General features: G+C 43.6%; 3 protein-coding genes, 1 long non-coding RNA gene and 2 other non-coding genes across 12 annotated transcripts; 3 read left to right on the top strand and 3 right to left on the bottom strand.

Moving 5' to 3' along the window:
* Positions 1-790: 790 nt before the first annotated feature.
* Positions 791-7,026, bottom strand: LOC130682833 (uncharacterized). Of its 2 annotated transcripts, none has more exons than XR_008996184.1 (3): positions 6,886-7,026; positions 3,477-6,562; positions 791-2,484 (listed from the first exon to the last, which is right to left on the bottom strand). It is a non-coding gene; the product is annotated as an uncharacterized LOC130682833 (long non-coding RNA). The 2 variants fall into 2 exon arrangements; XR_008996183.1 differs by having other exon boundaries at positions 3,477-6,565; positions 6,886-7,014.
* ZHX1 (zinc fingers and homeoboxes 1) lies at positions 6,896-30,876 on the top strand. 6 transcript variants are annotated; one of them, XR_008996182.1, is made up of 5 exons: positions 6,896-7,262; positions 12,884-13,000; positions 23,833-26,682; positions 27,065-27,162; positions 29,309-30,876. XR_008996182.1 is itself a non-coding variant. In XM_036925518.2 (4 exons), exon 3 carries the CDS (start codon positions 24,058-24,060, stop codon positions 26,677-26,679), a length of 2,622 nt encoding a protein of 873 aa, XP_036781413.2. In that variant the 5' UTR covers positions 6,897-7,262; positions 12,884-13,000; positions 23,833-24,057; the 3' UTR covers positions 26,680-26,682; positions 29,309-30,876. The 6 variants fall into 6 exon arrangements, 4 of the variants coding, with proteins under 4 accessions (XP_036781413.2, XP_036781414.2, XP_057353762.1 ...); XR_008996181.1 differs by having other exon boundaries at positions 27,065-27,132; XM_036925518.2 differs by lacking the exon at positions 27,065-27,162 and having other exon boundaries at positions 6,897-7,262.
* Positions 30,877-37,131: 6,255 nt separating this feature from the next.
* On the bottom strand, positions 37,132-37,238 carry LOC118932240 (U6 spliceosomal RNA). The gene has a single exon (XR_005032667.2). It is a non-coding gene; the product is annotated as a U6 spliceosomal RNA (small nuclear RNA).
* Positions 37,239-38,256: 1,018 nt separating this feature from the next.
* C3H8orf76 (chromosome 3 C8orf76 homolog) lies at positions 38,257-72,746 on the top strand. The gene is made up of 6 exons (XM_036925526.2): positions 38,257-38,430; positions 51,822-51,917; positions 52,629-52,772; positions 56,634-57,091; positions 66,636-66,768; positions 72,515-72,746. Exons 1-6 carry the CDS (start codon positions 38,314-38,316, stop codon positions 72,710-72,712), a joined length of 1,146 nt encoding a protein of 381 aa, XP_036781421.1. The 5' UTR covers positions 38,257-38,313; the 3' UTR covers positions 72,713-72,746.
* A 7,546-nt stretch (positions 72,747-80,292) lies between these two features.
* FAM83A (family with sequence similarity 83 member A) lies at positions 80,293-100,144 on the bottom strand. Its single transcript, XM_036925516.2, has 4 exons — positions 99,459-100,144; positions 90,639-90,806; positions 88,932-89,056; positions 80,293-82,914 (listed from the first exon to the last, which is right to left on the bottom strand). Exons 1-4 carry the CDS (start codon positions 99,936-99,938, stop codon positions 82,386-82,388), a joined length of 1,302 nt encoding a protein of 433 aa, XP_036781411.1. The 5' UTR covers positions 99,939-100,144; the 3' UTR covers positions 80,293-82,385.
* Positions 100,145-114,367: 14,223 nt separating this feature from the next.
* On the top strand, positions 114,368-114,440 carry TRNAM-CAU (transfer RNA methionine (anticodon CAU)). The gene has a single exon. It is a non-coding gene; the product is annotated as a tRNA-Met (tRNA).
* Positions 114,441-116,659: the final 2,219 nt, after the last annotated feature.

The following is a 116,659-nucleotide window of genomic DNA, read 5'->3' on the forward strand; positions in this document are numbered from 1 at the left end:
TGACATTTCTAAACTGAAGCATGTAATACCTGATGGAAATCTCTCTTCCCCCTGCCTTGGCAGCCTAGAAGACATGTATTCTGAATGATATAGCCAAAAGGAGGACATGACCTGGATCCCTGAGTCACCATGTAGTTGCAGGTGTCCCAAGAGAGTCACTGAGAACTGTAAGAAACCTTGGTGAATGAGAAATCATTACATGATAAACAGAATATTTGCATTTCTTATAGTAGCATAGCCTACAGATACATAGCAACATGGCTGTTCTGATAGAGATAATATATTCCCTTGAATGGTTACTGAGCCTCTGTTGGAAGAATCAGTGTGAAGGCAAGACAGTAAGATCTGTTTTTAAAAATGGCCAAGTATTGTTGGGTCTTTTTGTGCTGATTCCCTCTATAAACACTGGAAAAGGCCTGATCAACTTCCAGCCCTATCCAGGTCCCTGTATGCAGTATTTAAACCTAACTAAACTTCTGCCTTCACAACTTGTAGGACTTCAGGTAGAAGGCATCTTCCTGAGCCTCGGTTTCTTCACCTGTAAAATGGGGGATGTAATGTTTAAATTATATAGCAAAGCACTTTGGTCAGGGCCTGGCAGGCAGCGGTGCTTCATGAGAGTTGTTTGCCTCCCTATCCTTTATCCGAGGCCAGTGGCTCTCTCCACTGACTGCATTTTAGAATTATTTGGGAAGCGTTTTTAAAAATTTAGTGCCTGTATTCCACTCTACCCTAAGCAAAATAAAATCTTTGGAGATGGGGTTAGGTCATAGGTATATATATATTTTTAAGTACCAGGTGATTCTATTGTCTAGCCAGGTTGAGAACAATTGCCCTAGGCAGTGTGTGAACAAAATGCTATTTGATAACATGGTTTAAAATAAAACCGTAATAAGCAAGTCAAAAACTATACATTATGACCACTTTTTCAGACTTGGAGCTTTAAAAAAGGTTTATTATAATGACAGACACAGTTAATAAATAGTTACTGGATGCTCTCAGGGACTCAAGGACATAATGATAAGCAGAACTGTAGATAAGTCCAGTGATGTTGCAGTGAAAAGAACAGGCTCAGATACCATTTACATTGTTTTTAGTAGTGACTGCTTTTTATGGGCTGAATTGTGTCTCCCTCATATATATTTGAAGCCCTAACCCCAGTACCTCAGAAAGTGACTGTATTTGGAGACAGGGTCTTTGCAGAAGTAATTAAAGTAAAATGAGGTCATTAGGGTGGGCCCTAATCCTTATAAGAGGAATTTGAATACAGACATGTTCAGAGGGAAGACATGTGAAGACAGTGGGAGAAGACAACCTTCTACAGTTGAGGAGAGAAACCTGAACAGATCTTTCCCTTAAACCCTCAGAAGGAACTAATACTGCTTACACCTTGATCTCAGACTTAACAGCCCCTGGAACCATGAGAAAAATTAATTTCTGTAGTTTAAGCCACCCAGCCTGTGGTACTTTGTTACAGCAGCTCTGGCAAACTAATACACCTGTGCAACAGCTGAAGTATATAGTAAGGTTTTGGTAAATGGCTGGGAGAAATAGCTACCCTGTGTCCAATTTATTAAGAGATGTTCAGAGAGGCAGTAGATTTGTATAAGGTCCTTGAAGGTGAGTACTTTAACTGATGAGAAGTTAATTAAAAATATTAGAGAAGGCTGGCTGTGTCCCGGGAATGTGAATCATTGTGTCTGCTGGTTCACAGCCATCTTCTGAAGGAACTGCCCTTGCTCACAGCCTCTGCTGCCCACATAAGGCTGTCCTTGCCCTCCAAGACTGCCCACCCATCCTGCCACGGCTGATTAAATTAGAAGAGATGTGCTAGAACAATCATATTCTCTTTTTAGATTTTGGAATTGGGATAATGAGAACCAGGCTATTTATCTCTAATGAACAGAGCTGAATGGTAATATTGGATTCTTGGGCTAAGGGCACTTGGCTGGACCATTGTCTTGCCAATGGGTTTCAGCCCCAGGCAAGTTCACTATGGATTTGATGTGACAAAGGAAATTGACAGCAAAACGTTCTTGGGGTGAAAGGATTACACCCAACTTTATTTCCAGGTGGCAGGTCAGTCACCAGAATCCCATTCACTCAGAGCAGGTCTGCGTGCAGCAAGCTGGTTTCTGCCTCTGGGCCTCTGTCCTCGGCGCTGCCACCACTCCAGCCTCTGCTCTGCTCTCCTGCAGCCTTGCAGCCCTGCCACCTTGTTGCGCCCAGAGCACTGGGCGGAGCTCTTTATGTAGAGTCAACAGCCATATATTGCCCACAGGTGTGCAGTGAGCTAGTCAACCAGGGCCAGGTGAGAATCCTGGCCACAGGAACTCTCATTTTATCCACAACCATGTTCTAGAGGAGTCTTAAGAGTCAGGGGAGGAGAGGATAGAGTGGACATGTAGGGACAAACAGTAGCTTCAGCTTCTTTAACTGAGCTAGCTTGAGTTGTTTTCCGTACCACAACCAGAAGACTGTTAACTAGCATGAAAAAAAAATGAGAAAATCGGTCAAAGTTCTACACTGAAAGCCACACAAAAAATCAACCTAATCTCTCTTCCATGCAGAATTGTAAGACGTTCAGGCTGGAAAGACCCTAGAGGACAGCATTAGTATCACAGCTAATATTTTCTGAAAATTTAGATAAACCAGGCCCTTTGTGTGAACCATTAACCTTTTTAGATAGGGCACAACAATTGTAATATCTGTATTTTACAGGTGAGTAAAAACAGGTTGAGAAACCTGCCTTAAGTCATATAGTTACTGTGGTAAATAAATTACAAAAATGGCCGCAATTTTTTGCCTTTCCTGATCCTCATCCTTTGCAATGTGACTTTGCAGCTGTTCCCATCAAGAGGTGGAATCTGGGCTGCCACTATCACTTGCTTTGGCCAATAGGATGTGGCAGAAATGACAGTGCATCCATTCTGAGGTTAGGCTTAAGAGGTCTTAAATGCTGCTACTTCATTTCCTAGAACCCTGTGCATGTGAAGGAGTCTAGACTACTGGAAGATGAGACACATGTGGCCTATGAGCTCTTGTGATCAATAGCTAACCACTGAAGATGTGACTAAGGCCATCTTAGATGTGCTAATTCCTAGATGATCCACTGAGAGTCAACTGCCAGATATATTAATGAGTATGTCCTGGTCCAAGCCTCCCTAGACAACCACTCACCACAGATGCGTGAGTGAGCCCAGCCCAGGTCAGCAGAACCATCCAGCCTACCCACAGATAAATAATTCCTTAGGCTTTTAAACCACTCAGTTTTGGAGTGTTTGTTCTGCAGCAACAACTGCTGATGCTCAGGATCTGGGACTTGCACAGAAGACTGACTTCAACACAAGTGAATGCTGTCAGATCCTATGCACACTATAGCCTAATTAATGCAATACCTTCCTTCTGAAAAGCAGCATATGTAGGATCTTCATAATATTTTAGGGTTGGTTAGGGTGACTCAAAACCCATCTTACCTTGCAGGTTACTGGGCAAGTCATTGGGCAGGTTATCCTCCACACCTTGGCTTCCTCATGTAACTGCAAACACCAACTACCTCACAGAGACACCATAAAGGTAAAATGAGGCAGTATATCTCAAGTGCTTAGAATTGGAAGATGGAGGTCGGTAATGGATCTGAAAGTTCTTGATGACTGAAGTAGAATTTCACTGTCAAGTGTTGATGTTCAACCGACTGTTTTCGGAATGGATATCTCTCTTCTTAGAGCTTGTAATCCTTAGTTCTACAGGAATGTGATAACTTTTTCCTCAAAAACATTATTCGAGATTTCTCAAAGTAGACTCTACAGGTCACTTACATAAATGTTACCAGCTGCCTGTTAAATTCAGATTCATAGCCTTATCCCAGACCTACTGTATTAAACTCCCCTGGGAGTGGGGTCTAAGAATCTACATTTTAAAGTTCCCTGATAATTTTCATGCACATTAAATTTTAAGACTTGCTGCTCTAGCCTCTTCTGCTAAGATCTGAAACACAATGAAGCACTGTCTTTTCTCTCTAGTATGCTTTCTAGTTGGGCCCTATGGTTAATTGTGTCGCAAGATTTTAGGTAAAATAAGATAGAGTGGTATCCTTTTTTCAGAGATAGTGTTGACATAGCCACTAACAAGCCCACTAGTGAATGAACCAACCTCGACACCATGATTTTTTTTAAAAGTGCATCAGTATATTACTCTGAATAATGCTGGGAAAACAGTTTTCCCTGTTTTTCTTGTTTTGCATCTATAGTCATATATATAGTCTTATGCTAGATACAGAACTGAGGGAGGAGTGGAGTGGAGGGCATTACCAAGAATATTAACTTGTTTTTACTACTACTATAAATAACATTCTTATTTTCACAAAGCAAGCACTAAGAGGAATAGGAAATTACTTGATCCTAAATTGACTTGAAAGTTTGTTCATTCTGAACTAGCTTTAGCAGGAACATTTTTGTTCACCTTCTGAAGTAGCCATTAGAACTGTAAGAGTATTTCGCTAGGGCTAAACTCTAGTTCACCTAACTGTAATTAAAAGTTTAAAGGGTCTTAGTTTGATGTCTTTTCAGCTGATTTGTTTCATGGCATCATGTTTTTTCACCAAAAGTAGAAAAAGGAAAAATAACAGGAGGAAACTACTACAAAAAGTGCTGTCAGTAGCCTGTTCCTCTTCAGGTGACACCAGGGCTTAGTATTTTTGATTCAAAGTTCTTCATTTCCTACAAATACACATTTTTTACTGTACCAGATGTGGATGAGACTCTGAATATCAAAAGGCTATGCTTTTTAAAACCTGCTGGACAACTTTTCATCTCTAACAGTACTAAAGTTTTGCCATGCCAGACTGTATGACAAACTGCAAAACATATGTATAAAAAAATCTAGATCCTTCTAACTGTGCCAATCCATGGGTAAAAACTTACTTCTGGAGCCACATAGCTGTTGAAATCAGTCGTATTTACAATTTTTACAAATGAGCTTATTTTAGTAAAAGCAAGTTACTCCGTGAGCATGATCTCTAAACAGATTTATGTGGGCTGGCACAATCTGCTATGCTAAACATATATTCATATTGCTTAGGTCTTCAACCAGTTTTTTTTTTTTGAGTGGTGATGATAACAGTCTTGCTTTGTACAAAGATACCAAATAACTGGCAGCAATTCAGCTAAGAACACTGTTTTCAGCACTGTGGCACTGAAACTTTTCCTGGGCAGAATGCTCTGTGGGTATGGCCCTAAACTGGAAGGACTCTGGGCTGCTGACATTGGTCAGTGAACCAGGCAGACAGCTTACAGAGAGAAAGAAGTGACTATAAACTGGTGCTAAAGAAAATGAAGAGGAGGATGGGCTGGAGAAAGGGAATGAAAAAAGGGAGGTAGGGAGAGAGGAAGGTGAGATTCATAACATTAAAGGGGTCTTTTCATGTACCTCTCCTTGATCTCTTCTCACCTCTCACCTTGCCTGATATTTTTATGTTCATGTTTTTTGCTCAGTTACTAGACTGTCATTTCCTTGAAGACAAGTAATATTGCCTGACTCAGATTTGCACCTCCCACAGTACCTGGTATATGCTGGTGCTCAATTTTTGTATCTAAAGCATTTCCTTTCCTCAGAGATTAAGTCCTAAGCAGAGGTTCTCAGTGGGCATAGTAACTGGGTGCAGTTTTTGTCCGGTAGTTTTCATATTGGTACCAGAGTACTTACATATTGAAAAAGATATTTTTATTGATAGTGAATAGTATTTTAGAATGAAATTTTTTTCATCTTTCTATTGGTTTCTTGAAGTTATCCGGTATTTTACATTACCTATGGATTTAATTCCAGGAGAGTAAAGTGGTGGTGAATTTTTGTCCTAAATACAGGGTGTTGAGTGTGGCAGGATTAAGTACCTCTGCTTATAAGTTCATTAAGCTTTGGGCTTCCACAAATTCTAGAATTCTAAGAAATATACAAATAAAAAGCTGGTGCACACTGATTTCAAAAATCGGGATTTCACTTTAAGCAACTGCATATTTTCAGATTAATGTGGCTCAGTGAAGCACTGCTCTTATTCGCACGGAGAGTCCATGACTGGGATGGGGGTCGGGAATGAACATCAAGGCACCAAAGTTCTCACACATCTAGACCCATGAATCTGTGCAGAGTAGCTTGGAGAGTGAGTCGTTTCTTTGGTTTGTACTTTCCTTAAAAATGTTGTGGGGGTTGGAGGGAAGGGGCGGTGAAGAGGGGTGGTGACGCTGTCCGGTTTTCCCAAAATCTGGGGTCCTTAGGGACTAGTTCACATTGATGCTGTCCAGATTTGACGACAACGGCTTGAAAAGAAAGCCCTCCAGCAAGAGTGACTCGCGAGGTGTGGAAAGGAGGGTTTTCGGGGAGGAGAGGGAACACAGGGTAGTTCCGTCTTGCACAGTGGTTCAAAGTGAGGCTGAACTGAACTTTTGATAGCAGTAGGTGGAGCTGTGGCTCGTGGTGGAGTAAGGACCCGAGGCAAGAGGCCCGGCGGCGGTTGACAGGAGGTGAGGCTTCAGCTAGAATTTAGACCAGTCTCACGAAGACGGGGCTTCTGCTGAAAGGGGGCGGGGTTTGGGTCGTACTGCGGCCCGGAGCTGAGGCTTATAATAACGAAGGGCGTTTCTCACTGCCCAGTAGTGACACTGGGAGGGCGGAGCGCCCAGTGGGTGGGGCCACATCTGAAAGAAGGCGGGGCTGCCTTCTGGGCTGACCTGAGTGAGCACCAGGCTTCCGAGGATAGCAGGTGGAGCTATCGCCGGCGAGGGTCAGGGCCGCTTCGAGACCTGGAGAAGGCGGGGCTTCTGCCGACAAGGGCGGGGATTCCTCAGACTGGGGCGGGGCTTATGTTGACAGAGGGGCGGGGCGGCTCCTTACCTCCCGCCGCGCCAGTGCAGTGGGCTGAGGCCTGGGTCGCACCCCTGGAGAGCAGCAGGGTCCCGGATAACTGAGCCAGGCGCGGAGCGGGGTGGGGGCGCACGGAGGGCGCGCGCCCGGGAGGGACCCGCTTGGGCAGGCTCTTCCCCTTCCCTTCGCCCCTGGTCTGCCGTCGGGGCGCGCGCCTCGCCTCGCACCCCCACCCCCGACCCTCCAAGATCTGCAGGGCCAGCCGAGCAGCGGACGCCTTGTGCCGGCCAGCCGAGAGGTTCCGGGTGCAGGGTTCACAGGTCAGAGTTGACTCCCTGAAAAGTGCAGCCGGTTTGAAATGCAAGATGGCGGCTGCGGGGCGCTGAGAGGCGCGGCGGCCCCTGCAGGTAGCGGCGCGAGCCGGCTCAGCGGCCCGGGGCGCCCGGTGTCGGCGGGTGGGAAGCTGCAGCGCAGATCCCGCTTCTGGCGCGGTGGGTCGAGGAGGCGAGCGGCCCCGCGGGTCGGACGGAAGAGGGCAGCCCCAGGGCAGAGACTCCGGGGGCTGAGCGCGCTCGCAGCGGCGGGCGGCGGGGCGGATCTGGAGGGGCCAGTCCGAGGGGAAGCGGCCGGGCCTGCCTGGGCGGAGAATCGCCGCCCAGGGATAGACCGCGAGCCTCCTTCGCGCCTTCGGGGTCTCTGCGGCCGTGGAAGGAGCTCGGGGTGCGGGCTTTGTAAGGGAAAAATCTCAGTCCTGTTTACGGAAGGACTGAGCAAGTTGGGATTTTTGAGGGGAGTGAAGACCGAGCTTCCCTGGAGGGGGGCCCCTCTGGGATGGAGGACCCCAGCAATAGTGAGGGTCCTGCGGGGGCGGGGGTTAGGAGCCCTGCCTTGCGGGGGCCCGTGGCCTCGTGGGGACTCAGTCTCCCTGAAAGTAAGGAGAGCTTCTCTTGCGGGATCTGAGCGCACTGACATTGGGCTTAGAGCCCCGGAAACCGGGGAAGGATGTACCCCACTTCAGAGAAGGCTGGGGACCCACTGTTGGGGCCAGGCCGTGCCCCTACTTCGGGGCAAGACTCAGAGTTGAGCCCTGAAGAACTGAACTACATTTTGAGGAAGCCTGGGATTTAGGGAGAAGTTAAAGTGAATGGCAATGTTATCCGTCCTTTCAGAAAGGAGACCAAGAGGCTGACCAGGAGCTCTTACTCCAAGCCTTAGGGCCTAAAGGAAACAACCTCCTCATCCTGCCCGGGGATGAAGGGCTGGGAGGGAGGTGTGAGGGCAACGGGGTCTACTGGCAGGAGAGAAGAGCCCTAGGATGCCCTTTCCCTGTGCATTTACACCAAAGTTCTAAGTAAAGGGATTTGAAATTCTTTTGTTTGAGTACGTCTTCCCCCACCTCTCCCCTCTGTGGGTAAGTAACAGTAAGAAAAGAGCAAAACCCTAGAAACGGAAAAGGGAACCTTAGTTTAGGTTATTGAAGGATCAAGCTCTGGCAAGTCTTCAACTAGGAAGCGGGAAAGTGGATGGATAGAGGAGGAGTAAAAGGAAGAGAGCGGGCAGAGTGGGAATTCTACAGCAGTCCTCTGTCATCTCATCCCAGATCTGAAGAAAAACATGAGACGAGGCTAATCTTTATTAGAAAAATACGAAGAAAGGCTAACTGGTAGTCTGTAATGTGATTAAGTTGGGATTCCATGTAACTTGAAAGGAAGAAGCAATTCTCTTGGTGGTTAAGGGGATAGTTAGTGATAGTGGAAAAGGGAAAAATTACAAGTTTGGAAAATACAGGGGTTCACGATGGAGTGGGGGAGAAACAGTCTCCCTCCCCCAGGAATAGTAACTGTTTATTGGGCTGGAGCGTACGTGTGTACCGACCTACATAAGTTTAGATTTGTTGGTGTTGGTCATTGTTTCTCAGTCTTCGTGTGAAAGCTTTAACTTGTTGTATATGTTGTTACATGAATTATCTTTGTTTCTGAAAAAATTACCCCGAGAAAGTCGTTTGTGTTTATGCCAATCAAGGATGAATAGGAATTGATTCTAAAAGGGATATTGGCCCTAGTATACCCATAGATTCTTAAAATTTATTAAGAAGCAATTCTTTTTTTTCCCCTTGGTTTGTAAGGAAAAGAAGTGTGGGTACTCTCCAAGTCAGTTATATAGTAACGGGATGTAAAAGGGCTTTCAGGAATATTTTTTCTTCTTAGTGTTCCCTTTACTCTGAGCATTTTAGGGCTAAGCAGACTTTATGCGTAATAAGATGTAATATCTTGGTTCCTTTTGATATAGAAATGGTAACATTTCATTTATCAATGAATCTTTTGTGAAAGTACTTCTTCAAATGCTTTATTTAGTAATAAGGAGTAAAATGAGAAAAGAAAGTGAAAATTGGGTAACTGATGACAGCTCGATGAAAAAAAGATTTCTTGAACCGCTCTAATATTTTTTAAAGAGCTTTAATGTCTTCAGTGGAAATTTAAAAAAAATTCAAGTTAGTTTAGAACTGCACATTTGGAACATTATTATACATGTGTACTGTTCTTTGCTTTTCCCCAAAGTGATGTAGCTTTAGTTTTATATTAAATTCTGAACAGATTAGGCTGGGTGAACCAGTGTGGCATTGATGCCAGATGGTTTGAAAATTTTGAAAATATGCTAAGGCTGAAAACATAAATGTGCCTGTGCTATTGAACACTCATTAGCAAATGTCCTTTCCTTATATAGCAAGCTTATTTTTTCACTGGATTTGGAGGACAATTCATAATGATGTAGCAATTATTTCACCTTTAACGACAATTGCATTATAAGTTTTTTTTTTCCAACAAATGTAAATCAAGTTTTACAATTATTTTATTAATGAACGTAATAGCATAGGTGAGGTGGTTCGTTTTGGAGGTTTCTCTCCTATTATTATTTATTATATATTGTATATATTTCAGTTTGAGACTGAAAGGCATTATGATGTATTAAACATTTTCTTTCCTGTAATGTGCCACATTACAGGGTACAAAAATGTGATATTTAAAAGTTTTAAAAGTTTGTTTTAAATTATGGCTTTATATTTAAATGGAAGTAAATCTTAAAATTACTAAAATGATTACTAATAGAGCTGAGGAAATCACCTTTTTTATGTATATTGCAGCATTTTGGATTTGGGCTCAAAAGACCACTTACCTGAATGTTAACAGTGCTGAAAGTTCAGTGCCTACGCTAGTTTTTACTCTAGTATCATATTCAGTCAATTCAGGGAGGTATTGGAAATATCTATTGCACTGTTTGTGATAATGACTGATACAGCACATTCACTTCTACATCTAAATTTTTTCCAACTTAAAATCATTTTAATCATTCTTTGTAACTTCAGATATAATTTAAATTACATTTCTTTGAAAGGAAAAAACTATGATACTAGCTTTTGAATAACAACCAGTGTTTCCATAATATTAGATACATTTTATTATATCCTTTTTGCTCTGATAAATTTGTAATCCTGAGTAACCAGATTTACATGACCAAAGCTGCTGATTCAGATCACTGATCAGGATATACATTTGAGTTTACATTTTGGACAGCTGTATTTTATACAGTTAATTTTTAAAGTAAATATTTATGTAACCTTGTATGTAGTTGCCAAGTTTTGGTCTCAATGGATGCTTGATCATTGCAGTTTATATAATCAGTATTCCATAATGTATTTAAGAGGTATAAATACATTACGGTGGTGGTTTTATGTACCTTTGGTCTAAAGAAATATGATAATATGCTTTTAAAAAAGAAAGAAATGAGCAGTTAAGAATAACATTTATTCAAGGGAGTCAAAATTGAGTAAATCATATGCAGGATTTTTGTTCTCAGTTTTCAGATTTAGATTTTTTTAAAAGCATATTATCAAAGTTTATCTAAAAACTTGCAACAGTAAAGTGATAAGCATATCATATACACATTTATCATTTTAAATAAAATAACTTTTGTCATTAAATTTTAGTGATTTCCTATTTCCCATAGGATTTGTAACTCTCTTTTCCCCCTTTCTAAACGGCCTGTCTTTCCCTGTTTTTTGGTTGTTGTGAGGAACGAAAAGACCAGCTTGTTCTAAAATTGTTTAACATGCTCAAAGGTATGGAATGGAAAATAAAATTGTTGTTGCCTGGGCTTTTAAAATATTTTATAATGTTTCAATATTTATTACATTTTAAACAAAGACATCCTTTGTTGTATAACTTATAGTTAATACTTTAAATAAAAGTCAGAAAAGTCTAACTGTGGACTTACTAAGTGCCAAAGAATACTCCAAACACTTCATTTGTTGTTTCTTTTAATCCTCACAACAACTCTATTAAGTAAGTACTATCATTAGCCTCACTTTACAGCTGAGGGGGGCTAGGAAACAGGCTAAATCACTTAGGTCTAAGGCCACACAGCTGGATTTGAACCCATGAAGTCTGATTCCAAAGCCCAAACTCTTCATCTTTATTTATAGTCCATCTTACTGCCAAAACAACTGACCTATTTTATTATGTAATGTTTATGGTTAAGATGACTTCTTTAATTTTTGAAGTTCATTCTCATCCTTAATTTTAAAGATACTTTTATTTAGAAGTATTGTAATTTCAGTATCAGGAACTGAAATAACATCAAGCAAGTATGCTTTTCACCCAGAAGTACTGAGGAGCACTTTTGCTCCTCTAGCTGCCTCGTGTCTTTACATGTCTAGACAGCTCTTCTCTAGAGATTCTTGTTCGGTAAAACATATTGCAATTGCTGTGTGATTTAAGAATGAATTCAGTATATCAACTATACTTCAGTTAAAAAAAAAGAAGCTTAAAAAATAATAGATTCAGATAGGTTACCAATTTATTATTACATTAATAATTCATTTTGGAAAGTAACCTCCCTTCTTTGGCAGCTGTTCCCTATCTTCTCTTCTAGTCCACATCCTGTAGAAGGATGGCTAAGAAGTGTCCAAACCAGGAGATGCCCAGAAATGAAATTGTAGAATCCCAGACAGACTGCAGAGATAACAGGATGTTACAGAGGGCCTACCAGGAAAATGCTCTTTCGCCTTTCATGAAAATCATGTAACTGTTCAGCCTAAGATTTAACTTAACCTAGAAATACTTTACTAAAGGGTTTATGTATTTACATTATTTCTTGACTTAAGAGGACTGTTCATAAACTTGTATGTAGTAATAGCAGGAGTCAACAGGTAAGATATTTTGGGGAAATCATCTTCATTCACTATGTTTTACAGAGTTTTAGAGCTTAAAGAAAAACAAAACTGCTTCAACCCTACAAAAGCATTATTTACTGTTATTTAATAAGAGAAGCAATTATAATTTTTATTAAATTTTCCTGATCTAACTACACTGAAAAATATACCTCAACATTTCTGGACAAAAATCTGTTTTCAGAGAATGATTTTCAGTCTGTTTGATTGTACAGTCTAATACTTCATAGTGCTCTAATTGAAAAGCCACTCGGTGGTAACTTTCTTGCAAAAATGAAAGATTTGAACACCAGTCATTCTATTAGATACTACTTGTTTAGGAATGGAGTACCACTAGTTGATTTAAGTAGTATTGGCTTGCTGCCAGCATTAATAATACACTCGAGTTCAATTAATACATATTAGGATACAAATATCAGGTTTCTGTATAAAATATAAACATCTCCATTTAGTCTAACTAACTTATCTTTTATAACTTTCATACTTATTCTTTACAATTCCCAATTTTGTATCTCAACTTTCATATAGCCTGTAAACATTCAGATTTTGAGAATTTTTATTGAAAATCATATGATAATAACTTGGTTATTTGATATAATATAGATAGCATTTTTAAAAATAGTTTTCAATTTTTGTGTTTTTTACTAAGAGTGGGTTTGGCATTTAGATGATTCTTTAAAAATTTCTCTGAGGAAATTAAGGTTGTTTTCAAAGATTACATTTAGTTTTAAAAAGCCTAGCCATAAATTTTAAAGACTGAATCATATCTAGAATAATAAAGTGATATTACTTTTTTTGTAGGAGATGGCAGATAGGTACTTTGGACCTGTTGGTAATGATGGCCTGAGCTAAGCACCTCCTAATTTGAAGGGATACCCTTCCATGTCAAAGAACAGAATGCTGAGGAAGCTATGGCAAGTATGTGTTCCATTGTTTTGGTCTGGTAAAACTCAGATACTGAATGTGTTCCCTCTAGATCCCCTGGTACTATATTTGGCTGAAGTTTTAAAAGCTTTTCTTTTAAAAGCATTAGATATATTCTTAACACTTTTTTAAAAAATGTACTTTAAAACTATAAATACAGGTGTTTGGGCTGCTTTAATTTCAAAGGAAACAGCATCATACTTCATAATACGTCTATGTGGTATATTTCTTAATTGATTAATATTTGCTGAAAGGCACCATGTGCTATGATAACAGTGGTAAACAAGAAAAATGAAGTTCATGAGGGCAGAGACCTTTAGTGTGGGGAAATTGATCTAGAAATTTTATTACTCTTTGCCTATATCCAGAAAAATGCTTCAAGACTTACTAGAACAATTCCTGAAAACATGTTTTCAATACATAGTCTACTAATAGTTCATTGTAATTATAAAAATCATGATATTAATAAATACTTTGATTTAGGTTAAGCATATCTTATGCTTAAATATTTAAATAGTTGAATATATTTGAGTATACTTGTACATAATTACTTTTCTATTTACATAATATAAATTGGATTTTTTAAGAAGCATTAGATGACATATTATACTGAATTATTGAAATATTTATACTTTAGTCCAATTGTTATTTTAGATGACTCCACAAAGTACTAGGAAAGATTCCATAACCATTAATTTGGTGGTTCACTTTCATTTTCTAAAAATCAATAGAGTCCTTACAAGTTGATGTTACCTATGCTAATTGTTATTATCTTTCAAAGTATTTTTAAAAATTAAGTGATTATATCCTGAGTGGTTACTTTATTTTATAAATGGGGAAGACAATGGACAGTTGAATTGCTTTTCAGCCTCTATCGTAATCTCACTTGGAATCAAGAATATCATTCTTGTGTTAGACAGTGTGTGAAAGTTAGAGGAGATTTCATTACAATGCTAGTTTATGTATCACTCTCAGTACATTACCTGCCTACGTACATGCCAGCAAAAGGTAGAAGACCAGAATGTTAATGTCCTAGAGACATTTCAAGAAGATATTTCACTCCTCAAACCTGAGGTCAGAGCTTTGCCAGGAGTAATCTAACCAGCTTGGATTCTTTTAATCTTTAGCAGCATTAAGGGCAGCTTTCTCTGGTGGAAAAAAAACAGAAAGGGTAGTTTCTAAAACCTTTAAGCCTTAGTTAGCATTAGCAAAGGGATCTTCTGAAATGAGATTATCTTTGGCCACAGTTTCTTAGATGCTTTCATTTTTATCACATTCGCTCCCATCTATATTCACCTTTTAATGCTTGAGTTTTGATTGCCTTGAGACCATTTTGGCAGTTTTCTTCAGATTTATCTCTTAGGTAATGATTCTAGGTTATAGTAAATTTTAGAAGCATTTATTGTGGGTACAAACTTTCAAATTTCTCATTTAATTTTTTTGAAGAACTTGACTATTATTTCTAAATATGTTTACATTTTAGTTTTGAAAAATGCTTCAAATGTAAAGGCCAAAATGTTTTTGCTCTTTTTTAATTAAAAGAAGTATCTCTTGGACATTTTTTTTTAATATAGTAGCTCTATTTTGTTTTAATTTAACCCAGTTATTCTTTGTTCCCACTATTATTTCAGGCATTTTGTGATTTGGTGAATTTCTAACTTTTAGTTTGAATACAAACATTTAAAAATAAGTATTTTCAGCTGGCTAAACAGAAGTTGAACTCACAGAGAGAGAAGTGAAACCAAATAGAATATTTGAAATCTTAGTATATGTTTGTATACATATTCCAGAGAATTCTCAGCTTGTGTTTTAGCTATCCTAAGAACAGTTTTATTTAGTTGATACTAGACCTAAAATAATATGAGCCTTAAAAATTAGTTATCTTCTAAGTGTTCCTATTTGACCCACAATTAGTCAGTTTGTTTTTATTCACATAAAATCTTACCAAAATAACGTGCTTTTGTGGCTAACGAGGCCAATAAACTGTTATCTGTTAATCATTCAATTTGAAGTACAAGACAGCAAAAAAAAAAAGAGACGTGTAAATTCAATGTAGTTATGCTCTGCTTAATTGTAAAAATTTTTAGACTTTATTTTTAGGCACCAAGCATAGAATTTGAAACAATCCATTAACTTTTTTTTTTCATTTTGGTATCATTAATCTACAATTACATGAGGAACATTATCTTTACTAGGCTCCCCCCTTCACCAAGTCCCTCCCACACACCCCATTACAGTCACTGTCCATCAGTGTAGTAAGATGCTGTAGTATCACTACTTGCCTTCACTGTATTGCACAGCCCTCCCCATGCCCCCCACATGCTAATTATACATGCTAATCGTAATACCCCCTTTCTTTTTTCCCACCCTTATCCCTCCCTTCCCACCCATCCTCCCCAGTCCCTTTCCCTTTGGTAACTGTTAGTCCATTCTTGGGTTCTGTGATTCTGCTGCTGTTTTGTTCCTTCAGTTTTTCTTTATTCTTATACTCTACATATGAGTGAAATCATTTGATACTTTTCTTTCTCCATCTGGTTTATTTCATTGAGCATAATACCCTCTAGCTCCATCCATGTTGTTGCAAATGGTAGGATTTGTTTTCTTCTTGTGGCTGAATAATATTCCATTGTGTGTATGTACCACATCTTCTTTATCCATTCATCTACTGATGGACACTTAGGTTGCTTCCCTTTCTTGGCTATTGTAAATAGTGCTGTGATAAACATAGGGGTGCATCTGTCTTTTTCAAACTGGGCTGCTGCATTCCTAGGGTAAATTCCTAGAAGTGGAATTCCTGGGTCAAATGGTATGTCTATTTTAAGCTTTTTGAGGAACCTCCATACTGCTTTGCACAATGGTTGAACTAACTTACATTCTCACCAGCAGTGTAGGAGGGTTCCCCTTTCTCCACAACCTCGTCAACATGTGTTGTTGTTTGTCTTTTGGATGGTGGTGATCCTTACTGGTGTGAGGTGATATCTCATTGTGGTTTTAATTTGCATTTCTCTGACAACTAGCAGTGTGGAACATCTTTTCATGTGTCTGTTGGCCATCTGAATTTCTTCTTTGGAGAAGTGTCTGTTCAGCTCTTCTGCCCATTTTTTAATTGGATTATTTGCTTTTTGTTTGTTGAGGTGCATGAGCTCTTTATATATTTTGGATGTCAACCCTTTATTGAATCTGTCATTTATGAATATATTCTCCCATACTGTAGGATACCTTTTTGTTCTATTCATGGTGTCTTTTGCTGTACAGAAGCTTTTCAGCTTAATATAGTCCCACTTGTTCATTTTTGCTTTTGTTTCCCTTGCCTGGGGAGATATGTTCAAGAAGAGGTCACTCATGTTTATGTCCAAGAGATTTTTGCCTATGTTTTTTTTAAGAGTTTTATGGTTTCATGACTTACGTTCAAGTCTTTGATCCATTTTGAATTTACTTTTGTGTATGGGGTTAGACAGTGATCCAGTTTCATTCTCTTACGTGTAGCTGTCCAGTTTTGTCAGCACCATCTGTTGAAGAGACTGTCATTTCCCCATTGTATGTCCATGGCTCCTTTATCATACATTAATTGACCATATATGTTTGGTTTAATGTCTGGAGTCTCTATTCTGTTCCACTGGTCTGTGGCTCTGTTCTTGTGCCAGTACCAAATTGTCTTGATTACTGTGGCTTTGTAGTAGAGTTTGAAGTTGGTGAGCGAGATCCCCCCACTTTATTCTTCCTTGTCAGGATTGCTTTGGCTATTCGGGGTTTTTGGTGTTTCCATATGAATTTTTGAACTATTTGTTCTCCATTAACTTTTTATAGTGTATTATATTGAGAATTTATTTTTTAATCTCTTTAAAAATGTAGAATGCCTTTATAGTTTTCTCTTGGAACACAGAAATAATTACTCTAAATTCAACTATCCATTTGCTGTCTTTATAAGAACTATGCCCTTTTCTCATCAACTTCACTACAGGACTAACTCTTTGAATGAGTATATCTCTCCTGTTTCATTCTTAAGTAGTCTACAAATTTAGATAGACACTATTCATAGATAAAAGTGATGTGCTACAACAGAATTATTTATAGATGTTATTAAGTTCTTGTTGAATATTCATTGCTATTGCTATATTTTAATAAATAGAATGTTTTATATTTGATGGTGTTTTAACATTTTAGTGATGAAGGTAATTTTATTAGTAAGAATTCTACCATTTAAAGTAATCCACTGTAAAGCAGGTACAGGTCTGTTTTTTTTTTTTTTTTAATTGTATGGTTTTATTTATATGACAGTCTGGAAAAGGCATAACTATAGACACAGAAAACAGGGGGAGAGGTGTTCACTCCCAGAGAACACAAGATGGAGTATTTCTGGGAGTCATGGGACTTTTCTTTTTCTTTTTTTTGCATCTGTCATTTTTTTTTTTGGTAACATTAATATACAGTTACATGAGCAACATTGTGGTTACTAGATTCCCACCATTATCAAGTCGCCACCACATACCCCATTACAGTCACTGTCCATCAGCATTCTAGGATGCCATAGAGTCACTACTTCTTTTCTCTGTGCTATACTGCCTTCCCCGTGCCCCTGCCCCGCCTACATTATGTGCACTAATTGTAATGCCCCTTATTCCCCTTATTCCCGTTATCCCTTCCTTCCCACCCATCCTCCCCAGTCCCTTTCCCTTTAGTAACTGTTAGTCCATTCTTAGGTTCTGTGAGTCTTCTGCTGTTTTGTTCCTTCAGTTTTTGCTTTGTTCTTTGTTTTTTGTTTTTTTTTAAATTCTTTATTAAGGTATTATTGATATACACTCTTATGAAGGTTTCACATGAAAAAACAATGTGGTTACTACATTCACGCATATTAGCAAGTCCCCGCCCATTGTAGTCACTGTCCATCAGTGTAGTAAGATGCCACAGATTCACCATTTGCCTTCTCTGTGCTACACTGTTTTCCCCGTGATCCCCCACACCATGTGTACTAAACGTAATACCCCTCAGTCCCCATCCCCCTCCCTCCCAACCGGCCCTCCCGCACCCCTCTACTTTGGTAACTGCTAGCCCCTTCTTGGAGTCTGTGAGTCTGCTTCTGTTTTGTTCCTTCAGTTTTGCTTTGTAGTTATACTCCACAAATGAAGGAAATCATTTGACACTTGTCTTTCTCCACCTGGCTTATTTCACTGAGCATAATATCCTCCAGCTCCATCCATGTTGTTGCAAATGGTAGGATTTGTTTCTTTCTTATGGCTGAATAGTATTCCATTGTGTATATCTACCACATCTTCTTTATCCATTCATCTACCAATGGATACTTAGGTTGCTTCCATTTCTTGGCTATTGTAGATAGTACTGTGATAAACATAGGGGTGCATATGTCTTTTTCAAACTGGGCCCCTGCATTCTTTACGTAAATTCCTAGGAGTAGAATTCCTGGGTCAAACAGTATTTCTATTTTTAGGTTTTTGAGGAACCTCCATACTGCTTTCCACAATGGTTGGACTAATTTACATTCCCACCAGCAGTGTAGAAGGGTTCCCTATTTGTTCTTTATACCTCCTCTAATGAGTGTTTAATGAAGTAAAATATATGTTGTAATACACAGTACAGATACATTTTAAAGGTTTTTTTTTTTTTCCCCCAGCATATGTAACTGGAGCTTTGATAAGCATCGTGTTGGGCCCTGGGGATATTAGTGGAGAGCTAAGCAGATGTTCTTTCTGATGATGTAAGAATTGTTATTAGAACTGCCCCAGATTTTTATACTGTGATGAAATACATTTTGCTGTCATTAAATGCTTTTCTGTAGTGAAATCTTGGAGTTATTTTGATAAATTAGGAATGGTGAGTTGATTGAGGAGTATCCTATCCTCAGGAGAAGAGCCAGAAGCAGATGGAATGAGGCTCTACACCCTGGAGGTTATAGGTGCTCTTGAGGGCTCTTAGAACCAGTCTGACGTCTCAGACCAGGGTGCAGCAGCTGCAGAAAGTGTCTGGAATACATCTGAATGCTATACATACTCAGGAATTCTTGTTTCCCTTAAAAAAACTTTTATGTAGCACATTTTTGCCTTTTAAAAATAAAAAGTAAACTTTTTTCCAGTTTGAGACAAATGACCATGGAAACATTTTAGTCTATTTACAACTTTAAGGCCTTGAGACTATTGATTATTGTATTTTATAATAAGGCAACATTATAACAATAGTAAAGAAAACTTGTTAATACTCTGCACTGAAGTCTCACCTGTAATCTAATGTGAAAATTTCATTCTTTAGTCTCATCTAGTCTTTGTCCACATGCATACATATTTTCTTATTTTATAATTACTATGCAAATTTTGTTCTGATTTTTAAAAATTTGGCAGTAAGTGGATTTTATGATCATTTTAACCTAACAAATTGATTTGATCAGTTATTTTTTTAACATTCCTACTGAAAGGTTAACTGAAGATAGTTTTCAGACATAATTATACTTACAGTGCTTGGGTACATTTAGAGCATAATTTTTTCTGTTATTGGCAGATGTCACTTTGAATTTTAATGCAAAGCCACCTGGCTACTCAGTTGTACAAGTGAACTCTAACCCCCTTTTACAATTAAATAGTGCAAGGTTTCCCAAATTGATTTTGAGCTCTGTTTTTAGTTGAACTTCAAATAGAGGATGAGATGCCTGTCAGCTAATAGGGATTTCTGTATGGCAGTTTTCCTGTCCCAGCCCCATTGCTCTTTTAATGACAAAAGAAGATGAACTGGAAGCATACCAAAGAAATTCTTTTTCTGTATTTTTACTGCTTTTTCATTCATTTTGTGTGCACTGTCAGCTGATTAAGTTGCTTGAGTAAGAAAAGAGAAAGAGAATAATGCTAAATTAGTGGTATTTTTTTCATCCCACAAAAGAATTTTTCAGGGACTGGAGAATAGTATTAATTAGGTACCTACTGTGTATCAGAATGTCTGAAGCATTTTTATTTGATCAGCCTCTCTGAGGCAAATACTGCTATTATTTTCTCTAGGGCAGTCTTCTTTGCTTCTTTTCTAGAACCCTCCTGCAATATGCTGATATAGTTTCCTGACACTTCCTTTCTCATTGCATTGATCATAATTATTCTAAGTAATTGTTTCTGCCTATTTTCCTTGCTCCACTGCTAATGCCTGGCAAACCAAAGACAATCTGTTTTGGTCACCACTGTATTTCTAGTGCCTCACAGTGCCTGGCAGAGGGTTGACATTCAACAAATTGTTGTTGAGTGAATTTGTTGAACTGAAGAATCTTGGTTTTATAGGTGAAAAAACTGAGGTTGATATTGAGTAATCTTTTTAGTCACCTAACTGCTAAGTGACAGCGGAGACTCCAAAACCTATGGTTTTACCCTATACCTCAGTGCCTGGGGTTTTTCTTCCATACAAATGGGGCAATTGTACTGAGGTCCTTGGCTTTCACCCAAACTGTGACTTTATAATAAGATCCCTAAGGATGCCTTTGCTTGCACTGTCATCTATTTTTATCCTATGTACACTGCAGTAGAATTGAACCATCGGACCAAATCTTGAGGCTCTTTTGGAAATTTCATTCTCCCTTTAGAAATATGCTCAGGAATACTGACTCTGGTTTTGTTAGCAAAATGTAAGTGAACAGTTTTAGGAGTAAAGAGGAAAGAGTATTTCTTAGGTCTATGTAGTTGGGTATAGCAGTAACCCAAGGATGAAGCGATCTATAGCACAAGGTAATCAAGAGTTTTGAGTCTTTTGCAGAACTGAAGACTTTTTTTAAAAAGCCTCTTTTAAGTAGCTTATTTAAATTTAATTATATTGCGAAGACCAGTGCTTTCAAAGGAAAAAGCACAACTGTGCATACACATCATTAGATTGTAATATAATGTATGAATATTTTGTAATTTTCATGACTTCAGCAAAAAATACTTAAGCGTTTAAAATTTGTTAGTATCTGCTTAAATACTTATTAACTAACCATTCTGAGCTAGTGTGCTATGAGGAAGAGAAGTAAAAGTAATGATTTGGTAGCATATTCCTCTTTTTATGCTAGATAGAAGATACGAAGTTTAACCCAACAACTAGAGAGCCAGAATAATAAAGGGATCTTAGTCAAGTTTCTCTTCTGTATCTCTTCTTATACTGGCTACTCTCCTCTACCCCTGGGTGCCCCAGGCCTGCCTTCTCTGGTGAAACAACATGAAAGAACATATTACGTTCACTTCAGATTAGTCTTCAAATTTCATAGCTCACCAGTGGCTAGCTGAGGATGAAACTGATACATTGTCTTGAAAGTATTTAAATTATTAAGGCAAAGGCTTTCAAACCCATCTAAGAATCCATCAGATAGAAGTAGGGATTGTGGAACACGTGAGATGGGGTCAAGAAGTAGTTTGGCCTCTATATTTCTTCATCCAGACAGCTATGTTTTTACCTGTTTTGTACCAGGGCTTCTCATAAACTTTGGTTTGAAGAAAAGGCTCCCTGCTTATAACATAAAGTTTGAAAACCATCACTTGAAGGAAAGGTGGTTTTAGAAAAAACCCTCTATCTCTGACTTCTAGCTATTGGCATACCCCAATTACATATAATCTGAGCTTCTAAGAAAATAACAGGCACAAAGTAGCTTACTCCTTTGCCTTTTAATAATTCTCCTTTACTGTCAAAAATGTAGGGGCTGTTCCACTTATTTAAGGCGATTTCATAAATTCCCTGTTTCTAATGACAAAAAATTATCAAATAGCTCTACTAACACTTGGGACAAAAAATGGTGTCCCTTATTTAATTGAATAAGAGAGACAGCATTAAGTTAGCTTATAACATTTAGTTAAGAAGCATTTTTAAATTTCAGTGATTTCTTTATATTCCCTTAGAAATCAAAGGTGTTTTATAGAAAAAAATGACACCTTTGAGAGTACAGATTTGGACTATGATACTACTATTATTACTAAGCTGATGCTCTTTATTTTACAACATGGGAAGTCAGTGAACAAGGGACATGTACTACAACTTGCCATCTGATGTTTGGATCCATCAAATGGATATGTAGTATATATTTGAATAATCCTAGTAAGGAGGATTTTCCCTTCAAAGGTAGGGTAGTCTCTCTGGACAACTCTGTTCCCTAAAAATGTTTCTCTGTTTAGTGAGTCATTATCTCCTTATAGAGATCTAGACCTGGTTTTGCTTTATAATCTTTGAAGTAAACTTTTTCTCCTCAATTCAGCTAGAATAAGGATTATGCTAGTAATGAAAATAGTTATAATTTGTAGTAGAGAGTGAGACTGTTTACTCATTTTATTATTCATTTTCATTTAGTTTAGATTTCAGGAGCACACCAACCTTTTATTTTTTATTTTTTATTAAGGTATGATTGATATACACTCTTATGAAAGTTTCACATGAAAAAACAATGTAGTTACTACATTTACCCATATTATCAAGTCCCCACCCATACCCCAATGCAGTCACTGTCCATCAGAGAAGCATACCAACTTTAACTGATTAAGCATCAACATTTAATTTTGATATTTTGGGTACCAGAATCATTTAAATGCATTTATGTGAACATAATTCACTTTTTCTTGGTGTTTCAAGGTCATTCTTGTGAATTTCAGCTACTGTTCTCTATGGTGATATTCTCAAAGCATGTTAAATTTTATGGAACTATTTTCCTTCTCATTCTAGTTCAGGTTAATAAATATTCAGTGAGTCTGTATTTCTAGGTTTATTGTATGCAAAGGGTACAGAAATGAATGAGAAGTCAGCCAAGATAGGCCAGCTGGGAGAACATTAGACTGAAGATACAAAGTCCTTGCTTCAATTCAGAGTCTCAGGAGATTTGGTATATCGCAGTAACGCTATTTTTGAAAAGAGAAGAAAAAGTGAGACACACACTGATATAAATGAGACCAGGGATATGGTTAGGTTTGGAAACAGAAATGAAACATTCCTCTGCTATGATACAATAAGTTCTAGACTAGAAAATAAACCAGGGAGGACATCTGGCCAAGTTAAGAGAGAGGTGACTTGTAGGCAGACAGAGATCTCAGCACCCCAAGGTCACAAGTGTCCTGGCATTAGGAACAGCCTGCGGTGAATGTCCCTGGAGCAGTAGTTGTTTCTGTTGTGCCAAAGCATAGAGACACATAGGAGATGGAAGAGTGGTGGCAGGACATTGAGGCTGGGGCCAGGTTGTGAAGGGAACTACATGTGGCTTATGGAGTTCGGGCTTTATTCTTTAAGCACTGCAGATCCATCATTAACTTTAAGTCAGGAGACTGATATGACTAGATATGTTTTATATATTTTGGTAGCATTATGGAGAATAATTAAGAATAACATTTCTGAAATTGATCATTCACACTCCATTTGCAGCATTTGCCATACTTGAATGCTTTTGGGATGACGAAAGAGATCAGTAGAAAGAGGAGAGCACAACTGATGGATTGAATTTCTTATGTACTCGGTCGCCATAGTCTTTGAGTATCTGTGATCGCCTTTTATGGTTTTAAAGTTCCTCCCTTGTTAACCAGATCATTTCACATTGATAGTAGTGTGCTTGCCAAAGCAGACTCTTTCCCCGCCTTCTTATCCAATATATAACTGGCTGAAAAATCCAAGTAAACAAGCTTGGGGGCTGACCCATGAGTACTGTACATGATCTTCTGTGAGGTGGTTTGGAGACATCTATTTTCATCCCTCGAGGTCTTTTTTCCTGGCTCTGGTCTTACTGTAGATCTTTATAACCAATCTATCTGACAATTCTATGGAAGTGAAATATAACTGCAATTTGTTAAAAAGATTATAATCAATCACTTAAAAACATTTTAAATTTTATTTTAATGTAGGTGAGTGGAGCTGTGCTTCAAAATTTTCAACAGTTCAACAACATTTTATCTGCCAACAATAAGCTCTTTACTTGACTGCACCATGAAAAAGCTGCTAATGAGACTTGTTGAGCACAAAAACGGACTTGAAGAACCAAAAGCCATTATTTTCAAATGAAGAATACTGAACAGTTATAAGCCTCAATGCTTTTTAGTCACCACTGAGATTTTCCGCATAACATCAGAATGGCAAGCAGGCGAAAATCAACAATACCTTGCATGGTCCTTGCCAGTGAACAGGACCCAGACCTTGAGTTGATATCAGATTTGGATGAAGGTCCTCCTGTACTTACACCTATAGAAAACACCAGAGCAGAGAGTATCTCAAGTGATGAAGAAATTCATGAATCTGTAGATTCTGACAATCAGCAGAATAAAAAAGTTGAAGGTGGCTATGAATGTAAATATTGTACTTTTCAGACTCCAGATCTAAATATGTTTACTTTTCATGTGGACTCAGAACATCCTAATGTAGTGCTAAATTCATCCTATGTATGTGTTGAATGCAATTTTCTTACCAAAAGGTATGATGCACTTTCCGAGCATAATCTGAAATATCACCCAGGAGAAGAGAACTTTAAATTGACTATGGTGAAACGAAATAACCAGACAATCTTTGAACAAACAATAAATGATCTGACTTTTGATGGTAGTTTTGTTAAAGAGGAGAACTCAGAGCAAGCTGAATCTGCAGAAGTGTCTTCTTCAGGAATATCTATCAGTAAAACTCCTATCATGAAAATGATGAAAAATAAAGTGGAGAACAAACGGATTACAGTTCATCATAACTCAGTTGATGACGTTCCTGAAGAGAAAGAGAATGAAATCAAACTGGACCGTGAAGAAACTGTGGAAAATCCAAGTTCTTCAGCTTCTGAATCTCATGCAAGTACTTCCATTGTAAACAGAATACATGCAAATACTGCCAGCACGGTAGTGACCCCCACAGCAGTTCTTCCTGGGTTAGCACAGGTGATAACTGCTGTATCAGCTCAGCAGAATTCCAGTTTGATTCCCAAAGTCTTAATCCCTGTTAATAGCATTCCTATGTACAATGCTGCATTGGATAACAACTCCCTTTTGCTTAACACTTATAACAAATTCCCTTATCCAACTATGTCAGAAATTACTGTTCTTTCTGCCCAAGCAAAATATACAGAGGAACAGATAAAGATATGGTTTTCAGCCCAACGTCTAAAACATGGTGTTAGCTGGACTCCCGAGGAAGTAGAGGAGGCAAGAAGAAAGCAGTTCAATGGAACAGTACACACTGTACCTCAGACCATAACTGTTATTCCTACACACATTTCCACAGGAAGTAATGGTTTGCCATCCATTTTACAAACATGCCAAATAGTTGGTCAGCCAGGTCTGGTCCTTACACAAGTAGCTGGAACAAACACTTTGCCAGTAACAGCACCTATAGCCTTGACAGTGGCAGGGGTTCCAAATCAAACAAACGTACAGAAAAGTCAGGTACCTGCAGCTCAGCCTGTTGCAGAAACAAAGCCAGCGACAGCAGCGGTTCCAACTTCTCAGCTCATCAAACATGAAACCACACTGGCAAACCCTGATTCATTTGGCATTCGGGCAAAAAAGACTAAAGAGCAGCTGGCAGAATTAAAAGTTAGCTACCTTAAAAATCAGTTTCCTCATGATTCAGAAATTATCAGACTTATGAAAATCACAGGCCTGACAAAAGGAGAGATTAAAAAATGGTTTAGTGATACAAGGTACAACCAGAGAAATTCAAAGAGCAATCAGTGCTTACATCTCAACAATGATTCCTCCACCACTATTATAATAGACTCCAGTGATGAAACAACAGAATCCCCGACTGTTGTTACTTCACAGCATAAACAGTCCTGGAATCCTTTTCCTGATTTTACTCCCCAAAAGTTTAAAGAAAAGACTGCAGAGCAGCTTCACGCCCTTCAGGCAAGTTTTCTCAACAGCTCAGTACTTACAGATGAAGAGTTAAATAGGTTAAGAGCGCAAACCAAACTTACCAGAAGGGAAATCGATGCTTGGTTTACAGAAAAGAAGAAATCAAAAGCTTTAAAGGAAGAGAAAGTGGAAATAGATGAAAGTAATGCAGGTAGTTCCAAAGAAGAAGCTGGAGAAACCTCTCCTGGAGATGAATCTGTTGTCCCTAAGTCCGGGAGTACAGGCAAGATATATAAAAAAACACCTGAGCAGTTGCACTTGCTTAAAAGCGCATTTGTCCGAACACAGTGGCCATCGCCAGTGGAGTATGACAAGTTGGCCGAAGAAAGTGGGCTTGCCAGAGCAGACATAGTTAGTTGGTTTGGGGACACTCGCTATGCTTGGAAAAATGGAAACTTAAAATGGTACTACTACTACCAGAGCGCCAATTCGAGTAGTATGAATGGTCTGTCTTCCCTTAGGAAAAGAGGGAGAGGGAGACCCAAAGGAAGGGGAAGAGGAAGACCGCGTGGACGTCCTAGAGGAAGCAAGAGAATGAACAACTGGGACAGGGGGCCGTCACTCATTAAATTTAAAACTGGAACTGCAATACTGAAGGATTATTACCTGAAGCACAAATTTCTTAATGAGCAAGACCTTGATGAACTTGTTAACAAATCACATATGGGCTATGAACAGGTAAGAGAGTGGTTTGCAGAAAGACAGAGAAGATCAGAATTAGGTATAGAATTATTTGAGGAAAATGAGGAGGAAGATGAAGTTATTGATGATCAGGAAGAGGATGAAGAAGAAACAGATGATAGTGACACCTGGGAACCCCCACGACATGTGAAGCGGAAGCTTTCTAAATCAGATGACTAAAATGTAAGTTTTTAATCTAAGTGTCTAGTCATAGAGCACATATACTTAGAACAGTCACCTTGTATCTGACACCTTCACTTTTGGTAGTTCTTTCTAAAACAGTTTTTTTTTTACCTAACAAGAGGACTAGGTTTCATGAGAATAGCCAAGAGATATATGATTATCATGTGTAATCTGATGATTATGATTATCATGTTAATTATGTAGAATTTAATGTTGCTTTATTTATTTTTTATGTGAAATGTTTTTGCTTTGTTTTAAGGGAGAGTTACCCAGTCTCTAAGAAAGGAGACTGGTGGGCGGGGGTTTCACAAATACTAAAGATAACTAAAATGTATTTCTTGCAACCCTCCTTCACTAAAGCTTCATTTTTTGCCTATTTAAGGAAAGAAATCAAAAACGAAAACTTAAAAGAAGGGGAAAAGTATACCGAAGGAAAGACTTACCACAGGGGTGAGGATTTGCTCAGTTTTAGGAAACTAGGTGAAAATGGGTATCTTTTTTCATTCATTGTATTACCCCTAAAACTATTAGATTTTTAACTAGAGTTTAAAATGTTTATGTTTTAAAATTATATTTTTTATTAAAATGCAAAGCTCTGTTTAGGCTATATATAAATTCACATTTGCTTAGGTGACATTTGTTTTTGAAAACTGTGATGTAGATTATTTGTCTTAGAGATCAAAAGGTAAATAACAGATTTGGTATTTACTCAGTTGCCAAAAATGTCTTTTCATTCTTTGGTATAAAGCAAACCTGCTACGAGGAGAAACACTATTTGGCTAAAGATACATCTCTGTAGTCATAAAAGCGCAGGTAAATATGCTTTAAATTTGAAAGGTTTGGCATGTTCCCTAAATCTTAATTCTTTTTTAGATGAGATCAATTAAAATTTTACTCCAGTTGCAAATCATATACCTGATTTGGACTTAGGACTTCAACTCTTAATGCTTTTGGAATTCAATAGCATATTTCTCTTCTTTCTATTCTCTGTTTTGGAGTGTTCCCAGATAAAACTTTTTTGAAAACAATGCAGTTGTCCGGAAATGTTTGTATATATCAGTAGTTCAAAAGCATCTTGTGATCAGAAATTGCAGCACTGTTCTGAGAGAGTAAAGGAGGAAATGAGGCATAGACTCTCATCATATGAGCATATTTACTTATTTCCTTAGGTTTTTGCATCCCTACTCCACCTCTACTTTTATGCTCTCTTATTCTGCACGTTATTTCCTTAATTCCCCCATATCTTCCTCCCTGGTTTTATTTATGTTGTTTTAACATTATTTGTAGAGAGCTTAGTATGTACCAGGAACTTCTCTTAATTGCTTAGCAATCCTTTCCAAGTTTTCTTCTCATTGACCTTTTTTCAGGCAGAAAACAGGTGAAACTAAAAATGCACCTATTTTAGATAAATTTCATTCCAGGTTCTAGAGCATAATATATCATCATAAGTCACAAGAAGCTAAAGTTTTGTACAGCATTATCTTGAAGCGTACAGATCTCCATTTCCTAATGTCAGAAATCTTCAGGACAGGCTTTCTTCTGACCTAGATACATAAAGTATTTTTAACAGGCATTTTTCTTTTTATTGCTAAACACAAGAATGTGCACTCAGCCAAGATTAAATCAACAAATTTGTTGCCGCAATGGATTGTTGTTTTTGTTGTCGTAGTAACCTCTACACTGATTTTGTAGAGAGTTGCAATCTTCTAAAAGTAATGAGAACTTTTCTGTATGTACACTTTAGTTTGCCCCTTACTTGAAATTTGTGTGGAAAGCTCTTACATCATATATTGATGCCATAACAGTCACCATAGCCAGAAAATTCACACAAAGCCATAGTTTGAAAAAAATTGTTTCATATATGTTATATGTGCACTTTTGTGGGACATTTGTAGGCATACCTTGCACTTTAAAAATATTCTGAACACTAAAAGTTAAAACACATTGGCAAGTTATCATTGGCTTAAAATAATTTTTCATGGGACATTTGTAGGCATACCTTGCATTTTAAAAATATTCTGAAGACTAAAAGTTAAAACACATTAGCAAGTTATCATTGGCTTAAAATAATTTTTCATCTTATAAAAGAATTCTCCATAAATTTCCTCTAGTTTCTTTTTCAGGTAAATATGATTCAGTTTATAGAAAAAGTAAACCAAACCTTTCCAAAATAGTTATTGCAAAAAGTGAGATACATATATATCTTTTGCACAGGTCATCCTTGTATATAAGTAGAAAAAAATACAAGAGTCTTTAGATTTCAGTCTGTTTATTACAAATACTGACCATGAAATATATACTTTCCACTAATAATTTTTAAATAAATTATTACAATAGGAGAAAAATGTTTATAAGCAAATTTAGTGTATGCAGAACATATACATAGGAGTTGCACACAAAATCTAGTGTATTATGTAAGATGTATGTGGCAAGTAATCTCAATATTAATTCTGAGATTATAATTCATAATTCATAATTATAGTTATAATTAATATTGAGATTAATTCATGAATTCAGAGGGTGTATTTTCATAGCTATTTTATCTCATTTTTGTTTCTAAAAGTGGTTAACATTAAAATACGGTTTTCCTTAAAATTTCAGTTTTTTATTATGTTTTCTTTTATAGTTGCCTAAAACGTTGGAGGAGAATCAATTCTTCAACTCAAGATGTCTGATTACTGTGAATGGGCCCAATTTTTTATGACACTGAAAACATTTTGGGGCATACACATTCTTAAAAAATACCCAAAAGAAATGGAACTTAACGTTGTGCCAAAGTTAACTACAGCAGTTGGTGGAAGTTCTGCAATGTAAATAGAGCACTAATTAAAAAACAACTTGTAAAAATTCAAGTTTTAATCCAGTACATTTTTATTCTGATATGATGGAGGCATTCTGATTCTTAGACTTTCTGAGGGTGTTTAATGACCACTAGAGCTTGTCCTCATATTTTCTCGAGCTTCATACTGTATGTCTCCAGATGGGCCTTACTGCCTGTATTCTTTGATGTCATTAAGCTTACAGCTTTGAGCGACCAAACATTTTACAGAGTAAAGATCGTTAGAAACAGGAAGAAAAAAAAACAAGAATTTATTGCTATGTCTTATTTATCAGGCCCTGCACTAAATTAAAAATTGTGTATGGGCTTACACAATTTCAGTGTAAGTGAAAAAACAGCCTATTGACACATGTTGTAACAGTAAGATTTTGTGATCCCATTGGCTCTTAATGATTGGATCTTTCTTTGAACACACTCATGGATGCCACTATTATTACCTGTAATACTTTTGTTATTTTTTTCATTAAAAGTTGAATTTTCTTTTTATTAAATTGAAGATAATACTGAAGGAGAAAAGAAACTGGCATAAGAATTTGAAAAGGGTAAAACTCTGAAGTAAAGACTGTACCAAAAATGTGAAAAAGAATCATGTAGTAAATATATACTTACTGTTTTCTTAGAATCATGGAATCAAATGTTTGTGCAGGTAAGAATTTTCAAGAATTATCTTTCAGTGAAATTTTACCTGGTGTAAAAATTTCAGTGACTACAGAAAAAAATTCTGAGCTGATCATAATGAGTTAAAAGTTAGCTTTTCACTTGTGGAATCATGGAAGTGTTAACTGTTAACTCTTGCCATATCAGGAGACTGAAAGTTCATACTAACATAAACTTTGTAAAGACTGGTGCTGTTCATGCTGAGAGGGACCCTTTTTTTGTGTGACTCTAGGACCCTTTTTCAAAATGTGTTTTCTTCATAGAAGAAATGTTCAGTTTAAATAGCTTTAGATTTTAAACTGTGTTTCTGAATGACCAGATGTAATGGGCTTGGCCAGTTTATTTTATCTAATTTAATGAATAATAAATATTAAGCTCTTGTTTTTACCTAAATGTTTGTCTGCTAATGAAAATGTTATGAAAAAGCCTTGAATATGCATGCTGCTTTCCTTTTTATAAACTTTTTATTTTTAACTATAGCTTTATTAGTAATTCCAAAATGCTGCAATTTAGCTGATTTCTTCACTCAGACAGCTGGCTTTGTGGGTGGCTTTTTCATACTACTGTTAACTTTTTTAAAAAGAAGCAATGTAAAGACTGTATTTGATGCACTAAACTGTTCTTTCTTTTACACGTTTAAAAACTTCTTAAAGCACTCTGTATTATAATGATTAAATTGCTCCCTTTTTTTAAAACCATTGCTAACGTGGTCTGAGTTTTATTCAACAATAATTTTATAATGTTTTCAAAATTTGAAATGTCAAGTATTGGAAATGAAGCCCTTTAATATATTTATATTATGTTTCCCTTGCAATATGTTAACTTTATATAGCTGTAAGTAACCATGTAATTTCCCCATTTATAGATTTGGCACTTAATTTTGCTCTGATGTTTGCTAGCTTTTAAATATACTTACTTGACAGAGCAAAAGTACCCTCTTCTCCTGGTTGTGTCCTTAAATACAAAATAAAATTTAGCGGTGATCAGTAGTTTTTAGTGATATTTTTTCCATATTATTAACTGAGTTTTTTAAAAATCAAGGAAAAATATACATAAATTTGCCATTATATCCATTTTTAAGTGTACAATTCAATGGCATCAATTATATTCACAATGTTAAGCAACTATCACCATTATTTCCAAAACTTTTTCATCATCCCAAACAGAAACTCTGTAACCATTAAGCAATAACTCTCCATCCCCCACCAACCAGCCCTTGGTAATCTTTAATCTGCTTTTAAGTAGATTAAATATCTACTTAAGGTTGTAGCTCTTATATTGTATCTCTATCAGTTTGCCTATTCTTGATATTTCAAATAAGTGGAATCATATAATGCTTATTCATTTGTGTCTGGCTTACTTTGTTCAAAATAATATTTTCAAGGCTCATTCATGTTGTAGCATATGTCAGAACTTTGTTCCTTTTTATGACAATAATATTCCTGTGTGTGTGTGTGTATGTGTGTGTGTGTGTGTGTACGTACATGAGCATGCACACACACAACACATTTGGTTCATCTGTTCATGGATTGACACACTTGGATAGTTTCCAAAATGTAGTGAACATTTGCATGCAAGTACCTGAGTCCCTATTTTCATTTCTTCCAAGTGGATACCTAGAAATGGAATTGCTGAGTCATATGGTAGTTCTACGTTTAACTTTTTGAGGAACCATCAAACTGTTTACTACAGTAACAAAATCTTTTCCACAGTGTCTGTAATCATTTTACATTCCACCAGCAACATACAAGGGTTCCAATTTCTCTGCATCCTCACTGACATCTTTTAATTCAGTTTTAAAAATTGTTATCACTATCCTAGTAAGTGTGAAGTGATATCTTACTGTGGCTTTGATTTGCTTTTATCCAATGATTAATGATGCTGAGCATCTTTTATGTGATTATTGACCATTTGTATGTCTTGTTTGGAGAAATGTCTATTCAAATTCTTTGTCAGGTTTTTTATTGGATTACCTTTTTGTTGAGTTTTAGGAGTTCTTTCTATATTATGGATGTTACACTGTTACCAGATATATGATTTGCAAATAGAGTCAAGTCTCATTATTCACAGATTCTGTATATGTAAATTTGACTACTCACTAAAATTTGTAATCCTAAAATCGATATTCATGGCACTGTTGTACACATTCACACACATGTACATAGTGGCAAAAAAAACTGAGTTGCCTAATGTGCACATTCCTAGGTGAGGGCAAAAAGGTGATACTTGGCCTCTTGTGTCAACTCTCAGACCATTAAGAAGCATCCATTTTGTAGTCTGTTTAATGCCACTTTTAAAATATTTTTGTCTTATTTGGTGATTTTGCTGTTTAAAAAGACCCCTAAGTGTGGAGCCGAAGTGCTATCTAGTGTTCCTAAATTCAAGAAGGCTGTAATGTGCCTTGAGGAGAAAATATGTGTTAGACAAGCTTAATTCAGGCATGAGTTACAATACTGTTGGCTGTGAGTTCAAGGTTAATGAATCAACAATATATATTAGATAAGCTGTCTTTAAAGGAAAAACATACAGGTTGTGGTTTTATAATCATAATTTTATAATCATGAAACAACTGATCATTTGATGAAAATGTTACAACCAGAAGTTTCCAGGACCTTAACCCTAGGAGCATTTGTTCAATATTCACTAATTCAGTGTTTGCAGTGACTTTATGCACAAAGAGCATACATAAAAGAACATAACTGCTGCAAGTCATGAGATTGACTGTATTTTCTCTCCTTCTGTAGTTTGTCTTTTCACTTTCTTGGCAGTGTCCTTTAATACACAAAAATTTTTTAATTTTGATGGAATCCAATTTTTTTCTATCCTTTTTATGTCATATCTAAGATCCATTGCCAAACCCAAGGTTGTGAAGATTTACCTTACATTTTCTTCTGAGAGTTTTATGGTTGTAGCTCTTATATTTAGGTTTTTAATCCATTTTATAGATTTTTGTATATAGTGTGAGTTAGGTGACCGTCTCCATTCTTTTGCCTGTGACAATTCAGTTATCTCAGCACCATCTGTTAAAATGACTTATCTTTCCCCCATTGAATGGACTTGGCACCCTTGTCAAAACTCAGTTAGTTATATAGCTGAAGGTTAATTTCTGGACTCTCAGTCCCATTCCATTGGTCTATATGTCTGTCCTTAATGCCAGTACCAAACTGCTTTAGTTATTGTAGGTTTGTAGTAAGTTTTCAAATCAGGAGTATGAGTCCTTCAACTTTCTTCTTTTTCAAGATTGTTTTGTGTACTTGGGACCCTTGCAATTCCATGTGAATTTGAGTATTGACTGTCCCATTTCTGCAAAAAAAAAAAAAAGTTGGAAGTTTGAATTATGATTTATGGAAGGAATTATTAAGTATTCTTGTCTATGAACACAAGATTCTTTCCATTTAGATCTTTTAGATTGTTTAGATTCCATTTATTTAGAATAAATATTAATTATTAAATAATTTATTTCAGGAATGTTTTATAGTTTTCAGTGTATAAATCTTTCACCTACATGGTTGCATTTATTTGCAGGTATTTTATTCTTTTAGATGCTATTGTTACTGGAACTGTTTCTTAATTTCCTTTTTGGATTGTTCATTGCCATGTAAAGAAACAACTAATTTATGTTTGTTAATCTTGTAACCTGCAACTTTGCTGAATTTGTTTATTAGCTCTAGTAGCTTTGTTGTGGGTTCTTTGGGATTTTCTATTTATAGTATCCTGTCATCTATAAATTGATGTAGGTTTACTCCTTCCCGACTTGGATGCCTATTACTCTTTTTTGTTGTCTAATTGCTTTGGCTAGAACTTCAAGTACTATGTTGAGTAGTAGTACTGTCTAGTACTGTGTTGAGTAGCAGTGGTGAAAGAGGGCATCCTTGTTTTGTTCCTGATCTTAAGACAAAGCTTACAGTCTCACCCTCGAATATGATGTTATCCCTGGGTTTTTCAGAAATGCCCTTTATCATGTGGAGGAAGTTCTCATTTTCTGAGAGGTTTTTTTCATGGTGTTGGATTTTGTCAAATGTCTTTTCTGCATCAATTGAGGTGATTGTGTATTTTTCCCCTTTCATTCTATTAACATAATATATTACATTGATTAATTTTCTTACATTTAACCACTCTTGTATTCCTCGGATAAAACCCACTTGGGTATGGTGTATCATCCTTTTAATATACCATTGTATTTGGTTTGCTAGTATTTTGTTGAGGATTTTTGCACTTACTTGATCTTTAAGGGATATTGGTCTATAAGTATCTTTTCTTGTTTGTTAATTATTTCTCAATAAAGTTGTACAAACAAAAACACTAAAAACAAAAAACAAAACAGTATGAGTTAGGTTCACAATAGGGTGTACATAGCTTTGAATGCCTGGGCTAAAGAGTGTGTGGTTAGAAAGGTGTCAGACTTTTTCAAAGTACCTCTAATATCTCCCTTGGACCAGGAAGGAAAGTAGTAACCTCAGACACCCATTTATGAGGGCTGGATAAGAACTTCCTCTTGTCTCATGGAAGGCCTATATATCTAGGCATTTCCAGAAACTGAAAACAGCAGAACAACCAGTCTTCCCACCTTCAAAACCTATGATCAAAAATATCTTGGTGTTCTGAAGGGGCATGTCTTTGAGGAGTAAAGGTGGAAATTGAGAGGGGCCCAAGACTGGGAGGGATGTGAAGGTCTACAATTTCTTGGAACAGTCCTGTACCCTGGTAGCACCCCCAGGGCTGTGGAGTGATATACCCAGGGAGGGTCAACTCTGCACCCAAGACTCCCAACCAAGGCCTAGCCAAGACCCCAGGACTCTGTCTGGCACAACAGCTGCAAATCCTGTGGACTATACATGTATGTCTACTTGGCTCCCTGTCACCTCCCACCACCATGGCCTCTCCTGAGCCTCCATCAGATCACCAGAACCTTCAGCCTTCAGCTCTTTGAAAAGGTGAGGACATCTCACTTTGGCGCAGTGGCATCTCTTATCCAGTAACCTGGAATTGGGATGCACAGTGATGTCAGTCTTTTCTGGGCACTTGAATCGCCCAGGGTTCAAAGGTCATGTTTGGGATGTATATGAGCTGGGCAGAGAGAAAGCCACTCTGCAGATACATACAAAAAGAAGAAATGAGAGTCCCCAAAGCTCCAGAATATGAGGCAGGCAGAGCCAGCCTGTGATGGATTCAGTTCATATCTTGATGTCATGAAATCGAGCCATTTTGTTTTTGGGGGCGAGTAAAGAACATAGACTTTGATGTCAGGTAAAGCTGACTTTGAATCTGGTCTCTTCTACTGACTACCAGAGACCCTGGGCATGTTACCTCTCAGATTCTTCCTTATCTGTAAAAGTGGGAATAATGTCTAATTAAGAGGGAGATACTATGATAATTAAAGTTAATAGGGTACCCATAGCACAACCTAGTATATGATAGATGCCCAATAAATGTTTTCTCCATCGCCCCCACCCATAGATAGGACCAGAACATGTGACTTAGAACTAAAAAGTGCTCCTGTCTTCTGCCATTAAGAGTCTCTTCAAAAAGCATCGATTGATCTGTTCTACGCCAAGCCCTGTCTTGGGGCTCAGTTTCCAAGAGTGAAAAAGATATGTCTCTAATTTCCAACAATTCAGTGTGATAAATGCCACCATGGATAGAAGTGTGGGAGAATTACAGGAAAGAGGAAGGAGGACTGCCTGAAGGAGGTGATGTTTACCTGGCAATGGGGAGCTCAGTCATGCCTCTCAATAAAAAAATAATATTTTTATACATAAAAACATACAGCAATATAGATTTTTCTCACAACGCACACAATTTTAAATACTTGCAGAATTCTCTTTTACTTTTTAAGCGTGCCTTACATCTGACATTTCCTAAGCATGTAAGTTGTATTTAATGATTACAGAGTGCCCTTCTCTTACTGGTTTATTCTTCTCTTTTAAAATGTCATTATCCTAGAGCCACTTGATTGAGGCAGTGGTGTACAACTTTAGGGAGGCCCCAGGTCCTCAATAGTGATAGGGTCTTTCAGTTGTTTCCATTATTGCCAAAGTCCCAGTATTAGTCATGTTTAACCTTTTCCCAGGAGCTTTAACAGCTGCTGCTTTGCTTTCAACTAGAATCCTAACATGCAGTAAGGCAATGATGGTAGGCCCAGGCTGGGCATAAACTTGGACTGGCTGTTACAGAGGACTTTAATTTTTTAAAAGGAAAGAAAGCAACTATTCATACAAAATGCAGTTTTATTTTGTACTCAAATCTAGCACAGCTGTGGAAAAATGTAACTGAAAGAGTTCTTAGTGGTAAAAAGGCTGGAAACCCCTGAGCTCAGGAATCTTGAGTTCAAAGGGTAAAGAACTCTCTTTTACCTATCAGCTGCCCTTCTGTGGCTTCCTGACCATAATCAACAGAATATCTAGTTCAGTTCAGTTCAGTTTGTTGTTGGGCCAGGAGGAGGCTGGACTGGGTGGGGGTGCTCAGAATAGCAGAGGGTGAAAGTTCCAAAACCAAACAGTCCTCAAAGAGAAAAAGCTGAAAGAAATTCTCCTTGCCTGCCCTTGCTTTGTTCTACTTGCACCTGAAACCATTTTGAATGAGTATTACCCACTTGCTATCTGACAGGTACTTTACATGCATTTTTTAAATCAATGCTCATTTCACAAATCCAATCACACTGCTAGCAAATAACTGAACCAGGATCATGAACCCGGATAAATCTTTCACAATATGCTATATTGCCTTTTCTGCTCAGATGGGGCATTCTGGGATTAGGGCATGTCCCTCTACCTTTTTTAGACTCCATTACTTATGGGTGATAATGTATGAATACTTTGTTTTCTTCTATTTTTCTGTAATTTTAATTTATTTTCTAATAGGAACTATTACATCTCTGATGGGAAATGCAGTTTAAAAAACTGCTCTTACATCTCTGATGGGAAATGCAGTTTTAAAAAACTGCTCTTTTTTTAAAAAATATGGAACGCTTCACGAATTTGCGTGTCATCCTTGCGCAGGGGCCATGCTAATCTTCTCTGTATCGTTCCAATTTTAGTATATGTGCTGCCGAAGCGAGCACAAAACTGCTCTTTTTTTAAAAAGTGAATTCTTCAGTAGCTAATGCCTATAGGCTGTTCTAGTGAGGCCTTCCACTCAAGGCTGTTGGATATATGGGCTGGTTATACATTTGGGGCGTCATTGGCAGAGAGATGGATTTTGAAACCTTAGTGAGTGGATTAGGTTCCTTCAGGCTGAGTTTGTGAAATAGAAAATTGGGTTGAATAAAACCCTGGAAGCAAATGGTGGAAGAACTGGTGAGTGAGGAGAAACAAGGAAAACTAGGAGAAGCCTCCATGTCACCTGCTATGTAATATGGTACAGTAAGATTGTGCTATGCAGTACAGGCTGGTGTTTTGTCAACAATTTCCACACTCTCATCTCATGGAATATCTTGAAAGTATAAGAATACTAGTAAATATTAGCCTTCAAATTCTGGGATTTGGTGTTTTTCCCCAGCTAGAATTAATGGCCCTTGTTCGAGTTCCCAGAGTACATTTATATGTACTTTGTTTTATAAATGTAAGAATTATTCTGGTCCTTGTTATTGGTGGTGATGTCTCTAACGGAGACGAGGGGAATTTTGACTCATTTCTGTATTTCCCAGCTCCTAGCCGTGTGAAAACATCCTGAGCAAGTTATTTAACCTCTGTTAGCCCCAATATCTTCGCTTGCAAAATGGGAATCAATCCTTTCAAAGTTGATAGGAGTGGATATAAAGTGTAAAAAAAGGTGGGGGGTTCGCTTAACACAGTGCCAGGAATATTGTCAGTGGTGAAAAATGGTACCTATGAATTGTAAATAGCTACCCTGGTGCCAGTGCTTTTTGATGCGTGCAAGTGAGGATCACGCTGCATATCTGAAACGGAAAGGACAAACGCTCTGCCCTTGGTTTCGGTCGGTTCAAGTGTCAGTTAAAAACCTTGTCTCAACCACAGCTCCCAACCAACAGCAGGCCAAGTCCCGGTTTGGCTTCTACAAAGACTACAAGTCCCAGCACGCCGCGCTCTGAGCTGCGGCGGACCCGCGCTTCCACGTGACTCGCACGTGGCCCTCTCGGCCCCGCCTCCAGCCGGTACCCGGGCAGTGGGCGCGCCATGGAGACCGGGTGCTGGCTGCTCGGCGGCGATTTCGAGGACTCGGTGTTCGAAGAGAGGCGGGAGCGGCGGCCTGGTTTGCCCGCGTCCTACCGCGCCAAGCGCTGCGAGCCGCAGGTGAGAGGGCGGGCTCCCTGGCCTCTCTCAGGACCCCGGGCCGCGCCCTCCGCGGGTCCCGGCCGGACAGCGCCCGCCTCACCCAAGCCCCCCTGCCTAGGGCGCTATGCTCGCTCGCGCCTACCCGGCATCCCCACGCCGGGAGGAACCGGCGTTTCCGGGGCCCCGCGTGGCGCGCCCGGGGGCGCGAGAAATTCCCGCGCAGCTTGGGGGTCTCCCCACGGCTGCCTGGCCTCAAGCCCCAGCTTTAAAATCTGCAGTAACTCCCCTGTGCCTTCACTGACCTTGCAGCTGGACCCCCAGCAAAATGGTCACCTCCCACCTTACAAGCCTTAGTGTTGTCTGCTCCCCACCCACGGGCTTGCCCTTGCACCTAATTCCCTCTGCCCACGTTAACCCCGGGCTGATGGTCAAAATCGTTCAATTGCATCCATTTCTCAAGGCACATCTTAAATGCCGCATCCTCCAAGAAGTCTTTCTGGTTCTCCCTTCCAACCAAATTTTTTACTTTACTCCTTTCCCCACTATTAGCTTCTGTTAGAGCTCTAGTCAGTAACCTGTAAAGCTCTTAGACCCAGAGTGCTAAGTAAGCGCACGGGAGTGGATGCCTAACTTTATGACCTCTTTAGTGCCTAGCAGTGTTTGTTCATAACAGAAATTCCGTGAATATTTTGAATCAGTAGCGTATCTGTATTATTTCATGTGTGTAAATCATCTCACCAGTAATAACGACTCTACTATTTATCAAAAACTTACTGTTCTTCCCAGAGAATGAGGAATTGTTCCTGTAAGAATATATTTTTAAAGTGAAAACAAGAAACAAAAAACAAAAACACCTGTTCCAGGCACTGCGTTGGGTTCCTTTACATGTTTGTCTCACTTTTTTATACAGTTGCACTTACAGATGTCAGTGGTCAGTAATTACTGAATTGTATATGTGTTTTATTTCACTTACATTTTCTCCTTCCTACATACAGCCTTTCAGAGTTACCTTTAGTACTTGATCATGTAGATTCCCTAAAAACAGAGAATGGGTTTGGGAAGTTGTGTGGTACAGCGTTAAAAACAATGGTTTTGAAATGAGACCCTTGAATTCCTGCGTACGCTTTACTACTTACAGTGTGTCAGTTCCTTATTTGTCATTTGTGAAAAATAATATTTGGTGGTTCATAGGGTTATTGTGGGAGTGAAATGAGACAATACTTTGTGTATTGTGTTATATACTTATAAAGTAAAATCCAAAAATCACTTGTGTTTAAAATTTGTTTGATATATGGTACCGCTCATAAACTCAAAGAGACCTTATCCAAGCCATGTTAGTTTCAAGTGTAAAACCAGGAATTTGGGTTAGAAGATTTCTGTTGTTACTGTCTGCTCAGATCCTGGATGGGCCCAGATGTTTGCTTATCCAGCACTATACCTCTTAGTACTACCCTTGTTCACTGCTCTTCCCACCTGCCTTATATCAGAAAAAGGGTATTAGAAAGCTCTCGTCAGGCCCTCTCCTATCTGAAGTCTTGCAGGCCTGCAGGTTATGTGAGAGAATAAAAACAGTCACTTGGAAGCTACTTTGCTTGATCTTTCTCAGCAGGATAACGAAAATTCGATGGAGGTTTGCAATTATTGTTCAAGAAGTGGGACTGGCTATGATCTAATGCTGTAAAGGTGACTGGAGAGCTATAGAATACAAAGGAAAATTACTGGGTCAGCGTATGGACTATTGTTGAGTTGCACAGTCCTTCAGGGAGAACAGAAAAACGGTGGTTACTAACTTTCTCTGCTGTGGTGGATCAGGCTAAGGAGGGCAACTATTTTCCTAAGCTAAAGGAGCAGCGATACCCAGGCAACTCTTGAAATAGAACCAATTTCCAAGTAACGGTGGAACCCACAAATGCAGTTATGTTTGAATTATAGCATTTAACTGGGGATAGACTTCATTTGGCCTCAGTGTGTTTTACTGTGAGTAAGAGGGAAGATGAGGTACTTATCTGGAGCTGGAAAAACTGGCACACAGAGTGCTTTTTGTCATGCCTGTGGTGTCATCGCAACATTCTTTACTCAGTAATCAAGAAATCTCGCTGTCATTCTCCTTTCTGTCCATGGCTTTTAAATCAGTAGAATAGAGAATAAAATATTCCAGATGGACATTTCCTCAAATTTCTCCTACAGGTCTTTGGCATTTGGTTGCATAGAAACCTCTTTCAGCCTTAATTCTATCTCCTCTTTGCTTAGATTCCATTTTTTGTGCTTACAGCATTTTCTCTAAGATGATAATTCCTTCTGATGTCCTTTCCATAAAGAGTTATCAATCCCTGTTCAATTCACTCTAAGAATTTCTCTAAAAGAAAACATATTAGTCTAAAGAAGCAGTGTGTACTGTGCTAGTTAAATGTAGGTCCCAGGCACCATAACACTTTATTGAAAATACTAGAGATAAAACCATATACTTTACACACACACACACACACACACACACACACACACACACCTACTACATGCAAAGGCCCTGGGGCAGAAGAGAGCCAGCATGTCCTAGATATACCTCTGGGAGTGTTACTTACTCTTTTATTTAGAAACAAAGGAATACATATAAATAGGCACCTGTCCAGGGCATTGTGAATATCAAATGGAATATTGTATGGGAAAGTGCCTATCAAGTGCTTGCTGTTTCCAGTCTTGAGGAAGCCAGATGGGCTCTGAAATACCTCGTTCTGGGGACAGGAAAGTATGGGGGAGCTGGGTTATGGGTCCCAGGAAAATGCTTACTTCATGCTGCCTTTATTCCATGTGGGTCATGTGCCTTTTGCTTTTTTTGTTTTTTAATTATCATTAGTCTACAATTACATGAAGAACATTATGGTTACTAGACTCCCCCCTTTACCAAGTCCCCCCCGACAAACCCTATTACAGTCACTGTCCATCAGCATAGTAAGATGCTGTAGACTCACTACTTGTCTTTTCTGTGTTGCACATCCCTCCCTATGCACCCCACACATTATACATGCTAATCGTAAGGCCCCATTTCTTTTTCCCTGCCCTTATCCCTCCCTTTCCACCCCTCCTGCCCAGTCCCTTTCCCTTTGGTAACCATGAGTCCATTCTTGGGTTTTGTGATTCTGCTGCTGTTTTGTTCCTTCAGTTTTTCTTTGTACTTATACTCCACATATGAGTGAAATCATTGGGTACTTGTCTTTCTACACCTGGCTTATTTCACTGAGCATAATACCCTCTAGCTCCATCCATGTTGTTGCAAATGGTAGGATTTGTTTTCTTCTTATGGCTGAATAATATTCCATTGTGTATATGTACCACATCTTCTTTATCCATTCATCTACTGATGGACACTTAGGTTGCTTCCATTTCTTGGCTATTGTAAATAGTGCTGCAATAAACATAGGGGTGCATCTGTCTTTTTCAAACTGGGCTGCTGCATTCTTAGGGTAAATTCTTAGAAGTGGAATTCCTGGGTCAAATGGTATTTCTATTTTGAGCTTTTTGAGGAACCTCCATACTGCTTTCCACAATGGTTGAACTAATTTACATCCCCACCAGCAGCGTAGGAGGGTTCCCCTTTCTCCACAACCTTGCCAACATGTGTTGTTGTTTGTCTTTTGGATGGTGGTGATCCTTACTGGTGTGAGGTGATATCTCATTGTGGTTTTAATTTGCATTTCTCTGATGACCAGCGATGTGGAGCATCTTTTCATGTGTCTGTTGGCCATATGAATTTCTTTTTTGGAGAACTGTCTGTTCAGCTCCTCTGCCTATTTTTTAATTGGATTGTTTTCTTTTTGTTTGTTGAGGTGGTTGAGCTCTTTATATATTTTGGATGTCAACCCTTTATCAGATCTGTCATTTATGAATGTATTCTCCCATACTGTAGGGTACCTTTTTGTTCTATTGATGGTATCCTTTGCTGTACAGAAGCTTTTCAGCTTGATATAGTCCCACTTGTTCATTTTTGCTTTTGTTTCCCTTGCCCGGAGAGATATGTTCATAAAGAACTCGCTCATGTTTATGTTCAAGAGAATTTTGCCTATTTATTTTTTTAAGAGTTTGATGGTTTCATGACTTACATTCAGGTCTTTGATCCATTTTGAATTTACTTTTGTGCATGGGTTTAGACAGTGATCCAGTTCCATTCTCCTACATGTAGCTGTCCAGTTTTGCCAGCACCATCTGTTGAAGAGACTGTCATTTCCCCATTGTATGTCCATGGCTCCTTTATCAAATATTAATTGACCATATATGTTTGGGTTTATGTCTGGAGTCTCTATTCTGTTCCACTGGTCTTTGGCTCTGTTCTTGTGCCAGTACCAAATTGTCTTGATTACTGTGGCTTTGTAGTAGAGCTTGAAGTTGGGGAGCGAGATCCCCGCCACTTTATTCTTCTTTCTCAGGATTGCTTTGGCTATTCGGGGGTCTTTGGTGTTTCCATATGAATTTTTGAATTATTTGTTCCAGTTCATTGAAGAATGCCGTTGGTAATTTGATAGAGATTGCATCAAAATCTGTATATTGCTTTGGGAAGGATGGCCATTTTTATGATATTAATTCTTCCTAGCCAAGAGCATGGGATGAGTTTCCATTTGTTAGTGTCCCCTTTAATTTCTCTTAAGAGTGTCTTATACTTTTCAGGGTATAGGTCTTTCACTTCCGTGGTAAGATTTATTCCTAAGTATTTTATTCTTTTTGATGCAATTGTGAATGGAGTTGTTTTCCTGATTTCTCTTTCTATTAGTTCATTGTTAGTGTATAGGAAAGCCACAGATTTCTGTGTGTTAAATTTGTATCCTGCAACTTTGCTGTATTTCAATATCAGTTCTAGTAGTTTTGGAGTGGAGTCTTTAGGGTTTTTTTTTTTTTTTTGAGAAGGCATCTCTCATATTTATTGATCAAATGGTTGTTAACAACAATAACATTCTGTATAGGGGACTCAATGCACAATCATTAATCAGCCCCAAGCCTAATTCTCAACAGTCTCCAATCTTCTGAAGCATAATGAACAAGTTCTTAAATGCTGAAAAAGTTCTTAGTGAATAAGTTCTTACATGGTGAGCAGTGCAAGGGCAGTCATATCACAGAAACTTTCGGTTTTGATCACACATCATGAACTATAAACAAGTCAGATATGATTATTTGTTTGATTTTTATACTTGATTTATATGTGAATCTCACATTTCTCCATTATTATTATTATTACTATTTTTTAAAATAAAATGCTGAAGTGGTAGGTAGATGCAAGATAAAGGTAGAAAACATAGTTTAGTGTTGTAAGAGAGCAAATGTAGATGATCAAGTGTGTGCCTGTAGACTATGTGTTAATCCAAGCTAGACAAGGGCAATAAAACATCCATGGATGCAGAAGATTTCTCTCAAAACACGGGGGGTGAGGTTCTAAGCCTCACCTCTGTTGATCCCCAATTTCTCACCTGATGGCTCCCCTGCGACTGTGCCTGTCTTAGGTTGTTCCTCCCTTGAGGAATCTTACCTGTCGTTGACTAACCAGTCATCTTGCAGGGCCATACAGGGAAATGTAAAGTTGGTAAGTGAGAGAGAAGCAATACTCTTTGAAAAGGTTAGCTTTTTACTTCTTTGCAGATTTATGCCCTGTGGCTTCTATGCATCCTGCAACTTTGCTGTATTCCGATGTCAGTTCTAGTAGTTTTGCGGTGGAGTCTTTAGGGTTTTTTATGTACAATATCATGTCATCTGCAAATAGTGACAGTTTAACTTCTTCTTTACCAATCTGGATTCCTTGTATTTCTTTGTTTTGTCTACTTGCCATGGCTAGGACCTCCAGTACTATATTGAATAACAGTAGGGAGAGTGGGCATCCCTGTCTTGTTTCCGATCTCAGAGGAATAGCTTTCTGTTTTTCACTGTTCAGTATGATGTTGGCTGTGGGTTTATCATATATGGCCTTTATTATGTTGAGGTACTTGCCCTCTATACCCATTTTGTTGAGAGTTTTCATCATGAATGGATGTTGAATTTTGTCGAATGCTTTTTCAGCATCTATGGAGATGATCATGTGGTTTTTGTCCTTCTTTTTGTTGATGTGGTGGATAATGTTGATGGATTTTCGATTGTTGTACCATCCTTGCATCCCTGGGATGAATCCCACTTAGTCATGGTGTATGATCCTTTTGATGTGTTTTTGAATTCGGTTTGCTAATATTTTGTTGAGTATTTTTGCATCTACATTCATCAGGGATATTGGTCTGTAGTTTTCTTTTTTGGTGGGGTCTTTGCCTGGTTTTGGTATTAGGGTGATGTTGGCTTCATAGAACGAGTTTGGGAGTATTCCCTCCTCTTCTATTTTTTTCGAAAACTTTAAGGAGAATGGGTATTATGTCTTCTCTGTATGTCTGATAAAATTCTGAGGTAAATCCATCTGGCCTGGGGGTTTTGTTCCTGGGTAGTTTTTTGATTACCACTTCAATTTCTTTGCTCGTAATTGGTTTGTTTAGATTTTGTGTTTCTTCCCTGGTCAGTCTTGGAAGGTTGTATTTTTCCAGGAAGTTGTCCATTTCTCCTAAGTTTTCCAGCTTCTTAGCATACAGCTTTTCATAGTAGTCTCTAATAATTCTTTGTATTTCTGTTAGGTCCATCGTGATATTTCCTTTCTTGTTTCTGATTCTGTTGATGTGTGTTGATTCTCTTTTTCTCTTAATAAGTCTGGCTAGACATCCTGCCCAAAGCAATATACAGATTTGATGCAATCCCTATGAAACTACCAGCAACATTCTTCAATGAACTGGATCAAATAATTCAAAAATTCATATGGAACCACCAAAGACCCCGAATAGCCAAAGCAATCCTGAGAAAGAAGAATAAAGTAGGGGGGATCTCACTCCCCAACTTCAAGCTCTATTATAAAGCCATAGTAATCAAGACAATTTGATACTGGCACAAGAACAGAGCCACAGACCAATGGAACAGACTAGACAATCCAGACATTAACTCAGACATATATGGTCAATTAATATTTGATAAAGGAGCCATGGACATACAATGGCGAAATGACAGTCTCTTCAACAGATGGTGCTGGCAAAACTGGACAGCTACATGTAGGAGAATGAAACTGGACCATCGTCTAACCCCATATACAAAAGTAAACTCAAAATGGATCAAAGACCTGAATGTAAGTCATGAAACCATTAAACTCTTGGAAGAAAACATAGGCACAAACCTCTTAGACATAAACATGAGTGACCTCTTCTTGAACATATCTCCCCGGGCAAGGAAAACAACAGCAAAAATGAACAAGTGGGACTATATTAAGCTGAAAAGCTTCTGTACAGCAAAAGACACCATCAATAGAACAAAAAGAAACCCTACAGTATGGGAGAATATCTTTGAAAATGACACATCCGATAAAGGCTTGACGTCCAGAATATATAAAGAGCTCACACGCCTCAACAAACAAAAAACAAATAACCCAATTAAAAAATGGGCAAAGGAACTGAACAGACGGTTCTCCAAAAAAGAAATACAGATGGCCAACAGACACATGAAAAGATGCTCCACATCGCTAATTATCAGAGAAATGCAAATTAAAACTACAATGAGGTATCACCTCACACCAGTAAGGATGGCTGCCATCCAAAAGACAAACAACAACAAATGTTGGCGAGGCTGTGGAGAAAGGGGAACCCTCCTACACTGCTGGTGGGAATGTAAACTTGTTCAACCATTGTGGAAAGCAGTATGGAGGTACATCAAAATGCTCAAAACAGACTTACCATTTGACCCAGGAATTGCACTCCTAGGAATTTACCCTAAGAATGCAGCAATCAAGTATGAGAAAGATCAGTGCACCCCTATGGTTATCGCAGCACTATTTACAATAGCCAAGAATTGGAAGCAACCTAAATGTCCATCGATAGATGAATGGATAAAGAAGATGTGGTACATATACACAATGGAATACTACTCAGCCATAAGAAAAGGGCAAATCCAACCATTTGCAGCAACATGGATGGAGCTGGAGGGTATTTTGCTCAGTGAAACAAGCCAAGCAGAGAAAGAGAAATACCAAATGATTTCACTCATCTGTGGAATATAAGAACAAAGGAAAAACTGAAGGAACAAAACAGCAGCAGAATCACAGAACTCAAGAATGGACTAACAGGTACCAAAGGGAAAGGGACTGGGGAGGATGGGTGGGTAGGGAGGGATAAGGGGGGGGAGAAGTAGGGGGGTATTAAGATTAGCATCCATAGCGGGGTGGGAGAAAGGGGAGGGCTGTACAACACAGAGAAGACAAGTAGTGATTCTACAACAGGTTGCTACGCTGATGGACAGTGACTGTAAAGGAGTATATAGGGGGGACCTGGTATAGGGGAGAGCCTAGTAAACAAAGTATTCGTCATGTAAGTGTAGATTAATGATTTAAAAAAAAAAAATGCAGTTCCTATGTGGTGACCTCTAATGAGTTCTACACAATGATATAAAGGACATATAAAAGTGTAGGCAAAGGGTCTGTTTGTGTTTATACAGAGGATCAAATCCTAATTGGGCTACCCCGAAAATGAACTAAGAAACGATATGAAAGAGAACTTCCAACATCAGCACTCTCGGGAAGACTCATGCCAGAAGATGATCATCAAAAAACCCCAACAAAGATCCACGCACTGCTACAGCTGTAGATGCACTCATCCCACCAGCTCCTGGACTTGCCATGGGAATGAAGGAGATATCTAAGCTGGCCTGTGCATACAGTAAAACAACAAATTTGACTGGATCTATACTGTTGGAACTCAACCAAGAATTAGGAGAAGTGCAAATTGTAGCGCTCCAAAGTCTTACAACTACAGACTATTTACTGTTAAAAGAACATATGGGATGTGAACAGTGCCCAGGAATGGGTTGTTTTAATTTGTCTGATTTTTCTCAAACTACTCAAATTCAGTTAGATAATAACCATCATATCATTGATAAGTTTTCACAAATGCCTAGGGTGCCTAACTGGTTTTCTTGGTTTCACTGGAGATGGCGGGTAATTACAGGTATGCTTTGGTTATGTAACTATACTCCTATTATGTTAATGTGTGTGCGCAATTTAAGTAGTAGCTTAAAACCTATACATGCTGAAGTTACTCTACAAGAAGATATGTCAAAGAAATAATCAATCTTCCCATGTTTTCTCCCGCCTGCTACTTCTATAGCTTTTCTTCTTTCTTCCTAATTACAACGAATTCTTAAATAGAATTCGTGCCTCATATCAAATTTACCGAGTATCATAACTCCTCCAAGTGGTAAAGATACCTCAAGACAAATGCTGGGCATAGAAGCCACAGGGCATAAATATGCAAAGAAATAAAAAGCTAACCATTTCAAACAATAAGGCTTCTCTCTCACTTACCAACTTACCATTTCCCTGTATGGCCCCGGAAGATGACTGGTTAGCCAGAGACGGGTAAGATTCCTCAAGGGAGGAACAACCTAAGACAGGCACAGTCGCAGGGGGGTCATCAGGTGAGAAATTGGGGATCAACAGAGGTGAGGCTTAGAACCTCACCCCCCCCTGTTATGAGAGAAATCTTCTGCATATGTGGATGTTTTATTGCCCTTGTCTAGCTTGGATTAACACATAGTCTACAGGCACACACCTGATCATCTACATTTGCTCTCTTACAACACTAAACTATGTTTTCTACCTTTATGTTGTATCTACCTACCACTTCAGCATCTTATTAAAAATAATAAAGAGAGAAATGTGGTATCCACATATAAATCAAGTATAAAAATCAAATGTGTATTCATATTTGAACTGACTGTTTATAGTTCATAATGCATGAGCAAAACCAAAAGTTTCTGTGATGACTGCCCTTGTACTGTTCACCATGTAACTTATTCACTATGTAAGAATTTGTTCTCCATGTAAGAACTTGTTCGTTATGCTTCAGAAGATTGGAGACTGACGAAAATTAGGCTTGGGGTGGTTTAATGATTGTGCATTGAGCACTGACTCCCCTATACAGAACTTTATTGTTGTTAACAACCATTTGATCAATAAATATGAGAGATGCCCTAACAACAACAACCAAGAAAAAGTACACACTTCCAATAGTAAAATAAATAAGCAACCGGGATGTAATGTATAGCATAAGGAATATAGTCAAAATATTGTAACAACTTGGTATGGTGATAGCTGGTACTTAGAATTATCATGTATATAAATGTTGAATCACTGTGTTGTACACCTGAAACTAATGTAATGTAATACTGTGTGTCAACTACCCTTCAATAAAAAATAATTATCTAAAAAAAAAAAAAAAAAAAAAGAACCAGCTCTTGGTTTCATTGATTTTTTCTATTGTTTTGTTCTTCTCAATTTTATTTATTTCTTCTCTGATCTTTATTATGTCCCTCCTTCTGCTGACTTTAGGCCTCATTTATTCTTTTTCCAATTTTGATAATTGTGACGTTAGACTATTCATTTGGGATTGTTCTTCCTTCTTTAAATATGCCTGGATTGCTATATACTTTCCTCCTAAGACTGCTTTCGCTGCGTCCCACAGAAGTTGGGGCTTTGTGTTGTTGTTGTCATTTGTTTCCATAGATTGCTTGAGCTCTATTTTAATTTTGTTGTTGATCCATTGATTATTTAGGAGCATGTTGTTAATCCTCCATGTGTTTGTGGGCTTTTTTACTTTCTTTGTACAATTTATTTCTAGTTTTATACCTTTGTGGTCTGAAAAGTTGGTTGGTAGAGTTTCAATCTTTTTGAATTTACTGAGGCTCTTTTTGTGGCCTAGTATGTGGTCTATTTTGGAGAATGTTCCATGTGCACTTGAGAAGAATGTGTATCCTGTTGATTTTGGGTGTAGAGTTCTATAGATGTCTATTAGGGCTATCTGTTCTAGTGTGTTGTTCAGTGTCTTTGTGTCCTTACTTGTTTTGTGTCTGGTGGATCTGTCCTTTGGAGTGAATGGTGTGTTGAAGTCTCCTAAAATGAATGCATTGCATTCTATTTCCTCCTTTAGTTCTGTTAGTATTTGTTTCACATATGCTGGTGCTCCTGTGTTGGGTGCATATATATTTAGAATGCTTATATCCTCTTGTTGGACTGAGCCCTTTATCATTATGTAATGTCCTTCTTTATCTCTTGTGACTTTCTTTGTTTTGAAGTCTATTTTGTCTGATACTAGTACTGCAACAGCTGCTTTTTTCTCCCTGTTGTTTGCATGAAATATCTTTTTCCATTCCTTGACTTTTAGTCTGTGCATGTCTTTGGGTTTGAGGTGAGTCTCTTGTAAGCAGCATATAGATGGGTCTTGTTTTTTTTGTCCATTCAATGACTCTATGTCTTTTGATTGGTGCATTCAGTCCATTTACATTTAGAGTGATTATCGATAGGTATGTACGTATTGCCATTTCAGGCTTTAGATTTGTGGTTACCAAAGGTTCCAGGTTATTTTCCTTACTATCTAAGAGTCTAACTTAACTCACTTAGTATACTGCTACAAACACAATCTAAAGGTTGTTTTCTATTTCTCCTCCTTTTTCTTCCTCCTTTTTTCTTTATATATTAGGTATCAAATTCTGTACTTTTTGTCTATCCCTTGGTTGATTTTGGTGATAGTTAATTTAATTTTGCATTTGCTTCCTAATTAGCTGTTCTTCTTTCTATACTGTGATTTTATTACCTCTGGTGACAGCTATTCAACCTTAGGAACACTTCCATCTATAGCAGTCCCTCCAAAATAGACTGTAGAGATGGTTTGCGGGAGGTAAATTCAGCTTTTGCTTATCTGGAAATTGTTTAATCCCTCCTTCAAATTTAAATGATAATCTTGCTGCATAAAGTAATCTTGGTTCCAGGCCCTTCTGCTTCATGGCATTAAATACATCATGCCACTCCCTTCTGTCCTATAAGGTTTCTGCTGAGAAGTCTGATGTTAGCCTGATAGGCTTTCCTTTGTATGTGATCTTTTTTCTCTCTCTCGCTGCTTTTAACAGTCTGTCCTTATCCTTGATCTTTCCCATTTTAATTACTATGTGTCTTGGTGTTGTCTTCCTTGGGTCCCTTGTGTTAGGAGATGTGTTTGGTCTCCATGGCCTGAGAGACTATCTCCTTCCGCAGACTGGGGAAGTTTTCAGCAACTACCTCCTCAAAGATACTTTCTATCCCTTTCTCTCTCTTCTTCTTCTGGTGTCCCTGTAATGCGAATATTGTTCCGCTTTGATTGGTCACACAGTTCTCTCAATATTCTTTCATATTTAGAGATCCTTTTTTCTCTCTGTGCCTCAGCTTCTTTGTATTCCTCCTCCCTTAGTTTCTGTTTCATTTATTGTCTCCTCCACCGTATCCAACCTGCTTTTAATACCCTCCATTGTGGTCTTCCAACGATTGGATCTCTGAATTTAATTCATTCCTGAGTTCTTGAATGTCTTTCCGTACCTCCATTCTAATGTTGATCATTTTTATTTTGAACTCCCTTTCAGGAAGAGTCCCAAGGTCCATATCATTTCAATCTTTCATGGGAGTTGTATTAATAATTTTACCCTGTACAAGGTTCATGTTTGTATATGGCGCCCTCTAGTGTCCAGAAGCTCTATTCTGGAGCTGCTCAGCCCCTGAAGCAATGTCGGGGGTCGCAGGGGAGCGGTACTGGTGCCTGGGGGGAGGAAAGAGCTGTTCCCCGCCTCCCGGCTGCTGTGCCTGTCTGCACTGCCTGAGCCAGTGGGCCGAGCTTACAGATAGAAGCTTTTGTCTCAGAGCAGCTGGATGGATCCCTGCTTTCCACAAGCAGCCGGAATCCCAGTCTCCCCAGGAGCTCCACCTGTCCCAGCTTTCCAACCCTGTAATCAGAAGAGTATGATGAAAGCACCATGAAATGTAGGTTTGTGCTCCCAGCGCAGATCTCCAGAGCTAGGGATTCAGCAGTCCCTGGCCTTCCACTCCCTCCCTGCTCCATTTCTCTTCCTCCCGCCCGTGAGCTGGGGTGGGGGAGGGGCTCGGGTCCCGGGAGCCGCAGCTCTGGTACGTTACCCTGTTCGTGAGGTCTGCTCTTTCCTCCAGGTGTGTGCAGTCTGACGTGTCCTCTTTCCTGTTGCTCTCTCAGGATTAGTTGTGCCAGCTATATTTTCTAATTGTATCCAGTTTTAGGAGGAAGCCTCTGTCTCTCCTCTCACGCCACCATCTTTAATTCAGGGTGAAAACCATATACTTTTGTGCTTCTTTTCTCATCAAGCAGTATGATATTATTAGTATGTTAAAACTGTCATTTTTCTCTGTTAAGATGTTTTCCAGAGTCTTATCTGAAGATGTATGCCTTTTTTGAGGTTTAATCAGTTATATATTGGAAATTGCTTTTGAGTATGAGGTGGGAAAACATAATTTCATTCTCTCTACCATATTATATTTTCACAAATTCTAGTGGTTTTGTGAAGAAATGGGGTGCACTGATGATGCTGAAACTCTAACTATGAAGAAATTCAAAGGGGACCTGGCCTACAGACGGCAAGAGTATCAGGTAGAATTAAACATATGTAAGGTTGCACTGTTTGAAATAGGCTCTTGTTCTATCAGTTACAGCTTATTGAAATAAGAGGGTACTAAGTTATGAGCATGTTTGTGAAGATGGATTTAATCTTTTGTGATACGTGTTTGTAATCTTAGAAGCCCACATTTCTGTCCTTTTCTGCATGGCTCTATATAATTTACTCAGTTTCCCACAACTCTAATATTGGGATCTTTTGGGGGTGCTCATATGTCTGTTTCCACAGATGCTGTATCTCCTCATTATATGGGAGCCCCTAGCACGGATACCTCATGGTGCCACAGGAGCCAAGCACCCAAAAATGTATAAGAAAAGGGAAGAACAGTTAGATACCAGCTTGCTTTCCATACAGATCTCGTTTCTTCTAAGAGTCCTGTTGTTGTTTTGCTGAGGAAAAGGTTATACAGCCAGTTAGTGGCAAAACCAGGATCCAGACCTTGGTCTCTGGCTCCAGAATGCTTTCGTACTATACTGTGATGTTTTCTATGGTTCTCCAGCCATTTCTCATCTACCTTTCAGAAAAATGGTACTGATTGAAGACTCAAGTCTTCCTTAGTTCATTGTGGGGTCAATTATAACACTACTTCTGCTTAGGAAAAAATCACCCCTATAACTGAATCCTTTCTCTGCTGTTTTCCACCTTTCTTTTCATCCAATCTCTTCATTTTCTTAAATAATTGCCAGAAAGCACTACAGGAGTATTCCAGCGTCTCTGAAAAATTGCCATCTACAAATTTTGCCATGAAAAGGGATATCCAGGAAGGCCAGGCTCGGTGTCTAGTTCACCTGGGAAGGCACCTGGAAGCACTGGAGATTGCTGCAAACTTGGTGAGTGTTTCTTTGCATATTTTCATTTGCTTTCCTGGGATAGCTGAATAGTTTGTTTTCTACAAGATGAGAAAAAAACAAAAAAAGAACTTCCTGCTAGCAGCAATAACTGGGGGTTTGGATAAGTAGAGGAAAACTGTCAGTATTGTAAGAACTTCATTATTATGAACAGTTTGGAGCACTAGGCAGTCATTTTCTTAATCTTTTTCTGTGTTATGCTCAAAATTCTTCATTGCCTGAAAAATCTCATTTGCAAAGGTTTTACTCTTGTAAATATTCAGAGTGGGAGGGTCATCAGTGATGTTTTCTTCTGTAGATATTTTTTAGATTTTATTTTCCAAAATTTCTAGAGTGAACATGTATTGTTTTTTGTAAACAAGAAAAAAGTTACAAAATAACTATCATTTAAGCTAGACTTAATTCTTTCTATTCTTGCAAGGAATTTGCATAATCTTTTTAAAGGAGAAAGAAAAGCAGTTCTTTGCAATTCTAGGTTCTACTTGTTTGTGTTTCACATTAAGGCATTTATAATTTCTGGGGTTTTTTTTTGTGTGTGTGTGTGTGTGTATAAATTTTATATGGGAATTGGTCTGAGTTGATCCATCTTGGTTTATAAATGACCTGTTTTCTTCCTCAAAGGAAATTAATGAGGTGCCTAGGCGCTGATCTTGAACCCTGTGGGTCAAGTCAACCAGAGGTCTGCCTAAACGATGCATTCAGTTGAGCTGTCTTCTTCCATCTCATTAGCAAAGAGAAATCCCTAAATTCGCTTGCCAGGGTCTCACAGCATAGGACCTCAGCCTCTTGCAGTGAGAGGAAATTTTGGTGGTAACTGTCTTCCAACATGGAAAAGAACTGATTTTTTTTTTCATTCTTTTTCTCCCCTCCACTAACTGTGAGCTACTTCTTAAGCTGGAAGATAAGATTGCCTTGTTAAGGAAGCACATGGCATGAACAGCGAACTTGGTGGGACCAAACAGTGATCATTCTGCAAAAGAACAGCAACTTTTGGCTCTTTCAGTACCGTTTTCTAGACACCAGCTACCTATCCCTCACTCCTGTTCTGCTGCCCCACCACCGGTCTCTTCCAGCATCTTGCACATCACTACTGTGCTTTGTCTTCCCAGCCTGGGCCACTGAAGGCAGCAGCAGCTAGGTTAGCATCAGGTGCTGCATTATCCCTGTGGCTTCTGCTGGTTCAGAAGGTCTCTGTGTCTGTGGCTCAAGGGAACGTCTGTTGCCCATCAGTTGCAGATGCCAGGTCTTCAGAGCTCGCAATGGTTACCAGCCAGGACAAAGGGCCAGTCAGAAGTCCTTCCGCTCCCATGGTAGGAGAACAGGGTTCATTAGGCCTCTGGACACCCTAACAGGGAGAACTGCTGGGAAGGAAATGGGCAGAGTAGCCTAATGGTCTCACCCCTTCCTTTGGGTCTCTTCACATGATCTCAGTGACCCCTGCCTATTTGTTGGTTTCTCATTTCTTGGTACCTGGCCCGTGTTTGTTTTTGTCTCAGTGGTTATTGTCCCCTCATGTTCTGTAGGGGGACATGTCAGTATACAGCATTGACCAAATGGACAGCTAGTCCTGTAGGCCTACCAGGATGTGAGCATTTTTATGTTCACAGCTTCTATTGAAGTTTATTCACCTCTCAATGATTTTTGGATAAAGTATGTAATAGAACTTATTTCTTAAACAAATTATTTAAACATCTAGCGGCTGATATGCATATATGGTAAACTGTGGTAAGAAAACTGTTTTCTGATAGTAAATGACTTTTTTCCCCCATTTATACACCCCACAGACCTTTTTTTTTTTTGAATCATTAATGTACAATTACATGAGCAACATTATGGTTACTAGACTCCCCCCATTACCAAGTCCCCACCACATACCCCATTACAGTCACTGTCCATCAGTGTAGTAAGATGCTGCAGAATCACTGCTTGTCTTCTCACACTCCACAGACCTTTATTTCATTCCTCCCTGTGCTCAATTCTGGGTTCAGTGAAAAGGAGACAGATAAACCTCATCCATACCCTGCACATACATTGCTCATCTACAGTCTAGTGAGCTATTCCTAAGCCAGCTAACATGTGTCAGCTCTTCTGAAATACCCTTTATTCTGTGTCTCTTAGTATGACTGACTGTAGCTTGCTGCTAGCTGTGTGACATCAGGCAAGTTACTGAACTCTGTTGTGATACAGTTGCCTCATCTATAAAATGGGGATAATAATAATTTATTTTGAAGATTGTCATGGGAATTAAATGAGTGAAGCACTTAGAAATTGCCTGGTATGTGGTACATACTCAATGAATGTTAACTATTATCATCATCATATTATAGAAGGAATTGTCATATTCTGGAAAACCGCCCAAACTCATTTAAATGGAATCCAGTTTCCAGAGTTATACACTAATGATGTTATCAAAATCGTCACATCAAAATCATGGTTTATGTGAAACAGGTTCTACCCCAGCACACACTTGCTTTCTCAATATGAAAATGTTTTGAAACATAAAGCATCATAGACTGGTTGTAGAAGAAAGGTAACAGATGTTGCTTTCCTAATTATAAATAAAAGACATGAAGATGTATTACCCAGCAGTTATGAAACATCTGTTATGTCTGAGGTGCTACGCTATGTAGTAGGAATTCAGCATTAAATAAATATCCTTCTGGAACTTAATGTCTGTTGGGAAGAACAGACTAGTAAACAATAGTAACAATAGTAATAATAAATCCAGGTAAGTTCTATCCTTGGGAAGGTACAGTGTGACCAAATAGGTTGCACAGGGGTTTATTTCCTTTTCACTCAATATATGAAATATTAGACTCCTGCCCAAGCTCACTCACTGGCCTGCCAGTTTCTTCAGGCTGTATACGGGGTAGTTTTACTTGTATTTCCTACTCAGTGTAGTTCTGTGGGGGAACCTGATTTGGATGCTAGTAGGCCAGGTTTTCCTTAGACTTAAAACTAGTTGAAAGGTAATTTTGGTCTGCCATCTGCTCTCCACAGACTTTAGCTTAGAAAAAGAAGGCTTCTTTTCCCTGACCCAAAGAGCTTCTGCCATATGGCAATTTAGGCAAGAGGTGGCGGCTCTGGTTAAGGAGACTTAAAAAGGTTTTCTGATCAGAAGGAAACCAAGTAACCTCTGGCCAAAAATAATTGACCTTGGTAATAGTTACCAGAGAAGGCATTTGGAGTCAATTATGATGCAGCATGAAACACTGAGCTTCAGGGCTCTGCTGTCTAAGATATCTAAGCCAAGTAAAATTTGGAAACGGAGTCCATTCGAATCCTCAAGGAAATTATCATTTGAGTTTTTAGAAATCCTGGAATATTAAAATGGAATCATTAGCCCAGAGTATTAAAAAATTGACTTGGGTCTTTGAGATATCTGGCTGAAGACAATGAAGATTATAATAAAAATTGAAGATAAACTGCCATTTATGTTTTTGGTACTGAACTTTGTCGTGTGAATTATGTTATTGTTACAAGATTAAGATGTTTGGGAATGGTGATTATTTTGCTAGATAGCATTTATTTTTCTAGGTTTCTGGTTTCAAATATCTATTGAAAAATAGCTTGCTCTACTGTGTAGCTACTGAAACATATTTCTGATTTATAATGTATGCATCTATACTACTTGGGTTTTTAGGCATCTCCATTTTTTTTTATTTTGGTATCATTAATATACAATCACATGAGCAACATTGCGGTTACTCAAATCCCCCCATTATCAAGTCCCTACCACATACCCTGTAACAGTCACTGTCCATCAGCATAGTAAGAGACATCTCCATTTTTGTGTGGAAAATGTACTTCAGTTTAAAGTTTTTAACTTTTTTTTCTCCTTAGGAAAATAAAGCAACTAACACAGACCATTTAACCACTGTGCTCTACCTCCAGTTTGCTATTTGTTCAAGTTTGCAGAATTTGGAGAAAACAATTTTCTGCCTACAAAAACTGATTTCTTTGCATCCTCTTGATCCTTGGAGCTGGGGCAGATTGGCAGAGGCTTACCTGCATCTGGGGCCAGCTCTTTCAGCATCGTGTCTGACATCTCAGACCCAGAACCATCTCACCTCAAGTGACAAAACTGTCAAATCCTCCTTTCCACACTCAGGAAAAGACAGTCTTTTGGGATTCCCTGAAATGCTGCCTGAGAGCTCTGTGTTTTCTCTGGGACCAAGTGGCAATAGTAACCAGAAGAGTGGGAAAGCTCTTAAAAATATCCAAAACTGTATGGCAGAAAAGAGAGAAGCGGTATTGCTAGAGACTCAGATGAAAGCATGCGCCTCTTTTATACGAACCAGGTAAATGAAGAATGGATCAAACAACACATGGTTCTGAGCTAGAGTAGAGGATTTATTTTTTTAATTCTAAGATTCAAAAAGTTCTTGGCTAGACACTTGGTATGTTGCTGAGATTTTTTTCCTATGGTCTAGACAGAATCCTTTGAACGTGTCCTTTTAATATGTAAGACTTAGAAACAAAGCTGTGTTTGCTCAGGAACACAACTTGAATCATTATTTGAGAAGAAATATTAAAATTGGAAAACATTAAAATTAGGAACAGAAAGTTAAATGAATAAAACACTGACAGAGGGGGAAGATGTATTTTAAACAAGGAATTTTCATTTGTATGTTCCACAGAAGTCTAAAGAAGAAAATCTGATCTGTTTGAATCACTTTTAATAATGTGAATAAACAATATTTAATTCAGTCTACAGATACTTCCCGTGGATGAGGACTCCAAATACTTTGAATCCATAGTGTATAAGAGTTTGAGGAAAAAGGGAGAATTTACTTGATCAATTCTGTAATTTATGAGCAAAATACTCGGATCTCAAATGATACCAAAAAACAGAAGGTTGTTTTTTTTTTTAACTCTGGAGAAGTCAAAAAATGTTAACACTGAGGCTTACTGAGAAGTGTTATCTTATTTGGCGGGTTTTGAACTTTAGTCAGCAGATGTTAATTTATATTGACTGTATACTTTAATTTAGAGGTACATTGAGCAGTTTCTGTGTGCCAGGCACACGCTAGGTGCTGGGGTCTTAAAGATCACTAACAAAGAGTCCCTTTCCTTACGCTACTCGCAGTATTGAGAAAGATGTGCATATAGTCGATGACTGGCAGTGTGTTTGTAGTGTGAGCAGAACTCTGCGGGGACCAGTACATGGGAGCTGTTCGTGCAGCGGGAAGGAGGAAGCCCGTACAGTAGGAATGATGCTTCTGCTGATGTTCCTGGGAACATTTGGCAGTTATAGAGATGTGAATAAATGTGTACTAGATGCACTGTATACATAATTTCACTTTAATCCTCACCAGTCTGAGGTAGGTCCTGGGATCCCGATGCACAGAGTAGGAAACCAATTTAGAATAGGCCCAAAGCCACACGGCTATGAAGTACTGCCAGGAGTTGGACCCAGATCTTTGACTACAGATCCTGTGTACTTTCCAGGACAGCTGGCTGACTCCCTGGAATATTCCCCAAATGAGAAGAGGCATGCTAGGTCAGGGGAAAGAAAAACCAGCCCCGGGATGGGAGGGCTGGTGTAGCAGTGTTGTCACGTGATCTGTGCTGAGAGCGGCATTGGTGCTGGGAGCTCGGGAGGTGGGCTGTAAACACTGAGGCCAGGGTGACATAAAGTCGGGGGCAGGACTTCGGGGTCAGATCTCATTTTAAGGAACCTAATAAACCGTTGTGACTGGGTGAATGAGTCTGGACTCCTCTTGCTAGCTGTCTGACCTTGCACAAATTACTTAAAATCTCAGATCTCCAGTTTCCTCATGTTGGCAGATGGACAAATGTGGAAAATGTCTACATGATGGGGTTGTGAGATCTAAAGTATCTGAATCACTATGTAGTGTGCTCTGTGTGTGAGTGTGTGTACAACAGCATGTGGTAAATGTACTTCTGTTGTTTTTGTTTTTATTAGCACAAGACATTAAATGTCATCTTAAAGAGTTTGGTTCTTACATTGAAGGCCTGAAGAATACTTAAAGGTTTTAAATGTTAAGTGTTGTGAAGAGAGCTGTTATTTCAAGAGAGATTTGTAGCTGGGAGGTGTTAAGGAGTTTGGAGCGAGGGATGCCAGTGAAGGAAGGGGCTGTGGAACAACTGGGTGGCGGTGAGGACATGACTAGGCTAGGGTGGTGGTGATAAAAAGGCAGTGGTGTTGCCGCAGGATGGAACGGACGGGACCTGGGGACCAGCTGTATGTGTGGGCAGGACAGGATGGAGAGAGGAGGACACAGAAGAGTCTGGCTTGGGTGTGTGGGTGGCGATGGTGCCTTTCTCTGAGACAGGACACCTGGGGGGAGGAGCCGAGCAGATTCAGGGTGGAAATAAGAATTCTAGGCTTAATGTGCTTAGAGTCAGGTGCCTGCCTGTAGGATGTCCTGCTGGAGTTTTTCATTAGGAAATGGGAGTTAAAAGAAGAAGGGAGCTGGAGAGCACGGAGTTTCAGGAAGGAGATCAGCAACAGATAGATGGTAGTGAGGAACCGGTAGCATCAATTCTGAGAAGAGGATTTGCAAACAGGAGGACATCTGTGACCTTGAGAAGGCAATTTCAGCAGTGATGGGGGACAGGGCTGATGGCAGAGAGTCGAGGAGTGAATGAAAAAGAAACAGAAGGAACAAGGAGAAGCTGTATTTTTTTTTGAAGAATATTATGTTTACTAGACTCCCCCCTTCACCAAGTCCCCCCCACAAACTCCGTTACAGTCACTGTCCATCAGCGTAGTAAGATGCTGTAAAATCACTACTTGTCTTCTCTGTGTTGCACATTCCTCCTTATGCCCCCCCACATTATACATGCTAATCGTAAGGCCCCCTTTCTTTTTCACCGCCCTTATCCCTCCCTTCCCACCCCTCCTCCCCAGTCTCCTTCCCTTTGGTAAATGTTAGTCCATTCTTGGGCTCTATGACTCTGCTGCTGTTTTGTTCCTTCAGTTTTTCTTTGTTCTTATACTCCACAGTTGAGTGAAATCATTTGGTACTTGTCTTTCTCCACCTGGCTTATTTCACTGAGCATAATACCCTCTAGCTCCATCCATGTTGTCACAAATGGTAGGATTTGTTTTATTCTTATGGCTGAATAATATTCCATTGTGTATATGTACTACATCTTTATCCATTCATCTTTTGATGGACACTTAGGTTGCTTCCATTTCATGGCTATTGTAAATAGTGCTGCAATAAACATAGGGGTGCATCTGTCTTTTTCATACACGGCTACTGTATTCTTAGGGTAAATTCCTAGAAGTGGAATTCCTGGGTCAAATAGTAGGTCTATTTTGAGCTTTTTGAGGAACCTTCATACTGCTTTCCACAATGGTTGAACTAATTTACATTCCCACCAGCAGTGTAGGAGGGTTCCCCTTTCTCCACAACCTTGCCAACATGTGTTGTTGTTTGTGTTTTGGATGGTGGTGATCCTTACTAGTGTGAGGTGATATCTCATTGTGGTTTTAATTTGCATTTCTCTGATGACCAGCGATGTGGAGCATCTTTTCATGTGTCTGTTGGCCATCTGAATTTCTTCTTTGGAGAACTGTCTGTCAGTTCCTCTGCGCATTTTTTAATTGGATTATTTGCTTTTTGTTTGTTGAGATGCGTGAGCGCTTTATATATTTTGGATGTCAACCTTTATCAGATCTGTCATTTATGAATATATTCTCCCATACTGTAGGGTACCTTTTGTTCTCTTGGTGGTGTCCTTTGCTGTACAGAAGCTTTTCAGCTTGATATAGTCCCACTTGTTCATTTTTGCTTTTGTTTCCCTTGCTCGGGGAGATATGTTCATGAAGAAGTCGCTCATGTTTATGTCCAAGAGAATTTTGCCTATATATTTTTTAAGAGTTTGATGGTTTCATGACTTACATTCAGGTCTTTGATCCATTTTGAATTTACTTTTGTGTATGGGGTTAGACAGTGATCCAGTTTCATTCTCTTACATGTAGCTGTCCAGTTTTGCCAGCACCATCTGTTGAAGAGACTGTCATTTCCCCATTGTATGTCCATGGCTCCTTTATCATATATTAATTGACCATATATGTTTGGGTTAATCTCTGGAGTCTCTATTCTGTTCCACTGGTCTGTGGCTCTGTTCTTGTGCCAGTACCAAATTGTCTTGATTACTGTGGCTTTGTAGTAGAGCTTGAAGTTGGGGAGTGAGATCCCCCCTGCTTTATTCTTCCTTGTCAGGATTGCTTTGGCTATTCGGGGTCTTTGGTGTTTCCATATGAATTTTTGAACTATTTGTTCCACTTCGTTGAAGAATGTTGTTGGTAATTTGATAGGGATTGCATCAAATCTGTATATTGCTTTAGGCAGGATGGCCATTTTGATGATATTAATTCTTCCTAGCCAAGAGCATGGGATGAGTTTCCATTTGTTAGTGTCCTCTTTAATTTCTCTTAAGAGTGTCTTATACTTTTCAGGGTATAGGTCTTTCACTTCCTTGGTTAGGTTTGTTCCTAGGTATTTTATTCTTTTTGATGCAATTGTGAATGGAATTGTTTTCCTGATTTCTCTCTCTGCTAGTTCATTGTTAGTGTATAGGAAAGCCACAGATTTCTGTGTGTTAATTTTGTATCCTGCAACTTTGCTGTATTTCAATATCAGTTCTAGTAGTCTTGGAGTGGAGTCTTTAGGGTTTTTTATGTACAATATTATGTCATCTGCAAATAGTGACAGTTTGACTTCTTTACCAATCTGGATTGGTTGTATTTCTTTGTTTTGTCTAATTGCCATGGCTCGGACCTCCAGTACTATGTTGAATAACAGTGGGGAGAGTGGGCATCCCTGTCTTGTTCCCGATCTCAGAGGAAAAGCTTTCAGCTTCTCACTGTTCAGTATGATGTTGGCTGTGGGTTTATCATATATGGCCTTTATTATGTTGAGGTACTTGCCCTCTATACCCATTTTGTTGAGAGTTTTCATCATGAATGGATGTTGAATTTTGTCGAATGCTTTTTCAGCATCTATGGAGATGATCATGTGGTTTTTGTCCTTCTTTTTGTTGATGTGGTGGACAATGTTGATGGATTTTCGATTGTTGTACCATCCTTGCATCCCTGGGATGAATCCCACTTAGTCATGGTGTATGATCCTTTTGATGTATTTTTGCATTCGGTTTGCTAATATTTTGTTGAGTATTTTTGCATCTACATTCATCAGGGATATTGGTTTTCTTTTTTGGTGGGGTCTTCGCCTTGTTTTGGTATTAAGGTGATGCTGGCTTCATAGAATGAGTTTGAGAGTATTCCCTCCTCTTCTATTTTTTGGAAAAGTTTAAGGAGAATGGGTATTATGTTTTCTCTGTATGTCTGATAAAATTCTGAGGTAAATCCATCTGGCCCGGGGGTTTTGTTCTTGGGTAGTTTTTTGGTTACTGCTTCAGTTTCTTTGCTGGTAATTGGTTTGTTTACGTTTTGTGTTTCTTCCTTGCTCAGTCTTGGAAAGTTGTATTTTTCTAGGAAGTTGTCCATTTCTTCTAGGTTTTCCAGCTTGTTAGCATATAGGTTTTCATAGTAGTCTCTTATAATTCTTTGTATTTCTGTGGGGTCTGTCGTGATGTTTCCTTTCTTGTTTCTGATTCTGTTGATGTGTGTTGATTCTCTTTTTCTCTTAATAAGTCTGGCTAGAGGCTTATCTATTTTGTTTCATTTTCTCAAAGAACCAGCTCTTGGTTTCATTGATTTTTTCTATTGTTTTATTCTTCTCAACTTTGTTTATTTCTTCTCTGATCTTTATTAAGTCTCTCCGTATCCTGACTTTAGGCCTCATTTGTTCTTCTTTTTCCAGTTTCGATAATTGTGATGTTAGACTATTCATTTGGGATTGTTCTTCCTTCTTTAGATATGCCTGGATTGCTATATACTTTCCTGTTAAGACTGCTTTCGCTGTGTCCCACAGAAGTTGGGGCTTTGTGTTGTTGTTGTCATTTGTTTCCATAGATTGCTTGAGCTCTATTTTAATTTTGTTGTTGATCCATTGATTATTTAGGAGCATGTTGTTAATCCTCCATGTGTTTGTGGGCCTTTTTGCTTTCTTTGTGTAATTTATTTCTAGTTTTATACCTTTGTGGTCTGAAAAGTTGGTTGGTAGAGTTTCAATCTTTTTGAATTTACTGAGGCTCCTTTTGTGGCCTAGTATGTGGTCTATTCTGGAGAATGTTCCATGTGCACTTGAGAAGAATGTGTATCCTGTTGATTTTGGGTGTAGAGTTCTATAGATGTCTATTAGGGCTATCTGTTCTAGTGTGTTGTTCAGTGTCTTTGTGTCCTTACTTGTTTTGTGTCTGGTGGATCTGTCCTTTGGAGTGAATGGTGTGTTGAAGTCTCCTAAAATGAATGCATTGCATTCTATTTCCTCCTTTAGTTCTGTTAGTATTTGTTTCACATATGCTGGTGCTCCTGTGTTGGGTGCATATATATTTAGAATGCTTATATCCTCTTGTTGGACTGAGCCCTTTATCATTATGTAATGTCCTTCTTTATCTCTTGTGACTTTCTTTGTTTTGAAGTCTATTTTGTCTGATACTAGTACTGCAACAGCTGCTTTTTTCTCCCTGTTGTTTGCATGAAATATCTTTTTCCACCCCTTGACTTTTAGTCTGTGCATGTCTTTGGGTTTGAGGTGAGTCTCTTGTAAGAAGCATATAGATGGGTGTTGTTTTTTTATCCATTCAGTGACTCTTTGTCTTTTGATTGGTGCATTTAGTACATTTACATTTAGGGTGATTATCGATAGATATGTACTTATTGCCATTGCAGGCTTTAGATTCGTGGTTACCAAAGGTTCCAGGTTATTTTCCTTACTATCTAAGAGTCTAACTTAACTCACTTAGTATACTGCTACAAACACAATCTAAAGGTTGTTTTCTATTTCTCCTCCTTTTTCTTCCTCCTTTTTTCTTTATATATTAGGTATCAAATTCTGTACTTTTTGTCTATCCCTTGGTTGATTTTGGTGATAGTTAATTTAATTTTGCATTTGTTTCGTAATTAGCTGTTCTACTTTCTATACTGTGATTTTATTACCTCTGGTGACAGCTATTCAACCTTAGGAACACTTCCATCTATAGCAGTCCCTCCAAAATAGACTGTAGAGATGGTTTGTGGGAGGTAAATTCTCTCAGCTTTTGCTTATCTGGAAATTGTTTAATCCCTCCTTCACATTTAAATGTTAATCTTGCTTGATAAAGTAATCTTGGTTCCAGGCCTTTCTGCTTCATGGCATTAAATACATCATGCTACTCCCTTCTGGCCTGTAAGGTTTCTGCTGAGAAGTCTGATGTTAGCCTGATAGGCTTTCCTTTGTATGTGATCTTATTTCTCTCTCTGGCTGCTTTTAATAGTCTGTCCTTATCCTTGACCTTTGCCAGATTTATTACTATATGTCTTGGTGTTGTCTTCCTTGGTTCCCTTGTGTTGGGAGATGTGTGGATCTCCATGGCCTGAGAGACTATCTCCTTCCCCAAATTGGGGAAGTTTTCAGCAACCACCTCTTCAAAGACACTTTCTATCCCTTTCTCTTTCTCTTCTTCTTCTGGTATCCCTATAATGCAAATATTGTTCCTTTTGGATTGGTCACACAGTTCTCTCAATATTCTTTCATTCTTAGAGATCCATTTTTCTCTCAGTGCCTCGGCTTCTTTGTATTCCTCTTCTCTAGTTTCTATTTCATTTATCTTCTCCTCCACTGTATCCAACCTGCTTTTAATACCCTCCATCATGCCCTTCAACGATTGGATCTCTGACCTGAATTCATTCCTGCGTTCTTGGATGTCTTTCTGTACCTCCATTAGCATGTTGATGATCTTTATTTTGAACTCCCTTTCAGGAAGAGTCGTAAAGTCCATGTCATTTAAGCCTTTCTCTGAAGTTATATTAATTTTATTCTGGACCAGATTCCTTTGGCATTTCGTATTTGTGTATGGCGCCCTCTAGTGTCCAGAAGCTGTAGTCTCTGGAGCTGCTCAGCCCCTGACGCAATGTCGGGGGTCTCAGGGGAGCGGTACTGGTGCCTGGGGGGGAGGAAAGAGCTGTTCCCGGCTTCCCAGCTGCTGTGCCTGTCTGCACTGCCTTTAGCAGTGGGCTGAGCACACAGATATAAGCTTATGTCCCAGAGCAGCCGGATGTGGATCCCTGCTTTCCACAAGCGGCCGGAATCCCAGTCTCCCCAGGAACTCCGCCTGTCCCAGCTTTCCAACCCCATAATCAGAAGAGTATGATGAAAGCACCATGAAATGTAGGTTTGTGCTCCCAGTGCAGGACTCCGGAGCCAGGTATTCAGCAGTCCCTGGCCTTCCACTCCCTCCCTGCTCCGTTTCTCTTCCTCCCACCGGTGAGCTGGGGTGGGGGAAGGGCTCGGGTCCCGCGGAGCCACAGCTCTGGTACGTTACCCCGTTCGGTGAGGTCTGCTCTTTTCTCCAGGTGTGTGCAGTCTGACGTGTCCTCTTTCCTGTTGTTCTCTCAGGATTAGTTGTGCCAGCTATCTTTTCTAATTGTATCCAGTTTTAGGAGGAAGCCTCTGTCTCTCCTCTCACGCCGCCATCTTTTGAGAAGCTGTATTTTCAAGTAACTTCAGGAGCAAGAGGAGAGCAAGTACCTAAGAGGGGTCACAAATGTAGGTGCTTCCAGAGGCCAGACCTGTAACATCAGCAGGTTAGAGTGAGACAATGAATGGGAATCAGCTCGTGTTCCTTCATAAAACTTTCCAGGGACTTCCACTGCACTTACATAAATCCCACATTTCTTTCCGTGGCCTGCAAGATCTTATGTGAGTTGGCCCTGCCTTTATTTTCTAACGCATTTACTAGTTTTTTTCTTCCTGGCTGTATTCTGGTCCCAGTGATCTATGTGGTTTTCAAACACATGAAGCAAATTCTTGAGTCAGTGTCCCCTTCCCCCCAGGCAAGCTCTCTTTCCCCAGGTGCTGTGTGGCTGGCTCCTCGGCACTTAGGTCGTGACACGACCGGCACCTCGGAAAAGCCTGCCTTCACTGCCCCGTCTGAAGGAGAGGCCCACCCACCCTGTCCCGGACCTCTTCTCATAGCATGCGTCACTACCTGAAGCTGTCTTGTGATCTCCTTCCATTCCGTGAAGCAGGAACCTATCTGTTGTGTGTGATACATTCCTCTAGACTTAAAAGGAGTGAATAGGAGAGCCTAGTGCTTCTGGGTGTAGAAGGAGGGACCATCGAGGCCTAAGGAAATTGGAAAAATCCACACATTGAGTATTTTAAAGAACGATGCAGAGAAGGAGCCACGTGAGGAGGACAGGAGGTAGGAGGAGAGCCGAAGCGACCGTGCCTGGGGAGCAGCGGCGAGGCAGCTGCAAAGCGCCCATCAGAGTCCGCGCGGCTCCGGCCCTGCCTGGGGTGATGGAGCAAGCCAGGGAATCGGATCGGTCTCCGAGGGCAGGTGGCCGCGGGTTCAGGAAGCTGGAAGGGTCGTAGAACCCTGACTCCAAATGAGCACATCCGGACACCTCTGTGGGTGGAGCCTTTGATCGGAGGCATGTTCTGTCCAATCCAAATTATTTGTGCTTTCAACAATTAACAGCTACAGGAAGCCCTTTTAAGGCAGGAAGCCCTTTTGAGGTTGTGCTCTCCGAAGATTTCTGAGAAGCTTTCATCTGTGAATTTTAGGAAAAACGACTCTCCAACGTAAAGTTGGGCATTCGCTCAGCGTAAGAAGCTTTAGGGATTCAGACAAGGGCGAGTACCTTCTTCTGAGGCCGGTAGGCCTCACAGCCCGCTGAGTGCCTGTGCTGTGTGTGAGCATTTCCTCACTGCTTTTCTTCATGTGGAGCCCACACACTGGGACTTCTTTGTTTTTCAGGCTTTTGCTTCAGCTCACCCAGTCTCAGCAAACATCATTTGCTTTGGAGAGGAACTTAAGGACTCAGCAGGAAATTGAAGATAAGATGAAACAGTTCAGCTTCAGAGAAGACACTTTGCTGTTGATAGCTGAGGTGAGTGTACCCCCGAGGGCTTATGTGAACCGAGGCACCAGAAAGGTTTTTCTTGGCTGACACCATGTTTTAAAAAATGGCCAAATCTCATCTACTGTCTCCCTCCTTACATGCGTTTTCATCGCTCCAGGGAAGCGGCCCCCCCATTCTCTTTCTCCTGCAGTGCACTAGAAGGCAGGGGCCATGTTTCACTGGTTTGTTGGCACTTGTTGGTGCCTGTCTGCTTGAAATCGTAAATGCCCAGGAATTGTTTTTTGAGTGCTGAATGAATGAGTGAATGATGACATAAGTGCAGCGCTTTTGTATGTTTTTCCCTGTGTCCTCATAACAGCCTGTGGGGCAGGACAGCTGAGAGTGAGGGAGTAAGGCTCAGAGAGGCCGTGACTTGCCTCAGATTTTAAGTGGCGGAGCTAGGCTGGAACCCACGCAGCTGTGAGTTCATTTTCTTTCTGCTCCACCCTGTTACTACTTTGATGGTGGCAGAGAAATTCAAATGTCAAAAATTTTTAAGCCTTTATTAACTTCTTAAAAATATGCTGTTGAAATTTCATAAGATGACATTTGGAGATTATTTATGTATTTAAGTTATTCACACTAGTTCCTTTTGGTATTTGATTGAAACTTGACAGCTCAAGCCCTTGTCCCCTGAGAATAACTCTCTGCACAACATCTTAACATCATTTTTCATATTGCGTATCTGACTGCATACCTGCGGTTGCCGGGCTCCTTTCTCCCTTCTCCGAGCTGAGCGCTCCCTTGGACCCTTCTCCCCATTCTAGGATCGCGCTCCCTTACCCGCTCTCTTCCCGACTTTCCCCTCCGTGGGGGATGCCGCGCAGGCACAGACACCCTGTCTCCCCTCAGCCCCTGTGGCCTCCCTTGCCTTTGTTTTCCTTCGTCTTCCTTAGCACTGGGGACTGTTGACCTCTCTCTTTGTGTCTCCTCATCCCTTTACTTCTCAGGGGCTGCACAAGTCTGGTTTTCTCCTGTATTTCTTAATATTCCTCTGCCCCTTGAGACCCCACTAGTGTCCTCTGTGTCCTACGTAATGACATTCTCTGAGGTTTCACTTAGGTTCTCTGTTCTGGCTACCTTTCTTTCAGATCATAACCTTATGATAGTTTCAGTTCTGGGTTGATTATCCTCTAGTCTGTCCCATCTCTGGAACACCTGTCTCACCTCTCTGATTAATTACCTCCTGAGTGATTAATCTCAGGTGGTTATTGATTATTCTGTCACTTCAAATACAGAATGTCTAACATGGAACTACTCATCAACACCCTCTTCAGTCAGTCTTCCGTCGGCGCCCAGCACAGGCAGCACAGGGCCTTTCATAGGCCTGGCCTCCAGTGAGTATTTGTTGAGAGGAAGCAGAGAGGAGTTGGAGAGAACCATCTAGACTCAGTTTTTTTCACTGATGCATTCTTCTTTTATCCAGACCTGGACCTCTACTAGCCACCGGTTTCTTTCTCCTCTTTCCAGGCACCAAGCTCACCCTTTCTTCAGGGCCCACCTTTCATTTCTCTTGCACCATGAGTGCCCCAGTCCTGATCAACTCCTGTTTGACTCTCAGAGTGACTCCTGACTTCCCTGCTGTCTCCCCTTAGATCTGTCTATCTTGAGCATTGCCGTTGCTGAGTTCATCCTAAAACATTTCTTTGACCATGTTACCTGCTTGCTTAAAAACTAAAATGCGTCACCATGAGCTCAGGGGTCAGGTCTAGCTTAGGTGCCTTGGTGTGATGCCCACACCTTCCAGAGAGTTTCTCCAAACTTAAGACCTCGTAAGTCCTTACACAGATCTTTTGCTTCCACTTGTCTGCCATGTCCAACAAGCCGTCGTGGGTTTTCCCATCTCTGCCTACTCACCATATACCTGTCTTCAAGACCCCCAACTCCAGGAGGCTTTTCCTGACTGTCCTAGTCTGGCAAGCTCTCCCTACTCTGAGCTGAGATAGAGTAATTGCTTGAGTAGATAGCTCTTAGGGCCCTAAAAAAAAAAGAAAACAAGAATATGTCTTATTTTTTCAACTTAATTTTAGGTTCTTTTTAAATGAGAGTATTCTTATAAGTAAGACATCCTTAAAAGATGTCATCAATATCTTAATACCCTTCACCATGCTCAATGTATCTGTGGACTGACAGGAATAGTAGCTCTCCACCTGGACAATGCATGTGAAATACCTGTGGAGCCTTTTAAAAGAGACAAATGTCTGGGCCCTCGTTAGGATTGTAATGTACATTTCATTCTGTGCTCTGTTAACTTTGCAACACTGAGGCATGAGCATGACCCTTATGCTTAAATATTCTTTGATTACATGCATTTCCTTTATATATATATATATATATTTATGTATTTATTTATTTATTAGGATCCATATAAGTTCCACATCCTGTATTTGGTTCTTCTGTCTCTAGCATCTTCTATTCTCTAACAGTTCACCTTCCCCAGCTTTTTTTGTGTGTGTATGATAAAGAAAATATATAAAACATAAAATTTTTGTTTTAATCATTGCTTAATGTACAATTCAGTGGTATTAATTACATTCATAGGTTGTGTAACCATCACTACTATTTCAAAATGTTTTCATCACCCCAAACAGAAACTCTGTCACCATTAATCAGTAATTCCCATTCCTCCCTCCACCCCCAACCCCTGGTAACCTCTAATCTACTTTCTGTGGCTATGAATTTGCCTATTCTAGACATTTCAAATAGCAGAATCATGCAGTGTTTGTCCGTTTATGTCTATAAGGCTTATTTCATTTATCAAATTTTCAAGGTTCATCCATATAGTAGCATATATCAGAACTTCATTCCTTTTTGTGGCTGAATACTATTCCATTATATATACATACACACCACATTTTGTTTATCCATTCATCTGTTGATGTATACTTGCATCATTTGCATCTTTTCAGCTGTTGTGAATAATGCTACTGTGAACACTGGCATCCATGTTTCTGAGTTCCTGATTTCAGTTCTTTTGGGTATATACCTAGGAGTGGAATTGCTGGGTCATATGGTAATTCTGTTTAACTTTTTTTTTTAATTAAAGAATCATTGATGTACAATCTTACATCAGTTTCAGATATACAACACATTGCTTCAGTAGTTACCCATATTATTAAATCCTCATCCCCCTCTAGTGCAGTTGCTATCTATCAGCGTAGTAAGATGTTACAAAATCATTGACTATATTCTCCATGCTGTACTACCATCCCCATGATCAACTTATATTGTGATTGCAAATTATTATGCCCCTTTTGCCCCTTCACCCTCTCCCACAACAGGTCCCAACCCATCCCCCTTGGTAACCGCTAGTCTCTTCTTGGTGTCTATGAGTTCACTGCTATTTCATTCCTTCTGTTTTGCTTTGTTTCTATACTTCACAGATAAGTGAAATCATATGGTGTATTTCTTTTTCTGCCTGTCTTATTTCACTCATAATAATACCCTCTAGATCTATCCATGTCATTGCAAATGGGAGGGTTTCTTTTCTTTTTATAGCTGAATAATACTCCATTATGTAAACGTACCACATCTTTTTTTTTTTATTGAAGTGTCATTGATAGACAATCTTAGGAAGGTTTCACATGGACAACATTGTGGTTTCAACATTCACCCATATTATCAAGTCCTCACTCTCCCATTGCAATCACTGTCCATCAGCGTAGTAAGATGCTATAGAGTCATTACGTGTCTTCTCTGTGCTTTCTGTGACCTACCTATATTGTGAGTGCTAATTATAATTCCCCTTAATCCCCTTCTCCCTCCCTCCTCTGCCTCACCCTCCCCAACTCCTTTCCTTTGGTAACCGCTAGTCCTTTCTTGGAGTCTGTGAGTCTGCTGCTGTTTTGTTCCTTCAGTTTTGCTTTGCTTTTATACTCCACAGATGAGTGAAATCATTTGGTACTTGTCTTTCTCTGCCTGGCTTATTTCACTGAGCATAATACCCTCTAGCTCCATTCATGTTGTTGCAAATGGTAGGATTTGTTTTCTTCTTATGGCTGAATAGTATTCCATTGTGTATATCTACCACATATTCTTTATCCATTCATCTATTGATGGACACTTAGGTTGCTTCCATTTCTTGGCTATTGTAAATAGTGCTGTGCTAAACATAGGGATGCAGATGTCTTTTTGAATCAGGAATCTTGTTTTCTTTGGGTAAATTCTTGGGAGTAGAATTCCTGGGTCAAATGGTTTTTCTATTTTTAGTTTTTGAGGAACCTCCATATTGCTTTCCACAGTGGTTGAACTAATTTACATTCCCACCAACAGTGTAGGAGGGTTCCCCTTTCTCTGCATCCTTGCCAGCATTTGTTGTTTCTTGTCTTTTGGATGTTTTCTTACTAATTTTTAAGAGCTCTCTATACTAAGCTTACTAATGTTTTATATGTTGCAGCATACTCTAAAGTTTATGGTGTTTTTTTGGTATATAGAAGTTTAAAATTTTTATACAGCCAACTGTTTTTGCAGATTTTTGATTCTCATCCATGATTTACCTGCCGATCCCTCTTTTTCCAATATTTCATTGTTTGTATATTACTATTATTCAATTCTATTTTTTTAATTAAGAAAAAAGACTTTTTGTGTTATATCTCAAATTTGAAGATACTAAGTTTCATTGAATATAAGAAGCCATTAGTTGTAAGACACATCATTATTTGATGTGGCACTAAAAAAAATATAAGGCACCATTTACACTCTGACACACCTGTGGTTATAAGATACATTTTGATTTCAGAAATGTTAATATACAAAAGCAGTCATCTTAGAATTGATGAAAATACCATGCTTTAATAAATGCTGAGTTGTCTGGTTAAGTCATTCATCTTATTGGCTCTTGCCTCAAACAATATGTAGTCATTGAACATTTAAAGTCAGGGGAAGCTGTTTCTCTGAGTGTGCTAGAATCTCAGGGTTTGCAGGTAACAAGATCAACTAGTCCAAATCCAAAGGACTTAAATTCCCTCTACAACATCCTTGCCAAATGGCTCCCTAACCTTTCATGCCAGACAGTATGAAATGTTTTAGGACTTAATTTTAGTTCACTCTTCTTACCAAACGTGGGCTGGTCACTTAGTGGGTTCAGGCGCAAGCTTTCTAAAACTTAACTTTGCAGGCATTTTAGGAGAGAAACTAACAGAGTCTGGGCCTGATTCTGACCAGTAGGGAGCAGTATTGTGCCTCAGAGGCCAGCGTGCTCCGTAAGTCCCTGAGGTCGCGTGGGAACAGCTCTAGAGGGATTGGGTCTCTCTGGGTGAGGAAAGGGCGGGCCCAACTGCTCCCACTCCACTGTTTACTGCCTTTGTCTTCTTTGGAGAACTTCTCAGAGGAAGAACCTGCTCCCCTAGCAGCCGTTCCATTCTGCCTAAGGTCTGTTCTCCAGTCATTTTACTAGGAGGCAGAAGCCCTAGCAGCTGCATTCTTGCTGACAGGCTGATAGGAGGAAGATGACTCGGCACTCTCTACGCTGACTAGTAGTGCTGCCACGTTTGTACTCCAGTGGCTTGTTCACTCGGAGAGCCGAGAGTAGAAATAGGGGATATTTTACATGTGGTCTTTGGATTGCTACTTCTGGACAAACATATTTGCAATATGTTAGAATTGTCAGAATTGCTCCTGGCTGCTGAAGTATCTTTGCTTTTGTATGAAATCCTTACCCTTGATAAATAGGTTAGTCATCCTTTCCATGCCTATACGCCTTTTATTGGGACAGGTTTTTTTCCTACTTCCACAGGTTATGGGAGAAGATATCATCCCAGAAAAAATAAAAGATGAGGTTCACACAGAGGCGAAGTGTGTTGGTTCTGCAGCCCTGACTACCTTGGTGATTGCATCTTCAAAAGAATTTGAAGACAAGTGGTTTGGAAAGATCAAATACCAGTCCTGTCCCTTTGAAAATGAGTTCCATTCAGAGATACAAATCTTGGCTTAGTTGTCCCTTTAAAAATAAAACATCTTGCACTATATTAATTGTCCTTTTTTACTCCGGACAAGAATCCACTGCTGATCATGGAATATAGTGAATTAAAAATGATTTATGTTTTATAAAAATGGCTTCTCTCCCAGGTTATTTCTACTGTGTTTAGTTTCTTGATTTTTTGTGTTTAGATTTATCATTCACTTTTTGTAGGCCTACTACCCTTTAGAAGATAACTGTTAGGAAAGTGTAGAAAAGAGGCTTTTAGATTTCATAGTCTTTTGAAAACACATTCTGTATTATAACCAGCAGTGTAAGTATCCACATTGCTTAGGTCAATTTATCAGGAATGACCAAGAATGCTGAAATATGATAGTAAACCATTTCTGAGAAGGGTGTGTCAGGGTCTGTGAAGGCTCCGAGATTTTACCATACCCGTGTGCCCGCACGTTCGCCTGCCAGCTTCACGGATGCTTAGGAGGCTGACTCATGCTCTAGCATATGGTATAAGCTCCAGCATATTTGCTTCAGTTCCGCTTCCCTCCAAGCCCCAAGGGGGTGATGCATATGGGCCCAAATGAAGGGCATATATGCGAGGTTGCATTATAGAAGAGGAACCCTGAGCTCAGGAAACTCAAATCTTTTGTAATGGGTCATAAACATGCTTACCCGGGCTCCAGAGAAGGGCACCATTTCTTTTTAAAGGCTGTTTGCTGCAAACAGCCTTTAAAAAGATAGTCTGGAATGAAGGGCAGTTAGTGTCTTGCTCACAAGACATCCAGAAACACAGGAGGCCCGTGAAGCACTGCCTCCCAGGGTGACTGTCCTTTCCTTTCAGCCACACACATTATAATGCTGGTCCATACCATCTTCAACTCAAAGGGCCATTGCTCGAATTACCTAGGATGGAAGAGAAACCTTGTGAGAAGTGGAATTTAATAATAAATGAAAAACTTTATCAGATGTCTCACACAGCTTTTAATTTTACTTTTCTCAGCAGAGGAAGAGAATTCCCTCATTTTATCTCTAATGTGCAAGAAAAGACTTTGAACGATTGATAGACATTTCAGTTTTTAGGAGCCATTGAAAAGCATGGAAACCCCCGAACAGCTCCCCACTGCTCGCCTTCGGTTCCCTGAGCTGAGAGCTCCAGTGGTGAGACCGGCATGCAGTTGCCTGGAGACGCTGGTTCTCGCGGAGTCTGCAGACTGGCATGTGGCTGGCCCTCAGGCAGCGCCCACTGGAGCAAGGGCTGCAGGCCTTCACCGTATAGCCTCCGGCTCCCTCGGCGTCGCGTTGCCCTGCTCCCACCTTTAAATAGGCTGTAACGTTCACTTCAGGCTGTCACGCAGGCAGTTCATCCAGAACCTCTTCACGCCTGTCATGTGGCTGTTTCACACTCAGCTTTCAAGCCTCTGCTCTGTTTTAGCTTCCCAGAGCCTTATCCCCGCGAGGTGGTGGCCTTCCTGTTCCGTGCTCTTCCACTCCCACTTTGGCCCTTCTTACTCTGTATTGGAATAATGTGTTTTCCATGATAGATTTAAACTTTGTAAAATTGGAGACTAGGATGCTCTTGTTCATATTTGTATCCCCAGGGCAGGATACCCAGCTGACATCTTGCTAAATAGTTGTTGAAAAGAATTGTCGAATTAATTGGCCGGCATCGTATTTTGTTTGTACAAAAGGTCACTACCCTAAAGATCTGACACAGTGCTGAGGCAGTCGGAGCACCCCCTGCCCCCGTATCTTTTTCTGTGGCTAAAACCTCTTCCTCCCATTTGTCTAGGCCTCCTAGAAATGCTCTTTTCTCCTCTAGCTTCTCTTGGCTTCCCATCGCCATCCTAGCTGCCTTCTGACTTTGCCCATGCCTTGGGCTTTGAGGCGTCTGGCTCTCCTCCCTGCCCTCTTGTCCACGCTGTCCTGAGCTGCCTGACCGTCTTCCTGAATCTGTTCACACCCTCACTCCCATCCCCCTCGCTTTCCTGGCAGCGGCGTGTCGATGCATGCGAGGACCCAGCCTCCTCTTCTCTGATGCCTCAGCTATAACCCGGGGTGGGAGAGGCCACCCAAAAGACCGGGCACCTCTGGGTTTCATCACACAGAAGTCATCTCAATCATTTCCAGCACCGATGAAGATTGAGCAATGATTATGCTAAAGAAAAATGTAGGCCTGCCTACTGAGACACCCCACCCTCTTGTCAATGAATGAATCACTCAGAAGGTGAGCAAATGTGAAGCACAGAGGTGACTGTGCTCCAGGCAGGTGGGTGGGACCCAAGAACAACTCTTGATGCTGTGACTTTGAGAAGGCCCGTCTTCAGCTTTTTCTCCCAAGGGAGAGTCTGTGTCTGGTATTCAAGCTGTTGCAAGTCCTTTATCCTTTACCCTCTTACATCCTGGCAGTCTTCATACTGTAAAGCCAAAGGACCTTACAAAATAAAGATCATTCTCAGCATCCTTCAGTGATTTCCCAAATCCTTTATGAGGCCTTGAGGCCCTGCTTGGTCTGACCCTGGCTCACTCCACCCCAGCTCATTCTGTCCTTTTTTCTCATGGCCACAGACTCTTCAAGCATCCTCCCACCCAAGCCCTTTTCCCATCTAGTTACCTCTGATGGGAACATTCTTCCCTGCAATCCCCCAGGCTTCTCCTTCCTAGAGAGCTCAGCTCAAAGGGCGCTCTCAGACCGGATGTCCCTGACTCTAGACTTGCCCTCTGCCTTTTTGTTCTACTGGGGCCCTCACCTCATACTGGGGAGGGTGATCTTTACTCAGTTCACCGGTTCAAATGCTAATCTCTCCGAGAAACACTCTCAAGACACACCCAAAAGAATGTTCCATCAGCCATCTGGGCATTCCTTACCCCAGTCCGGTTGAATTAACCATCACACAGAAGCTGGAGGAGTGGGTTAGGGTCGGAAACATGCCATGCTGCTGGCTCTGAAGATGGAAGAAGGGGCCAGGAATAAGGGGCCAGGAGTCAAGGAATGCATGGGGTCCGCAGAAGTTAGAAAAGGCAAGGAAACAGATTCCCTCTTAGAGTGTCCAGGAAGGAACTGCTGACACTTGATCTTAGCCCAGTGAGACCTGTGTCGAGTCCTGAACGAGAGAACTGTAAGGTAATAAATAGTAAATGTTGTTTTACGCCAGGACACTTGAGGCTGTTTGTTATACCAGGAGTAGGAAACTCAGATATAAAGTAACTTTCCTGTAAGTTAAGCTTGCTTGAGCTTGTTACCGTTACTGTTACATGCAACCAAAAAATCACAGTATGGGCCACTCGGGTCCTTTCAACCTTGTTTTAGATAAAGACTGTGTCTTGAAGGTGCTATTCCTTTTATATATGGCATTCCTTTGTAAAACCTTGATAGAACATCGTGGTAGGAAATACCAAAGGTAAGATACAACACCTTCTTTCAAAGAGCTTACATCTCTAGTAGAGGTACGAGGACATCCACATAAGTAGCAAATAAGAGGCAGGAGGGAGGTCTGGACAGCACCGAAGTTCAGAGGAGGGCTGGGACTTCAAAGAAGTTTAGTGAAGATGAAGGCGGCAACATCTGAGTTGGACCTTGGGACAGGGAGGGTTTGTAGCAGGCTCGGTGGAGAATAAAAGGCAGGCAAGGCATGATGCGAAGGCTGGTTGTCCAGGTTAGGGGTGTAAAGGGACGTGGTAGGGGATGAGGCTGGACAGGAAAGCCAGTGTCAGATTATAGAGGTTTGTCAATGCCCTGGAAAGAAGTTTGACTTTACTCAGGCAACAAATGCCAAGCTCTGGAAAGTTTTTGAGCCAGAGAGTGTCTGGTTTAGGGTTATGCTTTAGACTGCTAAATTTGATTTTCCTTTCCATATGTTTTCAGTCTTTGAGCTCATATAATATGTGTTTTCTGGGTCTAGGAGAGCCCCAAGTATGAGCATTAATGTGGAGGGTGGAGGTAGACTCAAGACACCCAAGAGGTCCCCAGTGCCTCAGGGAATTCACATTATTGTAGAGTTCATTACTCTCTAGGGCTTCCCATTGCACTTAGAATAAACCAAACTCTACCAAGGCTTGGTTGGCCCACTGTCTGGCCTGCTCTTCTGTCGTTTGCACGGTCGCTTCTCACTTTCAGGTCTCAGCTCCTGTCTCCCCTCATGCAGGCCTGCCCTGCCCCCATCATTCTCTCTCGGCAAACTGCAGATCAGGGAAATGCAAACCCTGCAGGCAGCAAGGTTCTGGGCACTGTCACACAGGCTCCCTGAGAGCTGGCAGCACATCACCTTCCCCTGACATTGGCTGCCCACCCCCTGGCACACTGCGAGGCCAAATTTGTAGTTAAATATATGGATTCAGGCCCTGTGGGAGTAGAAGTCAAGGCTGGGCTCCAGAAGTTGGGTTGGGAAAATTCCACCAAGAAATAATGAACTGGATGCTTGTACAGGCTGAGCTCCTGGGGGGCTCCGGAACAACCGTGCTGGGTCCACCTCCCCACACAGAGACCGCCAGTGCACTGCCTGGGCCTGTGAACGCGGCAGCGTGGATGCGTGGGAGGAAAGTTGCGGTGCAGGCCCTGGGGCACTTCTGCTTCGGGGCAGCTGTTCTCAGAGAGGAGCCACCAGAAGCAAGCTCCTGACTGCTGGCAGAGAAACGCTGTTTGAATCAGGAAATCATCTCTGGAGGCCTCACTGAGACGACTCAGCTGCTGCTGTCCTGCAGCAGGACGGGACAGAAGAACCCTGGGGAGGGAGGGCAGGCAGCAGCGGCGGATAAAGCCTCCACGGGGGACCTGCCAGTTGCGACTGCATTGTGTCCCCCCAAAATCATATATTGAAGCCCTAACCCAGTACCTCAGAATGTGACTATTGGACATAAGACCTTTAAACTCCTGACACAAAAATCTGTATTAGGGCTCTCCAGAGAAACAGACAGAACCGATAGGATGTACATTCTCTATCTATCTATCTATCTATCATCTATCTATCTATCTATCTATCTAATCTCCATCTATCCCTCTAGCTGTCTATCTATTGAGAGATTTATTTTAAGGAATTGGCTCACACAATCATAAGCTGAAAAAGTCCCAAATATGTAGAGTGCATCAGCAAGTTGAAGACCCAGGAGAGTTAATGGTGTAGTTCCTGTCCAAAGTCCTGCAGGCTCAAGACCCAGGAGGAGCCACTGTGTCACTTTGAGCGTGATGACAGAAAAGAAACCTATGTCCCTGTTCGAGGGCAGTCAGGCAGGAGGAATTCTGTCACTCGGGAGGGTCTGCTGTTTTGTTCTATGCAGGCCTTCAACTGATTGGCTGAGGCCCACCCACATTAGGGAGAGCAATTGGCTTTACTCCACCCGTTTAAATATTTTTCTCATCCAAAATCACCCCGCCAAACCTCCAAAATAATGTTTGCCCAAATATGTGGGCACCCCATTGCCTAATCCCAAATTTATGCCTTGCTAACCTGACACCTGTACACACCACCTTAAACTCCTAATCTAGTTTGACTGGTGCCTTATAAGAAGAGAAAATTTGGTCACACACAAAACACACTAGGAATGCACATGGACAGAGGAAAGACTGTGTTGAGGAGACAGCAAGGGGATGGCCATCTGCAAGCCAAGGAGAGGCCTCAGGAGAAAACAACCCTGCTGACACCTTGATCATGGACCTCTGGCCTCTAGAACTATCACAAATAAATCTCTGCTGTTTAAGTCTCCCAGTCTCTATTTTGTTGTCAGCCCTAGCAAACAAATACACTGCCCTTCCAAACTAGGAGCGTTCCCATCCTCTTGAGAGAACTTCCTTACTCATTTCTTTTTCAAAATTCCTCTGTGGAACTCTAACACCCAAGGTGATAGTATTAGGAGGTGGGGCCTCTGAGAGGTGATTAAGTCATGATCAGCCCTTAGAAAAGAGCCCCCAGTGAGCTAGCTCGTCCCTTCCACCCCGTGTGGGCTCAGGGAGAAGGTGGCATCTGCAGACCAGGGAGAGGGCTTCACCAGAACTCAACCATGCTGGCATTCTGATCCTGGGTACCATTCCGGAACTGGGAGAAATAAGTTATCTGTGGTTCTAAGGCACCTAGTCTGTGCCATTTTGTTGTAACAGCCCAAATGGACAGTCCTCTGCATTCCCACAAAGTCCAGGACAGGTCTGGCTTGTGCTCCTCATGGGGGTCAGGGAAAATGGAGCTCAGAGAGCTTGGGGTTCTCTACCAGCAACCATTTCAGTAGGAAGAAAAATCTGTTCTCAAAGCCCAGTCACCAGCCTAGAAGGCATCATTGTGTGAATTTGCCTGATGTGCGAGTGACCAGTAGAGGAAGGTGGCCTTGGCAAGCACAGCTACAAGCTGAAATGCAGCCTCCCCTCACCCTTGGCCTTGGTACACACTGCACCCTCACCCTGTGGCCGCCTCCTTTGGGCCTCTCTGTCTACTTGGCCCATCGAGTGGACACCGTCACTCACCCTACCCTACACAGAAAGGGGGGATGGGCACTTTGGGAGGCAACATGCCTGTTTCAATCAAACTACAGAGAACAGGGAGAGAGGGTGTGTTTATGCCTGTACATGTGTGTCTGCAATATTTACACCCTCGGATAACAGTTTCTCTGACACACATACGCTCTTCAGGAGGAAGCTGAGAAAATGAATGATAGTTTCTCTGTGTCCAACAGCTTCTTGGACCAAGTCCAGAAAATGAAGTGTTTGAAGATGCTGCTCTGGCCCTTCTCTGAAGGGCCAGCAGGGCAGGTGGGATGGAGGTGGGGGCCCACGTCATGGTGAAGTCAGGAGAGAGGCAGAGTACGGTGCCCTGTGGGGTCTAGATGTTTACCCTTTGCAGGAGCAAAGCTCCTCAGCCAATTGGTTAGCAGTCATGGTGCCCTGGGACCATCCAAGGCATTGTGGTTGTACCCTTGGCCTCTGGGCTCTTCCAGTGCATAGAGGGAGATAAAAGGTCAGTATCTGGTGAGGACCAAATGAATACTACAGGTAATTTGTAGGGACAGAGAGGCTTGGGGGACGAGGTTGATCATTAGCAATCAACACTTCCAGCCAGTGCTGGCTGGTAATCCTGCAGGCAGACAGTGGGATCCCTAATCCCCATGTACGGTATGCATTTGGCCCTAAGTGAAGCCACCTTTCCACTAAGGCAAGAGTATCATGCTTTTCCTTCTAATCTCTCATGTTCTTCACTGTGGTGGTTCCTGTGGGTGTCCTTAGAGTCTCCTGGGACAGATGTGAGTCTGGGTCTCCGCCTGTCACCAAAATGCTGCCTGGCACGTGGTGGGCACTCCATCACTGTTGCTGCATCTCACCCTGTCATAGAGTATGTTTAGGACGGCCCCCAGCAGGCAGGCCTGCCAAGACACATGCAGGTGTGATTCTAGCTCGCAGAAGTAAAGATGGGGCAAACCAGGTTTGGGAGGACTGGAAACTTGGATAAGGACTTGCCTTGGCCTTCCATCACCCCCTTCCATCACCTAGTCCCGTGGTAGAAATGGTGTCTTGGGGTGAGAACCCCACAAAGGAACGCCCAGCCTCCTGTCAGGGGGTCCTGAGGTTATGTCAGTCAGGCTAGGTGGGGTCATGGTGTAGTAAGAAAAAACACCCCCAAATCTCAGTGGCTTATACAACAAAGGTTTATTTCTCACTCACATTACTTATCCACTTGGGGTCGGTGGGGTGGCAGTGGGAGGTCTGCTCACCAGTCTTGTAGGACCCTGGGCCAGCAGAGGCACTCCACCTGGAGATGTGCTCCCATGCGGCCAGCAGCTCTCAGGCTCCCAGAGCTCCTGCCTGGAGGGGCCACGACACTTCTATCACATCCCACTAGTCAAAGCGAACCAACCCAACCTCCCAGCTTGTAGGCCTTTCACGTGACATGGGGCCCTGTGGGGACCAGCAGTGTTTGTGGACCCTAAGGTGACCGCAGAGGGGAGACTGGCTGGCTGAGAGCGACGGGGAGCAGGAGGGCTTGTTTGGGCTGCCAGGCCTGCGCTCTGCACCCTGACTGGGCCAGATGCAGGCAGAGGCAGAGCAGGCCTGCAGACTCCCTGGCACCCAACCAGCCTTGCCTTCCTGAAGCTTTCTCGGCAGACTGTGAAGTCCTATTTAGGACGCTCTGCAGAGCCTGGTCCTTCTAAGCTCGTCACGGCGGTCAGTCGGAGAACAGCAGCATCAGGACTGGGGGTTAAAAACTTTCAGGAACCAAAGAGCTTTTGTTCTTGAACTTTCAGGAACTAAGGAGGAAAAAGTGAAGTGAGGACAGGAATACAATTTAAAAGAAAACAGAAGCAAAAATGCCTCTGCCTTTGTCAGGTGTATTGGACAGACACAATCAGGGACAGGCTGAGGGGAGGCGGACAGTCTGCAGAGTGGGACTTGGACGGCCACATGTGTCAGGATTCAGAGCGCAGCGGGCGCAGGGCTCTGTCCTCTCAGCTGTTCCCGGCCAAGGCAAAGCTTCTGGGCTGGGAGTGGGCCACAGCAAGACGTTTGCTGAGGTGAGCTGGCCGGGAAGGGCACGGAAATGGGAAGGTGCGTATGGGGCTCTGCGCCTGCTTTGCTCTCCGGCCGGGACAGCAGGGATCACACCCTCCCCGCAGCTGTACCACCACTGTTCTTTAGGTCGCAGGTTAACTGTCGCTTCTCTGGGAAGTGTTGCCCAACCTCCCCAAGCTGGGCTGGCTGGCCCCCCTCTGTGCCCCCTAAGCATCTCATATTCTTCTGTATACACAGCTAGCTCTGCCCTCAGGATTTAGCAGCACCCCAGGAACAGAGAAGGTACGCTGTGAATCTGAGAATCATTGATGGGGCCTGTGAGTGCTCAGCCCTGTGCTTCGGGAGGCCGACAAAGTCAGACGGAGACACCGGGGCCTGCAGGGTCAATGCCCAACCTTCCCTGGCTGCTCTGGCTGCCCTGGGCTCTGCGGCAGGGCCATTCCCAGATCCTGACGACTGAAGCCCCTGCGACTCAGCCTAGACTCCAGGGACCTCCAGGCCACCCCAAGGCTCTTGGGAGCCAACACTCGCACTGCTGAACTCCCTTGCCCAGTTCCATCCCCTAATGCCCCAGCTTGCCCATCCCTGGTGCTTCAGTTTCAGCCAGTCCCAACAAGGTGCAGTGGAGGTTCTGGGCCTCATCCTGAACTCATGAGGCTCAAGGATACCCTAGTATCACACCTTCCCCACCTCTCCCAGGAACATCCAGAATGTTCCCATATTTTCTCCTAAATCTTTCTCTCCTGAATCTCTGGGGAGTAAACCATTCCTGGGCACTGGGAAACAGGAGTATCTTGATGGCACCCACCCCTGCCTCTCAGTGCCTCGATTTACCCATACATAAAAGTTGGGCTGTATCTGCCCCTTACAGAGATTCAGACAATGTTAATATTACAGTGCTGGCTGCTCTTTGGAAAAAAGGATCCCTATTTTCATTATTTTGCCCTCTAGCTCCCTGTCTTCCACCTCTCTGGAACCTTTTGGAATGTGCTACATAGGCCACACTAGAGAGGATCTTGGGACTCGTAGGGGCCAGCAGGTAAATGGTCACAGGCCTGGGAACAGTCACACATAGGCAGTGATGTCTGTCCGAGTGCCTTTAGTTCAGCAGGTTCAAAGCTGATAGTCACTGAGGTGGGGTTCTTGAGCCAGAAAACCCAGGAATGGCCAGCCCTGGCCCTGGGGAGGGTAGCTGGTAGAAGGGACCCTTCAGAAATAAGGAGAGGCCTGTAGAAAGGGCCTCCAGATGTGGGCTGCCCTGGGCACCAGGCCAAGCTGCTCGAGCTGCAGCCGCGTGGGCCTGTAGGCATTGAGAATGCTGTAGAGAGCGGGTGAGCCATCATGGGGCCTCGGGGAGAAGTGGGCCTGTGGGGTCGGGGCCCCCAGAGGACCACAGTGGGGCTGGAACCTGGTGGGTGGAAGTGGGTTTGGGGCCAGGGGGCTGCTGGGCCCTGAGGATGCAGACAGACTCTGGTTCTGTGGGTTGCTGCTTGGTGACGGGCTGCTGAAGGGGTTGGAGTCTGTGCTGCCACTAGCGGAGCAGCTGCTGCCACTGAGGCAGGGGGCGCTGGGGCCAGCTCCGGGCTGGAGGGGTGCGACCAGCCTGGGCGACTTGAGGCCCATCACAGGTTTGGAGGAGGCGTAGAGGTGGCGGAACTCCTCGTCGAACAGCTCCACCGCTTGGCCTGTGAACTTGGAGAGGATGTTCCGGTGGACGTGTCCGCAGAGCCAGGTGAAGCTGGAGGGGGAAAGAAGAGAAAGTGAGGGGCGGAATGGGGGGCCTCCGTGACCTTCCAGGGAGCGTGGCCGATGGCAGGGCTAGTAGGGAGGGTTAGCATGTGCCCACCACTCCTCTGTGCGGCTCATTTTGTCCCAGTATTCCCCTTTTACAGGTGACAAAACTGAAGCTCAGAGACCAGCCAAATGTGTGCAGGTGAACAATTCAGACGCCAGAGTGAATCCCTGGCCTCAGGTCAGCGTTCCCTCCTGGTGCTCTGAGGATCAAGTGAAGGTTCCGGTGGCCAGGATTCTCACCTGGCCCTGGTCGGCTGGCTCACTGCGCACATGTGGGTGATACGTTGTTATTGACTCTATATAGAGAGCTCCACCCAGTGCTCTGGGAGACAGGGTGCACAGCTGTGGGAGAGCAGAGACTGGAGTGGTGGCAGCTCTGAGGACAGAGACTGAGACGGCTACTGGGGCAGAGAGGCCCAGAGGCAGAGCCCGGCTTGCTGCACGCAGACTCTGAGTGGATGGGACTCTAGTGACTGACCTGCCACCGTGGGAATCAAGTTGGGTATAAACCCTTTCACCCCAAGAACATTCCATTGTCATTCCTTGGTCTCACTGAATCCATAGTGAACTTGCCTGGGGCTGAAACCCATCGGCAAGACATGCTCCGATTACGGCCCCTTAGAACATCCTTATGGAGGCACAAAGGGGCTGAGCGCCAGCGTCCCGACTCTAAGCTGATGAGCCACCCAGCCACTGGGGCCTCAGTGACTCCACCAGTGAAGTGCGGGAACACCTGCCTCCTGTAACCGGCTAGGGTTCTGGGGAAGGCAGCTGACAAAAGGAGGCTGCTCCTTGGAAGGCAGGGGCTGTGTCTGCATGACAATCTAAAGGGTGCAGGCCCATTTTCAGACACAGAGACCCCGAAGAGGTGTGAGGGGATGGAGAAATCCTGTGCTCTTTGGGAGACAGACAAGAGAATACAGGGCGAGCCTGCAGGAAGGGAAATGAGGTTGCATAAATGTAGTTTGCCCAGCATCCATGGAGGACACCCTCAAGCAGAGGCCTTGGCTCTCCTTCTATTTACAGGTTTAAATGAAAATAAAATGCTTAAGGCATTTATGTATTATTTTTTATGATTTCCTGATTTAACCAAATTTCTTTCTTTCTCTGATAAGAAACTCCCCTTTTCACTACCATCACCACCAACCCTTGAAAATGCCTAGCAGCATCACAGAAGACCCACCAGGAGCACATCAGGTTAGAGATTTCTGGGTCCCTGATGGTGGGGAAAATGGACGTTCCTATGGCCAGGATCCTCACCTGATCCTAAGCTACTTGATGATGCAATTGGCCTACTGCTAGGCTGCTGCCCCCACACCCGTAGGCAATGAGATGTTATTAAGCCACTATATAAAGAGCTCCGCTCAGTGCTCTGGGTGGAGGCAGAAACGGAGGAGGATTACAGACCTGCAGACAGCTGGAGGCAGACATGATTCTAGTGTTCGACCTACTGCCAGTGAGAATAAAGCTGGGTATATAAACCCTTTTACCCCAAGGACATTCCTTTTTCATTTCTCCATCTCACCAAATCCACAGTGAACTTGCCTGGGGCTGAAACCCTCAAGCAAGACACTAATAATGTGACCCCAGGCATGAGGAGGAATGGGGGCAGAATGGTCAGAGGGCAGGGTCAATGTGGGCACAGAAACTACCCCCACCAAGGGTCTGCTTCCAGAACCCAGTCAGCGCACTTTGCTCCCAAAAGCCCTGGCCCAGTCTGCCGAGTCCCTGCTTTGGGAGGCGGCCAGGGCCCAGGCAAGCCTGTGACATTCCTGGGAAGAATAATGAGGCTTTGCTTAAGCTTCACCTCCTGCTCAGGAGCCACCCCACAACCCCAGGGAGGTGACCAGGTGGTGCTGAGCCCAGGGCCAGCCAGGTAACAGGGAAGGCACAGGCACAGGGCCAGTGGGCTCTTGGTTACCCTGAGAAATCACTCACTCTGTGTTGTTTGGGGTTAGGCTAGATTAGTGTAAGCAGCTGCATGTTCAACAAAACAGGTACAAAAAGGCCCTGACAACTTTTCAGGCCCCTGTGACTACTCTGTCCCTGCCCCCAGTGGCCTCTGTGTGCCCCATGCATGGTGTAGGGGCTCCCTTCCTGTACACCCTACTCTGTTCATCCTGTGCTCTAGCTTTTACATTTCTTTTTATCACCACCCATGGTAAGACATACATTTTATTTTTATTGTTTTTTGGCCCTTAAGTACATAGAGTTGACTGAAGCATAATCTTTGGCTCTAGACCCACTCTCATCATTGGTCTATTCATGGCCCATTTAAAGTAAAGTAGCTGTTTACTTCATTATTTTTATTTTATTTTTTTTAGATAATTATTTTTTATTGTACTTCATTATTTTAAATAATGTAATAAGCACTATGAACCCATCACCTAAAGTTAAAAGCCAGACAATAACCAGCATCTAACCATATGGTTCCTCCTGGCAACCTATTTTCTAGGTTCCCCAAAATAGAGGAAATCATCACCCCGAATCCTGTTTCATAGTTCCCATACTTCCTTTTTCTCTAATTAAAAAAGGTTATATATTCTGGAAAATAAGTTGTTTTCCTTTAGTTGTTTTTAACATATATGTAATCTTCTGGGGAATTTTTTTCACTTGATGTTATATTGCTAAGATTTATTCATATTATCTCTCATTGCTGCACTTCATTCATTTTTGACTGTTGTATAATATTCCACTGGTGGCTATATCATGATTTATCATTCCATTCTCCTATTGATAGCATCTCAGTTGCTTCAATGGTTTTTCTTCTATGACAGTGCTGCTATGAGGGTTGTTATACCTTGTTCTCCTGTTCTGTGGGCCAGTTTCTCTTAGAAATATACTTCGGAGTGGAATTGCTGGGTTATAAACTAGATGTATATTCAGCTTTAGGAAAATGTTTAACTCTCTCCATAGTCAGTGTACCAACTTACAACCCCATCAGCAATGTAGAAAAGATCCTGTAAATCCAACATGTGGTATTGTCCATCTTATTTTTTTGTTGAAAGTTATAAAATGGTAATTCTCTCTACCCCTGATTTGCTCTTTGCTGATCACTAATGATGCTGAATGTCTTGTCGTGCGTCTTCACATGTGTCCCTCCTTGCTGAAAAGACTGCTCAGGTCCCTCATCCACTCTTCCATTGTGTTGTTTTGCTCTTTGTGACTATTGTACTAATCTTGTCAAGGCATCATAAGCCTGCTTCCAGTTTGTAATCTGACTTTTCACTTTCTTTAAAATGTCTTTCAGTGAACCAAAGCTCCTAACTGTAATGGAGTGGGATTTAGCAATCTTTTATATTTATAGTCAATGCTTTCTTGTATTGCATTTAACACAGAGGCATATCTGTGCTAAGACACCTAATCTTTATCCTAAGGTCTAAAAGATATTCATCTTTATTTTTTACTAAGAGTTTTAAAGTTTGTGTTTCACATTTAAGTCCTTTTAATCTATTGGGAGGTGATTTTTTAAATATATGTATAAAGTAGAACTGATTTTCCAGATGGATAATTTTTTCTTCAGTTTCTCCTTTCCCCACTGCTCCGACATGCCCTGTCACATGTGGGTCCATGTCCAGGCTTCCTGCTCTGTTCTGTCCCTCCCAGTGCCACATTGTCTTGATTACTACAGCGCCCTGGCAAGTCCTGATCCTCTGGTAAGGCAAGTCCTCCCTGTCTGTTCTTCAGACTTACCTTGGCTATTCTGGGAGAAATACATTTTGCATTGTGACCTACTGACACGTACAAATATACACATAACCACACAACAATTTCTAGAGCAACCCTTACCTCAGTTTGCTCTGATTATTTTTTTTCTATCCTATTTCATAAAAAAAAATTCTGGACATATTCTATAAATTGTTTTCATACCTTTCTAATGGATGGTAATGGACAGTTTGAGAAACTTTGTTCCTCTAGCCACACTGGATGGCCATGACCTAACATGGACTTCCATTCATTTATTCATTTAACAAATATTTATGGTCATGTGTAATGTTCAGGCACTTTATGAACTGTACTTCATGTCAGGAATGCAATATAGAAGAAAACAGACCCAGTCTAGGCTGTGACATCATGTTGTTATAACCTTGGCTAAACAAGTCCACAAAGAAGGTCTCTGGGGAATGATCTGGAAGCTGCCACTTGCAAGATAAGAAATGAGCAGAAAGACAGCAGGAATAAACCTGCTCAGCAGAAGGAATAAACAGCAAGTGCAAAGGCCCTGAGGCATGAAAGAGAGCTTGACCTACTGCCAGTGACCTGGGGAGGAGGTCAGTGGCTGCAGCCCAATGGAGGGGGAGGAAGAATCCTGCTGAGACAGAGGCCATGGTTAGAATGTGGATTTTTTTTCTAGGAGCAGGGACAAGCATGGGAGGATTTTAAGAATGGAAGTGATTTGATCTGGTTTGTGTTTAAAAATCTTTCTGTTCCTGGAAGAGAAAGCCCAGAGGTAGTAGGGTGGATCAGGGCAGGAGGGGATTCAAGTGCCAGTCAAGTGGCCGGTTAGATGGCACTGAGTGAGGCCCCAGGATCAGAAACAGGGGCGCTCCATTTGCATGGGTGCCCCGAGTGAGGCAAAAGCCTGAGGCGAGAAGCTGTGGATGGAAACACCGGTGGGCTCAGTAACCCCGGATGATAGAAGTGTTCCCTCAGGGCTGCCTCGGTTCAGAGACCCCTGGCCTGCGGGTTATGAAACAACAGCTCCTTCCGGCGGCTGCACAGCACTGCATTCGGCTTCACTGCAGCCTGTGAGGTGGGGGATCACAAGCCCCCACACAGCTGAGGAAAGCAAGGCTCAGGTGAGGTGGAGAGAGAGGCCAGGGAGTGGCAAAGGGGAACCTGAGTCCAGCCTGGCACTCTCCCTGACCCTGTGCCTCCCCGGGTTTGTTTTTCCTTAGTTCTATCATTCCTGCTGTCTGCATGGTTTCCTTTTTAATTCATCTGGCTGTTGTTTATCTCCCTGCCTTATTGCTTATCTCTCCAGGAGAGGCCCCCCAGCCCTGAAGTATGATTGCTATGTATTTAGTAGGTCCCTACACAGCTGATGAATGAAGGAACAGAGAGGTGCGGTGACTTGCCTGAGGTCACCCAGCCAGGAAGCTGCAAAGCTGGGAACTGAATCTAGGTCATCTGACTTCTATTCTAGGCCAGGCTGCTGCCACTTCTAGTCACTAGCACCAGCGATAGGTTCTGTTGAATTTAACATCCTTCAGACAGGGAGAAGGGGCTGGGAAGTTGGTGTTGGGGACCACAGACAATGAAGCTTGTCATCTTATCTAAGATATGGTGATAGCTCAGCAAGTCCTGGCAATCCTGAAGTGAGAGGAAGGCTCTCTTGGTGCCCCCCAGGCTTCTCAGGGACCACATGTCTCTCCCACAGACCAATGAGCATTGCCCAGGCCTGCTCTGCTTGGCCGCCCCTCAAGACTGACATCTTCCCAGCCCTCACCCTTTCAAATCTTGCCTATCCCATGTCCCCTTCTCTTGGGACCTTGCCAGGGTACTGGCTGGCTAACAGCAACCATTTGCTGAGCACCTACTGTGTACCAGGAGCTATGCCACAGGTTTTGCAAACTTTATCCATTGACCCTTACCATAACCTGTGAGCAAAGGTATTGATCCCACTTTACAGATGAGGAAAGTGATGCTAAAAAGAATTGAATTGCACACTTTCAATGGGTGAACTATCTGGAATGTGAAATTAATCTCAATAAATTAGTTATATGAAAATAATAAAACAGTTTGAAAATAAACTAGGACACACACACACACACACACACACACACCCCAAAACAAACTGCATGGCTTTATAACCATGCCTGAGAGAGCTGAGGAGGGAAAAAGAGAATTCTATGTCCTATTGCAATATGAAGGGAAACTGAGGCACTTGGCTGGGGGCTGGTGTGCACCAGCTCAGCTGTGACCTTCTGGAACCTTGACCAAAGGGGAAGCTCAGCTCACCTGTATGATCCAGACAGGACATATCTCCAGTCTGAGATGATGAACTTCTCCTGGATCTGGCCGGTGAACTTCCTGCCTGATTTGGCACAGTACACCTCTCCTTCCACGCTCCGGATAGAAATGTTCTGTTGGAAGGCAAGCCACAGTGTCACTCACTAATTATGTATTTATAGACATACATTTGCCTAGGAAAGAATCTGAAAAGATGCTCACTGAGACATAAACAGGTTAGCCCTAGTCGGTGGAATTAGAGGGCATTTTTCGCTTTTAACTTGGCTATATTTTCTGAATTTTCTTCATTGTCCTGACATTATTTGAGTAATGGGGAAAAAGAAAAGAAGAGATGGTAGAATTTAAACAAAGAAAATAGAAGAAAGATGAGGTCTGATATCCACGGAGCCTCCCATCCAGGCTCCCATGGGCCACGGAGGACCGGCCTCGCCTTGTAAGTGACTTTAGTAATGTGAGTCCCTGACCCCAAGCTAAACAGCGGGAAGGCCCAGTGCAGCCAGAGGGGATGGCTTTGTGAGGACCTCAGTGGACCCTCGATTGTCCTAAGAAAAGGTCTGTCTACAAGCCAAATTGTGGCCCTGTTTGTCCCTTTTTTCCCAGCAGCACCTGCTGCTCCAGCCCTCAAGCTGGAGCTCTTAGAAGGCAGGAGAAATGAAAGGCAGGGGACGCGTGGGATGGGAGAGGCTGGTGGAGTGCTGCTGGGTCCCAGAGAACGCCCGCTGGTGGCCGGATGGGCTTCGCAAAGGGGTGCCCGGTGCCTCCAGCAGCTCCTCCGCGCCTCTCCGTAAGCTCCGCAAGATGGCTGTGGAGGCCACATCCCATCAACCTTTGGGAGGTGGAGGATGGTCAGGTGTGGCCGGGGTGGGCCATGGAGGCACGGCCTGCGCTAACTCTCTGGACCTGTTCTGACGGCCTCATGCCGAGGGGGTGTGGTCCCGGTAACAAAAAGCAGACCCAGTAATCAGAAGACCTGAGGCCTGTGGCACCAGGAGGTGCCTGAACTCAGCTGCACCCTGTCATTGTGGAGGGAAGGGAGGACGACAGGGTCTCCTGGAGGCCGGCCCGCCTGAGCTACAGGGAGTCACTCATCAGCCCTTTGCTGCGCCTGCTCATGAAAGCTGTGTGTGGTTTTACACCTGACCCGGAGTTAGCTGCCCCAGATTTGACCTGACTAAATGAACCCTTATCTCAGGTTTCTTCTGGCCAGAAGGAAGCAGGGAGTTGGGTTAAGTCCAAGAGGACCAGCTTCGTGCTGGGGAGTCCTAAGCGCACCTCAGAGAGGTCCTGGATGTTGCCCCGCCCTGTGACGTGTGTCCCCTGGGTCTCCTCAGCTGAGAGGAGAGGAGGTGAATGCGGCAGAGGCTGCTGCTCACCAGGTAGCCGCGGGCCACTTTCCGCTTCCCAGCCCCGAGCACCTATGTGAGGCCCAAGGACCACGAGGGGGGGTGATGAAACTCTCTTCCAGGTCAAGTCCTGAACCCCGCTGTGCCAGCCTCCCGCCATCTCTCTCGCCACCACTGCTGTCTTGGAGACCACGTAGTCTTGGGATGCCGCGACACAGCGAGGGAGGCCGTCTGCCCCACACTGGACTTTGAGCAAGAAATCAACCTATATTATGTTAAGCCTTTGACAGGAGGGCACCTGTCACCCTATCCTAATACCAAGTACCGTCTGGGCTCTCCATGGGGCCCCTACCTTGAGGTGGCTGTCAGAGATCTGCACTTTGTCACACATCTCCTGGAAGAGCTTCACACCTCCCTGGTCCAGGAGCACACAGACGAACACCCGGCGCTTGCTGGCTGCCTCCAGAATGTCACAGAAGATCTCCACATCCGTGAACACATCCATCAGGATGGCCAGGACCTGGGCCAGGGCAGAGGGGTTGAGTACCAGAAGTGTCAGGGCCACATGCTAGCTGGTTTCGACCAAACTTCCTAGGTCCCAGGAGGCCTGGGAGAGCTGTTTGCCTGGCCACGCTCTGGAGGACCGAGGACGCGGGACCCCAGGGAAAAGCACTGCTGTGGGGGCCCTGCTGTCCAGCCCAACCACGGATCTTCTGGCCTCTCCACCCGCCGTCGAAGGGGACAGTGCAGAGGAGGAAGGGGAGAAAAGCAAAAGGAGGAGGAGAGCAGAGAGGGGAAGAGAAATGAGGGGAGGTGGCCAAGCAGGTGAAGGGAAGGAGAGATTAATCATCATGGATTCTCAGCCATTTGGACCTCGAAGGCACTCCATGATCAAATATTGTAAAGCAGTGGAATCCTCCTCTCAAACAAAATCCCTGTGGAGACCCTACATATAAATGAGACCAGGCTGGGCTGCCCACCGGAATGGGGAATGGGGGCCTGGCAGCCCACAGTTACTGTATCCTCTATCATAACAGAAACTTGGGGAGTGCAGAGCCCTAGAAATCCAGCAAAGGAGAGAGACACCGTGTTCCTACTTGCCAAGCATCCACTCCTCCTTCTGCCAACGGCACCCCAGTCTCCCTCTAAGGAATCCCCTCTCCTGCACAGTCCAGGAGGCCTGGCCTGGGCCTGGGGGCGGGCACATCACAAGGCCAGCCCCGTGAGAGTGCGTCATCCCCCGCTGGCCACAGAGATTGGCCGGTGGTGGTCACGTGGCCTGACTTATTCCAGTGAGACTCGGTCCTGACTTCTGCTGGGATTCTGGGGGCAAGGAGGCATTCTTTTAACTGGCATTGCTTAACTGGTAGATTATGAACTATAGCTGCTACCGGCCCTCATGCCACCATGTGGGGACAGCCTGCCTGAAAACGCAGCCAGCCCCCAAGAAAGCAGGGGGTGGAGAGAGATGGCCAGCTTGAGCATCTGAACATCTGGTTCCAGTCATGCCTGAAGCCGATCCTACTGTGCACTTTTCCACTAAGGATGTCAACGCACAGTCTTCTTCTGAACCCTGTTTGAGTTTGCTTTCTGTGATACTGTGATTCACGATAAGAAATATATATGTGGCCTTTGTCCTTGTTTCTGGCACCAAACTCCTAAAAACCTTGGAATTTCATAAGTGATGAGACCTGAGGGCATCGAAGATCTGGGCCCTCTCCCCACACCTTGTCTTACGCACCTCTTCCATCTGGCTGTTCCTAAGTTATACCCTTTGTGATAAACTGGTAATCTAATAAGTAAAATATTTCTCTGAGTGTTGTGAGGCACTCTAGCAAATTAATTGGACCCAAGAACAGGGCTGTTGAATCTCCAATCTGAAGCTGGTGGGTCAGAAGCACAGGTGACAGGCTGGGCCTGTGGTTGGTAGGAGCTGAACTGTAGACATTCCAGCTAGCATCCTAGAATTGTTCGATGGTGTGGGAAAAACTCCCACGTAGTGGAACTGGAGCAGGATTAGACTTTTGTCAGTCAATCAAGAGTCTTGAATTGTGGTATACTGACAAGTGGATTATTAAGCAGCCATTAAAATGATAATCATAATGGTTACATAGACACGGTGAAAGGTTCAAGTAAAACTTGCTATGTAATACCTGCTCAACAAATGTGTATTAACAATGAGCAAATTAAGTAAAAAAAGGAAGAGAGAGAACAAAATGATAGTATGGCTACTATGATTGCTATTGAGGAAAGCACTATTCAGACAGATAAGCCCAAGGCCAAAACTAATGGTTATGTTTGGATGGGGTGATTTTCTTTCTTCAACATTATCTGTAATAATAATGTTCCACCATGTTTCTAATAATTACAGGATTTTTTTTGACCACCACCAATAGGGAAACAGCAAGGACAAGCAAAGCATCATGGAGACAGGCAAAGGAGAGGGCTGGTACCACTTGGAGCTGACTTTCTGCTCAGTTGATGTGGGTGTCTGGACACTGTACTGAGAAATTGCTCACGCTGGGCTAGAAGTCAGAAAAGATGTTCTAATAGTGAAGCCCCTGATGTTCTAGAACCAAGGGGTCCTGTTATCACATGATTAAATGTTTGTACACATTTAAGCTTATGGCACCAAAAACACGGAGGCCCCTCTGCTGAAGGATAAACGCCTCCTTGTTTCTTGGAAGTACTGACAAAGGAGACAATTCCCCCCTGGAGGTCAGCAAATCCTTCCAGTTGTTCCAGGGAGTCCTGTTTCCCTGAGACAGAGCTGGTGAACAGTGGCTGACTGAATGGAGAAGGGGCAGGTTTGTAAATAATCCCATGTCCTGATCTAAGGGATCTTGGAAATGCAGGCTCACAACATCTAGGTGTATCTGTTTGCCTCCTGCAAGGATTGTCTCCCAGCTGGATTGATTCAAGGCCAGTGACTTCTTCAGTCCCCTGCATGGATGAGCTATCTTACATGGTATAGGGCGCTGAATGATGACCTCCCAAAAGACATTTCCACGTCCTAACCGGAACCTATAGATGTAACCTCATTTGGAAAAAGGGTCTTTGCAGATGAGATTAAGACCCTCAAGATGAGATCATCCTGGATTATCCACGGGGCCTAAAGCCACCGACAAGTGCCTCATAAAAGACACCTAGAGGAGAGACAGGGAGGAGAGAAGAGGGCCATGTGGAGATGAAGGTGGAGACCAGAGCTACGCAGCCGCAGAAATGCCAGGAGCCACCAGAGCTGGGAGGGCAAGGAAGGATTCTCCCCTAGTGACTACAGAGGGACTATGACCCAGCTGACATCTTAATTTTGGACTTCCGGCCACCAGAACTGTGAGAGAATTAATTTCCATTGTTTTAAGATGCCAAATATATGGCAATTTGTTACAGCAGTCCTGGGAAACTGATACAGAAGGATAATACATAATCCAGAAGAAAAGGGATCTACTGGGCATTAGGAACATCTGGCTCCAGCCCCGGTGATACTGGAGAGCAGCTGAGTGCCTCGGGACAAGTCGCTTACCCTCTGGGCCTCGGTTTCTTTACCTATAAAACATTGCACAATAATAGAGCGTTAGCTGTCATGCAAGGTGGGTCTAACCATAAGCCCAGAAAATGTAAATGAAGCCATGCGCAAAAGTTAAGGGTGTTTCTCTTGTGTGCTGTTAAAATATGTCTGGTTTTTATATGCATTATTCATGAGCAGGTGGGGCTAATACTAGAATAATACCATGCAGGAATGTTGCTTTAATCCGGGTTATGAAGAGGATTACAATTAGTGTCCATACCTCTATGGGCAAAAAAAGGAGACACAGTAGGGTTCTCGTTGAGGCCAATCAAACGGACTGGCCCAATCGGGTGGGGTTGGTGGAGAAGGAGAAGGAAGCAGGTTCATGACATCTTGCTGAAGAAGGAGGCTGGTCTGGAAGCACAGCCTGGCAGGCTGGCTCTGCGAATCTGGAGTTTCAGTGAGCCAGAGGGGCTCAGCCTGGGGGGGTGCTGGTCTGCTGGGCATCCCACATGGAGGTGTCTTCCTACAGGGACCTCAAATTCTGGGTGAGAATCTCTCACTACCTGCCAGGCAATGTGAGTTCTCATGGGCTGGAAATCCTGCTGTTTCAGGAAATGGGATGTGGGTCCTGGTGGGGCTCCTGACCACGTGGGGGACAGCTGTTGGGGGCACTTAGCACCCAACCCCCACTCTGTGCTTCTATTTCTACTCTTTGTCTTCTCCCCTGTGCTGAGGCTCCTTTTGTGTGCTTGCTTCTGACAGATGAGTAATGACAGCAGCGACTCTTTGTTGAGCACCTACTCTTGGGGTATGTTCATCTCCTGTAACCCTTACAACACGTCACGTTGGCTTCCCACGCGGGAAGTTAAGCAACTTTCCAAAGCCAGATGGCTAGAATGCAGGGGAGATCCCCCAGACCCCAACCCAGAACCACTCCTCAGTCATTCTACATCAGGCCTGAGGGCTCTGATGCCCGTCTGACTGTCTGTGTCTGTTTACAGCAAATGCAACCTGAGGGGACAAGAGCCCCCCCACTTGTGAGTTAGGGATGGGCCAGGAAAGGAGAGCCAAGCCCGGGAGGTTTGGGGGACCCCAGAGCAGGGTTCAAAGAGAGTGTGGACACAAAAGGAAGGGGGCCCAGGTGGGGCCGCCCCCAGCAGCCCTCCCCTGAACACAGAGGGAAGGGGCCAATAGCCCTTGAAAAGGCAGCTGCTGGGACCACCAGGAGGGACCACCCCCCAAGTCATGTTTGTGTCAGGGTCGCCTCTGGCTGCCCTGGTGCCTCCTGGTGTCCCCTCCCCCATGGCCCCATCCTGAGCGGTTGGCGGGGTACCGCTGCTGAGCCCGCAGGGACCCTCAGAGGGAGGCGCCCGGAGGTGGGGAGTGACTGCTCTCAGGAACTCCTGTGGGACGGCAGACAGGGCTCTCAGGTCCCAGGAGGATGGTGGGGGCATGCACACCCCCGCTGGCCCCTGGGGGCTGCCGCACCCCTTGGGACCTGGGTGGGACCCGGACTCCCGCACTGGGTGGAGCTGTTGGGAGGCCCACATGCTTAGGGGGCTCTCCCACTCTCCCAGGTCTGGCCTCTCCCTCAGAGGCCCTTGTCAGACGGATGACTGGCAGCCTCAGCCTGGGGCCCCTGGAGGCCCTGGGAAGGAGCGTCTGCTCATCAGCCTCCTCCAGGGCACTGAGCAACTTCTGCTCTCCAGCGCCCTGTCCCCCTGGCCCCTGGCAACCTCCCTCAGACAGGCTGGCAATGACTCAGTGAGCCACGGGGTGGGAGGGTGGGGAGCCACTCCCAGGGCAGGGGCTCGGCCTGAAAAGTTGGTCCTCAACACCTGGGGATAGGGACCTTCTTTAAGACTTTCCTGCTACCCTTCACTCCCTCCTCCACAAGCCCCACTCTACCCATCCCACCCCGGCCTCCCAGAGAGCTGATTGGATTTTTCTTTCTGTAGTGTATCTGTGGCACTTGTGGAGAAAAAAGAGGGGAGGGCGCATGTGTATACAGTAAGCAGAGGAGGCTTGCCTGCGAAAGGTCTCCAACTGTTTGGTCTCAGGACTCCTTTACACTCTGAAAAATTATCAAGGGTTCCAAAGAGCTGTGGTTTACATGCCTTATAGGTCTTGATCTTTGTCATATTAGAAAGGAAAATTGAGAAAATTTAAAAATGCTTATTTGTTTTCTTAAAATAACTGTTTGTAATGTGAAATGATAGTAAACATTGCCTATTAACATAAATAATGGCTTTAATGAAAAATAACTGTATTTTTCCAAAACAAGAACAAGTTGTAGGGACCAGAGCGGCATGGTTTTTACCATTGGCTTTGCAAATCTCTGTGGTGTCCGGGGTTGCTGGCTTCTCATACCTGCTTCTGTGGCACAGTCAGTGGTGATACGCTGTTTGGGTGGAAGTATGTGAAGGTTCTCTGGCCTCACCCACATGGTGGTCAGAAAGGGCGTGACTTTACAGACCCGCTGGCCGGGCCTCAGGTCTCCGATCCCTCAGGGACCCTTGGTCACACTTGGAGGATGTATTAACCATGCTTTTTGTTTTTCTGTGTTTTATGATGCTTTGACATCCCAGGCTAGCTACTGCCTAGAGGTAGCCCCACTTTGCCTAGAAGCCCCACCTTTGATAGGCAAACCAAGCAATTCAGAGCCCACATCCCAACCACTGTTATGTAACTGTCACACATCCGGCCAATAGTCCCCCTACCCTAAATCCCCCCAGGGCCAGGTATTGGGCAACTGGGGACCACCTATAGCCCAAAGCTGTCAAAATTCACAGGGACCAGTCCTAAATGGTTTACCTTGCCTCGCCTTTCCTGCAAATCCACAATAAGGGCTTGTGCCCAGGCCTTGCCCTCCCACCTTCTGCTTCCTAACTGATCCTTGTGCTTCCTGTGGGGCCCTAAGCAGTGAGCCGTGTCTTCTGTTTCTAGGGATCTGTTAGTAAAAACTCTTCTTTCCTCACAGTCATTGCCATGACTGCATGTCTTCCCACCTCAAGCCCTCTCACAGCTCCTGACCTTTGTGTCCAACACGCCCTAGGCCTGGAATTCCTTTCCCTTCCCTCTGCTTGACAAACTCTTACTCAGCCATTGAGACTCAACTCAGAGGTCACCTCTTCCGAGAAGCCTGCCTTAGTCACCTCCCCTCTGCTCAAACCTGGGGCCACCACCCGCCCATGTTCTCCTCCCAAACCCCCATGGGCAGTGGAAGGGAACTCCCTAGAAGGAAGGGAGAGAGGCCTCTTGTTCTCCTCTGCCGTCCTGGGTGCGGGGCCTGACCACTCAGTTAGGTTCTGTAGAATAAAGGAATATGAACATGCAGGGCAAGAGGAATCTCTGCTTCTTAGAAGGGAGTGGAAATTGCTCTGGAACACACCTGGCAGGTGGGCTGCTCCCTCTACACCCCTCCCAGGCGGCTGAAGCCATGGAAGAAGACAAACCTATTTTCTCCTCTGTCTTCCCTCTTCTTCCCACCTCTGTGTGGGGAGACAGGGCACAGCCCACTTCCATGGACAGCCTGCGACTGGGTTCCAGACCCCAGCATCTCTCCCATCCAAGTATTAACCTGGCCCGACCTTGCTTAGCTTCCGAGATCAGACGAGATCAGGCACGTTCAGGGTATATGGCCATAGATACCCCCTGGCATCTCTATGGGAGCCATGCCACCCCTGAGCCCTCGTGTGTGTGTAAGTGTGTGTGTATAGGAGGGATATCACAATTCTGCCTGCAAAGCCTGACAGCCAACAAAAGGGGTGAAGTTCACGATGGCCTGGGGCATGGAGGGAGAGGTGGGGACTGTGGCAAAGGAGACCCACCCAAAGAGGGGGCCACAACTCAGCCCCAGAAGGGCCAACTCTTCCTACCTGCTAAGAGGAGCTGGAGATTCTTACTTTTAGGTGAAATCTTGAGATTTTTAAGTGTCTTAAATTCATAACATGCTGCGTTGGTGAAACAAAGGCTATCAGCAGGCCCCAGGGCCACAGAGGCAACCAGAAGGAAGCCTAGCTGGGTGGGGAGGAGGGGGAAGGAGAGGGGCTCAGTCAGCAGATTATATTTCACAAGCCCTAACCTGGCTTCTTTCCAGGGAGTCTCGCACACTTTGAGCTGCGGCTGTGGTTGGGAATTTCCCCAACACCACTGGTGCCCCCACTGCAGAGCCCTGACCTTCTCACACAGAGGTGAGAGCCAGCACACTCAGGAACAGCCCTTTGGAGCTGGAAAGGGCCTTAGTCCAATGTGGAATCTGAGGCCTGGGGAGGTCAAGGGACTCCCCCTAGATCACTCCTGGCTGCCTGCTGTCCCATCTGTCAATTCCTAATGCCACCCTATCACACAAACATGAAATTCTGCTTGGAAGCAGCCCAGTGACATGAAAAGCCAATACTCCACCCATTGTTACCTTCTATTTAATTTTCTAGAACCCCACTCCCTCCCACCCCATCCACATAGAGCCTTCTCACCTCTTGTGGCTTTTTCTGGAGCCTTAAGATTTCGCACAGTACTGACTTGGGAGTGTCGGGGGTGGGGGTGGGATTCAGTTAGGGATCCGAGCAGAAAATGAGCTGAGATATCAGCTTGGTCCTTTCTAAGTCCACTCATGCCCCTCTGCAGCTCCAGGAGGCAGGGGGTAATGTCCACAGCCCTGTGCTGAATAGACACCGGATGTACCTGGGGTAGAATGAGCTAGAGTCCCTCCGCCCATTGCAGATGACAGCAGGCAGCCACTGCGGTCTTGTTCCAGGAGCATAGGGGGAGCTCTGACCGAATGCCAGTCACCGTGCCTGAAAATTCTATCAGTCAACCTCTGGGTCTGAAGGATTTTTCTTCTTGTAAAGTTACTTACTAAAATGTAAATACTCTGAGGAGGGAGAACCCTGCTCCTCTGTCTGAGCACCGGCTGGATTCAGGCACTGCTCACTTGGGGGCAGACGGGTCTAAGCTGAGTCTGAGAGGACAAAGGGCAAGTGTGTACCCCAGTGGGGCGGCCCTTCATTCAGACGCACAGAGGAGAAGCAACTTGCCAAGCCTGGGGAGTTCAGGAGAGGCTTTCTGAGAAAAAGGCTTTGCAGCTGGGTCCTTAGGAGGAGCAGGTGTTAGTGAAAATGCAGGGTGGAAGGCAGGGAAGGTGAGAGGGTGCCAGGCAGAGAAAATAGCAATATGCAAAGGCCTAGCGACAGAGCAGAGTGGGTTTGAGAATCTGCATGTCACTCAGCATTGAGTGACAGACAGGGGGTAGCAGAGGAGCCGGAAGCCTGTGAGCCATAAGGGGTTTGCTCTTCCCCCTGTGGGCTAGTGGGCACCATGGGAGGCTCTAAGCAGGGAAAGGACCCAGTTAGATTTGAAGTATAGGAGCAGTGCTCCACTGAAGCAGGGAGACTGGATGGTTGGACTTGTGATGGGAGAGAAGCGCCGGGCAGGAAGCTAGTGCAGGAGCCCCAGTGAGGGGCGGTGGCCTGCGTGCAGACTGTGCCATGTCGGATCAGGAAGTCAGTGATCCAGGGCAAGGCAGAGAGTACCATCCCTGACTCCATCCTGAGTCCAGCATCTGTACTCCATTAGAGCAGGACTCGCTCCCGCTTCCCCCTCCACAGGCCCCCGTCCCTCCCTGCCGGCCTCCGGCCAGGGTACAGGCTCCGCCATCGATACCTGGCTGGTCCGCGTGATGCAGCGGCGGATGAGGTCCCGGATGTTGTTGTGCTTGTCCATCTGGAAGTACACGGTGGCACTGGACCTGTCCTTCAGGTAGGGCTTCTCGGCCAAGGCCCAGGTGTGCAGCAGGGTCGGCTCACTGCCCTCGGAGGCCATGGGGAAATAGGTCCCAGACTGTAGGGAGCAGGCGTCGTGTCCCCTGGGGCCGGCCTCGGCCCCTCCCAGAGGCTCTGGAGCAGAGGGGGGCTCCTTGGCCTGGGCCTGGATATACTGGGCCTCCACTGAGGACAAGAAGTCCACCTCACCTTCCTGGCTGAGCACCTGCCAGTAGGCCTCGGGACCCCCATCCAAAAGGGCATCTGTTGCCAGCCGGGCACTCTCATTGTCGCTGAAGTCAGCCCTGGCCGGCCGGACCCACTGGCTCTTGACATCTTCCAGGCGTTTCCGAATCTTACCTACATGCCTGGACCAGCTCATGCTGCCCTCTCCCTGAGTTGTGGCAGGGGGCCAGCACCTGAGGTCTTGCTGATGGCAGGGGCACGCGGGCCACAGTGCGAAGTGGAGCCCTCAGCGCTCTGGGGAGGCACAGCCAGGGTCCAGGACTACCTGCCACCTGCTGCACCACTGAGGAAGCAGTTTGCTGTTCTCCTGAGCAAGGCTTCCCAGGGATCATCAACTACAACGGAGGGGTTGGCTTATCACTGAGCAACACCCGCCCTGCCCATGGGCCAGGAGGGCTGGCTCAATCTCACCTGGGCACACCCAGCCCTGGGAGATTTCCTCTCCTGCCAGCGGCAGAGGGAGGCCAAGGTGAGGTGGCCTTCCAGTTCATTGCACAACTCCAGGAGACCCTCAGGCCTTGTTTGCAAAGCCGGAGTAGGGGTGGTGGGGGTGGTGGGGGCTTTCCCAGCACCAGCACTCCCATGCCTCAGGTCCCCTCCTGTGCACCTCAGTCCAAGTAGATTGGTTCAAAGACAAGAACTTCCCTGTGGGGAAGATGCTACCCCTGGATCTTCCCTCAGTGTGAGGAGGGAAGCTGGACACAGGCCAGGCAGAGCCATTCACCAGGTGCTCCTCCTTTCTCTTGGTAACACCCCAAGTTCCCAGCCCTCCCATCATCTGAAAAAGCTCTTCTCTGTCTGTCTGTCGCATTGTCTTTGTCAAGGTTGTGTTCGAACAGATCCTGGGGCCAGGGCTGAGGTGGACGCTGCCGCGGCTGCGGCTGCTCGGAACACCATCTGGAGCAGAATCTGGGCCCACTGACCAAAGGGGTGGGTCTGTCTGGGTGCTGGAGGGCCAGGTGGCAGCAGGCGTGTTTGAAGTACACAAGCAGCTAATGGAGAAGCCACATTTTCTTTCCACATCAGATCATGGACAATTCCTCGTCAATGGAATGCAGTATCTACAGTCTTTGACTGGGTTCTGCCAGAAACACAATGAGTCTAGAATCCGTACAAGCAGCTAGTTGGATGGTGATGGTGAGAAGTCCAGGCAGGGGAGGGGGACTGAACAGGAGGGGAGGGCAGCCTCTCCAGGGTATGTCAGTGAGTGGGTTACTGTTGTGACATCTGAGGCTTATGAACATTTTGGGAACCGCTGGGGTCCAGTGCTGCTGGGCCCTCCAGGGGACAGTATAGAGTACATCTCAGAGCTTTCCTACCCAAAGGGTGAGAAAGCTGCAGGATTTATTCACCACAGTATCCAAGGTCGGGGCTCCTGGGACCACATTCATTCCCTAGCACCCACGGGCTTGCCCTGTGGCCCACCCAGCACAGCTCTGAAGCCAGAGAAAGCCTCAGGCCAAGGCGTCGGTGCACAGCAGGAGGCTGTTGAGTTGGGGGTGTTCCTGGGGTAGAAGCAGGGCCCTGACAATACCTGCTAAGAGAACTGCGCTGGGAACTGGGACTACAGGGGCCTCAAGCAGTGAGCCCCAGTGCCAGACACCTCCCTGCGGCGCAGCTGCTCTGGAAGGAAAGTTGCTATTGGCACTGTAACCCACTGAAGCTGTGGCCCGACTGGCTCAGTCCAGTAGTGGAGTGATATTTTGAAAGGCACAGTCCATAGAAGAGAAAAGTGAACTAAAAGGAATTTCTTCTCCTCATTTGAAGGACACTGAAGGAATCCAATTCGCTACCTCGGGCAACTCTCCCTCGATTCCATTTCTTCTCCTCCCTGCAATCTCTGGAACCTCGGCAAGAGCAACCCTAACAAACTCTCTCCCTGTCGCCCCTCTGGCTCCCTGCCCTCTCCCTTCTGCCAGCTCTTGCTTACGCAGGTTGACTTGACCTCTTCCGCACACTCTCCTCTGATCTTCCCTCCTCTCTGGCCCAGCTGTGGCCACCTCAGTGCCCAGGCAGGCAGACAGACGTGAGGAGGGAGCCATCGACCACAGCACTTACTCCGGTTCGCTCCAGGGCTCAAGAACCAGGTCCCAAGCCTAGTGTTAGAGATGCTGCATGTTTGAGACACGTGAGAGCATTGCAGCCTGACCTCTCCCGCACTTGGTCATCACTGAGTGCTCACTGCATGCTGGCTGTCTATGCTGAGGGAGACACAGATTATTAGGGCTCATTTTACAAATGAGGAAACCAAGGCTCAGAGAAGTTAAGTAACTTGCCCAAGATCACACAGCTAGTAAGAAACAGAGCCTTGGCACTGTCACTCCAAAGCCCAAATATTTTCCACTGTGCCACACTTCAGTCTTTCCTTTTCCTTCTCTACCCTCGGAACCATCCAGATCTCTTATTAGTTCCAGAATGTGTGTAGGAGACAGTGGAAGGAGTGGGTGGATGATCTAGGTTCTCCTCTCACTTAGGCCTAATGCTCTTTGGTAGATGAATAAATGATTGAGGGACCCCTGAAAAGTGGCAGATCGCCATGGCTGTTAGGGACTATTTTCACCTGGCTACTTGGAGAGCAGCTCTCATTAAAAAAATTTTTTTAAAGAATCTTTGAGTGGGACTTTCCCCACTAGAGCTGCTGGAGGAAGAAGAGCCCAGCTTCTCTTGTCCCCACATCCTTGCCTCTCACAGACCCAAGATATTCTAGTTGAATCCTTTAGAATAGACAGCAGACACACTCCACAGGCTTTGTCACACCTTATCCTCCCATTCTGTGCTCCTGGCAGGCGTTACTAGCTGATCACAGAACTCTTTCCTCCGGAGCTCGGAACCATCCCCTCACTGCTCTTTGTAAGGCTCAAAGAGAAGTCTTTGGAAGGGATCTTGGATGTCCTGCAAGTCACTCCAGTTTACTAATGAGAACACGGTAGCCCAGAAAGGGGGAGGTACACAGCTGGCCAGTGACTGTCATCAGCACTGTCCCTCATCTCTGCCTCTCTGCAGCCCCGCTGAGAAATGCCATCATTCCTGCTGGGGCTGAAATAACAAACTCCCCCACCTGAAACTGGATCCGGAGGTCTGGCCCGCTGCTGAGCCACAGCTTCGTACATTGTGAAATCCTCACCAAAGAGCCCTCAGTTCCAGGCACTGTGGTTACAGACCACTGACTTGCCTTCCTCCTCCCTGCAGCCTGAAGTGTAGTCTCTCCTCAGGAGGACGCCTGACAAAGGGGAAACAATGAGAAGCCAGGTTCCTATCAGCAAATGCGTGGTGTTGGGGCTTCCTGAGAATTCTGTTTATCTAGGGCAACAATTCTCCACTGGGACAGTCTTGCCCCCACCCAGGGAGCATCTAGCAATGTCTGAAGACATTTTGGGTTGTCACCACTGTGGAGGTAAGCCACTGCATCAAGTGGGTAAAGCCAGGAAGGCCTCTACATCCTACAGTGCAAAGGGCAGTCGCCACAACAGAGAACAAGCTACCCTCCATGTCACCAGAACTGAGGTGAGGAACACTGGCCCAGGGCTCAGGCAGCCGAGCTCAGGAAGGGGCTGTGGGGTGCGTGGCTGACCCCGCCCATGTGGGAGCGCCTGTCCCTGCCTTCATTCAGCCTGTCTCCTCAGCTGGAAGTCCTTGCCTCCACCATCACAACTTACTCAAATCTTCCCCAGCATTCAAGGTCAGCCTCGATTCCCCTCTGCGTGAGGGAGCCTTTCGCTTGTAGAACTTGTAGGTATGTGTCTCATCTCCCCCACTGCAGCAGCAAAAATGCTTCCAGGCCTTGGGGATCAGCCACAACTGGGTTCAGACTGTGCCTGTGCTCATGTGTGGCCCTGGGTAGGTCACAGAGGATGTCGCTGCCCATACCGTAACAGCGAACACTCAGGAACATGCCCTGTGTCCCAGGTGCTAGTCCAAGGGCTTCGCGTGTGTTAACTTGATCCTCACAGCAGCCCTAGGAGTAAGCGCTGTTACTCTGTTTCGTGGAGGAAGGACTGAAGCCCAGAGGTTACCAAGGTCATCTGGCTGGGAAGTGGCAGTGCCAGGGGCTACACAGGTGGTCTGGTCCAAGTCTGCCCAGTAACTACAGTGCCTTCTGCCTCTTTCATGGGATAAACCTCAAAGGGGAGAAGCCTGTGTAGTAAATGATCCAGCCGCTCTTCAGCCTGACATTGCCCATGTTTCTTTCTGGGCTTTTTCCATAGTTATACTACATTGTATATATCATATACTATATGCAATATGATACTATATATGCAATTTTATATCTTGCCTTCTTTTATAGCTTAGGATACTCAGAAGTGTATTTTTCATATCATTTAAAATGTCTGTGCTTCCCCTTCCCTGGCCCCTCACACTTTTCTTCCTGAACAACAGTCCTAAAACCTTTGGGTGGGTCATAAAAAGGTAGGTTGTAGTGGTGGGAGAATTTTGAAAATGTTTTAAAGATGTTTTTTCAGAATGTTTTTCAGGTGGTCCCACGGGGAGGAGATAGTCGGACAAATCCTGAGACCCCCTACAGGACAATAGGAGAAGATAGGGGAAGGGATGGCCTCAGGGGCCTAGAGGTTGGGGAGTCGGGGTGGCGGGGGAGAGTCCTGCTGCAAACACACGGAATCCTATCACAGCCCTGCAGTGTTTTTGTGCATGAGGAAACCGAGGCACAGGGAGGTAAGCAAATTCCTCCAGGGCCCCAAGGGAGCGCCTAGGTTGGATTTGTCTCCAAAGCCCCCTTGCTCCTATCTGCAACCAGATTCAGTAATGGCTGGTTTAAGTGAGAATCTCCTCCTTCAGACTGTCAGCAATTCAGGGTTGGGCATGGGGGACAGGCAGGCATGACTTTGCTTCTAGGCACCCCCAGCGCCTGTCCTGCTTTGGGGCTTCAATCAGTGCTTCTTAAATAGCAAAGAGCTCCTGGGGCAGAGGCCAGCTTACACGGAATGTACACTGACAGGAGTTCAGAGCATGTCCGTGGAGCAGCCAGAGGCTGTGGGCCTGGAATCCTGGAGGAACAGGGTGCCTGACCTTAGGGAGCAGCTGCCACCCTCTCACTACCACGTCCTCCTCCCGGCCTGCAGCAGCATGAAAATTGTACAGTCTCGTTACCCAGTGACCCAAGAAGTGCAATTAAGTCGAACATTAGTTGGCACAATCAGTGAGACAGGTAAATAGTTCCCTGTCAACACTCATCAATCCGTTCTGCATATAATCAGCTCAGCAGAGGCAGGCAAGGAGCTCCTGCAGCTGCAGCTTCTGCTGACAGGCCAGGGCATCAGGTGGGAGCCGAACCCAGACAGCGCGTGCAGCCAGATACCCTGAACCCCACCCTCCCACCCACCACAGGTCCTTCTACATGCTTTTCATGGCATGAGCACCTCCAGGGTATCCCTGGTGATTCTACCCTGGGCATCCAGCGTGATTCCAGCTGGACTCCGAGGGGCCCACAGCTGCAGAGTCCCTACACTCTCTTACTTTCTACTTTTGAGCTCCCAGTCCATCATTTTGACATGTGTAAAATCCATGGGAGCTCTCATTTTCTGGCTAGTGAATTGGCAGAAGCTTTTTAAAAATTAAAGTATAACTTTGATACAGTAAAATTTTCCCTTGTTCATGCACAGCTTTACAAGTTTCAGGAAATGTATACAGTCGTAAAACCACCACCAGGATCAAGATACAGAACATCTCCATAGCCACAAAAAATCTCCCATGACCTTCTGCAGCCAACTGATTCCCCAACCCTGGCCCCTGGCAACCAGTGATCAGTTATCTCTCCTTAAAGTTTTGCCTCTTCCAGAATGTCCTATGCATGTCTGGTTTCTTTTGCTTAGCACAATACCCTTGGGATTCTTCCATATGTGGCGGGTCAGTGGTTAGCTACTTTTTATTGCTGAGTAGTACTTTATTGCATGGATACCATAGTTTATGTTTTCCAGTTGAATAACACTGCATTGTTTTTAGTTTGGGGCATTTACTAATAAAGCCACTATAAATATACATACATAGGCTTTTGTAGGGACATGTTTCCAGTCCACTTAAATACCTAGGAGTGAGGTTGCTGGGCCTATGGTAGGCGTACAGAAAACTCTATAAGGAACTCCCAAACTGTTTCCTAAAGTCCTGTACCTCCCATAAGCAGTGTATGAGACTGAGTAGCTCCACATCTGTCAGTGCATAGACTTTAGAAAAAGATAATACACATTGCTGCTGACAGCAGGGCCAGAAACATATTTTCAGGGTCCACTGCAAAATGAAAACATGGGCCCCTTGTTCACAAAAGCAGGAAAAAGTGTCATTAATGGTGCTAAAATAGAAAGCTTCTTCTTTCTTTTGCAGTCCTTCAACTTCTCATGGTGATTTTTAAAATTCACTATTGAATGTTTAAAGGAAAGAAAAATTAAAATTCAAAACCACTAGCATGAATTTTACCATCTTTATGTTGTGCAATGCCAGTTTAAATGCATTTAACTTGTACGTAGAATCACCAAAATTACAAAATTTGTATTTCGTTTGTGTGTGCACATGTACTTCATTCCTACCAGAAAGTGGAAATGCTACACAAATGAACTCAGCTGTGTTTACTTCACTTCTTAATATGTGCACGTTCTACCAACACTCTTTACCTTTGGCTTACTGGTGAGTAAGGGAGGACAGAAAAGAGAAGGGACTATCCTCTTCCTCTTTCTTTCTATGTCACCATCTTCTGCATAGAGTGGTTGGCTTATACAGGCAAGAAAGTAACATGAGTAAGAAAGCATACTGTAGGATTCCTTGGTCGTTATCATCTCTTAGAAAGCCATTGCCCTTCTCTGCACTTGAAGCGAATTCTGGTTCCAACAAAAAGTGTGATGTCTCAGGTCTGTGATCTCCCCCACTTAGTCATAGATATAAGATACTTTGCCTGCACTTTGAGTTTCAGTGACCTCCCAAGGCTCATGGGCACTTGGAATGCTATATGCCAGGGAGTGGCAGACAGGCCTGGCGTGCATGCCTATCTTCTGCTCACACCACCTTTGACCTTCACTTACAAAACCAATGATCAACTCATTAAGCATTTCAAGATGGTGACAGCAGAGCATGAAACCAAGTGTAGGACCCTCCTGAGCATGGGGCCTGTGTGACTGCACAAGTCACACAGCCAGGAAGCCAGCCCTGGGTGACTGTATGGAGGAATGAGTTTTCTCAGAAATGCATTATTTGTGAAACCAAATTAAAAATTTTTGACATATAAAAAAATGCAATCTTTGAAATCCTAGTTAATTGCCTGATTTTGCGTATGGTTCTTTGCCTGCTCTTCTACCTTGTGCTTTGTCTCTGATGAAATGTCCTTTCTCTAGAATGAAGACCAGAACTCCTGCTCTTTCATTATAGCACAGTGCTGGCCCAGGCCAGGACACCTGAGGGGCTCTGGAAGTTTCGCTAGTTTTCAGAGAAGCCCGCTGCTCCGGAATGAGCTCTCCCTGCCTCCCCAGCTCTGTGTGGGCTGGGGAGTGGGGAGCAGGAACCCCGAGGCTCCCCACGTTACCCACCCCCCAACACACACAGCTGAGAGCAGGTGGGATAGGAAGGTTGAAGATATCAGATGGTGAAGGAAGGAACACATAAGTAGCTTATGCCTGGAACATCTTCTCTCTGACAACTTAGAGATCATTTTGATGAATTTCATAAAGCTCTGGTTGCAGGTCAACAAATGGCCAAAACCTGCCCAGGCCTCCCAATAAATGCCATTTTGTAATCTGACTTTCTCTCGCTGGTCATCAGATTGTCACCTAACTTAGCTGAAGCTTCTAAGCCTTAAATTATGAGTCAGCTGATGCGACTTTGCCATAATGTGGTTGTGCAATTTCAGGCACAAACGCTACATTTGAAATACAGGTGCCGAAGTAGATTTTAGTGATATGATTTGAAAGGATTACTATTTAAGCAGCCCAGCCCCTGGCTGGCTGGCTACTGTGGGTAGGAACTGCGACACCCATTGCCCTGGGAAGAAGGGGGCCTCATGCCTGTTCTAACACAGCCTGGATGCCAGGACACACACTGGGCCCCCTGCCATTCCCTTCATACCTGTTGGAGGGTAGGTAAAACCACCATCCAGGTGTGACCCTGGAAGGGGCAGGCCCAGCTCCTTGGGGCCCAGGGACTGCCAGGACCACACCCACCACCACCAGTCTCAAGGGGGTGGAGTGGGAGGCCTGAGAGGTGAATGCTGTAATCCTTTCCTCCTCCCTGACTGGGGGCCCTCACTGTCCTCCCCATCCTGTCTGTGGAGAGTGGGCGATGGACCTTGGGCTGCCTTCCTGGCCAGTTCATGCACAGGCCCGCTTGGTTACTGAAATCAGATCCTACACATCTTCGGACCTAGGAAAACAGGTCTTTGATCAGATTAAACATTAGGAATATAGAAATGAACCAACTGCAGCCCCATCCCTCCAGGAAAGACAAGCAATATAGGAGAATGTGAGAAGCGTTTCTTTTCCTCGGGGCTCACCTGATGAAATGCTCGAGGGCCTACGGTGGGCTCTGCAGAGCCTGCACAGGGCCCCATGGTCCCTAGAGTCCGTGGGAAGAGAGCAAATGAGAAGTCACGGCATTGAACCATTAAGGTTGGGGAGCAAGAGCCATGGGAATGCAGAGCAGAGAGGCCTGCCCTAGCCCAGGCGTCACCAGACTCTCTAAAGTCATGACGTGCAGGCGGAGACCAGCAGGGCAGTGGGAAGTGGCCCTGGGGAGGTGGGCAGCAATGGGTGCCCCAGGAATGTAGAGGTTGTGTGGGCGTGAGAAGGGGGAAGAGATGAACTCCAGGGGTCAGACCTCTGGAGAGCATATGAGGACTCCCGGGGGAAAACGCTCGTCCTCACGCCCTACTCAGCCTCTTTCAGCCTCCCTCAACTTGCCCAGCTGTCTGCTCCCTCGCTTCTGGCTTGTCAAAGCCAGAATAATAGAATGAGACATGTGGGCCTGCAGCCAAGTCCTGCCAGTTACCAAGGCCTGGCTGGGAAGGGGCCAGGCCAGGAAACGGCTGCGTCCCGTAGCCCCACAGGCGAATTAACGCCCCAAGTGGGGCCTTTCTCCCAAGTCTCCTTCCCTCCCTGACCACCAGTCCCTTCACCCAGCCTCCTGACTCCCTCTATATTTTTTCTTTTTAGTAATATATATATATATATATATATATATATATATATATATATATATATATATATATATACTATTATGTGTGTGTGTGTGTATATATATAATTTTAAGCAGAGAGACCTGGGAAGGAGATGAGAGTCACAGCAAACAGATTCCGGAACCCACTCACCCTGACTTCCAGCTGGAGCCCCAACTGCCCAGGACTGTCGGAGGAAAGACAGGCTGTGGTTGGTGGTCAGGCTGGTGCAGCCCCCAGCCTGGCTGTGACCTGGCCAGGCAGACGGGGCTGGCGATCTGGGGGTGGGACGGAAATGCAGGGAGAGGTCAGGGCTGAAAGAGACGTCCTGGCCCTTGAGAGCTGCGAACGCCCGGCACAAACAACCCCCCCGGGTTTCCGGTCTGCACCTTCAGGTAAACGGAAACTTCCCTATGTGCTCCCTTGAGGGTGAGGAGCCCATCCGCCAGAGTTCAACACTGAACGTATTTCTTGGCTGCCCACAAGCTCCTCAGTCTTCCACTGTCAAACACGTGCCCAAAAATGCTCATTACAGCATTTTTACTAACTGGGAAGAATATGTTTAGTATTAGAAGACTTAGAGCTGCCTGGGCTGCCATAACCAAGTACCACAGACTGGGGAGCTCAAACAACAGACGGGTCTGGAGGCCGGACATCCAAAACCAGGGCGCTGGCGGAGGGCTTCTTCCGGCGTCCCTCTGCCTGCAGATGGCGGCTTCTTCCTGCATCTTTACGTGGTCCTCCCTCTGGGTGTCTGTGTCCAAATTTCCTCTCGTCAGAGACAGTCTGCTGCAGTTACAAAGAATGAGGAAGATTTATATGTATTGGTGGGGAAAGACTTCCAAGCTTATTGTCAATTGGAAAAAAAATAAGTCACAGGACAATATGATACTGGTATCAGTGGTTCCCTCTGGAGAGAACAGGATTAGAGGCAAAGGGATGAGGGGTGTTTATTTACTTGCGTGTGTGTGAGAGAGAGAGAGAGAGAGAGACTGGCTGAGTCTATTTCTCTGCCCTGTGGATGTCAAACCTGCCCTGGTGACAGTTTGGCCAGTGGACCTTTGATAGATGTGTGCAGAGTAGAGGCCTCAAATGTGCTTGCTTGGCATAGTGTAGCTTGGTCTCTTGGCTGCTGTGGCCCTCAGGTAGGTTGAAGAAGAATCTACCCCCAGGGAATGGCTGGTCCCAGGAGATTGTGGAGACCTGATGAGCAGAGCTGAGCCCACCCCAGCCTGGAGATAGCCCAGTGGTTCACATACCCATGAGCATGACAAATGCATCCTTACCTTGGAAACATTATGCTGAGTAAAGTAAGCCAGACACAAAGGGACAAATATTGTATGATTCCATGTTTATGAAATACCTAGAATAGGCAAATCCCAAGACAGGCAGTAGATCACAGGCTATGGGAGTTAGGGGGAGAGGGAAACGGGGGGAGGATATTATTGCTTCATGAGTGCAGAGTAGGTGATCAAAGAGTTCTGGAAATGGATAACTATGATGGTTGCACAAAATTGTACTTAATGCCACTGAATTACACACTGTAAATGGTTAAAATGGTAAATTTTGTGTTATATGTATTTTACCACAACTTAAAAAAAGAGTAATGTAGTATACCCATTGAATTTAACACTATAAATGGGTGAATTGTATGGTTGTGAATTACATTTCAATAAAGCTATTTTTTAAAAAAGAAAAATACATTCTTCTTGTTTAAGTCATTACATTTTGGGTGATTAGTTAAGCAGCACTAGTGTGGCAATTTTTGACTGGCACAGTATATATGTGTTTTATAATGAGCACGTATTATTTGTGTAATACAAAATACGCCAAAACAGAATGCATTGGGTTCCCCTACACAGGCCCCTCTTCCCTGTTCAACTGTACAGTGGTAGGACTGGGATGTTTCTGGACATTGATCATCCTAATTTAGAGTGACAGCTTTTCTCTCTATCCTTGGCAGCTACCCAGACCCAAATCCTAGCCATTCCTGTAGGATGCCTCCACCTGGCTCCCTCCTCTTGGTCCTGCAGCCATCTCCCAGGACGTGCTCTCATCTCCCTGGGTCTGGTTTGGGTCAGTGTTCTTCCCCAGGGTGTTGTGGTGGGGAATAATTCACAACACGCTTCCATTAAGTTACCCTGTTCAGCTTACCCTGAGGCTGACTCTCAAAACATATACACACATGCACTTACACTTTCCACTCCTCAGAATGGGTCTACAACAGCCTCTACTGCCTGTCAGTACCCCCAGATGTATGTGAAGATGTCCTGAAATTGATTAGAGAAGGCGCTGCTGCAGGGGGTCTGGCCACTGGGTCCTTTCCCATATGCTCTTCCTCCAGCCTCAGGTTCTTACAATTTGCATGTGAAAACCTCCAGCTCTGCAAATGAAGGCAACGTTCAACTCAAAACACTGGTTCAGAAGTTGCAAAAGTGAAATTACTAATTACTGAGACTTCCAATTCAAAACTGAAAGAACAACCAAGTTGATAAAACTGATGAAAATTATTTTTATAAGTGATTTTTAGGGTATAACTTGAAATGTGCTTAAGGAATTGAGTTGTAGTGCTGAAACAAAACTCCACCCTTTTTTGTTTCTTCATGTGAACAGTTTCTCAACATTGATATCTGCAAATATGAAAAAACAGGAATAGAATTTATGCTGAACCCATCTCGTTCTAGCAAAAAATAAGTTAGACAAGCATATATGAATTAAGTAGGATTAAAAAGTTGCATCCATCTCATGGATATTTGTTTTGGATAAAATTTTACATGTTTCTTTCATTTAATCATTGTTCTTCAAAGCTACAAATACACTTATGATTTTTATTAAATGGATACTTACAAAAATAATGTCAATTTAGAAGAAAATGTTGACAGAGACTTACGGTCACAGAAAACAAAATTCAATTTATGTATATATTTTTGTTGCTGAGAGACTTGTTAGGGTGCTCATTAACAGACATTCAAACAAAATATGTATTGTATGGGGAAGGATAAAATTCTGTTCGGGGAAGTAGAATGGGGAAAATAAATGTAAATGTACAAGTGTTAAAAAGGAGCTTATTCATGTATATTTAAAACAGCTAATAGTTTGTATGGAATCTACAGGATATTTCGATTTCATTGGATGCAAGTTAAAAAATCATAAGCAGTTTTTAGAAAATCAGCGAATACATACCGAAAACTATATCCTTTGTACCCGTCTGAAAGTTTAGCTATTAACTTAACGTTATGCTGGGAGGTGTCTAGATGTTTCCAACTTATTTTCAGGGGATCACGTGATGAAACACGTCTGGAAGCCGCCGCTGGTGCGCGGGACGTGGTGGCCGGAGCCCGGCGCTGACTGGAACCCTGCCCACGCACCCTCACCGCGCTGCTCGCCGTTCCAGCTGGAGAGCGCGCGGCACCGCTTTGGGTTTCAATGAAGGGCGGTTGCTCAGAAGTTGAGGTTGTTGCGGCGTCAGTGAGCCGTCACTCAGAAAGCGTTTCGCGGGAGGAAGGCGCGCGTCCACCCACCCTCATGGGGGCTGGACTAGCCGGGAAGAAGCCGCGGAAGAAGGCAGTGGGTTCAGGGTTTTGCAGAGGAGGGGACCTTGGACCCGTAGAGGATCACACTGGAGATCCAGCCACAGGAAGGTGCTTGGCGGAGGAAAAGGCCTGTAGGCCGGGACAGCAGCCGGGGCGAAGGCCTGCAGGTGGGAAGGGCTCGTTCCCGCGGCCTCCGCGCTGCTCTCGCCGAGGCCCTTCCGTCCCCCCGCCCGGGCCTCGGCCCTCGCTCACTCTCTCCGAGCCAAGCCTGCGCCCGCGACCCCGGCGGGCAGGGAACGCGCACCACCCGTTGCACCGCCCTCGGTCGGCACAGCCTGCCAGCGGGGCCCTCGCAGCGGCCGGAAGGGGCCGGGGCCGCTCGCGCCCCCCGCGTGTGCGGGCCTGGGCTCCGCGGGCGGCGAGGAAGCACGTGTGTGTCGGTGCACCGGCGCGCCCGGGAAGTCTCTGACACGTGGTGGCACCGTATGAAACAGATGGAGACACTTAATTTAGCGGGGCATCTGCAGCCGCCTCCCCTTGTCCACCTCCCACAAACAGGTGTGGGGCTGGATGCTCACCTCTGCGGCGGGCCCTGCCGGCTTCACGGAAAACCCGCTGCTCTCTCGCGCCCTCCCGCGCCGGAGCAGACCCGAGCGGGCTGGGCGCAGTGGCCGCCGGGTCGGCGCGGACGGGGAGCGGGAGGCGCGGCTGGCGCCGGGGCCCGGCTGGTGCCCTGCCCCGGCTCCGCTCCTCTCCCGCTCCTGCCCGACTCGTCACCTTCCCGCCTCCCTCTCCACCTTTGCCCCTTCCTCCCCTCCTTCTTTCTAGTTCGTGCAGTTTAAGTCTTTTCAATTATTTAAATTTGTAATTAGGTGATAGATTAACATAGTTCAGATACTCTATTTTTAGCTATTAAAAGGTATAGAGTGAAAAGTCTTCATCTCAGAAAAACATCAGACAGATCCCCAAACTGAAGGACCGATATTCCTCAAAGCTGTCAAGGTGATAAAAAAGGCAAGCCCCCCCTATGTTTATTGCATTATTTACAACAGCCAAGATATGGAAACAACCAAAGCCACCATCAATAGATGAATGGGTAAAGAAGATGTGGTACGTATATACAACCGAATATTATTCAGCCATAAAAAGAAAGAAATCCTGCCATTTGGGACAACGTGGATGGACCTAGAGGGTGTTATGCTCAGTGAAATAAGGCGGAGAAAGACAAATACCGTATGATTTCACTTACATGTGGAATCTAAAAACAAAACAAAAGGAATAAAACTAATAGACTCAGACTCTGAGAAGTGATTGGTGGTTACCATGGGGACGGGTTTGAGTGGATGGGGGAAATAGGTGACGCGTATGAAGAGGCACAAAATCTCAACCACTATATGAATTAGGAAGATGAAAGTACGGCATAGAGAATATAGTCAATAGTTCGTTCGGTAACGTATTTCCATGTTGATATATAATAACTGTAGTAGTTGGGGTGAGCATTTAATAATGAAAAAGAAAAAACAAACAAGGCAAGCCTAGGGAACAGCCCAGAGGAGCCAGGAACACAGTAAAGTGTTTCACAGGAGTGCAAAAGCTTTCTAAGCACTGCAAAAAAAGAAGAGTTTACAACAGCAGGAAGAATCCCACTCCCCCACGTGTCCTCCCCAACTCAGCGCCTTGAGGTCAAGCAAGCGGCAGTGTTTATTGATTGACAGATGGACCAACAGGCGGAGGAAAACCGGAGCGCAATTGCAGTTTCAGCAAGTGCGTTAGCTAGAGCTGACGCTAGGCTCAGATCCTAGTTATAACGAATCGTAGTTTTCTAAGCATGCGCACAAGGCCACTCTGCTAGCCTCATTAGTATATGGCTGGAAGTTCCTCGTAGGTGCCTCGTTAGCGCAGTAGGTAGCGCGTCAGTCTCATAATCTGAAGGTCGTGAGTTCGATCCTCACACGGGGCACAATACTTTTGTCCCGTGTGAGGGTAGGTCTGTATGCCTTCTTGGAAAGGTGGGTTTTATCTGCTTACCTGTGAGCTGGGAGACCTCAGCGTCCCCGCCCGTCCGCCTTGGGGTTGCTGGTGGGCTGGCTTCGGCACCCCGAAGTACCGCGGGTGGGACGCTCCCGTAGGTCTGAGTTTCCGTTCTCCGCCACGCTGCCCGGCCAGCTCCTGGCGTCCCCTGCCCTTGTCTCGGGCCTGGCAGGAAGGCCGGGGCACGACCATAAGGGGGGCCACAGCGGGCTTCTAGTCTGCCCCAGGTGGGCCCTCAGGAAGACCCCCCTCCTCCCGGTCACCACCTCCGCGCTGCGGCCGGGGGTGCCCAAGAGCTAGGTCCCTGCCGTCCCGCTCTCCACCGTTGTCCTGCCCTTCTCCTTGAGTACTGCGGTCGCGGGGCCGTCAACAGCCGGGGTGAGGCGGGAGCCCCGGGGCTCACAGTGCGGGAGCGCGGGGCGAGCGCCGCCGTGTGCACGCCTCGCTAATGGAGGCTGCAGAGCAGTGACGGAGCGCAGGTCCCCGGGGAGGGGGCTGATTCTAGACGCCTGACTCCAGAGGGGGCGGGTCCTGGGGGCTGCGGGTCCTGGGAAGTGGCCGGTGATGAGGGTACGGAACCCCACGGTAGGGGTTTGGCAGGTAGGAACTGGGGCGGGGGTCTTAGGGAGGTCGTGCAGGCTGCTGCTGGGGCAAACAGGACGGGGGCTGGGCTGGTAGTGCCTCTGAAACAATTGTTGCAATTAGTCATCACCTATAGCAGATGAAATTGAGATGTTAGTTACAACGACCCGTTCATTTTTCAAGTTTTTGATGGCGGCACTAATTCCTGCAATTCCCCCATCTGAGATGCAGTAATACTTTCGGCTTACTATCCTGGTAGGGAGGCCTTCCAGAGGCTTTTACTTGGCTCTTTCGACCACAATGGCTTGCTCAATGGGCGATTACATAATGTCAGTATGGCGATTCGGTCATTTGTCAAATATGTTTATTCCACTTATACGTTCAGATACTCAGAGAACCACAGGTGGTTTCACGGCCGAACTGAGTGTACTGTAATGGGAACTTGCCCGACTTCATCATCTGCCACCATTAGCGCTGACTTTGGTGGGGCACAGTAACTGGTGTCAATTTAGAGCCAGTATCTGCTACCCCGTGAAAGAGCTGTTTTCTTTTCCCTACTACCCAGTCACTCAAGTAAATGGCCACAGGTCCCTTTGGAAATCTTGGGGGTTATTTATAGCACATATATGCTCACTCACTGCTGCAGGATCCTTCCTCCCCGCCCCCATTTCCATCAAGGGGCTTTTGGGTCTGGGAATGACTTCAGGTCTGGAAAATGGGTAACAGGCATGGCTTTCCATTGTGGTGACTCAGGCAGGTTTTCGGCCACCAGACCTGAAGTTTTTCCTGTTGTATATCAGGCAACATTTTAGCAGGCTATTTCATTCTGAGGGACAACACAATCAATTACAAATAGCCCAAATCCCTTTCTACTACTACTTCCCTGCTGCCTGCAACTCTAAGGGGCTGTAAAACTTTGGTGGTTAAATGCTGCCACTTGGCCTCTGCTGCTACAGAATCCCACCATCCCCACTGAAATCAGGGAGCACAATCAGCAGTGGCATCTCTCACCGTCACCACACATCAATTGAAGAGAGCCACCAAAGAGCTTTTCAGGTTTGCAGACACTCCCTTCACTCAGTGCTTCAAAGGGAGCTGCTTTTGGGCCCAGCCTGTAGTTGGGAGGTGAGTGAGAAATTCCTATGTGATGAATCCCCTGCTACATTCCTACCTTCCTAAGCCTTTGAATACATTCATCTATCATCAGGCCTGGGAGATTCTGGCATCGCATTCTAAAAAGAGGGCAACATCGAGTCCACATTTCTGTCAACCAAGTAAACTTAAGAATCACTTACAATTGCAGGAGAGCACCACGTATCAGTTTACTGCCTCTTAGCTCTAATTTCACCCTTTGGCACCTGCTCTGCAATAACGGACCCAGCTCTTCATGTCTCCCAGTGTGCAGGATGCTAAGCTGTCAGTAGAGGGTGCTGGAGGACACTGCAAACACTGCAGGAGGAATGGGCTTCTCTTTCAAGCTCCAGCGTGCTGTGCCCCAGTCTGATGACCTTCCTAACATTTAACTACCTGTGCATGTTCCAGATCTGGTGCCAGCAGCAGTGCCCT

Source organism: Manis pentadactyla, chromosome 3 (genome assembly GCF_030020395.1).
Source record: "Manis pentadactyla isolate mManPen7 chromosome 3, mManPen7.hap1, whole genome shotgun sequence".
NCBI lineage: Eukaryota > Metazoa > Chordata > Mammalia > Pholidota > Manidae > Manis > Manis pentadactyla.

Coding starts and splice junctions, on each gene's coding strand:
- ZHX1 (XM_036925518.2), top strand. CDS start 24,058: ATGGCAAGCAGGCGAAAATCAACAATACCTTGCATGGTCCTTGCCAGT.
- C3H8orf76 (XM_036925526.2), top strand. CDS start 38,314: ATGGAGACCGGGTGCTGGCTGCTCGGCGGCGATTTCGAGGACTCGGTG. Junction 38,431..51,821: donor CCAAGCGCTGCGAGCCGCAG/GTGAGAGGGCGG, acceptor CACAAATTCTAG/TGGTTTTGTGAAGAAATGGG. Junction 51,918..52,628: donor ACAGACGGCAAGAGTATCAG/GTAGAATTAAAC, acceptor AATAATTGCCAG/AAAGCACTACAGGAGTATTC.
- FAM83A (XM_036925516.2), bottom strand. CDS start 99,938: ATGAGCTGGTCCAGGCATGTAGGTAAGATTCGGAAACGCCTGGAAGAT. Junction 90,807..99,458: donor GCATCACGCGGACCAGCCAG/GTATCGATGGCG, acceptor GCCCTGGCCCAG/GTCCTGGCCATCCTGATGGA. Junction 89,057..90,638: donor TCTCTGACAGCCACCTCAAG/GTAGGGGCCCCA, acceptor GCCTTCCAACAG/AACATTTCTATCCGGAGCGT.